At 43.7% G+C, this 142319-nt stretch overlaps 5 protein-coding genes across 14 annotated transcripts in view; 4 read left to right on the top strand and 1 right to left on the bottom strand.

Moving 5' to 3' along the window:
- SKOR2 (SKI family transcriptional corepressor 2) overlaps positions 1–13361 on the top strand; it is a 24253-nt gene extending 10892 nt beyond the window's left edge. The window contains exons 4-7 of the mRNA XM_063423010.1: positions 437–502; positions 895–993; positions 4861–4928; positions 13299–13361. Of these exons, the coding sequence (XP_063279080.1) occupies positions 437–502; positions 895–993; positions 4861–4928; positions 13299–13361 (296 nt within the window). The remainder of the gene's footprint in view (positions 1–436; positions 503–894; positions 994–4860; positions 4929–13298) is intronic.
- Positions 13362–31857: 18496 nt separating this feature from the next.
- On the top strand, positions 31858–35340 carry IER3IP1 (immediate early response 3 interacting protein 1). The gene is made up of 3 exons (XM_063423852.1): positions 31858–32052; positions 33558–33659; positions 34472–35340. The coding sequence occupies exons 1-3, from the start codon at positions 31962–31964 to the stop codon at positions 34525–34527; spliced, it is 249 nt and encodes an 82-aa protein (XP_063279922.1). The 5' UTR covers positions 31858–31961; the 3' UTR covers positions 34528–35340.
- Positions 35341–38193: 2853 nt separating this feature from the next.
- Positions 38194–54193, top strand: HDHD2 (haloacid dehalogenase like hydrolase domain containing 2). Of its 3 annotated transcripts, none has more exons than XM_063423850.1 (8): positions 38194–38343; positions 38655–38722; positions 41670–41784; positions 44513–44721; positions 47746–47830; positions 50947–51163; positions 51861–51924; positions 53102–54193. In XM_063423850.1, the coding sequence occupies exons 3-8, from the start codon at positions 41684–41686 to the stop codon at positions 53203–53205; spliced, it is 780 nt and encodes a 259-aa protein (XP_063279920.1). In that variant the 5' UTR covers positions 38194–38343; positions 38655–38722; positions 41670–41683; the 3' UTR covers positions 53206–54193. The 3 variants fall into 3 exon arrangements, with proteins under 3 accessions (XP_063279920.1, XP_063279921.1, XP_063279919.1); XM_063423851.1 differs by lacking the exon at positions 38194–38343 and adding an exon at positions 38368–38480; XM_063423849.1 differs by lacking the exon at positions 38194–38343 and having other exon boundaries at positions 38520–38722.
- Positions 54194–56408: 2215 nt separating this feature from the next.
- KATNAL2 (katanin catalytic subunit A1 like 2) lies at positions 56409–85410 on the bottom strand. Its single transcript, XM_063423848.1, is given in 17 exon segments — positions 56409–56566; positions 56897–56999; positions 58649–58834; positions 58836–58893; positions 64188–64298; positions 65822–65913; positions 67949–68067; positions 69295–69358; positions 69896–69994; positions 73061–73138; positions 73916–74014; positions 74536–74631; positions 75613–75736; positions 76143–76185; positions 78238–78404; positions 78800–78870; positions 85076–85410. Coding segments are annotated over 17 exon segments (1701 nt in total). The 5' UTR covers positions 85127–85410; the 3' UTR covers positions 56409–56426.
- A 3314-nt stretch (positions 85411–88724) lies between these two features.
- On the top strand, positions 88725–119811 carry PIAS2 (protein inhibitor of activated STAT 2). Of its 8 annotated transcripts, none has more exons than XR_010083620.1 (15): positions 88727–89094; positions 100875–101349; positions 103634–103718; positions 104338–104388; positions 104483–104573; positions 107833–107967; positions 109908–110013; positions 110564–110637; positions 111478–111638; positions 112225–112358; positions 112806–112977; positions 115185–115324; positions 115826–115884; positions 117156–117193; positions 117825–117924. XR_010083620.1 is itself a non-coding variant. In XM_063423808.1 (14 exons), the coding sequence occupies exons 1-14, from the start codon at positions 88864–88866 to the stop codon at positions 117929–117931; spliced, it is 1974 nt and encodes a 657-aa protein (XP_063279878.1). In that variant the 5' UTR covers positions 88725–88863; the 3' UTR covers positions 117932–119811. The 8 variants fall into 8 exon arrangements, 6 of the variants coding, with proteins under 6 accessions (XP_063279878.1, XP_063279875.1, XP_063279881.1 ...); XR_010083621.1 differs by having other exon boundaries at positions 117851–117887; XM_063423808.1 differs by lacking the exon at positions 115826–115884 and having other exon boundaries at positions 88725–89094; positions 117851–119811.
- The last annotated feature ends 22508 nt before the right edge of the window (positions 119812–142319 follow it).

The raw sequence follows: 142319 nt of genomic DNA, 5'->3' as shown, positions 1-142319 counted from the left end.
GGATTTGGGAACAGGGTCCTGCTCAGATGGAGAGCACGGGCTTCCTGTTGAGAGGAGAAGAGATGAGACTGTAGAGAAAGGTCTTCCCTTTTCTCTGCCTGCTCCCAGTTGTTCTCTGATAAGGGTATCTTCAAGAGGGGTTAGAGGCAGAGGAGGAATCAGCTCAGCAAGAAGAGTGTCAAGGAGACATCAGCTATTGTCTGCAAGAGGCCATGCTGTAGGTAGATACTTCACTGAAGTAGAGGAAATATGAATTCACGAATATTTGTGCTGTGCACCCAGAAATTTGTAGATAAAGCTCGATCTTACTCTTTCTTTTTATTTTTGCCCCTTTTTTTCCCTCTCCAGATTCTCTGAGGCAGATGCCTAGTAAGGACAACACTGACAAAAAGCACCATCAGTAAATCAATAACTTTTTTTCTTTCTCTTTTTTAAGGAGAACACACACAAGAAACCAATTCACCTCATTCTCTGAAGAAGGATGTGGAAAATATGGGGAAAGGTAAAATAAATAAAGGCCTCTTACATTATAAAACTGCTCTTTGTTTTAATAGAATATGAGGATAATAGGGGGCACTTTTGTTCTGCACCATATTTTAAGCTTGTCAAGTAACATATGAATAATATATGGACCTTTGGGTGGATATAATTGAGATTAATGCATATATATCAATCAATACATGACACTGTAATATAATACTTTAAAATAATATATTACATTGATTTATATTCATGGCTTTCTGCACAAAATCTATGGTAGGTCTATGCAACACTGTTGGCTTTTTTTTTTAATAAGCGCTAAAATATTTTGTCTTAGAGTAATGAATTGCTCTGCAACTGTTCTTTCAAGAATTATTTATACAGATTATCAAGACCACTTTTTCTCTTTGTTAGAGGAACTCCAGAAGGTTCTGTTCGAGCAGATCGACCTACGGAGGAGGCTGGAACAGGAATTCCAGGTGTTGAAAGGAAACGCGACTTTCCCAGTCTTCAGTAAGACACAAAATCTGTGGTTTTGGTGTTGTGTGTGTTGTGTATGCCAGGTTGATAAAATGAGAGAGCTTCTCTCATTTTGCTGCCATGATCTTGGGCTTAGTTCTGCTGAGGCCAGGTAGGGGCAGGGCTCGGAGCAAGTTAGGATAGTGGGAGGTGTCCCCAGATGGAATGAGGAGATTTTTCAGGTCCCTTCCAACCCAAAACATTCAGTGAATCTACGCTGACACTTCTGCTTTGGCTTTGCAGCTGCCCAGGCAGGCCTTTTGTAGGGAAAATACAAAGCTGGATGGTTTTTTTGGTGTGCATTCTACTATTTTTGATAGCACTGAATACAGTGAGCAGACAGAAACGCATCCAGGCCCTCATGGGGTATGGTGAGGTTGGTGTCTTGGCCAAAGCCTCAGTGGCTTTTGAAGGCAAGATACTTAATACTTGTTTTAAGGAGGTTCTTAATACTCGTTTTCAGGAGGATCCAGCTGATGCTGGAGAACTGATCAGGCCTCTTTAAGGAGTAGAAATTCCTGTTTGGATTTTTCCCATTGAGAGAGGCCATTGGAGATGGTCCTTTCACCACGGCTGCCGAGGCAGAGTGCTGCTGCCCAGGGCTATGGAATGTGCAGGGCACATCTCAAGTAAAACAAAATGGGCACTTATCAGGGCTTTTGTGAAGCTGCCAGAAGGTTGGGCTGGTCCTACAGGAATGTGGAAAAAGAGCCTTGGCTGGGATCTCTGAAATGACTCCGGAGTAATGGCAGAAAGATTCTTCCCGGAGAAATCCCATCTCAATCAGGAAGATCCCACTGGAAAAGGTGGGAACACAGACAGCATTTTCCTATTGTTTAAAGAAAACAGGCTTGTCCCCTTTCTGTAGCATCATAGGTGAGTTCAGGGAAGCAAGGAAGTGTGAGGACTCTGGGAATGACTCCATCTTTAGCCCGAATATTGAAACATGTAGACAGCTCCATAAATAAAGAAGAGTAACTTGACATGATACAGATATTAATGAAAGGAGCATAACCTCATCCTTCAGAATAAATCCAGTCATTACTTGGGTTTGGGAGTGAGGTAATTTTCAAATAACTTGTGGAGATCAAAATGCTGCTGTGTGGTATTGGTGAAATGGCATCTTGGACTTTAGCCATTCAAGTCTCTTATTCATCCTTTTGTTCTTCTACAGTAAAATTAATGCTCTGTCTTTGCCATGTAAATAAACACTGCAATTAAACCACATGAAATACAATTCAAATAAAAGAAAAGAACAAGTACGGCCAACCAAGGAAGTGGTGACTGCTGTATGCTGGCTTGAAAAATATGTGGTTTCAATGTACCACAAAGTAGTGGTCAATTTTCTCCAGGATTAAAATAGAAAACAGATAATGTGCTATAAACCATACCTACAAGTGACCGTAAAGCCTATTTACAGATTTAGATTTACCAAAAAAACCCACCCCTCCTCTGCATGCAATAAAACAAGAAAAAAGGGTCTTTGTGAAGCAAATTAGTGTAAATCCATGTTAAGGGCGTTTTGTCCTCTAGTGCAGTGCATGTTCTAGCACAAGAGAGGGGGGCTCTTGTTGCTGGGCAGGGCTGTTGCTTTAGGTTGGGTATTAAAATGGTATTGGTGTCTTGGGCAGGGAGGAGCCAGGGAGAGAAGTGTTGGAGACCCAGCTAGAGTAAAGTTGAGGTAAAATTAAAATCGTATTGAAAACTCATCCCTGTTTCAGCTGGGAGGCAAGATGCGAGATGTGGAAGGCAACACTATTTCTCTCTGGAAAATGTTTCTGTCAGGTTACCTGCAGTTAACTTTAGAGTCACCTTTTTTGGGTCCTCCACTTGGAACTGATCTTTTTTGGGGTGTTATGCCTCCATAGCATCAACACACAACAGGGCTGTGCAGTAAACAGTGTTTGGTTTCAGAGTTCTCCTCTCATTTAAATCTCTGTTAAATGAGAACTGAGCTTATTTGCGAGCTCTCTTAGCAGTGCTGTGCTGCAGTCCTCTCTGTGGCTCCTTCTACCTGCTTGAAACACAGACTGTGATAATTTATAAAACAGCAAGACCTTGTCTTCTGCTGTATTTTTCACATTGCTGTTGTGCTTGAAAGCTGCAGGTGAAATTTTCCTTTGCCTTTGCAGAGATGCCTTGAATTTAAAAAGAAATTTAAAAAAAAAAAAGAAAAAAAAGATCAGACCACATGAAGAAAGTCAAAGTTTTTGCTGTCCTATTTGATAAAAATACAGGCATCTCTGCATGGTGACAGTGGAGCCCTGCTCTGGTTTTTACCCTCCGTGTCGGCTGCTCCCCGTTCTGTCCGTCTGCATTTTAAACAATGTGGCAATAAAATGGCGGAGATGCAGTCTGGGTACTTACAGTATTTAATTTTGTGTTAAGAAAGCTATTTAAATATTCATATCTTTTCTCCTGGGTACTGCTTATGGCTTTGTCTGTGAGCATTTGGGCTCGGATAAACGCCGCCGGAAAAAAAATCGCTGTCCCCACCATTAACACCCCATTTCCACAGTGAGCTTGGACATTTTCCGTCATGAAGATGCAGCTGGCAAGAAAGTGTTGAGGGAAAAAAGGAAAATTTCTCCTTAAAGCCTACTCAGAGTGAAGCTGGAGGACCTCAGTTGTAAATATCAGCCTTCAGTGACCAGGACAGGAGGCAATTACCTTCTTGTACTGCATGATTTTTTGGAGGGGCTAGAAAAAGAGGAATTGTAAAGCTGCTTTGTTTCTGTTGGCTCGTTTTTCTGATCAAGTTGGAGTAGAGGGAATAGGCTTAAAAGTTCTGTGGGAATTTACTGGAAATCTGAAGAACTTTGTTGAGATAATGCCACCATATCCTTTTCAACGTGGTTGTGCTGCACCCCTGAGTGCTTCAGCTTGCCAAAATTCCTCACTCTTTCCCTGTTTCATTGCTCTTTTCCTGCCTCCTTTTCTTTTAAACTACAACTTCAGCTCATCATTCAGAGAGGACAGAGTTCTTCTTTGAGAGGGGGACAGAGCTCTGCCCCCTTGTTCTTTCATCCAGGACAGGCTGGTTACTTGACTCAAAATAATAGTGGCTGGGGTGGGTTTTCTCTCCTCTTCCATTTAATAGCCCCTCCTTGCACCCTGACCTCCATCAGGCAGCTCTTCAAGTTATTGGTTCTCATCAATAGTTTTGTTTATGTTTCTTTTCCCCACCCATCAACAGGAATGTTATGGAACACAGAGCATCAGTTAATCTTCTAACAAATTAAGCTTTTGGTTCAAAACCAAAAGAAATGGTTATTTAGGAGGAAAATCAGGGAAGGAGCATCTACTGGAGCAGGAAGGCCGGCCTGTGCTGTAACCCAGCTGCCCAGGATCTCTCTTTCAAAGACTTTTTCACTTCCAAATTCCACGTTGGTTGCGTTCAAAGCCGTCAGCACAATGCTACAAACCACAAATCAAACCCTGCATCCTTGAACACTTTCTCCTCTCACACGCTGGACATCGCTGTTGATGTCAACAGATTTATGCCAAAGCAAAGAAGAGCAGTTTCTGCTCTTCTCTTCTTTGCAAAAGTTTGACTAATGACTGCAGAGGAAAATAGCTGGGAATAAATGCCAGCAACACAATCTTAGCATCCTACATTTTCTGATGGGGGAAGTAGTGAAATCTATTTTTTCTACATTTTTTTCTGTTGTCAGTGGTGTTTCCTATTAGATACATATTTGTTAGTCATATGTTTTAATTGAGTGAAGGACTTTTGTAATGCTTTGTGGTTCCTCAGTAGCGACTGGGTTTGATTCAGCTTGATTTATGTCAGTTCTGCCGTGTGGTCTCTGTTTTCATTATTGAACCTGCATTTTTTTTTTTTTTTGCTCTCTCCTACAGATAATTTTCAAGATCAGATGAAGCGGGAACTGGCGTACAGAGAAGAAATGGTGCAGCAGCTACAAATTGTAAGTTTACTTTCTCTGACAAAAATGTCTTGAGCTGCTGCTTCGTGTTTTTTAAGCGCACACCTCAAATCTTTCCTTTGTGAGCCATGCAGATGCACCATTACCGAGCTCCTACTGCCTTATATTTAGCAAGAGGTAAACACACAGTTCTCAGCTGGTTTGGAGCCTAATTACCTGGAGATTTACTTTCCTACAGTAACCAGATGGGTCTTCATGTTTCAGCTAAACAAAATGTGTTGACTCTACACGGAGAGGTGATTCTGCGGAGAGGAGTGTGGAGGAGGGAATCAGTAAACCTTAAGCAGTTAAATGTTTTTACCTCGTGTGAGTTGCCAAGAGGTGCATTTCAGCCCTCAGCAGGGAATCTGCTCAATCCCTGCTTCTCTCCAGAAAATAAACCTTAGGATGTGTCTTTTTCTCATTTCAGACACTAGAAGAAGTGCTTAACTCAGCAGTAAAGGATCAAGTTGCCAAAAACACCGTTCAGTGCAGGCACACGTTTCTGTTGGGTCTCTTGCTTGTTATTTTAAAACCAAGAGGGATTTTTCTGTGTGCTGGTGCAGCTCTAGATCATCACATTCAGCTGTGTTGTTTTGAAAAGTTGACGTTCTTAATCCGGTGCAAGCAAAGGGGCTGGAGCACGGGAAGCTTTTCCACATCCATACAGTGCTTAGTGTGGTTTCAAGAGCAGGGCATGGTGAGGCTGTCAGCTAATTCTTGCTTTGCTGGTGCTTTTTGTGATCAATCTGACATTGCTCAACAGGGTTCTGTTTTTGAGGCAAGTTTGGCAAATATCCCCACTTCCCTGAATCAGCCCTGTGCTCCCCTGTTTAAATTTTCCTTCTGCTTGTCACGGGGCCCTGGTGCAGAGAAGGCATTGCCCAGCCTCCTGGTACTGTCATTTTCTAACTGATGGGTTAGGACATAAAAGTAAAGCTGAAGGCCAGGACTGTCAAACTTGAGCTCTGATGTTTGGAAGCGTTTAGGACTGGCCTTATTTTTAGAGCTGCCGAACATCCACAGGCCCCGTTCCTGCTGACTGCAGAGATTTCAATGAGAGATGGAGGGTGTTTGAAAGAGGTTGTTTGTGGAGGAAACACAAGTCCAGAGCATCTCTGGGTGTTTTTTTGCAGCTGGTCTGCTCTCTTTTCCTTTAATGTGCCCAGCTGTTGCTGTGTTCCCCTTTGTGTCCCGATGCCAGGCAGGAAGTTTGACTTGACCTGTGAATTTTGTTGTCGCAGAAAATCCTAATTAGGATGCCATTCTGAAAAGCACTTTCCCTGGTGCTTTGGACTGGAGGCAGGTGACCAGTGGGATTTCCTGCTGCAAAGCATTTCTAAGCACAAAGTTTATGGGCCCAGCCTTTATCTCTTGTGTCAGCTGAACTTGGAGCTAACTAACTCTGACACTCAGGGAAGGAATGGATCACCTCTGCCTTTTACCTTGTAGTCCAGTCGTGGAGTTGTTTCTGGAACTGGATATCCCAGAACCCCAGCAAGCCAGCTGTGATGGTTTCTCTGAATTTCTTGGGCAGGAAAAGAAATATGATCAAGTAATTCACACCCTTTTCACTTACTGACGTATTCCATGGACAGACTAAGAGTCATGTAATCGTTAAACAGAGATGTCTCAATGTACTTACAGAGAATAATTTCAACATTTAATGTGCTTCACCAACAGCTCAGGACTGTTGGTCCTGAGCTGTTGGTGAAGCACATTAAATGTGATCTTCACTCACTACAGATGCCTGAGTTTAATTATTACTTATAGAAACATTGTCAAATCACCAGTAAGTTTCCATGCTCATATTTGTGGGGCAGGTTGTGATCGGTGAGACTTGATACAAAGATGTTTGTATGAAAAACTGAGACTGCTGCAAATAACAACTGTGCTTGCTTAAGATGGGTGCAGAAGTATTCAGAGATGTCTTGGCTGATAACTGAAATGGAGTCAGCACTTTTGAGGTGATAATCCCAGCAGTTGCTTTAATTCATTTCTGGGAATATGTCTTGTATGTTTATATCTAGAATTAAGATTAATGAACTGAATGTGGTAATGATGGAACTACTTTGGCCTTCCGGGGTTATTGCACGGATGAATTGATGCAGAATACACAAAAAGCATAGCTGCTTTTGATTTTTTTGTTTAACTGCTGTTGTTGTTTTAAACTGGGGCAGTTAGGCTTTTTTTTTGTACCTGAGATGCTGCACTACTACTTTAACAGGGCTTTAACCTAATTTTCTTGTTGAAAAAGAAGTACAAAGAGAAAAGCTGAAGCATGTGATACATACTGAAATCATAGTTTTACTTAGACCTTCATAGGTGTGTGCCTTTGTAGTACTAAACTCAAAATTTATTGATGTAACTAGCCACAGAACTTGTCCTAACTGCTTTTAAAAATTATTTTACAAACAATATAGGTGTCTAGAGTCAGGGGGAGTTTTGGCTCTTCTCACTACTAAAGATATACAACTTAAAATAGTCCTTCCTGAATATCCCTGGGAAGATTTAAGAGCTGTGTGGATGTCACACTTGGGGTCGTGGGTTTGTGTGGGTAGAGCAGTGCAGAGGAAATGGTTGGATTTGAATTTCTTGGAGGGATTTTCCAACCTAAACGATTCTGTGATTCCCTGATCCCCTGCAACTGTGGGTACCAGAGGCAGGTTTTGCCAAAACGATCGTTTACTCACCCTGAACTGAGTAATCAGGTTTTAAAATAAATTGACCCAGCGTGCTTGCTGTTTCGGAAACGTCCGGAATACAAGCTGAACGCAATCACGAAAAAAATCAACCGAATATGATTGCATTTGAAAACTTTCCAGCACAAACACCCACTGCAGCCTGACGTGGCGCTTGTGCCCTGTGTGTGGGCAGTGTTGTTTCTGGCCGTGACGATTTTTGTCCCGTTATTTTTGGGGAGATTCTTCCCCGTTTTGGGAGCGGTCCGTCGCAGCGCGGCCCGCGGGTGCCCTCTGCCGCCCGCCGGCCGCCACTGCAGCGGTAAATCCGCGCTTAAACCTCGCTTAAAGCCGGGCTTTAATCCATGGCCCCATCGCTGCTACTGCTGCTGCTCTGCCCGCGCCGCAATTGAAGAATAATAATAAAAAACTAATGATACTTCATGGCTTTCTGTAAGCCGGGAGTGAGGCTCATGTCACTGGGAAAACGGCGTGGGTGCTGTTCTCCTACATCTTCACTGGTGGATGTTGGGTTCTTTGCAGGCAGCCTGGCTTGGTAGGTTGCTGGGGCAGAGGGATGTTGTGTATCCATTAGTTTTGATGAGAATCAAAGAATAAATAAGGCTGAGTGGCCGCTGGAGGTCATCTAGTCCAGCCTCCCTGCTTGAATAGAGTCCCCCAGAGCACATTGCTCAGAACAGTTTTCCAGGCAGGTTTTGAACACCTCCAGTGAGGAAGGCTCCACAACCTCTCCATGCAGACCATTCCAGAAAAGAATTTCTTCCTGATGTCCAGATGGAACTTCCTGTGTTTCAGTTTTCAGAGTTTTCAGAGTGTCTGACGCAGCTACCAGGAAGTATTGCAACCTGTTTGTGCCAGGTTCTTGGCTGAATGCTAAGAAACAACCAATCATCCTATTTTTAAAGAAAATGGGTCTTAGACCCCTGAATGCATTTTCCTCTTCCTGCCCTTGCAAAGTGCCGTGTCCCAAATTGGCTGAGTACAGGACGTGTATGTGGTGATCATATATAAAAATATAAATTTTGCACGTGGATCCTGTTGTGCCAGGGCAGGTTTAAACTGGATATTAGGAAAAAAATTCTTCACTGTCAAGCACTGAGGTCAGATGCTTAGGGCAGAGGTGGAGTCCTCATCCCTGGCGGGGTTTAAAGGCTGTGTGGACATGGCACCTGGGGACATGGGTTAATGCTGGGGAAATGGTTGGACTCAACGATCTCAGAGATCTTTTTGAAACTAAAAAATTCTGAGATTCTGAGGATCAACTGGCTTTTGTTACTGAGTTGTCCAGAAAGGGCCAGTGAGGAGGAACTGCTGCCCAGCAGGGTGGGGGAATCCTGACAGGCACACATGGTACAGCCTTAGAAGAGCTCACCTGCCTTTAGAGTTCTTGGCTTCTGTCAGTGACACTGGAACTCATCTGCTGGGACAGCCCAGCACCATAAGCAAGTATCAAGTCACCTCCTGCCAGACCTGAGACTCTGCATCTGTCTGATATTGTCTTCTGAGCAACTGTGTCAGTGGAACAAGTTTTAAAAGCATGAACTTTCCTCCTAGCTGCCTGGTGAAAGAAAAAGATCAGAAGCAGCATTGCCAGCATGATGATTTTCATCCTTTAACGTTTTTGTGAGCTCCTCTCAAACATGGCCACAGGGAAGAACACCAAGCAGGAAATTTCAGCCTCCTGCAAATTGAGGAGCTTTTCTTAATTTTTTCTCAGAGCTGCCTTACAAGTAGTTTGTGGGTTCTCAGGGAGTGTTGACGGCAGTGGTGACCTGTCCCCACCAGGAAAAGCTCAGGTGGTGTTCATCAGCCATTGTGGCTTAGATCATCTAGTGATGATCAATCCCACTAATTTTACTTTGGGGTAAAAGGTGACAGGTTTTTGAGGTGTGTTGGAAATGTGAAACACTCAGGCAGGCATTTGTCTTTCCAGATTAGGTGAAAAATGATGGTTTGGTTTTGTTTGGGATATTTTAATTAGGTTATGCTCTTCTGAACTGACTTCCTCCTTACCAGCCTCGCTCTGGGCTGATAATAATGTTCTGAGCTCAGAACCAGATCTATCTGGAACTCCTCTGTGTTTTATGGCTTTCTGCTCTCAGTGCTCCTTTAAATCAACTCTGTTCTTCAGAGCCAGGCAATAAAATAAATCAGAAACTATCTCTCTGCAAAACTGATTTCCATCTCTGCATCATGTTTCACCCTGATGCTTCAAGATTGACAGGGAATGTTTAAAAGAAGAAAAAAAAATTCTACCATGTGGTTAATGTTGGTGAATCTTCAGAGGCATGAGAGCCTCTTCCTCTGGGTCACTCTGTAATTCAGAAGGGCACGAGCAGTTTTTATTCCTAGTTTACATTATTTACACAAAGCTGGTGCTTTTGTATAACCAGTGTATTCATTATCCAAACAAGAAGCACCCACGTTTGTGTGTGTGGAGATCTCACTCTGCGTGTGCCTGTCTCCATTCTCAAAAACAGGAGGTGGGAAATGGCAGTGCTTCAGTGCCATTTGTGATTTCTGTGCTCGGCCTGAAGTGGTGCAGCTCAAATGATTGGCCTTGACGAGAATACAAAGTTTTTCAGCAGAATGGCTCTCGGGTTTCTTGAGTGGCATCTTGTGCTCAAGTGCCTGCTCGCAGGCACACACATAATGACAGGTAAAACAACATTTCTGGAACACTGTGTCCTGTGTCCTCAAAAGGCTCATCCCTGACTGTGCACAGGAAAGTGATCTGTTTTCACCAGAATTTTATTCCCTGCTGTCAGCTTCTTTTTTTGTTTCTTTCTTTTTTTTTTTTTTCAGGATAGGTGAGCAAAACTTGTGTCTTGACAACATATGTGGATATGACTTGGGTTGATAGGATGGAGCTGTGCCTATTTCTCCAGTAAATTCGGATGTTAAAAAATGGATGCCTTGTAGGAATTTAAGCAGAAAGCTTCCTTTCCTTTGGAATCTGCAGAAATTCTAATCAAAAATGTGTGTGGATGTACAGGGAGCCACAAGCCACACTGCTGCTGCATGAGTGCAAAATATTTTTTCTAGGCAACAGAAGGCAGATCATTGTGTACCTCACCAGAGATGGGATGCAGAGGTGAAGCCTCTGAAAGAGGATGGTGTGCTGAATCTTCTTTGATATCTGTGTATAACAGGGATCAGACAGGAACTTCAGAAAAGATATCCCAGTCCTATCCATTATCTGTGCTTTGGTTCCAGTCATGGAGCAGGCTCTGGGCTTGCTGACTGGGTTTCTTCCAGGTGGAATAAATGGGGATGTGTTCCAGGAATACACACAGGACTGTGCTCCAGTTCCTAATGGGCACCAGGATTAGACTGGAGTCAGCCTGTAGGAAAAAGGACTCAGTGTCCACACTGAATTTTCCTTCAGATCTGCTCTCACTGTATCTCCTACTAATGCAGACCGGGTCTTGAGAAACTGATTTTTTGCTGCTTGAAGCCAAACTGCCTTCATTTTTGTTATTTCTGTAAACCCTTTGGGAAGGGCCACCCTTTGCATTTCAGAGCCCTTTTGAGTACTGATCCTGCCCTCATCACAGAGCCCCCATGGATGCACGGAGAGAGAATATTTTGCCATGAAGAGCCCTAAATTCCATTCCAGCATCGGAGTTACCGAATGCTCTGATCACAACAGAAATAGAAGATGACACTGTGGGTGATTTAACTCATGGAGAAAGTAGTCATTTCCCTGTTGAACACCCACCTCTCCCACTGTCATCCCTTACCAGGAGATCAGGTGGAACAACACACATTAGAAAGACGCCAGTGTGCCAAATATAGCGGGGAAGTGGATTCAGAACAGTTAATTTCTGACGGAATGTACCCCGTTGTATTATCTAGGTCAGTACAGCTTGGGAGATGTCCTATATAATTTGTGGCCATGCAAACCCAAGTTGGCCTTCGTGAGTGGCAGAGAGGCAGGACTCAGCTGGTGAGGCACCACAGCTCCCAGCTGGAATGTGCTGGTTTCTTTCGTGCAGTTTGTTTGTGGCTCCCTTTTGCATCCAAACCACGGCCACAGGTGATCAGGGAAGCAGCTTCTCTGCACCCCCCTCTCTGCTGCAGCTTGGGAAGGGAGCTGTGCAGATTTTGCCAGCACCGTGTCCTGAGGGCAGCAGTGTTTGGGGACGTGGTGGAGGGGACAGCTCTGTTTTGTGGGGGGCATCTGGCCACAAGCTTCCTGATACCTATTATCTTCTGTCAAGGGAAGGGATCATAAGAGTAGTCAGACAAAACACCTGGAATTTTGATCTTTTCTGGTCATCAGTGGCTCATGCACACATGTTTCCCTTTTTCCAGGGCTGTGTAGGGGGGAAGCAGTGTGTCCCTGGGAAAAGCTTCTGCTTTCATTCAGCCACAGACGCTGCTCCTTCCTGGTGCTGCTGCTTTCAGTCAGATTGACTTTCTTTCCCAATAAGTGGAAGGGTTAGCTCTTGAGCTTCAAAAGCCCCTCTCTTTCCTCTCATCCTGACCCTTCCCTCCTCTTTTCCTTACTAAGGTAGGCAGGGATGGATAAATCTCAATGTCTTTGCAGGCACGATGCTCTACCCCAGTCCAGAGGCATGCTGGGCACAATTCACATGAACATCTTCTGTGGGCATGATGTATTTAAAACCAAAAGAGGCATTTTAGGAATTTGCATCTGTATCCACTTACCTCACACGTTTTTTGCACGAACATGTGGGGTCAGTGGTTGCAAATTCATGTGTCTGGGTGTGTGGGAAAGCTTGCTTGAACTCTCTATTTGCCCATCTGTTCCTTCTGCTGTTTGTGCAAGTTAAGGCCTTGATCCTGACTTCAGCTGACATAATTGTCAGCTTGCAGTAACATATTTGACATTATTTGTGAGCATATTCTAGAGTGCCTGGCAGCAGAAGCAGGTCAGCTCGGTGTGCAGCAGTGCCTGGGAGTGCAGAGACACAGAATTTTTTGATCTCCCAGCCTAAATTCCTCCAGTGGTCCCTCCAGAAGTCATCATCAAAGAATTTGTAGCCACTTGGATTCCCAGCTATGGGGAAATCTCAGAGCAATTTAGTTTTGTTGCATTCTAAAAGCCCAGCACTGAAGAAGAGCAGCCCTGTAATGTATTCCCTGTGGCCAATGGGCACATCATCCCACTTTGTTTCTAAATATAACTGTGTTCCCTAATATGCCCATGTTCTCTGTTTTTCTTTAATTATTTGTTCCACTTCAGTGGCTTCCCTTCAGATTGGTGCAAGTTTGAGATAGCTATTATGAACTTCCTAATTACAGGGATATAAATACACGAAGTCTCATGCTCCCAACCTGCTGTATTTTGGCTGTGCAGGGATCAGTGTGCATTGCCTGATCTGTCACAGACAGCTGATTTTTTATGATCTCACAGGTGGCTTTACCCTTTGTCAGGGTAACAAAGCATCAGAGTGCATCTTTCACATTGAATTTTAAGCTTATATCTGTTGTTTAAATTCTGACCTTTATTATTTACTTTCTGCTTCAACCTCCCTATGGTTTCATAAAGAGCTGGACTTTTGTATTTAAGATATTGTTTCCTACAGTTTCTCCCCATTTTCAGGAAGGAAAACAAAACTTTCATTTACAGGGATTTCCATCTTGGGTGTTTCTTCAGCCAGACCTTGGCTTGAGCAGTGTCTCTGTTTCTGTGTCATTCCAGATTCCCTATGCAGCAAGCTTGATCAGGAAAGAAAAGCTCGGTGCACACCTCAGCAAAAGCTAAAGGTGAGCTTGTGAAAAAGAGACTTCATTCCACCTGACCTGGCTGCCCGTGTTCCTTTGCAGCCATTGCAAGAATTAAGGGGATCATTTCGTTGTTTGACGTGGCTGGTTCTGGTCCCAAAGCCCTCTCTGTGCAGCTGTTGTGCTGCAGTCTAAAGCTGATAAATTACATGTGGCACGAATTATGAGGCTTCACCAGGGTGGGGTTTAGTGTTGGGAGCTGACCCACGGGTCCTGCAGTGACAGGACAAAGGGCAGTGGCTTCAAACTGAAAGAGAGTGGTTTAAATTAAATATTAGGAAGAAATTCTACTTTGTGAGGATTCTGAGGCCCTGGCACAGACTGCCTGGAGCAGCTGTGGCTGCCCCATTCCTGGAAGTGGCCAGGCCAGGTTGGAAGGGGCTTGAACACCCTGGGATAGTGGAAGGTGACCCTGCCCATGGCTGGGGTAGGATGAGAGGGTCTTTAAGGTTCTTTTCAACCCAAACCATTCCCTGACATCAATTGCCTCAGCATGTGCTTTTCCTGACCCTGAAAATTGTCATCAAGGTCAACGCACCTGCAGTGGAAGGAGGGAAATACCTCGGCATTCAGAGTGCAAAAAAATGTTCACCCTCCAGGTAGGGAGGAGTTTTTCTGCCCTTAATGGAGCTCCTTTAGCTCCAGAAAAAGCAGCACATCAGCATCTTCTGGGTGTCCTAAAGAACCTAAATGTTCAGTGTCCTACAGAAGGAAATTATCCTGCTGCTCACCTGCAGGGCCTTCCTAAACCAAATACTGCCTTCTTCAGGACTGTGTATTAAAAGTGTTCCTTTAGTAGAAACACCACCTCTGTCATCAGTGGCCTGGGAGATTCCAGTTTTGGGTGCTGAAGTCTTAACATTTAAATGACATTATCTTGGTTTTTTTGCCGGTAAAACAGGAAGATTAGGGATTGGACACTGATGCCAAAAGCTGGTAGCCCCACTAGTGTGTTACAAAATCTGGCTTGTGGATTCACTGAAAAAATCCCAGAGGAGAAGTAGGGGGATTAGAGAAAGAAGAGCTACTCCTACACAGACATCTCAGTAACGCACACAATAGAGATGTTCCAGAGAGCCTGGGACGTCTGAGAAGGGCTTGATAGTAGAGATGGTGGAGGTTTGCCTGGGCTGTGGAAGAAGCAGGTTCTTAAAAATAAAAGCAGCAGGAGTACAGAGTGACCAGACAACCACTGTCTGTGGCCCCGAGCTCTGCCCACTGAGATAACAAACACCGAGCTGGTCTCTTTTGCCCTCTTGTGCACACTTTTACCGACTGCCAGCGTTTTCCAGCAGAGTCCACAGCAATCCCAGCGCTGATTTAAAACGAATTGAGTGGGATTTCTACCCCGAATAAAACAGCACTCCTCCCCAGCTCAGGAGCGGCGGGTCCTGCCCCGGCGCCGTGTCCGGCGCACAGTGACAGCCTGCCTGAGGATGGCAGCATCGCAGGACAGGAACAGCTTGCTGCCATCACCGGGCTTCCATCGGCTCCTGGCCCTGCAGGGAGCGGTGCTGGCATCCCGGCAGCCGGCATTCCATGCCCGCTCGGAGGGAGCGGGATGGGCTTCGAGCCGCACGCCGTCCCCGCGGACAGCGCGGATTTCTCCGAGCAGCCCCGGCGCTTTTGGGAGATTAGTGGATGCTTAACTGCTAAGCCGAGCCAGCCAGGCGGAGAACCGCGGCTTCTGTCGTTCAGAAGCAGTTTCTCGTCCTTTCCCTCGAGAAGGAAAAGTCTCCTCAGGAGGGAACTGTCCGCACGTCCCTGCCCGCAGTGCTCCCGGGGATGGAGACTGTTTTGCACAGCAGGCCCTCAATTCCTGCCCTGTGCCCCTCAGCTGCCCCTGCTGGGCCCTGTGCTCCTTCCCACAGCAGATCTGGCTGTGTTTAATCGCACTGCAGTCAGTTAAAGTCTGCACTTCATCTTTATTATGAGTATTTCCATGTGGCCCCACAGATAATTCACAATTGAAGTCTCAGGGGATGCTGCTAGAGTCGGTGACCTATGTGTGTCCCTTTCTCAAGAGCTGTAAATAAATGTCATAATTGTGACTGTGTCAAACTTTGGCTTAATGTTGATAACACTTTCTCTCTCTCTCTTTTTCTCCCTCTTTTTTTTTTTTTTTTTTTTTCGTTTCCAGAAGCACAGGAGCTTTTGCAGCTGTTACCTTATAAGTTATAACCCAGTCAGAAACCTGACTTGTATATAGACTGTGAAATGGAAGTGTTTGGGGATCTAAATAAAAAAAAAAAAAATCAGGTTCCTCTGAACCTAAGGACAAGTGACCTCATAGTATCATGGACAACCATGTCAAATAGAATGTAGCAGCCATTTATTAGTAAACACAAAACAACAAAAAACAATGCCTGTCCTTGATATTTTTTTTTTTTTTTGGTGGTACCAAAGTTTAAGTCTTTGTGTTTTTAGAAGGACTATTGAGCTTGATAGGAAAAAAAAAAACAACAACAAACAAACGCTTTTGAATCGTGCAGATAAGCTGTGAAAGGAACTGCTGGTCCTTTCAATGCCACAGACACTGACAACATCTGCCAGTTCATCTTTTGCTTTTGGAATGGTGATTGTTTTATGGAAGGAAATGAGCGTCTCACCAGTTGGACCAGAACCACGTTTGGATGGACAGGTGGACAGATGGACAGACGGATAGAGCAGCGTTAGCCATACACAGTGCTTTTTAAAAGCAGTCTGGAGATTCTCACACCCCTCTCCCTCGTCCCTTTCCCCCCTCTGGTATTTTGCCTGCTGTATGAATTACGATTGTACTCCTCTGGAAATATTTTACAATTTAATATTGAGTGTAATTAAGAATATAATCACTGTTATCAAAAAAGGTATTTAACTCTGTTGTAGTTTCTTTATCATTCATGTGGATAAAAAGTCTATAATAAAAAAAAAAGAAAAGTATGAGATAATAGTTGAGCTTCCCTGTAATTTAATGCCATGCTTAGTCCACTGAAAAAAACAACTGGGCAATTTATCCCCAAGAATACTTTTTTAGAAGTATTTCAGTTCACAAATGATATGCTGAAGAGTTTCATGGCAGAAATTTCTTCCTCTGGCTATTCTGAAAATGCTCAGAAGAGGTAGATTGAGTACAATTTCAGGACATGCCTTGTGGATCCACAGAAATAAAGGCAATCAGCTGATTTTAAAGACTGCAGCTGTGTTGCCCCAGGTCTTTCCTTGGTGGCCTTTCCTGAGTGAATTCATCTCCTTGCTAAAGGCCTTGGTGCCAAACACAAAGGATCTCCCACTCCAGTACAGCACCACCAGCATCCAAAACTGGTTTCAGCCATGCCCAGCAGAGTTGCTCTCTCAATATTCCCCCCATTCCCAGCAAATTCCTGTGAGATTAAATCATCTGGCTTTACAGTTCCTTGGTGCAGCTGGCAGAGCTGGGGGCCAGGGCAGGAAGGGCACAGCCTGTGCTCAGGCCCTACCCTGCACAGTTTCCTCTGGTGAGCTGACAAGACTCAGGGAACCTGCATAATTATGGCTTTTGTGGTGTGAGAAAAGAAAAAAAAAGCAGCAAAACCACCAGAAAAGCTGGGCCAGGTCTGACCAAAATTTCACCTGTACCAGTAGCCTGTTCCCAGTAACAGGAGAAATCAGATACTTTGTGAAAGCACACCAGCAATTAGACACATTCCCAGAATGTTGTTTTAGCTACTAATGATTTACTGCTTATGGGTTTTCTGACCTAGACATGATGTCTTGCTTTTAATAACCCTCAATGGATTTTTTCTTCATGAGCACAACCAGCGACTTTTTAAGACCTAGGCACACTTTTAGCAGATTACAGCATCTTGTGGCAATAAACTCCACAGCTTAAATACAGCTTGTGAGGGAAAAAAACCAAAACAAACCCAGAAAACCAGCTTCTGATGATTGAAGCTGCCAAAATCTATGCCCAGGGATTCTTGTGATGAGACAAATTGTCTGCTGACTACTGGCCATCTCTGCCCACTTTCTCCATGTCTGGAATGATTTCATAGGCATCTATCAAACCTTTTTGGCTGTCATTTTTCCAGATTAAGTTGGAAAAATGCTTTCTCCAACATGAGCAGCCCTACAGCTCTGCAGTCTTGATGTACCCTTTCCCAATCAGGTGTATCCTTGATGAGATGCAGGACTAGCTGCACAGAATACTCAGGATGCAGGGTACTCCATAGATTACTGCACAGAGTGGCATTTTGCTGTGATGAATGAACCCAGCTGCAGGGTGGTGGTAAAATCTCTTTACCACTACAGATCAAAAATTTTGCCCGGACATAAACTAATCCTGCTGCTCGATAAGAAATTACCGCCCTAATGGCTTCTGGGTGCCAGAGCTCCTGGATGTGGTCAGAGCAACCCTCGTTGTCCCTCACCATTTGAGAAGCAGCCCAGGAGCAGACACAGAGCACCTAAAGGAGATTTATTTGTTTTCTGCTCCCAGCTCAGCAGTGCTCAGGCCGTCGTGTTCCCCTGGGGCTCTCCAGGGCACAGCCAGTGTGTGCTGGTGGAACCGTGCACTAAACACACGGCTCACATGAATGACAGATTGAATAAGCAACTAATGGCCTTCAAATTGAACACTCAAACTCAAAATGTCCAATTTCCACTTGGTTATTTGTGCCCACTCAGGAAATGGAGGCACCGTTTGCCTGGTTTGTAGGTGATTCACAGACCGCAATGGCAGAGGCTGTGATGGAACACAGATCTCAGAACTAAGCATGAATGAGGTGTTTTGAATTAAAAAATAATTCCTCATGCTGATAAAGGTCAAGAACGTGATTCTAGAAAACAAATGAGGAGAGGCCTCCACCTAAACAAATCACTTGGATAAATATCCAGGGAAGCTTCTTATCACTGGTCACTTTTTGTTTGCTTTCCTCTTGTGCCAAAGCTTGTACACATTAAAGTGAAAACGATCCCATTAAACACTGCTGTGTTTCACCAGCTCAACCTTTCCACCAGCTGGCATCACAAATAAAAGTTAAACAAAAGGACACTGGAAGATTTTCCCAGCAGCTGGGATGGTTGTATCTGCAGCACACATACCCTGTGTCCACACAAACCGACTTGAACTCGTCTAACTCATCACAGTGGCCTTGGCAGGGTTGTGTTTGAGCCCAGTGGGGAGAACTTCCCAGCACTGCTGGGGGATCACCCCAGACCTACAGCCTCTCCTGATGGCAGTCTGGACGTGGCCACCCTGGGCTGGAAGGTGACAGTGCCGTGGTGTCCCCGGTGCCGTGTGGGAATGGTTAATGACACAGTTAATTTGCTCTCACAGAGCAGTTAATGTGGTCTCCCTGCTGCTGCCCTTAGCACAAAATGAATGACGTGTTGGCATGGAAAATAAACACCTAGCTTTTCTACCATATGACGTGCAGCTTGTCAACACCTTGAAGGAACCTGCGTAGGTGACCAAATATCGCTTCCAGAGCTGTTATCACAGGAGAGGCAAAGGGTAATAGCTGTCTCACAGGCCTTAGTTTTAGCCTCCTGGACACCCAAATCCCCTGAGAATGGCAAAACCCACAGCACAGGTTACACACTGAGGTGTGATTTCAATTTCCAGATGACTTTGGGATTATTTTTTCACCCCACAGAACTGTGTTTCCATGAACTGCCCACAACACCTCCCAGAGGGGCTCTGTCCTCGAGATGTGGTGGTGCTTCTCCAGGACCTAGGGCTTGCATTGTTTGCCTCTGAGATACTTTAGCACACCTATCTATGGTGGTGGAGAAGTGCACCAAGGAAAAGCATGAAGATACTTGCTTTTCCTTATTCCAGGAAATGGGAACAGACCTTCTCTCAGGACCAGAATTTTATCTGCCTTCAAGCCATCTCCCTCAAAGACCCTTCCTACCTTTTCCTGACCTTGCTCTGAAATGGAAGGTGCAATCTGCACAATTCTGGAATGGTTTGGGTTGGAAGGGATCTTAAAGCTCATCCAGTTCCACACCCTGTTATGAGCAGGGACATTTTCCACTAGCTCAGGCTGCTCCAAGCCACATCCAGTCTTGCCTTGTGACTCATGAACAGGTTGTTTGAAGCAGACAGCATATCTGAGCATTTACTGCTTTTGGGATTGATCACACTGAGGAATAAATATCTTGGAACAAATACCCTGATGATTATAAAACAGGTATCTCTGCCACAATAGGTTTCTTCAAGGTGTTACAGTAAAGATCAAGAAGTTTTGTATGAGCTGGGTATGACAAGCAGGACAAGGCGTGCTTATTAATAGCAAAAAAAAACCCCAAAACAAAACCAACACAAAATCAAAAAAGAATCATTACACCTTTGTTTTGTTTTGTATTATTGATCAAGTAAATTCCTATGCCTTTTAGAGTTCAGATTCCCTCAGGGTTATTTTTCCTATCCCATAATTTTTGTGTAGTGTAAAACATTGAGGCAGCTGTGCCAAAGGTTTGGTGTAAATTTTGCAGTGTACAAAAAATAGCTCCTCCCCAGAAAACTTGTGTTTTTCAGACTGTATCACCGAGGAATTAACAGAAACAAATGTTTCCTCTGACCCTCTTTGATAAAAATTGTCACCCTGCTGGTTTTAAAGCAGAATCACTCTGCTAAGAAAAGCTGTTGGGAGAGCTCCTCTAGGAGATACTACTATTTTTCCATCATCTCCTGTAGCTTTTCTTTCCTCCAGGAGGTTTGTCCATGGAGTTTATGCCCAGATGAGCAGGGCAGGGGTTTGGAACAAGACAGTCTTTAAGGTCCCTTCCAACCTATATGATTCTGTGATTCTATAATTCTAAACGTATTTTGACCGTGCTTTACCCAACTGCCTTGGATTATTCAGCACAATTTTGAGAGGGCTTTTATTTTCCATTATAGTAATATTATCCTTGATACATACCCTCATATATGAAACTTCTGATCTCCAAAGTGCTAGCCAAATATTCACTAATTAGTCCCAGAGCAGGTAAAAAACGTACAGTGGTGTTGAGAAGCTCACATCCCTGCTACCTGTGGTGTGTGCCTCCGTGGCCTTATGCACACTTGGGTGCCTGCCCTGGTCTCAGTGGGATTGCTCTTATCTGTGCTGGCAGTTCTCAGTGGTGGAACTGCACCCAAGCCACGTGAGATAAGATGTTTCTGCAGGCAGGAGCTGCCTCCTTGTCCTCCACCACAGCTCCCCACACTGTGGTCTCAGCCTTCTCCACAAAACTGAGTTTGGGGCGAGGTGACACCGCGATAAAAAAGAGAAAAGGAATATTTATTCGCTCATTAATTTTTTTGAAAAATAAGACTATTCACCTTCAGGAATTCTGAGAGCATCCATTGCTTTTTTTTTTCCTTATTGTCTCTGAAATTTCAACAAAAGTGGATTTCCATTCACAAGAGAAGAACATGTCCCAGTTGCTTCCACCACATCTTCACTCTGGGCATGCACAAGACATGTAGATCCACCTTGCAGATGGCATTCACAAGTGAGGTCTGCTGTGTATTTAGCAGCTTTTTCTTTAGAAACGTGATCTGGATACCAGAGAAATCCGCAGAGATTCCCATTAAGTCACTTCGGTGACCTTTGGATCAGACTCAAAAATCACAAATGGGTTCCACAAAGCAATCTCAGCTTTGATTTGAGCTTTCCCTTTGTTTGATAAAGAGGGAAGGTGCTGGCACCTGCCTGAATACAAAGTCCTCCCTGCCCAGGAACTCTTTTGTGGCATGTACAACACAGGAATTATTCTGACAGTGGTCTTGTTCAAGCTCAAAGCCAAACACAAGTCCAGTGATTCCCTGCAGGAGGGCAAAAAGGTTCATCCAGTCCAAGTGTCCTCCTCTATGGATAACACAAAATGAAGAGTGGATGAGTGGCTTAAACAGGAAAAACACCTGCATATGTCTGCAGGCCTGGTCTTTGCTGTAAAACCTATTTAATGTAGTTAATTTGCTGTTTTCTTGAACCACAGAGGAAAATCCACAGCTGTGGTCACTCTCTAGACTGTGGATGCCTGAAGCCCTTCCAAACAATCTCCAGGGGACTTGGAGAGGTGCTTGGGTCCTGTTTGTTACTGTGACGTAAGGGGAGCTGGAACAGTTGTGCACCTATTTGTCCAGGCACAGCAGAAAAAACCTGTCAGTCTCTATTGTTTTGAAATACCTGCCAGTTTGGATGTTATTAATGTTTTCTTTGTGCCTGCATTAACGGAGAAAGGGTCTCCACCCTGGAGCACCACTCCTTCTCTGACCACAGAGCACAGGCAGCCTTCCATGAGATAACTCTGTGCAGCTGCCAGCTCAGCCCCAGGCTGGCAGAGGGAATTGGGGCTCCTGCAGAGCAGGACGAGGTGCAGAGCTCTGCAGGTGTGACCTCCCCAACAGAGGCATGGGAAGGGACAGGTGCTTTGGAGATAAAGTCATGTTGTCCTCCTGTGCATGGTGCAGTGAAGCCTGGCTGCAAGAAACACCAAAACAAAGCACTTTTGGGAGCCCTGAACTGGCCATCTCCATTTGACAGCTCAACAGCAGCTCCCTAAACTCCTGCCTGGTTCCTTTCAGTGCAGAGAGCCGGGTCAGACCGTGCAACACCCAGACAGCAAGGACAGGGCTCAGCTCTGGGCTTCCCTTGCCTGGCGAGCACCCAAACCCGCCCTCTCCACCCAGCCTTGTGGAGAAGACCCAAAGGTACCCCTCCTGGGACACAGCCTGCTTCTGCAGCAAGTCCTGGGCACCAGCTACAGAGGGAGTTTTGCTGGAGGAGCTGATGCAGCTCAGAAGGGGTGCCATGCCCCGTGGGAGCCCCGTCAGGCTCCTGGGTGGAGTCCAGCTGTGCCTCCTGCTCCACAAGAAAGACTGTGAAAATAATTGCTTATCCAAAGGACGGTGAGTAAAGCCTCTGTTTGATCCACCTCCACATTTTATTGATTGTCTACACACGGAAGAGATTACCCTCCCCTATAAAAACCTCGGAGAGAAGGAAGCAATCAACAGAGGCAAATGAAGTGAGCAATTAGCCTGGAACCCTTCAGACCAGCTTTACTTTCAGGCAAGGTTGGAACAGTGTGATGCTGACAAAAGGATCTTCAGCAGTCACAAGGTAATCCACAAATCTGTAATCTCATTCTGCTTTACATTTTAATTTCCACAGTGTGTTTTCTTGACATTTTTTTAATCACAAGGGTTGACACTGAGGTTTTCCTTAGGATATCTCATGGATGGGACCAAAAGATTTGATGTCTTGGGGGGTTGGAGGACTCTCTGGTAAGAGAGTTGATTTTCCACTCTCATTATGACTCAGCCCAGGTCTCCTTGGGGAGAGGGAGAATTTCTCCAGGATAAATTTCATATGACATCCTGGAGCAGATTCTGGGCTGACATTTCATTTTATTCACATGCACTGATGGACAAGAGGCAAAGCCTTGGGAGTTCACACAGCTACTACTTCTGGAGGCAGTAAAAGAAAAGGCTCTGTGTCCTGGGGAAAAATTGACAGGATTAGACAAAAGTATCTGCTTGATATGTCAGGGAATGTTGCCAGTGTTATTGAGTTGCTTGTCCATGCCAAAATCCCATCCCTAGAAGTGTCCAAGGCTGGGTTGGACGGGGTTTGGAGTAACCTGGGATAGTGGAAGGTGTCCCTGCCCATGGCAATGGGTGGAAATGGATGGACTTTAAGGTCCTTTCTAACCAAACCATTCTGGGATTCTATAAAGACTAGATGCCATAGATAAGCATGAAGTCAAAGTCAAGACAGTGGAAACTCATTGCCTTAACAGAAACATTCAGGGGCTTTTTTGTGTTGGATTAAATTCTGTCTTTTGCATCTGTCCCTCAACACATCTTGCTTTAATCTCCAGTTAGAGATAATTCACGTTAGAGATGGTGAAATACTCAGATGTCTTAAAGGAATCTGACCTAAATGTGCTGGTTTTGAACATTAAGCCGGGATCTGATTGTCTCTTTGCTTAATTTTTCAGGATGGCCAGTGGTGATGGCGAAGATTTGTACAACTCTGCGGTTTTCCAGGAAGAAGGTGTTTTACTCTCCTGTTTGTTCCCATCAGCATTTTAAACCAGATTTGCAGTGTTTATCTCTGTGGTGACACTGCTGAGCTGTTACCAAGTATGTCAGGTTGTAGATACAGGGTGTTGAGCAGGCTCAAAAGGAGTGGATGAATCAGACACGGCAGGCATGCTTCTGTTGGGGTTTAGGGTAGAAAGAGCTGTGGAAGTAAAAGAAGGGGCTGCAGCAGAAAGGAGTGGGAGCTTTGGAGGCAGGGATGTAAGCCAATCCTCACTCCTTTAAGACTGGAATTGTATACAAGAGTAAAAAAGGATGGAAACAGATTGAAAAGGGTGGAAGTGGATGGAAGTGCTGGCTAGACAGGAACTAAGATTCGAGACACTGCTTTACAATTATCAGGTGGATAATATGTGAAATGACTTTGTGGTCTAACAGTGCAGGGCAGACTTTCCCACCCCAAGATCCACAGGGGTGCATTTCAGTCTCAGTCCTAAAAAGCAGTTTTGCTTTTTCCTTTGGTAGATAAAGACACACAAGATATTTAACTGAGCTGTGAGATTTTTGAAGAAAAAATGGTTCCAGGAACACCCTTCTAACACAGATCTGGTCACCCCTTCCACTCATGGTTTGAGCAGAAGGACTGTCAGTATTTTCAACCTGTAATTTCACAAAGGGCTGTGTTTCCTGAAGCTCTTTGTTGGCCAACTCACCTGTGGTTTCTCTCCAAGGTTCACCACCCTCCACCTATGCCATTGTCATGGTGTCTCTCAGTGGAAGCCTCCTGCTGCTGGTTGCCATCATCATGGCAATAAGTGTTCTCCGGAGGTGAGTGTCAGGGGAGAAGAGAGAAACCAGGGTTGCCATGGGAATGTGTGCAGGGATGGATTCCTGCTCGAGCCAGGAGGGATCAGGCAGCCCAATGGAACAAGCCCTAGTAGGGCTCCTTGGGGTCTTCCCAGGCTTCTCCATCTGCCTAGAGCTGGATGGGACAGCAGTGGCTGGAGAATCACTAGGGTGGGTGCTTGGGTAATAACAATTTAGGGCAATGACATTCGGGTTTCTTTTATATCTGGTCCAAATTATGCTTCCCACCTCCAGATTTTTAAAATATCTCTATCTCTCTATCATCTCTATTTCTATCTCTATTTCTATCTCTATTTCTATCTCTATTTCTATCTCTATTTCTATCTCTATTTCTATCTGTATCTATATCTGTATCTATATCTGTATCTATATCTGTATCTATATCTGTATCTATATCTGTATCTATATCTGTATCTATATCTGTATCTATATCTGTATATATAGATATAGATACAGATATAGATGTAATGGTATAGATAAGTATTTAAATTTTATAGAGCAAAATTAAGACACCCAAGCCCCTGATTCCTCACTAATGCCAATGTTTTCATTGTTTTCAATGAACCTGAAGTCACAAAAAGAGGGACTTTCCTTCTGGTGTTTATTTCTATAAAGAGAGGGTAAATTGTATATTTGCGGAGTCTCTTCATGCAAAAAAAATTATTCCGTTTTAGTTTGAATGCATCTATCCAAATGAAGCAGGGCTGTGAGGTTTTTAAAAGGGCAGAGGATTAAAGGAAAAGGGAATATGTCACCTCCATAATTAATTAAATCAGCTCTATCCCAGCTACCAGTTCTGTACTGCCACAAATTGCATTCTGTTATTAATTGACTTGGTTTTGAGATACCAACAGCTCCTCATGCTGATCAGACACCCAGTTATTTGTTTTTCTCCATTTCTCTTGTGCCAGGCGTTGCACATCAAATTATTCCTCCAAAGACCTCAGAACACCCGTGGTGGTGGAAAAAGTCACAGTGGCAAACTGCAGCTCTGACAAGATTTCAACAGTGGATTTGGCTGGCCCGGTGTGCGTAAATTACATTTCTTGCAAGCAAAACGTGTGCCCAGCCAGAGTTTGCCATCTCTGAAGGGACAATTTCCATTTCTGATGCTTCTCGTTTGACAACACCTGCCAGTTCAGCACCAGAGCAATGACAGGCCACAGCTTCTTCCATTTGCAGCTTTTTTTCTTCTGGAGAGAAAAGGGGATAAAGGACTGAGGGGATGTGTGCTAGTGTGGATGGACTGACATGTTGCTCTTCGTTTTCTCCACCAAAGTCCTGGACTGTGAACTCATGCCACAAAAGTATTAGAAAATGTGGGAAAATGGAGTTTTTTAATGGAAGTGGAGAAAAAGCATAGATACACGTACCTTTTCTCTGTGATGTGTTAAAATTTACTGCAGAGATTTATGTATTTTTCATATTGCCTCTTTTCTGTGGGGTGAGTCATGGGAAAAAAATACAGGAGGGGGAATTCTGGTTATTTTTATGCAGATTTCTCAATCCCTCTGACTCACTGAGAATCCCAGACCTTATGCTGAGACCTTAACCTTCTGCACATGGTTTCCTATTATCTGCATGACTCCAACTTGCTAATGCTAACATTATTGCACAGGCTGCAGCCTCCAGAACCACCAGGCCTGTGATTTGGTTTTCACCCACCCCCTTTTACAGCCTGGAGAAAGAGACCATCTATTAATCTTTAAACTGAGTGCTGTGACTTTCTGGGCACTGGTGACCTCTGGCGTGACACCAGCTTGTCCTGCTTGTTCAGGTGGTGGTTCCAGGGATCAGGCTGGGCTGGGATTTGGCTCCAGGAGGGATCAATGTGATTCTTGGATCTGGCTGGCCTATTCCAGCTTTGCTAACTGCTGCTGGGAGCCCCTAGGCTGCAGCCTGTGTGTTTCCTCCTTCTCCAGGCTTACATGGGGCCACTGTCCCCTGGGGAATCTGATGATGGAAGCCCTGGCCCCACTGGGACACACCGGGGCACCAAAACCCTCCTAAAGTTCTTCACCTCCTCTGTATGGCACCTATCAAAAGAGAGACTTGGGGCAGGCACAGGAAGGTGGGGCTGCCCCACACAGATCCACATCTCATAGCCCTGAGGGAAAATCTGTGCCATAAAGGCAGTCAGACTTTGGTCACCACAGCTGCTGCTGGTGTTTGTCCCCAAAAAGGCTCTTTGAGTGACTTTTCTGTTAGCAGAGGTGGAAGCCAGAGCTGATTCCAAAGTTCTGGGCACGTGTCAGCCATCCCTGGTCCTTTGATGTTGGCTGTACTCCCCCTCAGAATATTTTTACTGGCACCATTTTCTTTGGTCCAACAGAAACATGTCAGAAATCATGGTGATAAAAACCAACTCTGTGCCTGGAGGAGTTTGTGTGCCTTGGGTCTCACTCCCTCTTTCCAGACCTGTGTGTAGTGAGCTGCTTCTGCCTGTCCTCTGCTATAGCACCAGCTTCAGACACCCTTTTCTTCACACTCCTTAATACCCCTGCCTTTTCTTCATGCTGCTCACTGCACAGAGACTAAATCCCCCACCTTTCAAAATTCATGGAGCTGTTTCCCCATCCTCTAAATCCCTCCCTAAGACTCTCTGCTGCCTCCATGCCTGAAAATCCTGCCCGTCTGTCAGCAGTGAGGCAAGGCTAAGCAGAGACTTGTAATTCCCTGAAAAAATCCATTTGTTTCCTTGCTGCCCCGCTCCCCACGTTGGCCTGCTTTTGATATCCACTGTCTTCCAGCTGAGACATAGGAAAATCCCTATGCCTGCCTCTGAAAAAGATCTGCATGGCACTGAGCATGACAGGGCTTGGTTCTGGACTGGTGTGTTCCAGTGCAAACGCAACAAAAACAGTGCCAATAATAACAGAACAGTGTCATGTCACAGAGATGATCTTTAAGCTCCTTTCCAGCTCAAACCATTCCCTGAATCTATGAAAATTCTGTGTTTTTGTTGGTAGCAAGATGAACAACAGCACGTGTGTGTCTGTTTCTGTGTCTCTGAGAGAGAGAGAACCAGGCAACAAATGACATTTAAAGGCTGTTATGGTTACAGAGTCAAGTAACTTAGGAAAACAGCACCGATAAATATAGGTGTAAATTCAAAATTGTGCATGGTTTTTCATTTTGTTCCTCAATCCCCGGGCAGTTGTTTTGTGTATGAAGCCCTATTAATGTCCTCTCAAATCTCAGGAAGGCTGTCAGGCTGTATTTTTGGAGGGATGGCTGCTCACTTCCCAAATAAGCAAGGGCAGAGGTGACCCATGACTCATGGGCAAGGCAAGGATTTTTCTGTACGCAGCTGCTGACAGGTAAGGACCACACGCACGTTCTCCCAAATGTACAAAACCTTATTGCATTCCCAGCTTTGATGGTTTAAAAAAAGAAAAAAAAACACCCATCCGGACATTAAAACACTCGATTGTGCTTACCAGGGATGTGTTACATCAGTCGGATGCACCATTAACTTTATAGCTCTTTGACAGTGCCATAGGTGTGATGAGTAAGGGATGACAAAGACTTTAGTCTAACTGTGAAATTTAGCTATTTGATTTATTTACAGCACCTGGCTGAGACACAGAACTTGATTCTTTTCACCTGCACAAAGTTTTTGAGTTAATTAAGTTATTTACAGTAAGAGTCGGTAAAAAATGTGCCACCAACAAAATGCTTTTCTTCACTCCCAGCTTGGGATCGTTGGGCCCAATTTCCAGACTTTTCTGTGTCCCTAAAATTTTCTCACTGATATGAATATGTCTGCATATGTACAATGTCTAAAGAAAGAAGTGGTTTAAGCTAGTTCAGAAAATAAAGTCAAGATGGTTGTGGCAAGTGAGGTGAATGGTACAGAGGCTGAAATAATACATCTTCCTTTGTCCTGGTATTTTCTCATTAGGATTAAACTCAGTTAACCCCAAAATCTCCCATGCAACAAGCTTGGTTCTCTTTAAGTGTAGCGGTCAATGAGACCCAGGGAGAAACTGAATATCAAAATATTGAATGAGAAACTGAGAGTAAAAAACACCAGTGCCTTCACCATACTTCACCAGCCTGAAGTTTAATCCTTTGACATCTGTAAGGTGGTTTAAAACTCTCCTTTATGGTGATAGACTGCACCCTACAGATGACACCACGGGAATTGACTGTACTGAAACACAATACCTTAATGAAGAAAAAAAAAAAGCCCCTTTCCTTCTAATGCAAGCAACTTTATCTGGTTTTCCCTTCAACCACGTAACGTGATTCAGAGATAAGGCTCCTGTGGTTGCTAAGTTGCTGTGATGGATTTCACTGAGGGGAAAATCATGTCAAGTTTATGTCAGCTTGATGGCAGCTACTCTTTGGAAATACATCTTAATTATGGGTAAAAATACTAAACCATAACTTGTATACTTGTAGCAAAAACCTCGGGGTTTTTTTCAGGTCCATAACTCTAAGCATTAGCTCTTCACTGAGGTTAGCATTTATTTATTTATAGGTTGGATGCTGCAAGGAGATAGCCCAGGAAATGCCACATGATAAAGGTGGTTATTAGATATCTATGTTAGTGACCCCATATTCATCTGTGTTTAATTATAGAATCACTGCCAGAATGCCCTAAGTTATGTCTGAGGACAAAAGACAGCTCTTTTTTTGTGAGACCCTCATATGTCATCACTCAGAACTTCTTAAAAAGTAGTAGTAGTGACCTTCGGGATGAATTTTTTCAGGCCAATATTGACTTTCTCTGCCCATATGGAGTTTGGTAAATTCAAGATGGGGCCGGGCGGGGTGGGGTGTTACTTACAGATGAAAAAAGATTTTTTGAATTACAACCTCCCCCCCCACCCAAATTTTGGGGACAGGGAGCCCTGGGCAACTAGAAATGTTCCAATTTTAAAATGTTAAAATGGAGAGGGTTAGGAGTTCTTCAGGTATAGCAAATTTTAAAACCTAGATGAGAAATAAAGAGGCTGTGTTGGAACTCCTGAGCCTGCAAGTGTGTGCTCACATGTGCCACTACACTCGAGTGTTCCCACTAACTGCTGACTTATGAAGTTAATCATACACATAAGAGTTTTCAGAACTAAAGCCAGCATTCGGGAAAAACAATGAGTTTTCACGTAAGTAAACACTTCAGTACAGGCTTAAAAAATATTGAGCTCACTGGAACTGTAATAGAGGTTTTAGTCACTGCCCTAAATTGAGACTGTACTCCTTTTTGAGGCTGAAATGACAAATGCTTTTGACCAGATGACAGAACTCTGATGAATATGGTTGATTCTCTATCTCCCTTGTATAACAGCAGTAATTTTGGGAGTAAATTATAAAGAAGATACGCTGTGGTTCCAATGATGGGGTGCTTTATCTTTATTCCGGTATCAAAATGTAATGTTATTTAATAACAATGATTATTAAGATGCACAATATTGTGGCACTGACTGTGCCAAAGTGGGAGTTTTGGAAAGGTGAACACAAGAAGAAGCTGAGATGTGGGGCTCTTCAGAGCTGATTCACATGGTGTCTGAGCCTCTATTGATTATATACTCCTGACACTTAATTAATTGAAGAATCAAGTCATCCGTTGCTGGTGAGGGGATCTTCACACAGAGCACAGGGACACAATATTGATAAGTGGTGAATAATTTGTCCAGATTGTGTCAGAAGTCTGTGGCAGTGCAATGAATCGAGATGGGATCTCTCCAGCCCACCACACTGAGCACAAAATTATCAACTTTATTGCAGCAGACAGGTACAACAACAATCACCACACAGTGATTATGCAAATCATTGTGCCCTGATTGAGTACTAAAAGCTACCAACTATCCCAAGTTAATGGGCTTGTGTACTGTGTGATTACTGGGAAACAAAATCAGGGGGATTATGCAAATCACTCCCTTAAGTCAATCGGACTGAAAGAGGCAAAGAGGAAAAAATGTCTATTTGTGCATCAAGAACTACATTGGGATAACTGTGTAACTAAAATACAGGCATAACTATATAGCTACAGTAGCTATAACAGGGATACAATGTCCCTGAGGTCCAGTTGTGATTCTTTTGTTATTGGACTGCAGAACTGCCCAGAAGCCCTGATCAATCCAGTATGAAAGGTAATTGTTTTCTTTTGGATTCTGCTTTGGATTCTGCAGCATTACGTGTCGGACAAACAGCACCTGGGATCTGGGCTGACTTCCTGCTAGAGACCTCAGTCAGGACAGAAGGAAAACCAATGTATTGAAAAGACACACGGAAAAAACCCGCTGTCCATAAGACTAAATATAAGTGTAAACTCATGTGTTTTTGCATATGCGGTGTTTATATTTTTTTATTAATTCTACAGGTATTGGGTTGCTGATGAAGGATGGCCACGGGGGCTGCCCCACGCCGGGCGGTGTCTCACTGCCAGCTCCCACCACCGGGAGACGCCACATTCCCACGTTACCGACGGAGGAGGATGAGGATGAGCCTTACTCCCGCTCCGAATACAAAGGCCACTTGCTACACGGCGAGAGGAGCCTCCCACGTCACAGCCTGCGCTGTGAGGTCCGTGGGGCTCCGAGAGATCCGCGGACCTGACAAATCCACGGGGCTGCGAAGGACCCACGGACCTGAGAAAAACACGGGGCTCCGAGGGATCCATGGACATGGGGGATCCATGGATCCAATGGACCCAAGGGGCTCCTGGGAGCCCATAGGGATCCGGGGGATCCATGGACCCGAGGGATCCACAGGGCTCCACGGGCTCCCTGGAGGCGAGAGATCCATGGAGCCAGTGAACCCAAGAGGCTCTGACAGATCAATGGACCCAAGGGATCCAGAGGTCTCTGAACGACCAACGGACCCGAGGGATCCACAGGGTTCCAAGGGATCCATGGACCGAAGTGATTCACTGATCCGATGGACACAAAGGGTTCTGATGTCACCGCGGGGCTCCGAGGGATCCACAAACCCGAGGGATCCACAGACCCCACAGACCCAAGGAGCTCCGAGGGACCCACAGAGTTTTGAGGGACCCACGGACTCGAGGGCTCCACGGGGCTCCAAAGGATCCATGGGCGCGAGGAATCCACGGACCCGATGGACTCAAGGGGCTCCACGGGACCCACGGGGTTCCGAGGGATCCATGGAGTCGAGGGATCCACAGGCATCCAAGCGATCCATTGACCAGAGGGATCCATAGCCAACGGATCCAGGAGGCTCCAAGGAATCCCAGCAGCACTGAGGGATCCACGGGGCTCTGCGAGATCCACCGGTGCGAGGGGTCCGCAGGGTTCCGCCGGACCCGAGGGGCTCCGAGGGATTCGGGCTCCCGAGGGATCCGCGGGCGAGCCCAGCGTCGGACGCGGCTGCCGGGAGCCGGAGGCCACGCCCACGGCCACGCCCCCTGCCAGGCCACGCCCCGCGGGGCGGGCACGGGGCCGCAGGGAGGCCACGCCCCCACTAAGCCACGCCCCACTGGACCGCGCGCGTTACGCCGCGCTCCCTACTTGCCCCGCCCCATCAAGCCCCGCCCCCTCCGTGGGCACCCAATGCGCGGCAGCAGCGGAGAGGCCACGCCCCCATCAAGCCCCGCCCTTGGCCAATGAGAGAAGGCCCCGCCCCGTAAGGCCCCGCCCCAGCAGTGAGGGGAGGCCCCGCCCCCAGCCCCGCCACGTCTCTCTCGGGCGCCGCTCCCGCTCCCGCTCCCGGTGTCGCTCCCGGTCCCGCCCCGCTCCGCCCTGCCGGGCCATGGCGTTCACGCTCTACTCGCTGCTGCAGGCCTCGCTTCTCATCGTCAATGCTGTGGCCGTGCTGCACGAAGAGCGCTTCCTTCGCCACGGTGAGCTGGGAGGGCCGCCCGGCCTGGGAGGGTGGCCGCGGTCCCCACCGCCGCTCCCTGCCGGTGGGAGCAGCAGCGCGGGGGAGGGGTTTGGGCTTCGGGTGGGTTTGGGCTTTGGGCATGAATTCCCAGCCGCTTCCGTCGTACCTTTGTCTCTCTCTCTTTTTTCCCCGCCCCGTAACTGTCCTTTTTTCCTGTCCATTTTTAACTGTTGCACACCCTTCGTGCCGCGCCTGGCAGTGTTTGGCGTCGTGCAAAGGTTTTCTTTTTCTTGTCGTGCCTGGTTCTTGAGATGAGATGGCGCCTCTCTGTCCGGGGGTTCCCAGGGCTGGGCATCCTTGTCCTTCAAAAGAAGGTAAAGCCCTGCAAAACAGAGAAATTCCACCGACAGAGATCTGCAAAACCGTGGAAAAAAATGGCCAGTGATCTGCGGTTTCTCAGTTCATTGGTGTGGACAATCCTGACTTCTCCACGTCAGGCTGAGCCAGGATTTTTGGCAGGAGTGCAGAAGGGCATCCCTTTCTCGTGCTCCCCGGTTGTGTTTGCGCCAAGGGATCTGCTCAGTTTGGGTTTGGACTTTTCTTTTGCTCTGCGGACGAGCAGCTGGAATTAAAAAAGGGAGATGTGGGCACTGGTGGGATGGGTGGGAAGCCACTTCTCAGCCTCGTGAGCCTTGGGAATATAGCTCCAGGCTCATCCCAGTGGGAAGCAGCAGCTGGCAAGGCTGGTGAGGGAGAGGACTCGCTCACCACCCTCAGTTTGGTGCCAGGGGGATGAGAAAGGGAGAACAAAAATCACTCAGAAGTCTCTGGAGAAAGGAATGCTCAGCTTGGGGAGTGGAGCTTGGGATGTTGGGAGCTGCTCCTCCCCAGAATGGTAAGGGCTGCAACCAGCAGGTCTTAGAAATTCCTGGACACATCCCTGGTCCCATCATGCTGTGTCTGGGCATCATAAAACTGTAAGACTTCCGATGTGGTCAGAAAAGTTCCTTTTTTTTTTTTCCCCCCTCGAAACTTCTAATTTTTTTTTTTTGCAGCAGTTGCAAAAACCATCACCCCTGTCTTGGAATTTGTGCTGGCCTTTTTTCTCTCATGTGGCCCCTTTCTCAGTGGTGAAGCATCATCACTTCACACCCAGCAATTATTTGCTGTTTTATTTTCAGGACTGTGAACAGGCTGCAGTTGGTTTAGGGTTTATTTTGACAGATTTTTTTTTTTTAAGCCCAGATGAACTCACGTGTTACTCTGGGCATGCAGGGAGCAGTGGTGTACTAAAAAGGTGAGAGTTTTCTTTACAGAAACGTGGATTTGTCATCACTTAACGTGAAGTTTAACAGATTTCAGCCTATTGTATTAAAATATGTCCGTGAAATAAGGCTAATTGGGCTGTCTGTCTGTGTTAGTATAAACTACATTCGTGATAGATTGCTGGTTAAAACTGCAGCATTTGTCGTGTGGTTTTGGGGTTTTTTCCCTAAGCTGTGTGTCTGTTTTTATGTGACCCAGTTGGCTGGGGAAGCGACCAAGGGATTGGAGGATTTGGAGAGGAACCAGGAATTAAAGCACAGCTGACAAACCTCATTCGATCGATACGAACCGTGATGCGAGGTAAGGGCAGAGCGTTTTCTGTTATTGTTATGATTGTTATTACAATCTGTAATGTCTTGTTTCTGCATTAATCTGTACTTCCTCTGGGCTTGGACTCTCAGCAGGAGGGTGCAGGCCTCACCTAAAGTGCCCTAATTCTGGTAAAAGTGCAAAAGCATTCCCTAACTCTGGCTTGTTTCTCCTGCTGAGCTTTTGCCTTCCCTTGGAGTTCAGCAGTTGTCAGTCACCTTGTCTAAATCCAGTTTTATGGAAGCACCTGTGAGGGGAATGTAATTCCTGGGTTTCTGAAAGGCAAGCCAGGCTTATGTGCCTCAGAAGATGAGGAAAAAAATATACTTAATTTGCAAGTTACTGATAGTTCTTCATTTTGAAGGACACCAAAAATTCATTTTGTAGACGATGACAGAGAGGGAGTAACAAATCATAACCTGTCTTGCCTACCACTGGGTAGAACCCAAAACATTTACTCTAAAGTGCATTCTAAAGCCAAGGACAGAAACTGAATTTTGGATGGTTTACTTTCATAGAGAGAGTTATTTGTGTTAAAGGTAAAACACAGCTAGAGGCTCTGGATTAAAGTTAAAACAGGCTGCTGAAAAATATTTCTGCTGTTGCTTTCTACTAAAGTCTGGTATCCTAGGATTTGAGCCTGGCTTCTTCCACTGCTCACAACTTTACACAGGAAAATTAAGTGTATTGTTAAAATTTTGACTGGTTCTGCTCCTTCTCCCAAGGTTATATGAAGCACTGTCATTTTGTGACGTGGAAAGGAAAATTTTCACTATTAATTTCTCCTTTTTTCCCCTCTGCAGTGCCATTAATAGCCCTGAATTCCATCACAATTGTTCTCCTCCTGTTGTTTGGTTGAAGACACCCAGCAGAAACCCTCTGGACATCCAAAGAAGCCACCACTGCTTTGAGTTCCCTGGGATCCAGCATGGTTTAACTGTCAATCTGACATTCAACTTAAAATAATAAAAGACACTGTTTTTATTTATCTCATTTCCTAATGTTCCCTTGCAGTTTCATTAAGCAGGATCACGGGATCAATGCAACAACGCTGCAAACACGTTGGACTGTGACCAGTTCTGTTGCTGCCTGATCATAGTGTTGATTAATTATTAGAGTAAATGTCATAGGATGTTGCAGTGACTGGCAATGGGATGCAGCTTTTAAATGCCTCGTTACTCAGGGATGAATTTCCTTCAGTACGCTCTACAATTTGTTTTTAAATTGAGGAAAACTGCAACGTGTTTGTTTTCGTTGCAGTTACTACCACGGAACTGTTTGAGGGAATATGAATTAGGCTCTGGCAAAATGGTATAAAGAATACTTTGTTATACAGGATTGAAGTCCAGCTGTGATATGGAGGGAGATAAAACCAGCTGGGTAAAGTCCTGGTTCAGGTTAGCATTGAAAGCTGAATTTTCCTGCTTTGATTGGGGATTTTTGTCTTCAAATCAGTATTTCATACTGATGGTAAAGTCAGATGAAAATAGGTGCAATTGCAGTGGAAAATCTAAAAAAAAATTAAAATTCAGAAAAAAAGCTGTACCTAAAGCTAGGTAACTCTGTGTTAACTTTGGGGATATTAGTGATTAACATTTGTTACTCTTCTGTCAAAGATTGTTATTATACTTTTTAAAATATGTATTAAACTTCTGCGTGGTGATTACTGTGATCGATGTGGGGAATCATTTGTATTCTGAGCTTCCTGAGAAACGTGGGAGGGGAATACCCTGTGCTTTTCAAATGCATCACTTTGTGAAAAACCCACGAATTTGCAGCGTCTTCTGTTACTGCTCCTTCCCCTGCCCTGCATCATCATCATTTGTTAAATTAACAGCTTTGAAAGCACAACTGTGTGTGTAACTTTGCAGTTCTGTCACAGAGAATGCTTCTAATTGCTTTCCTACCAGTCTTAATTGAGACATGACTGCTGAGTTAGGTCTGACTTGGAAAAGGTGATTCTTGTGTATCTTTTTAGAGATGTTAGAATTCTTTGTCTGTATCTCTGCTAAAGTGTTTTACTTCCATTTTAAAGAGGGGAGGCCAAGGGAAACCTGGTAGTTTGATTATTTTAAAGCAGCTTAGTCAATCATCTCCAGATGTCTTGATGACTAAAGCATACGCTGGTGTATTTGAAGAAGAATCTGTAAAACATGTATATGCATTTAATGATCTTCAATCACAGTTTTTTGCAGCGTCAAGTACATCCAGGAGGAAAGTTTTATGTTGTTTCCTTTTTTTCTTAGTGATTTTTGTAAATAAATCCTGAATTTCCAAGCTAAGCACTCTCTTTCCTAACTCTCTCTCTCTCTGTGTGCAGTGGGGATATCTCCAACCTCTGCCTCGTTCTGTTCCAGATGCCAGAGTTACTGCTGGTATTTGAAACACGTAGTTTTTCCTCCTCCCTGTGGCACTTGGCAGTGTCACCTCTCTGGTTTATGTAGCAAACCCAGTGGAACGTGGTGACGCTGTCCTGAGGCACAACAGGATCTCCAGGACCTTAACATTTTTAAAGGACCTTAACATTTTTAAACGTGTGGATCTGTCTGAATTAGATTCCTTACGATGACCTTTGTGTCTGTCAGAGGTGATGAGGGTGCAGGGGCAGTGTGTGTGTGGAACATTTTGTATTCCTGTGAAATTTTTTAGGAGAGAAGAGCAGCAGTTGATGTTTCTGTGGCTGTGGCACTGGGAGTGAGAGCACAGCGGATCTGTGACTCCATTCCCACATCTCTGACTGTCAAAACTAAGGATTGCGAACAGCAGCTTTAAAATAAAACGGGTAAAAAAGTGATTTTCTCCTGGCTGTGCTTCCAGAGGGGCAGAGCCACGCTGGAGGCAAAACTGGGACGAGTTTCACCCGGCAGATGAAAAATAGCGATGGAAAGTGGGGCAGCAGCCGAGGGTCAGGTGTGCAGGCAGGGAGAAGGGAGAGTGATTTATTAAAATATGAATATTGATCTAATATCAATATTCAACTGTGACAGACAAAAGACTCTTTAACAGTTCAAGTTAGAAAGTGTATGTTTATTGCCACGCCGGGCAGTGTGTGCGTGTTCATAGCTCTCTAATGGGCACTGCAAAGATCATTACAAAGCCTTTTATTTACAAAAATGTTGAATACATAAAATACAAATGCATATTCATACCCTTGTCACTTCCTCTACTCCGCTTCATGTGCTAATTGACAACAAGGTGATTAAGCATGTGTAGTTTGTTCCCTGAAATGGGTAGGTGGTCCTTTTGTGAGGAGTGGTCACCAAAAGGAGGAAGTAAAACGAGTCTTCCTCAATCTAAACTTTCAAACTTTTCAATGCAGATGTGATTGATGGATGGTAGAACTCCCTTTTTCCTGTTTTCCAGGACTATTTCAGTGGTTTCTGGAAACAGGAGTTGGTGTTGTATTGATTAGTTTCTCTGACAAGCAATGAGTTATTAAATCCAGGGTAGCTCATCTTAAATCCGCTTTCTTTTAACCATCCTTCAACTTTTAACTGATTTCAGCAAAGCTTATCTATTCATTTCAGCTAAACCAGCAACATCTATTGTTAACTGTAACCTTAGCTTTTCTCAAAGTTTCAAAATGAGTGTCTCAAGAGGGCGAGGGGAGTGCAGGGACAGCCCTGGAATAACCTCGCTGCTGCCGTCCCCTCACGTGGCTCCCTGCAGTTCTGGAGCAGCTCTGCGGCTGAAACTGCAAAAAACAATAAAGTTATTACATATATACACACCCTAGCAATAGCCTGTAAAACTAGATATGGAACTCATACATCTATAGGTTAAAATTCATGTTGCAAAGATGTTTAAGCCCATGCAAATATGGAATTATAAATATAGGTATAATAGATATATATTCACATATGGATATTATAAGTGGATTAGTCACTATGGACGTATAATGGATGTAATTTAAAACATTTAATTGTAGATATATAATGGGAATAATTTCTTCCCAATATCCTATATGTGTATATTTTTATATATAGGATATATAAAATATATATATATATATATATATATATATATATACACAGTAGTTATTATGGATATATTATGGGTATAATATATCCATATATAGATATAACGTATTTTGTATATAACGTTTATATATGTATATATAAAGAGAATCAAAGTATCGATATACGTATACATTGTTATATATAACATCCAAACAGGACATAATATACCCATAATATACAGATTATTGATACAGTATTGATAAATGGTTTATGGATATCCATAATATGGATACAGATATAAACACGTCCATACAGGATATAAGGGATATAATTTACACGATTTATGATCATATCCACGTAGGATATGATTATCAATTGTACGTATAGGATGAGAAGGCTGTAAAAGGAATAATAATAGGGAAATAATGCATAGAACGGGTGTAATTTACACAATTTATAACCACACCCACGTCACGATGCGGTGCGCGCCCTCAGGGCCCCGCGGGCTGCCCGCCGCGCTGCCTGTCGCGACAGCCGGACGCCGCCCGGCGACAGGCCCGCTGAGGGCTGGGGTCGCTCTTTGTTTACGACAATAATCTTTACACTCTAATTTTTATTCTCCGCGCTGCCGGCGGGCGGGGCTGCGCGGGCGCGGCTCCGCCAGGACCCCGCGGGCGGCGGGCAGAGCGCGGCGGCGGCGGCGGCGGCGGGAACAGGTCAGTGGCGGGGGAGCCGCGCGGGCTGCTCCCCCCTCTCCTCCGCGTGGGCGCGTCCGCCGCCTTCCGCCGGGAACGGACGGGCGGAACCATCCGCGTCAGGAAAAGGGGAGGTCGCCGCGGCCTGGACTCCCCCGGTAGGAAGTGGGCCAGCCCGTGTCCCCGTTGTGAGCTGGCGGGAAGGGGCGGTACCATGCGCGCGAGACGGGGGTTTTGTGGGACGAGAGGGCACACTCCTGTGCCATCAGAATCCTTCTGTCGAGAGACATACAAGCATATATATTTATAGAATATATCCCTCTTCGTCTTAGGTTGTGTCTTTATTCCTCGTGTCCTTGTCCCAGAGACCGGGGCTGAGGGGTCCCTTTGTCCTGACAAGGTGAGTTTCTGTTGGGATGTGGCTCTGTAAACTCAGGTTCTGGAGGCCTTTTGGGAGTTCCTTGGCAGTTCATGAGCTTTTTCCTTAAAATTAGGCTGTGCTGGAAACTGGCTCTGCAGATAACTTCCATATTTACCAGATAAATACACTCCTGTGACCAGGAGAACTGGTGGACGTGTAGTGTAAAAATGAAATAACAGTAACTGTAGTAGCAGTAGTAGTAGTAATAATAATAATGATAATGATAGTAATAATAGTAATTTCCGTTGAAATTGATGAAGCTCCTTTAGGAATTCTGTTTTCAGCTGTGTGTCATTAACATTGAACTTTGGCTTTTGTAGAAACAGACGTACAGTAAAAGAAGCACATTTGTTTGTTTTTATTGCAGAATTCCTGCAGGGAACCTGCAGGAATACTGGTAGTGGAATATCAAAGTTTCCTGTTGTGTGTGTGTTTTATACATGAGAGAGCAGGCTCACATGACCATTTATAAAACTGTCTGCAAAGATAAAGCTGACAGAAGTTTATTAGGGCAGGTCTCACTCATGCTGGTGACTATTGTGTGTTTTTTTAAAGCACAAACATGCTAGGTGTTGTCTGTAACCGAACCAGCTGAACACAAAGTTGTGGTCACTTGTAGGGCTGGCAGATCCCAGAGTGAGTACAAGAGACCTTAAATCCCATCCCATTCCAACTCCCTGCCATGGCAGGGACACCTTTCCCTGTCCTAGGCTGCTCCCAGCCCTGTCCAGCCTGGCCTTGGGCACTGCCAGGGATGCAGGGGCAGCCACAGCTGCTCTGGGCACCCTGTGCCAGGGCCTGCCCACCCTCCCAGCCAGCAATTGCTGCCCAATCTCCCAGCTGGTGCTGCCCTCTGGCATTCCCTGGCAGCCATTCCCTGTGTCCTATCCCTCCATCCCTTGGAAATAATCTCTGCCTTTCCTGTCAGCTCGTTCAGGTACTGGAAAGCCAAAATCAGTTCACCCCAAAGCTTGTCTGCTATAATCCCAGCTCTCTCAGCCTTTTCAGATGGTTGTTGTCTAATGAACAGGAACAAATCTTGCTGTATTGGAGCAGTATTGGGCATTTTTGAGAAACAGCTCCTCAGACTTGTTCATGGGGCGAAATGCAGAGCTTGCAGCACACATGAGGGGAAGTGTTTGTTTCTGGAGACTGGTCTTTAGCCAGGTGACCCAAACATCACCTCTCTCTTCCTTCCCTGGTGCCTTCACCCTTCAAATGCTTGCTTTTATTTTGAGCTGAGTCTGAGGAACCAGAAAAACTGCCTGGCTGTCCCTTTGGCAAGAGCATGGAATGACCCTTCAAGGTGCTGGATATGCACAAGCCCTGACAGCTTCCAGGCTCAAAATCTGCAAATTCCTGCTACGACCAAGCAGCCTCAGCATGGCTGTGGTGTGGGCTACATCACCCTAGGTCTCTCCTACAAAAATAAAATTAACAATATCCACTTCGGCAGAGCATTTTGAGCTTTACAGCCAGAGCACTGCATCTTTATTTTCACTGCTGGTGGCACTTGCTGAAATATTCTTGCTGTGGCCTTGAGGCAGCAATCCCACACCTAATGACCCTCTCACCAGCACCCTGGAGTTGTTCAGAGAACTTTATTCTGTTTTGTTTAAATGCACTTCAAGAACAAACCGCTCCTGATTTCCACAGAATCTGTGGGCAAAACAAAACACATCAATGTTTTTTCTTTTTTTAAATCCTGCCTTTTATCCCCCTATCCAGAGGGGCCCATTTGATACTGGGAGTGGTGTTGGCTGCGAGTGAGGTGCTTGTGGAGCCCCTGGGTGCTGCCTATGAAAAAAATGAGGTTGACTTTCTTGGTAAAATTTAAAAAGTTTAATAAAAAGACAATTAGGAGACAGAATAAAGCAAAATAGGGCCGGGTGCTTTGCATTCAGCCAAGAGCACAGGGGCTAACTCAGAAAACATTTCTTTAAATGTATCAGCATGTTGCATATTCATATATCCTCATGCATTATTCAAACATTCCTTTGAGTTTAGATGTTCTCCTGTTTCAATTCCCCACTCCTGACCTACTGTCATTCCATCTTGCAGGTCAATCATTTTTATTTCTCCTTGTGGCTCCACTCTGTCCTCCCACTCCCTGATAACAGATGATCAATAAATTCTTCCTTTGGGGTTCTGGGGTCTGTCACCATTATCTTCACCCTGATAGGATAATGCTCTTCATCCAGATAGGATAATCCAAGAATTTAGGGGTATTTCCTGATTATCTGTACCATTCTCTGAGTTGGCTACATGATAAAAAAAAGCATGATGCCTTGGAAAGCTGACCTGAAACAGAGACTGGATGGAGCCTGGGAATAAAGTAGGGATTTACTGAAAGGGCTCCAGGATCCACCGTGGGCAGGACAGGGCCTGACCAAGGCTGCACCCAGGGTGGACTAAGAATGGTCACAAAATGGGCCACTGGTCACTGAAATCTTACATTTTTATAAGTTTAGGTCCATTTGCATATTGGGGTTTAATTGCCCAATTACAGCTTCAGGTTGTGAGGTCCCATCCTTCTTGTTCCTCCCTCCAGCCACCCTTGTTTGTGCTTTTGGGCCTGAAAATTGTCCTTGGTCCTCTGTAAGGAAAGGATTTGTTTTGTCTACTTGCTCTGTGAAGAGAGCTTGCTAACCGTTAATATGAGGCTCAGAACTGCACCTAAGCAGCACAGAATCTGAAAAACATGAAAGCTAAAACTTAAGGCATCACTATCTACCATGCTGTAGCCCAGGAAATATATATATATATATAAATCACACTACTATTTCTAAGGTTGGTTAATAGCAGAAACAAACCGTATTCACACAGCAGAGTTCTCTAACATTATACACGTGACATTCACTGTAATATTTGCAAGAAGTCAGTATTTTGCTGTGTGCTGATGTCCCTGTCCCTGCCGTGTGCCCAGCCCTCCGAGGCGCGATGTCGGCGCGGCGCGCGCTGAAGGCCGTGCTGGTGGATCTCAATGGCACCCTCCACGTCGAGGACTCGGCCGTGCCAGGAGCCCAGGAGGCCCTCAGAAGGCAAGTTCCCCTTTCTTTTTTTGTTTTTTTTTTTGGGTTTCCTCCGGGAGGTTGTGTTGGTGCTGTTTGCACGAAGGGGTGGGTGAGCGGAGCAAACGCGCGGCCAAATCCTTTCACCGTGTGTTGAGGCAAAGGGTGGAGATGCTGGTGTCACCTGAGCCCCTGCTGGTTCCCCCAGTGCCTCACTGTGTTTCCTGAGCCTTTTCTAGACATAAAACTCTCAGTTTTCAAGGTGTCTCCTGATTCAAGTTGAGTTGAGTTCAGGTGAATTCCCCCAAATCAGTTCAACTGAGCTGTTCCTCGGGGCTTTGTTTTACCTACAGGGACCTGATCTTCTGTCAAATCTTTTAGACCTGTGCTGAGATAAGGTGGGATGACAGAAAAGCTTGGTCTAGGGAGCAAGGCAACCTCTGCAGAGTTCTCATTTCATTCAGACAAGGCTTTTCTCAGTTATTACTATTTTTAAAGTTTCTTTCTGCTAGGCAGACATCCTCATCTTTTTTACTTTTATAGGGATTTCAACACATTAATAAACAGGACAGTTAAGTTAACTCATTCTTATCATCAAAGGGTGCCTAAAGATACTGAGGCACAGCAAAATTATTTATTCCAACCAAGTCAGTGTTGAAATAGGACACAAAATCCTGGGAATATTTGTGGTGTTTTCCTGGAGAAGACATCTTGCAATGGACGAGGAAAAATTCCAGAGTGATAGGTGATACTGTGGTGAATGGAGGAGGATACTTTAAGATTCTTGGGCACTAAAGTTTAATCAGGATATAGGAGCAGGACTGAACTCTCTACTGGAGCTGAATTGGGTTTCATACAGCTGGACTGTTGCTCAGAGGAAAAGTTCACAGAGGGATTAGGAAGCTGCATTTCCCACAGGTAATGCTGTGGAAATGGTCATGTCCTTAAGATGTAAAATTGCAAGGAAGTAAAGACTGCTAAAACACTGGGTACTCAATCATTGCCCTTTCACTCTCTGCACCATGTTTCCTGCTGCAGGGAGAGCTTGTGCCAGGTGAGAGTCAATGTTCTTCAAAATCTATATAATATATATGTTCTGTCACAGGTGTGCAGAGCAGGTGTCAGAGAACAGCCAGGTCTTTTGGCTCAGAGGTTTGAAAAAAATTACCATCCCACTCTCTTTTCTGCCAGTCCCATGTCCCTGTCTTTCCCAAAGAGAAGCTGAAAGGATGGCATGCTGCTTGCTTGGGGAGCAAATGGAGAGATGCCCATTTTAGGGTTATTACGTTCATAGTTCCCTATTGAGGTCCAGAGGGAAAAATCGTATTAATTTTTATTTCATTATCAACCAGGAGACTTTTTTACCAGCTCAAACCTGTGAAGGGTCAGTGTAAAACAAGAGATAAACAGGAGAAGGAAGTGGCAGGTGCAAGCAGGTCTCCAACTTTATTCTGGTGTTCTCCACACAATCCTGATGGTTGTGTTTGTTCCTATAGCAACAGAGAAAGTGATGGTGGGGGAATAATTAAAGGGAATGCAGTTGAAACTGTCACTTAAAATTATTTGTTTTGTAGCATTTACTGTCAGCACAGGGCAATAACGTGGTTTTATGTGATACTGGTGTTCCTCAGGAAAGGGGGAAATGGTTGCAGAAGCTGACATAAAACCACCACCAAGGTAACACAGGCTCCTGGAGCATCCTGAATGAGCCACAGCTGCTGGGAAATTCACCCAGCAGCGGAGTTCAACGTATTAATTCAGCAACAAGCTTCTTTTGTTTGCTTATTTGGATCAAGAAGTGGGACTGGCTTATTTATTGTGTAGTTTGAATAAAAAGGCTTTTCCAATCACCTATCATAGATGTGCTGGCTGCTGCTGTGAAGAGGGGGTTGGAGTCACTGTTTTACTCAGGAATTTTTGTGGTAGATGAGGGAGAGGAGAGGAGGATGACTTGTTTTAGTGTGTGAGGTGCAATTATTGCTATCTGTCCCACACCACAGAAGTTTTTGCGTGGCACCAGTCTTCTGTGTGATCTGTTCTTCTGCAGCCTTTAGGTCTGTCTTTAGCCCCAAAGAGAAGCACAGGTGTGAGAACAGGAGAGGAGCCTGTGCCCACTGTGCTGGTTTGAAAGCAAAACCAGTGAGAAGCTCCAAGTCAGAAATACAATTTAATAGGAGAGAAAAATAAAATAAAATAAAGTAAAATAAAATAAAATAAAATAAAATAAAATAAAATAAAATAAAATAAAATAAAATAAAATAAAATAAAATAAAATAACACAAAAATACACTGACAGAGTCAGAATACAACCTGACACCCTGTTAGTTAGGGTGATGGTAGCAGTCCAGATGAAGCTGTCTTGTTGAAGCTGTGATCCTGCAGAAAGGTCTGGTCGCTCTTGTCCTCTGGGAATCCAGTGGGTCAGGCCCCTGTGCTGCCCCAAATCCCAGATTATATCCAGGTAGGAATGCTTGGCTCCTCCCCCTGGGTGGAGCATCTCACAATGGGATGATGTAATTTTATGAGTCATTGGGTCCGTGATATCCCATTAAACAGAGAGAGCTCCCGAGGGAATTACCTGTGAGTCAGGGCAAGGCCTTGGTGGCCCATTAACAGGAGATATCCAGAGGGAAGGAGCAGGGAAACACTGCCCCACCTGGTTCCAACAGCTCCTGAAGATGGTGATGGATTACACACTTTGAGGATATCTTCCACTGTGACCTAGGCCACCCCCTGTGCCCCTCTGTCCCCTCCCCAGGCTGCGTGGCGCCCCGGTGACCGTGCGCTTTGTGACCAACACCACCAAGGAGAGCAAGAGGGACCTGCTGGAGAGGCTGGCGGGGCTGGGGTTCGACATCGCAGAGCACGAGATCTTCACCTCCCTGACGGCAGCCAGGAACCTCCTGGAGCAGCAGCAGGTGCGGCCCCTGCTCCTGGTGGATGATAAGGCCCTGCCTGATTTCACAGGTGAGGTGCTCGGGAGACGACTGATTAGTGAGCAGCAGTTAGGGAACAGCTAAGGGAGTGTTGTGCTCTCGATCGTTGTGGTTTGGAAAGGTAGGTGTCTGTCAGGGAAAACTGGATTTTTTTTGGAATGGACAATGTAAAACCCCCTCCCTCCAAATTATTATAATTTTGCAATTAGGAGCGTTTGGGCAAAAATATGAGAATAGGAATAACAGTTCTTTACTAGGAATATTAAAAAGTACAAATGCAGTAGTACAAAAAAACCCAAACAAGCAAACAAACAAACAAAAGTCCTAGAAAACCCTGACAGAGTCAGGAATACGACCTGACACCCTGTTGGGCAGGGTGTTGGGAGCAGTCCCAATAAATCCTCCTGGAGTGACAGATGTGGTTCTGTTGGAGTAGAGATGATCCTGTAGACAGGTTCAGTGGTGGTGAGATGAGTCCAGTCTTCCTCTGGGAATCCAGTGGAAAAGAGGATGCCTGGGGTCCCTGTGTCCCCATTTTTATCTGGGCAGGGAATGGTTGGCTCCTCCCCACTGGGTGTTCCATCTCCCAATGGATGATGGAATGTGTCAGTCACTGTGAGCCTCAATGGCCCATGAACAGAAGATATCCCCGAGGGTGGGCAGTGGTGGCAGAGATCACAAACACTGCCCCACCTGGTTTAACAGCTGGGCTGTGATCAGAAGGCATCCACCCTCCTCCCCTGGAGTTACAAGAGATAAAGAAAAAATAAACCATCCCCCAACTGCTTTCTACAGATGAAATAGAATACACTTTGGTTTTTTTGGTTACATAACCCAAGACAATCATCTGTAGACCACCGGCCATGGTGGAGCCTGAAATGTGGAATTCTGCAGGGTCATAAAGGTCCTTTCTTCATTTTAAAATCAAACATCAAACTGCCTGAAGTTGTATCTTCTTTAGGAGCAGTGGAAATGGCAGCCAAAGCCTTCAAATAGTCAGGAATTCAGGTAAAACTCAATACTTTTCATTAATTTCCAGTGTAAAATATGAAGTAATAGTTACCACTAGGTCACTGGGGCTTTATTGGCACTACCAGTGCTGTTTTGGTTTTTTTTTTACAGCAAAGATATGTCAATTTGTGCAATACCTGACTTCCAACAGAGGTTTTACTCATGAAGAGCTGAACAACCAGTGTGTAGGCACACGCAGCAGGCTTTTTCTCTATTAACAGATTATTTTTAAATGCAAAATCTCCAGGAAATGATTGCTTACCTTAAATTGAAAATTTAGGTTTCAGCCCATGTACTTGGATACCTTCACTGGTGACACAAGGTTCATCACCCTGACTCCTCTAAATTGTCATCCCTAAAGACTTGGTTAAAACCTGATTTGCTTTCAGATGCTCCCATTTCCCTGCTTCACCAGTAAGGGGAGCAGAAAATGATGTGTTCTCACTTGGACATCAAGAGTAGCAAAGATACCCACACTTGTAACATACTCAGTGCTGAAAACTGTACAGTGCACACTCATTCTTTTTTATTTAAAGTCAGGGCAGCAGATGTATGGATGGCTTGGCCTAACCTTGCCTTACAAACTGAAATTTTTTGGCTGTGTAATTTAAGCATGTTCTAATCTTGCATGTTCTAATCTTGTTAATCTTAACATCTTAGTCTGTTAAATTTTGGTGCCATAGTCTGGTCAGAAATCTTCAGAGAGGTCAATGTTCATGAGAAAAGCCTCTGTGAGAGCAGTGAAACCTGGTAATCTGTCCTACCTAACATCATATCCAGAGAAATGTGTCCCCAGCAATATTCTGTATTTGTGCTCCCAGGAAGGCTTTCCTGGATGAGAAACAGCAGAGGCAGCAGCTCTTTCACTGACAGCATTTAAATCAGCTCAGTCTCCATGGTTTTGAGGATCTCTCCATCAGTTTTTCAGGAGCTGATGCTAATTTTGTAAAAGATGGCACAGAGAGAGATATCATGGGGTCACGCTGGTGCCTCATCTGCATTGCTTGGGTCTGGAGTGGGTTGTTTGGTTTGTTTTTGCTACGAGGGCTTTGGCTCACATTTCCTCAGTGCTGCTCTTGGAACATTTAAGTACAGTGGAGAGTGCTTTAAATTCCTGTTAGTAGCTGCTATTGAGCTGTTCTTGGCTAATCTCTCTATTAAAGTTGAAGAAATGATGAAGGCAGATGAAGGAATCCTTTTCCAGGTTTAAGGACTCAGATGCATCCAGGTGATGTCACGAATCCACCGTGGCACCTCTGAGTGGATGTTTTGCTGGCAGAGCCAGCTGAGAGACACACAGCAGGAGACTTTAGCCAGCAGAGCCAGCCAGGAGCTCAGGTTGTCCTGGTAAAGGTGCAGAGGGTGTGTTTGAAGGTGGAACAAAATCCTCAGCAAGTGCAGGATGCAGCTGACAACGTGCCATTAGTAAAACCCTCCTGCTGGTGCTACTCTCCTTCCACTGCTGGTTCTGTCCAGGGGTGGAGCTGCAGTGGAGCTGTTCCCAAGGGCACTTTGAAAAAAGACCTTTCAGAAAAGCCCAGATTAATCTAGGATAACAATTTCCAGGCTGTGCTGCAGTACCATCTTTATTGGTATCAGAATCAGACTGATGAGTGGAACAGCAGTCAGTGGAGTCTGCTGTGACTAGAGGGAATAGAAAAACTGGATGGGATTCACTTGAATTCCTGCTTTACTGTCTTACAAAGCACATAAATATGTGTAGAGAGGCATTCTCAGGTGGCAAGCAGTCATTCAACTAAAAAAGGGATTTTTTGTGTCCTGCTGCATTTCTTTGGGAACAGTGGCAGAATCATCCCACAGCTGCTGTTAAGACTGTCCAGCTCCTGGAGGATGGAACAGTCTGGATAGACCAGCACCTTTTCCACAGATGCTTTCTTCATCTGTAAAAGACATAAAAGCAGACTCTGGTACAACTGTGTCGGAAAATGTTTCTTTTTGCCTTGAAGTGATTAAATGCACTTTGCTGACTGTCGGCTGCTAAATGTGAATTAAATCCTGTCTGCTCAATCTCGTGATTTCCCAGGGATTGGCACGGATAACCCCAATGCAGTGGTGGTGGGACTGGCTCCTGAGCACTTCCACTACGAGATGATGAACAGAGCCTTTCGGTAAGGCAGGGGGTGGAGTGGGGGCTGCCTGGTGCTGGGCTCTCCTCTTCCTGGGAGGAAAAGGGTGGTAGGAATATCACACGTCATGCAGCGTGGGAGGGAGACACTAATCTTGGTGGATTTCAGGATCTTCAGGGAGTCCAGGCTGCATTTTTACAGCTTTCAGACTGAATAAACTGCAGAAGTACATTGTCACTGAGGGGAAAAGTTAGCAATTCATCAAGGGGAAATGCACAAAAATAGAGTTGTGGGGGAAAACTCACAGAATTATTTGGGTTGGAAAAGACCTCCAAGCCCAAGCTGTGCCTGACCCCCACCTTGTCACCAGCCAGAGCACTGAGTGCCATGTCCAGGCATTCCTTGGACACCTCCAGGAATGGGAACTCCAAACCTCCCTGGGCACCCCCTTCCAGTACCTGACCACCCTTTCCATGGGGAAATTCCCCCTCATGTCCGACCTGTACTGCCCTGGCCCAGCCTGAGGCTGTTTCCACTTCTACAAGAGGAGAGGCAGATTCTGTGTTCAAAGCCCAGCCTTCAGAGCCTGTGTGCTCTAGGGAAGGAAATCCAGTATTTAAGGCAGATTATTCCTTGCCTACCTAATGCAGAATGTCCAGCAGTATATTCGGGAGTATCTTCTGTTCAGGAGTGGCCAGCACAACCTGTCAGGCCAGGTGGACTGTGGAGCTGATCTGGAGTGTTTAATTTTTAATGCTCTTTTTGCCTCTAGGCTAAGTCAGATAGACTCCCTCTGTGACCATCCATCAGCCAGGCTGCCACAGTGTGGCAGAGCCATGTGTGCTTCTCTCTGGTTCTGGCTTGACTCCACACTCTGGATTTTAACTTGAAAAGCCAATTCAGCTTTCAGACACTGGATGTGAGCCTGTAGCTGACTGTAGCCCTGGTGATGTGTGTGATGAGCCCTTTCCTGTCTTTGCTCAGAGGATGGTGGCTACACAGTTTTGCACCTTGAAATCTGGTGAAAACCCTGATATCAAACACCTTAACCTGCCTCTATAACCATAAAATTCGAAGAGGGAGTATCAGTTACTGCCCACCAGTGTCTTAGGGAGGTTTCTTGGAGCAGGAGGCCCATGCTGTCCTCATCTGCTGCCAGTTCTAGGTTACATCAACAGATGTTGACCCAAACTGACCCTGTCTGCCTCATTAATGAACCTTGCCAAGGGTATTGATTTTGGGTTTTACTTTGGGTCATGAGTGCACTCTTAATTTCACAACTGCATGAGCTTAACCTATTGAGTATCCCAGTGCTTACATCATTTTACTGATTTGTATTTCTGTCCTGAATTTATTAGTTGTTGAATAATTTCCATTGTTTGCTTCATGCTGAAGACCAGGACACCTAAATAAACCCAGGATAGACTCTTTCTGAGCTGTAACACCTCCCTGATTTCTTCTGGGTGTTTCCCCCACTCCTCTACAGGGGATAAACTTTTTCTGGTGTCAGTTCTGTTAGGCCTGATGGAAACATTGACCACTGGCACATTCTCTTCTTGTCGAGCCTCGGCCATTCCTTCTCCTTTACTTCTCAGATAATTAAGTCACTTGGGATTTACATTGAAAATGGAATTGCATTGGGATTGCAGAACTCTGAGGTGAATCTGATTAAATGCAGGTATCTAACCGCAGGTTCCTGTGTCTGTTCTGGTGAAATGGGGTCTGGAGGGATAAGGGAGGCACTTCAGGGCTTTTTTTTTACCTAATAGTGCTTAAAATAGGACAGTTGAACTGTGCCCTAGGAGTGCCTTTTCCTCTGCACCAACTGTGAGGAGCCCAGGCTGACTAATTACGTGGTAGGCAACTATTCCATTGACACCCAACATTAACTTAGGTAAATCTAACCCAACATGAGTCCCAAAACGAGGTACACAGAGTCTGGCTGTTCTCCAGGCACCACTTGAAATGACTGAGACTAAATTTCTCTTCCTATATAAGTGGGATTTTGGTGCCACATTTTAAAGAATTCTCTCAGGTGAGATCTCTCCTGCAAACTGCTGAACATAGTGGTTGTGGTGATGCTGTCAAATTAAATTTTTCTGTGTCCTAGAGGCATCCTCCCATCGTGAACATGTCTGGCTGCTCACAGAAACACAACCCAGCTCTCTTCTTGTTCAACTTGCTTTGGAATGCATTGATTCAATAGGAGTGTTTTGTGATAATTAAGCAAATGAAGTATCATTTATGTCCTGCTCAGAGCTTCTAGGCTGCTCTGCAGACATCCTCCAAGGAGAATGCAGCTCACCTCAGCCAGCCTCTTACAACAGGGGCAAAGCAAGACTTTGATTTCTTAAAGGCTTTTGTTCTGTTTTGTAAATCAGGGTTTAAGGGGAAAATGAATCCTCCTTTCTGCCCTGAGAACAACAGCCAGTGTTTTACAGAGATTGGAGTGACCTGCATTGCCTGGAAAGTGTAAAATCAAAGGGAAAATGCTTGGCAGTCCAGGTGCTGTGTGGAGGGCTCTTGTTGCACTGGGAGGGGAGGACTGCAATAATACTGCTGTGTTTGGTGGGCCAGGGGCATTCCTCTAGAGCAGCACCTGCACAGCTTCCCCTGGCTGCAGGACAGGGGATGCAGTGTCTGCTGTGAGGAAAACCTGCAGGGCACGTAACAGGAATGTGAGAATCAAAGAAGAGGTGCAGGTTTCGTGGAAGAGAGCCTGCTCAAACTCCCGGGGTTAACACGGAAATTCAGAGGGACGTGAATGTGGCGAATGGCTTTGAGGTTTTTTTAATGTAACTTGTTACTGTAATTCTTTCAATGCTAAAATACAAAGTTAAAGGCCAATGATTCGTCTGGTAGCTGTAGGAAATTCTTCCCGGTGAGGGCAATGAGGCCCTGGCACAGGGTGCCCAGAGCAGCTGGGGCTGCCCCTGCATCCCTGGCAGTGCCCAAGGCCAGGCTGGACAGGGCTGGGAGCAGCCTGGGACAGTGGAAGGTGTCCCTGCCATGACAGGGGTGGGACTGGAAGAGCTTTCAGGTCCCTTCCAACCCGGACCATCCTGGGATTGTGTGAAAGCCGCTTGAGGCCTTCAGTTGTAAATATAATCCCTTTAATATAATTTTTGTTCTCTCTCCTTCTTCGCTTCACTCTCCAGGCTGATTTTGGACGGGGCTCCTCTCATAGCCATCCACAAAGCCAGGTACTTCAAGAAGAAGGACGGGCTGTGTCTGGGGCCTGGACCCTTCGTGACGGGGCTGGAGTACGCGACGGACACCAAAGCCACGGTGGTGGGGAAGCCAGAGAAGACTTTCTTCCTGGAGGCTCTGCGGGGCACGGGCTGTGCCCCCGAGGAGGCCGTCATGATCGGAGACGTACGTGGGCACAGACCCTCCTCGCCTGCCCTCCGTGCTCTGCAGGGCTGCAAAGGGGGTCCAGAGGATGGAACTGTCATTGCTGGAGGGAAAACGGAGCTGGGAAGGGGCTGGAGCCCCAGGAGAGGCTGAGGGAGCTGGGAAGGGGCTCAGCCTGGAGAAAAGGAGGCTCAGGGGGGACCTTGTGGCTCTGCACAGCTCCTGACAGGAGGGGACAGCCAGGGGGCTCTGGGAACAGGGACAGGAGGAGAGGGAATGGCCTCAGGCTGGGACAGGAGAGGTTTAAATTGGATATCAGAGAAAATTCCTTCATGAAATAGGATTGTGAGCACTGGCTAGGGCATTGATGGAGGCCCCATCCCTGGAGGGGTTTAAAAGCTGTGTGGATCTGGCACTTGGAGATACGGGCAGTGCTGGGGGAGTGGCTGGACTCAGTGATCTTAGAGGGGCTTTCCAACCTAAACAACTCCATGAAAGTTCACAGGATTTAGTGTGTAATCCATGGGGTTTTCCCTCTTACTTCAGTCACTATTTGATCAGGCAGAGAGCACACAGAAAACCACTCCTGTAACAGTGTGACCTATGGGGTAGCTGAAAGATCTGATTCTGTGTCCCTGCTTTTAAGTGATGTGCAGAGCAGAAAAGGTTATGGAATTGTCTGTGCCCACTAACCCACTGCTCTCCTGCTGTGTCCCAGGACTGCAGGGATGATGTTGGTGGTGCCCAGCAGGCAGGCATGCGTGGGATTTTGGTAAGGACAGGTAAGTACTCGATGGATCAATGATTTCAGGAGACAGTGATCTCACCTTATGCCCAGAAGGGAAGGTACCCTGAGCCCTGGGGCCAGCCCTGCTGCTGTGTGACAGCCCACCTTCCACATCCCTGCTGGGGATGCACAGGCAGAAGCAGCCTGTCAAGCAGAACATTGTGACAACAGGGCTAGAGCACAACACAGAGCCCCAGCTGAGGGCAGGGTGACCAAAGTCATACATGGGGATAGCTGCTCTTATGTGAATTTGTGCTCTGACTCAAAAATCCAGAGCAGTAGTCACAGAACAGAGGGAACTGTTACTGTCACATCTTAGATGGCCAAAATCAGTCACAGCAATGTAACCTCTGATCATGCAGGAGCTCTGGGGACATTCCTCAATAATTACACAGGTCATTATAAATGTAGGTTTGGTTTGTATGGAAGTGGAAGCTGGAGGGGTTGGCAGGTATTGTTTGTGTTGTTGATGGACCCATGGACTGGGTAAAGTCTCTTTGAGGTGGCAGCTGCTCATGCCACACCGTTGAAAATTAAGGCAAGTAATCCTGCTTTTCTTCAGAAGAGTCTTCAGAGAGGCACTCTTCACAGGAACTGTAGTGATAGAACTGGGAGTATTGACATGAAATTTAAGTTAGAGATTTTTGGAAGAAATTCTTCCCTGTGAGGGCGATGAGGCCCTGGCACAGGGTGCCCAGAGCAGCTGTGGCTGCCCCTGCATCCCTGGCAGTGCCCAAGGCCAGGCTGGACAGGGCTTGGAACAGCCTGGCACAGTGGAAGCTGTCCCTGCCATGGCAGGGGGATGTAATGGGATGAGCTTTAAGGACTCTTGCAACCCAAACCATGCTGGGATTCTAAAATATAATTATTTTAAGAATAAATATAAATATATAAATATATAAATATAAATAAATAAAAGAATACCACGTGGACATTTGCCAGTACAGCAGAGTGAACTGATGCAAATAACACTAGTTTTGGTCCAGAGCTAGAGGAATCTCCAGTAGGGCCCAGCATTTGTTCAGGGAAGCCTTGTGGGATTATTTTGGCTAGACGGGCATTTTCCTGGTTGGTATTGCTATGACAGGCTGTAATTTTAAGGAGGGAAAAACAAACAGAAAAGGGTACTCAGAGGAGTTTGGTAAAGGGATCTTTGTGTTAATCTGTTACAGGTAAATACCGTCCAGCAGATGAAGACAAAATCAAGCCAGCTCCCTACTTGACCTGTGAGAACTTCCCAGAGGCAGTGGAACATATCCTGAAGCAGATGCTGTGAGAAAGGGAAGAGCTAGCTTGAAGAAACATCTGTTTCACACCATTTCCTTCATTCTTGCTCCAAATATTAAGGTCCCAAGATCAGTGCATCCATCAGAAACCACCCTGGGCTGTGAGGGGCAGGGGATCCATGTGGGCCCAGCACAGTCACACACAGAGGGAGTGGGGCAGTGTTTTCTTATTTGTACTTTTCAAAGAATACCTGATGAAAAGCCCTGTCTGGAAAGCATCACCTTCTGCAGAGTAAGTTAAAGAATAAGTTAAACTGAAAACATGCACTGAAAACACTCAAGTAAATAAAGCTCAAACACCAGCAGAGCCTCAGTGGGCCTGTAATGATTTCACTGACGTTTCTGCTCTGCTCTGACTTAAAAGTAGAGATTATGCATGTTTAGAAGTGACTCCTAAATGAAAATATCACCATTGCTTAATAATAACTACTTTGGCTGTCTTTCATTAGAGCAGATCCTGTTATTTGCTTTTCAAATTTTACATAAAATTAAAAACTGTCAGCATTTTACAGATGTTTTAATTAGATGCTGTTATTAAAAAGAATGATACAGAGACAAAACTCTGGTATTAAATGCCTTAGAGACTGTGACTTTTTAAAATTAGGCTTCAGCAGGGTCCTATTAATGCTACAGTTGCAAAATTTCAGTGTTGTTGGGGATTTTTTTGTTATTTTTAATGTTATGGAAAAAATCTTTCACAAGCCATGGGGACAAATTCTAGTTTTTACAGTTGGTTAGCAGAGCTGTAAAATGAAATTTAATTCTGTAGCATGCAATGCTTTTCCTATGCACTACATCCCCCAATATGAACCAACTTTGTAATGATGGTAAATGGCTTTTCTGGTCCATTTGCAAACTGTAATAATCAAAGTCCTTTACAGTTGTTTTACAGTGCTCCTGTGTGTTAAATTATTAGATTGTAATTATGCATTACTGGAGTATTAACCTTATTGAAAATACAGTTTTGTGTTAATGAGCCATGCTGGTTCTTGTTAAACAAAACCATGGTGATGAATGAATTCCTCACATGTGACAGTGTCTCTCTGCAGCCTCGCTTGGTGGGTAGTTACTACATTCAGGTTTAGTCTCTGCCAGGAACAGAACAGGTGGATGGAGGGGATTTTGCAGAAGAAACACAAGAATAGATCACAGAATCACAGTCTCATTTAGGCTGGAAAAGTCTAAGTCCATTGAGCCAACCATTCCCCAGCACAGCCAAGGCCAGCACTGACCCCTGTCCCCAAGTGCCACATGCACAGAGCTTTTAAACCCCTCCAGGGATGGAGACTCCACCACTGCCCTGGGCAGCTCTGCCAGGGAGAAATAATTCCAAATATCCAACCTGAACCTCCCCTGGTGCAACTTGAGGTTGTTCCCTCTCATCATGTCACTTTCTGCCTGAGAGAAGAGACCCCTGAGGAACAGAAACCATTTGTAGATAGTGTCTGCAGGCCCTTGTATTGCCAGCTTCAGTTCTGCATAAATTCACACATCTGGGTTTTGTGCCAAGCATTCTGAACCTGCTGGTTTCTGTCTGGAAGGATGTAAGGGAGGTCTGTGGCCTGGGGTCAGTCAGGTGCAGGAGGTGGGAGATGAATTCCACAAAATTGTGTGAAGACATTTCCCTTGGAGACCTCCAATAATGTGTGACTGATGCAGGAATTAAAGGGACTTTCAGTGCTTCTGAGGTCCTGGAATGTGCTGGAAAGCACACCCAACCCTGGTGCTTGGAATGCAGACACACACCAGCCCCAGGGAAACAGAGAGAGAACTGCAGGGAGGAGAAGTGTCTTGCTGAGCAAGAAGGAGGGTGAGAGAGGGCAGTGATAGGACCTGGAGCCTGAAAAAATGACATGTTGGAATTTCTGATGGGTGCAGGACACGTGGCAGTGCTGGCTGCCCCCTGGCCACGTGTGTGAGCAGGACAGTGCAGCGTGGGGGACGTTTGGCACTGCCCTGCACTCCTGCAGCATCCACGGGGCAGGGGAGGGGACACACCTGAGGAAGGCACTGCAGCATCTCCCTGCCCAGGAAAGGCTGAGGGAGCTGGGGCTGTTCAGCCTGGAGAGGAGCCCCAGCGGACAGGAGCCCTGAGCCCTGGGTGTCCCTGGCTGTCCCTCTGTCTGTCCCTGGGTGTCCCCGGGTGTCCCTGGGTGTCCCTAGGAGTCCCTGTCTGTCCCTGTGTCTGTCCCTGTCTGTCCCTGGGTGTCCCTGGGTGTCCCTGTGTCTGTCCCTGTGTGCAGGAGGGTTAGAGCAGCCCCAGGCTCTGCTCCAGGCCCAGCAGTGGCACCAGGGGAACAGGCAGGGGCTGAGCCCAGCAATTCCCCTGCACAGGAGGCACAAGTTCTGCCCTGAACAGAGACCAGGGAGAGGTGGAGTGTCCCTCACCGGGGATATTCCAGACCCTTCTGGACACAATCCTGTGCTCTGTGCTCTGGGATGATCCTGCTGGAGCAGGGAGGTGGCACCAGATGTGACCCCCTCTGGTCCCTTCTAACCTGACTGGGATTCTGTGATTGTTTCATGGCTGGCTGCAAACCAGTAGGTAGCCACCAATATAGTTTCTAGTTAATTAATTATCCTAGATTTGCTGATTTTCTGCAGGTTTTCTCTAATTCCTTGCCATTTTCAGCTTGGAAATACCCCAAACCAACAGAAATGTAACACTTCAAGGCTTTGAACTCAGGTGAAAATAGTGACAAACTAGCCAAATTTACATGCCCTGCTAAGGTCCTGAATTTCACTGAAAACTCCTATTTTGTGTTTCATTAAGAAGGGTGCAGGTCTGCTGGGAAAGCTACACTGACTGTGATGCTCTGCTGAGTGTCAGAAATGGAGAATTAGACTAATTGTCTATCTGTTTTTAAACTTTGCTCCAGTTCTACCCAAAACCTGTCATGAATAAAGACAGAGAATCAATCAATCTTTTAACTCTTTATGCATAAAATTAAGGCTGGAGGCTTTGTTGCATAGGAGCTGCCATCACATTAATTCCAAGAAGAGCTTCTTTGAATAAAGAATAACCACCACCCCTTCACCCACCCTTTCATTTTGAAAATAAAGATCTCCCTCTGACACTTGTCACTGCATTTTGTTCCTTGAAACTACAGCACTTCCTTCTCCATCACCATTTGATCTTTTGGAGGCCACTTCGGATGGCAAATGGCTTGGAAGTTTTTGATTTTGGGGTTGGTTTGGGTTTTTTTCTCTGTCAGACTGACTCAAATTCCCTCTGCCAAGCTGTGTACTTCTGGCTTAGATTCTTTGCTGATGGCTTGGTGTGGGTGATCACATCCAGGAAATCGGCTGTTGTTATTGTGTCCAGTTGGATCATGGCCAAGGTACTGTTACCTAAAGACAAGAGAATTGAATAAATCCTGTTACTGTTACCAAAATACACTCTTTTATGTCCATGCCTAATTCAACACTTAATGCAGGAAATCAACAGACTAAATCTAGTGAGATAAATTAAAATATGTATTTATGCTGAGAGTACAGATAATGACATCTTTAAAAGAAGCCCCGCTTTTTAGACATTTAGAGGGTTTGGAACTGTAGAGTTTAGAACTTTTCCAGGCAGATATCAGAGCTCCACCTGCTGGAATTACAATGTTCATTCCAAGAGTTACAGCAGGAAATCAGCATTTCCCAGGCTGGATTCTCTGCTCAGGGCTGAGGTACCTGGCTGATGATTTTCAAGAGCATCGAAAATCTTCCTCACTGGTCTCATGGCTGCCTCCTTGCACACGAGTTTTATGTCTGAGCCAGAGTATCCATCTGTTTCCTGTGATGGGATCAGAATGATACATTACAGCTCACAAATCCGACAGAAATAGAATTTACACGCATAGATATTGTGTATGTATTTATATAGATATTTGTGAAGTCTATTGCTGTCTGAAATATATGTTTATATACACATACAAATCTATTTGGTTTTTGTACCCCTCAAAATGATGCAGCTTGCTATTCTTTGAATGCCTACAACACCTCATAGGACCAAGGAAAACACTGGGCATTTTCTTACTAAATGCCAGTTTTCTGTGGGTCAAATAAACCCCACCTTTCTGAGGCTTTCCTGTTAATAAAGTAAATGTATTTCCTTACGAACCCAGAACTGAGCAGAATTTCTCTGTAAACAGATGTAAGAATCTCAGCTGGGTACACCGAAATGTTTAAGGGCTGAGACCTTGAGCAACCTGGGCTAATTGAAGGTGCCTCTGCTTGTGGCTGGAGGTTGGAACAAGAGGGTCTTTGAAATCCCTTGCAACCCAAACCATTCTTGGATTCTGTTTCCAAAGAACCCAGGATGTGACAAAGGGACAAATGAAGGAAGCTGGGGTATCTAGTGAATGTTTTTGCTCTCAAATTCTCTTTTCTGCCACAGCAGTGGAGCTGTGACAAACCTTCCCTACGCAATTAACTGTTCATTACCCCGATGAATTGGAAGTGCTCCCAGCTTGGTGAGAACAGTGGTAAAATCTGCTGTTGCTGGAAGTCTCCCTGTATTTAAGGCTGAAAAGCAGGCCCAGCAGAGAGGACCAGGACACACCGTTTTGCAGGCAGAGCTGCGTGAAACCAGCAATTTCCACGTGAGCAAGCCATGCTCAGTGTCCCAGCAGTGTCCCTCTGGCTGGAGGCTCAGGTGAGCCGAGGTGCATGCCTCTCAGGGTTGCTGTTCCCTGAGATTCTCCTCAGGGTTGCTGTTCCCCAAGGTAATCAGGTTTTCCGTCTTCTCTTTGCCCTAAGTGTTTCACACCGGAGCCAGAGAAGACAAGCTGAGTCTGCCAGTCTGTGTTTCCAGGGTTGTTTATTCTTCATTATCTCTCAGTTCTTTCCCAGCTCTGCAAGGCATCTCCAGCAGAGCAGGACACGTGGCAGGACTGGGCGGATCAGAGGGTCCTGGACCTTATGTACAGTCCCCTTGACCCAACCACCATCCAAAATGAACTTTTCATTTACAAAATTTTACCAATGCCTACTACCTATGTTAACATGTCATTTCTACTCTAAACCAATCTCTAAAATCCAACTCAGCCAAAGATGAGGGACGAGAGCAACAACAAGGAGCACAGGGACCACTCCCCAATTCCTCCACCTTGCCTCTTCAAACCCATCTACTGAAAATCCTAGATTCTACATTTACATTCTATGATAAACTAAATGCTACTTATTTTGAATTCTCTCAGCTTGTGATTCTTCATACAATGTGGGCATTCACTCCCATGGCCAGGGATCAGGGGCAGTGTCCTCCTGGGCTCTGTGTGAAGCTGGCTGAGCCCCTTGTACAGACCCCAGACCCTCCAGGGCAGCCAGAGGGATATCCTGGACTCCAACACATGCCCAGCTCTGCGTGGCAGAGGCTGCACCCCGAGGTTCTGTCCCAGCCCTCGGTCACCGCCGTGGCCCAGGAGCAGCTGCAGCCTTGCCCACCTGGCTCAGCAGGCTGTAGTCCAGGTCTGTCCTCAGCTTCATGCCGCTGCTGGTGCTCAGAGGGGGCAGCCAGTGCTGGATCATCACCCGCCGTGCCTCCTGGCTTGGCAGGTCCACCAGGATCCTCTTCTCCAGCCGCCGCAGCATGGCAGAGTCCAGCTCCCTGCAGGCACAGGAGGAGAGGGAGCGTCTCAGCCCGCCTCGCTGTGGAGATGTGGCTTTGACAGCAAGATCCTCGCCTCCAGCTGTGCCAAAAAACAAAAAGGGGGTTAATTATCCAGTGTATTCCTGTTCAGTGATATGGTACTTGTGACATCGCTGCTAATGATAACAATCAGAAGCTGTGGTTTCCGTCCCTCGCCCTTGTGCTCAACTGCAGCACGTCTCATCAGCAACGACCTCCCTCCTTCCCCCTCTGCTATCAAGGAGTCACTACAAATTGCCTGTCTGGGGCACTCTCAGGACTAATTAATTGCTACTTAGTAGGTATAAAATCCAGACTGAAGGTCTTGATGTGAGGCTGTGTATTATGGCAGAACAGGACGACAAACTGAGACTCCTCCTGCAACACAAATTACAAAAAAAATTAAATATTTTCATTTTTTATATTTTATGTTTGTTTGTTTACATTTTTATTATTATAAATAAACACCCACAAAGGACATTATCCTTATGAAAAATATCATGTGCAGGGTGAACAAGCTGGATAAATATGTTAGTGAGCCAAAACCCTGATTCTGTCAATGTCAACACTGGTTATGTTTTGTCTAAGAAAGATAAAAGGTCCTGTAGCAATCTTTCTCTACTGGCTCCATTTAGTCACATTATTTAAATTCCTTATTTCAGTTTAAAATACTCTTTAGTCCTCTTACTTGGCAAGTAAATCTCATCCAGGGGAAACCCACCTCAAAGTTTCTTGTGCAGGCAGAAGAACAGAAACCCTAAGCATCATAGCCACCTGTGCTGGCTGAGCATGAGGAACCAGCTGCTGGAGGGTTGTACCTGCAACCTGGGACTGCAGATACACTCAAATAAACCTGCCCCTACCCCCAGTTCCCTGGGTGAAACATTTTTCCCAGCAGAGTCAACATTAAAGCAACAAATGGAGTTTCTTGTATAAAACCCCCTTTTAGTTCACAGGGAGTTCAAAGCTCAAGATGGATTTGTAGCCCAACACCAGAGCTGATTTCTGTCACCTTTGATGACTTGTCCTCATTTTTTTTTTTTTATACCAAATGCTTTCTATGGCATAAAGAAAAGAAACCCCAAAAAATTATAAAGAAACCCAAAAATGGGCTCCCAAATCTCCACACAGGGGCCTCCCAGACCTTAGCATGCCTGGCAGTCAGCTCTGCAGGAACAGAAGTCTCCCTCTCCCCAGAAATGTGTAGGTTTGGGACACCTTGTTCCACACGTGCTTATCCAAACAATGAACACAAAAATCAGAAAACCAGGAGCCCAGGGGACAACAGGAATTCACTCAGATCCACCCTTGTGCTTCTAATCATGGCCCCAGAAGAAACTACCAGAATTTGTTAATCAATAGCTGTTGCTATATTGATATTTTTATTGATATTTTTAGGCTGTTTCAGGTGCTGGCCAATGTTCAGTGCAATGTCTCTCATAGACGGCCCCACCCAGCACAGACAAAGAACCATGTTAGTCTCCTTTCCCCTTCCAAATGTATTTTTCAGCTCAACTCCTTAAAATTGCCTTGCTTGGCTGGAAATAATTACTCTGGCTGGTAACACTTTGCTGTTATTTGCCCATATTAATACCCACATTAACATCATCTGTGCCAAGAAGGCAAAAGTTCTCAGGGTTTTAAGGGTGCCTACACAGGTGCTCTAAAAACCCTTTGCAGGTGAAGGACAACCACATACAGCCTCTGCAAATGGCCCTTAAATCCTCCAAATGATGACATTTTCTATTACTCCTGCTTCAGGACAGTTTCATGAGCCCCCTTAGCCATGTTCTGTAAATAAGTCTCCAAGAGAAGTTTCCTCTGCCCAGGGAAGCTCTGCCCCACAGCTGAAGTGTTCAAAACCAGGGTGCTTGAACAACCTGGTCTGGTGAAAGGTGTCCCTGCCCGTGGCAGGAGAGTGGAACTAGATGTGCTCTAAAGTCCCTGCCAACCCAAAACGTTCTGTAATTCTGTGATTCTCTTTATCCAGAAGGTTACAGTGACCTGTTGGCTGAAGAGGGAAATAAAGAAACAATGTTTTTGTTATCTCGAGTGTTTAGGTTGTTGCTGAATTGTTTTGTCAGTGATCAAATGCAAGGTTAAGTGACATTAACCAGAGCAGAGTGGGTGCAATGAGCCAACCTAAATATTCTCTGAAACAACAGCCAATGAAGTACTGAGAGATGCTCATGAAAAGGTAAACAAAGCTCTACAGATCCATAAGATGGATGGCTTTTTGCAATTAACATTAGGAGGCATCACAGATTCACATAATGGCTTGGGCTGGAAGGTAGGAACCTCTCGACATGCACCACAACTTCACCTGAGGGTAAGGATGAGAAGAAAACAGCACTGCAAAGAAAACTGAATTACACGTGCTGATACATTAGGAAACATGCACTATGTGATTAAGGATCTCTTTATTCCTTCATTAACAAGGCCTTTATTTTATTTAATTACATTCAATCATTTCAACAAGTAATTTGTCAATAAGAATGCCTTGCAGATGAGCAGCAGAAAGCAGGGCTGGGCAGCAAGCACAGGCTGCAGAGGAAGATCAGCTGCAGGGCAGCTTAGGACAGTGTAAAGGGCTTTGTTTAGGATTCTTTTCATTCTTCTAAAAGCAGCTTGGTACTAATTTTTTTCCCTGATCAATAAATATCCACGCTAAACAAATCTCATGAAATCCAGCTTAACAACAAATGTTTGCAAGAGCACAGGGCTGTGCTGTGAAGCCACAACTTAGGTAGTAGTAGGTATTTTGAAATTTTGTTATGAAATATTCCTGTGGAGATGAAGTCTGGGTCTGACAGTGGAGCTAAATTTCACCTAATACTCATAAAAATAGCCTGTAAATATAAGATTGGGATTCTAAAAGAGGTTCAAAACCTGCTGACCTTTCTGGATGCAGATAATTCCAAATTCCTTGAGGCTGGAGAACCCCAGTGATGTGAAAAGCTTTCACCAGGCTTTCCTTCCCCCTAAACACCTTTCTAAGCATTTGCCCAGCCTCTCCTTAAAGCATTTTCTCTGTGTTAAGCACATTTCCATCAGACAACAGAGAAAGTCCAAGAGGAAGTTCTAAACTCTCAGCTATAAAACTGTCAAAAGTGAACACCTCAGCTGCCACTCTTGTCCCAGCACAGACTGACAGCTTTCTTTCAGGGCAGGTCCCTCAAAACAGAAACCTTGTTGTTTTGTGTCAGCCTTTAAAAAAGGCTGTCATTTTGGATGTTTCAAGGAAGCAATTTTGCAGGAACTAGAACTTCAGTATTATAAAATGATCATAAATCAAATATGTAAAATACTCAAAACTGAATTCTGTGTATTTTACACAACTTCCTAGAAAGCTTATGGATTGTGTAAGGCAGGTGCAGAGTAACAAAACACATGCAGAAATCTCTGTGCATGGATAATTATCTCACAGGATAATTTGAGAGACCATAGAAAGGTGCAATGCACTGCTCAGAGCTTCTTCTAAAAGGGTAACAATGCTGCAAAAATGTAAATATTTATAGTGTATTACTAACAAAGAAATGTATTAACATTGTATTAATTCTCTTTCAAACTTCACTGTCTACACAAAAAGCAGTTATCTTTTTCAGCATTTTCTTACGCAGCTGGAATACAACTAAATAGAATTCAGCTCTATTCCTTTTATATAGATACTATAACAAAATGAGGTGGATTTTGGACTGATTTAAATTCATGAGTTTGTCCAAGACATAAATCTCTGAAACCAACACACAGACTTTGGTATTATGGCTATAAATAAAAGCCCATGGTGGCTCCGTAGTCACACTTTTGGGCCAGGGTAGGGAGCCTAACTTGGTACAGCCAACTTCTACACAAATTTCAAGTGTTCACATGGGCATTCTCTCACTTAAAGAGCCTGAAAACCCTGGACAAGACAAGCTAGGCTTACCTGCCACACGGGACTGACAGAAAATACTACCTTTGAGCCTCAATTCTCAGAAAAACTCCACTTCTGTTGTTTAATTCTATCTGCCTGTTCCCTGGACATTTTCAGTCAGGGGAAAAAGGGACAAAAAGGGGATCAGCTGACAAGAGGAATAAAATATTACCACAGACTTTGTGAGAGAATATTTAGCGATATGCACAAGCAAAATGTGCATTTGTGAGTTCAAAATAATATATGCTCTAGGACTTTAGACTTTTTTATACGTACTTAAAGGGAGGCAGCTGAGGTTACACATTCAGTGACATTCAGACTCAAGACACTCCCAACAGTGTGCTGATCACAACCCAGAGCTCTCCAGTCACAAAGAGAGGCTTTTCCAACATTTGTCCCCATGGCAACTTTATAAGATTCAGCCAAAAAATCACTAATCTTGAAAAACAATCCACAAATGAAGCCTGTGGCTTTGTGGGTGCAGAGCCCTCTCTGGGTTTAGATGTTCTGCTCTGTGTCTGTCACACTGCAGAGCTGAGCAAGTGTCATCTCCTTGTAAAGGTGTGTAAAGGTGCTAAACAAAGCACCTTTAAGTCAAATTTCAAGTTCTGACATGTGAAATGCTGCAGAAATGCTGCTCACATGAGCTCATTCTGAGAACACCTCCCATTGGGCTCCAACAAATGACTCCCAGACCATGGCTTGAAGTTCCCTGGGAACAGGACTTCTGTCTTCTCCTGTTCTGACCCCAAGCCTGTGCTCCTCTCCATGTGGGAGGGGAATAGACCCAGTTAGGACCATGTGCCTTTACAGACAGGGGTATCCAGAAAGATTTCAGTGCTATGAGGATCAGCAGCTCCTGTCCTGCACATCCACAGTTGTTACACTACAAATTTTACCTCTCTTCCTCATCCTCTCCAGCTTGTCATGTTCCCAATACACGTCCTGCCCAGTTTGAGAACCAGCATGGTGAAATTCCACAGTTCCAATCTTAAACTGTTTTTTCTTCTATACTGAATTGTGTTGAAGAAACTGAAGAATTTTGTCCTTCAACTTCTAAAAGTCACATTTGATACCAATAAAATCCAACATTCCTATTTATGGAGTATTCTTCTAAGCACCAGATGTTTTAAGCACCTTACAGTTCCAGGCTGAAAACCCTTCTTAGCTTAAACATAGTAAATAACTTGCCTTTAAAGTCAAATACTCCATTTTAAATATTAGCAGCTGGTACGACCAGCATATGTTGACTTTATTATGGATTATTCTCATGTGACACAAATAGCAAGAATTGAAGAGCTTAAAAGTAAAAGCTCCAAATTAATCTTTAAATGCTTTAACCAAATATCAAGGCTTTTTTCCGCAGAAGTCTAAATAAAATCTTTATCTGTGCTTAGAAGCTCATGAAAATGTATTCAAAATGTACTCTCTGGATCTCTTACCATGGCAGATTGGAAGCTGCTAAAACAAATACAAGATCATCAGATCGGGCCAAGCCATCCATCTGCACCAGTAATTCTGTTTTCATCCGCCGACTTCCTTCATGTTCACCACTACCAAGATTCAGAGAAATATTATTTGCTCTGTGCATTAATCATCTTTATTTATACAGTGTCATTCACAGCAACTGAGCCCTTGTCACAGTTTTGCCCCAGTTCAAAGCATGATTAAGCTCCATTAGCTAACATCTAAGCATTAAAATCAAGCTTTCTAATGATTACTTAAATGGACTCTTTTCAGTGCATTAAAGTGAGGAGAATTCACTATTACTGAATCCAAAGAAATTTTTATGATGTTAATCTCCATGCAAGACCAACATTTACTGCAAAATAGTTAAGGCTCCAATTGATTGATTGATTGATTGATCTATAGCAGGGAATTCTTATAATGTGATAGTTGCCATTAAGTAACTGGTACACCTGCCTCTTCAAGGTAGCATTTTTCAGTGAATGAATGTGAAGTGGCCACAAGAAGATAAACCTACTACTGAATTACTGCCTACTACATTTTGCAAAATGTTCTATCAAAAGAAAACAGAAAAATATGCCATACTGGTATGAATTCAGAAATGGGGCAGAGACCACACAGAAAGGATCTTTCCTCAAAAAAGGAGAACTTAAGCAGAGTGCTAAGAATTCTGGCCTCGATACAGGTAATCTGTTTTGCAGAAAACCAGCTGGAACTCTTGGTTCCAGATGTGGAGCTCTTGGAAACTCCTGGATCAAACCCAGGGAAAACATCAGGACCTTAGATGGTAAGGGCTGCAGTTCAGGTTTCATGACTTATTTCAGCAAAGGCATTCAAACATCAATGCCAAGTCAGTATTTAATAAGTACATGTAAAAATAAGTACAACAATTAGGATAAAAATCCTTATTAGAATATATAACCCAGGGATGTTAATGACAGCTTTTAAATGTACATTTGAAGGACAAATTTGGCTCATAATTTGCATCTATTAAGTGAGACTTAATGACTACAAGTAGCATCTTTACAAGAGGGCATATTCTATTTACAAATAGTAAGCATACAATATAGACATAAAATATAATATAGATAAAGGGATCGTGTAATTCACTGTACATAAAATCCCCTCTAATGTATTCATAATAGCTGTAATAATGTTTTTATATTTCTCTGGCTTCTTTCCCATCCCTAACCTTTTTAATGTGTTTTAAACTATAAACCATCTACATCTTGGATTCAAGTTACAATACATTCCCACTCCTGCAATGGGAAGTCCTGACAATGCCACCAAAATCTGTCACTGATGAAAATGCCATTCCACTCTGTACACTCCCTCTGCTATGCCTACGTTCAAAGTGCCACAAAATAAGCTGCTTCTTACTCACCTCTAACAATTCACCTGTTGCTCCCCTCACTACTGCCCTTTATTTCCATTTCAAATCCCTTTAAAGTACAGCACAAGTGGTTATAATCCCTGCACCTCCCTCCCTCCCTCTTGCTGTCCCCGTAGCCCCTTGCTAATCCTCACACAATCTCTCTTGCTTCTCTGCTGTGACTGACACCAGCACTGCATCTCTCTCTTTTAGTCCCCAAAGTGTCCCACCAGTTACCCAGGAGCAGTTCCTCTTTGACTCATAACTGACTCCAGCTCATCCAAGAAAATTGTGGAAGGAGCGTGGTACCGGGCAAGCTCAAACAACACCTGTCAGAGAGAAGAGTAAATGTGAAACTGACACAAGAAGGCACTAAAGGGAACTGGCATGGAAGATGAATTAACAGCACTCACATCTCAAGGGATATCTGCTGGGAAAAAGCTCTGGGTAGGCTGAGGGTCCCTGAATCCTCTCAAAATCTGAGAGGTTTGTAAAGGAGATATAAAGAACACAGCCTTGTAATCCTGTCTTTATGTGTAAATCTTTCTGTCTAAATCCTATCAGAGTACCCTGAGAATAATGGGATAGAAGAAAATGATCCATCAGAGGATTCTGGGAACTCCTAAATTGTTATTGAGATTAAACATGTGCCTTTTGTTGTTGCTCCATTTGTACTTTTTTTTTAAATAAAGATTTGAAAGAAAAAATTGCAGGTCAGCTGAAGCATAATGAAAGAAAATGCACTGATTCTTTTGATAAGAATCAAGCACTCATTTTTCTTCCTGACCTAAACAAACATAAATTGCTTGAACAATCACAACTAAAAAAATAGACTATTAAGATGAAACAAAAAATGTGGATCTGCTCTTTGGAGAATGAAGTTTCATCTAATTTTCCGTAAACATGGAGAGGCCTGTGTTAGGAGTAAGAAAACACTGTCAGTTCTTCTTGAGCAAAAGTGTTTTTTGAGTTTTTAGATACATATCACTAACAATATATATTAGTCCAGCACTTTCAAATCTGAGCACTTAAAAAATTTTAAAGGATACATATTATTTTCATCACTTAGAGCATGAAACACAGGCTTCAAGCTATTTGCCCAGAGTAACAAGTAGACCATGACCAGTATACAATTTTACTAGAAATATAATATATAGAATATATAAAATCACAGAAATATGATGTAGAACTGAGCGAAACAGGATGAGAGGATATGCCTCCAAATGACTACAAACCCCGTATACAGTTCCCCTTCACCAGCCTCGTGTGATTTTAGGATATAAATTCACACAATACTTTACTTAGAGTTCTCCCAATCCACAATCTAACTTCATTTTTTGATTCTGCCCTAAGTTTAACTAAGGGTAAAATGTCGCAAATTCAATATCAATGCATGTGCTGCAGCGTGTTCACAAAAGCCTTCTGGATGATGGTGGCAGAAACCAAACTGTGCCTGCACACTCCTGCCAGAAAAGAAAAATCCAGGAAGCTACTGAGACAGATGTCAAGAGAATCAGTAATAGAGAAAGGGAATGTGAGCAGAAAAATATGCCATTTTAAAGGACAAAGGAGGCAGGACGAGTAAGTGTGCTGCAGCCACTGGCTACATTTCAAGAGGGAGTAACAATGCCATTTGCAGAGAACAGTTTACTTGTTTCCAAGAACTCTGCATTTGCCTGAAGTGCAGCCCAAGACAGGAGGGTAAGGCAGCTTCAGGGCTTGTGGATTTCCACTGAGCTGGTGGATGTCATGCAGAGATTCAGACAGGCAAGGATGATAAACCTGAACCCCTGAATTTTTTTGTACCACAGCTGCGCCATGTACACTCCTCCCTAGTTTATACACAAAAATGAATTTACCCATTTGCCAGCAAACTACCTTCCTTGAAACAACATTGCATCTGCATTTGACTGGAAGATCTTTGTGACATGGGAGCTCTTTGACCATGCCCATTTTGTGCCATGAAGAACAGTCAGAATTTGGGAATCTAAATTACATTTCGCAGGGTGCCTAGGAGCCAACCCCTGCCAGATGCATGTGAAGTACTCCAAAGAAGTCACTAAGCACACACTAGTTTGGAACACTGATTGTCTGAGTGCTAATCAGGCAAAGATCTTTGCTGCCTTCAGATCATCTGCTTCATCTTACATCACAGAACTGAAGGCCCACAGCAAGAATCCAATAAGAGATTTCTGCAGAAGTGATGTTATTCCTGTGTTCAGAACTAAGTATAATCAAAGTCACATTTTGTCTAAATTAGGAAAGATGATGAGTATCAGAGGAAGACTTCTGTGCTGAACCCCAGTTCTTCAAGGGGGAATGTGATGTTTATTAAAGTATAATGAATGAGAGAATGAGTCTTACCCGGACAAGTTTTTCTGAATCACCCCTCCATTTGCTGACAATGGTGGATGCTGATATGTTGAAAAAGGTTGTATTGCATTCTGTGGCAACAGCCTTAGCAAGCAAGGTTTTTCCAGTACCTACAAACAACAGTGTTTGAGAAATTCACTCTCCAAAGGAATAAAATGCAAATGTTTGAATAAATTCCCCTCCTACAACCAGACAGGTAAAAACAATAAAACACTCATAGAATGGTTTGGGTTGAAAGGGACCTTTAAATCCATTGAGTCCAAAACACTGCAATGACCAGAGACACCTTTCACTGTCCCAGGCTGCTCCCAGCCGTGTCCAGCCTGGCCCTGGGCACTGCCAGGGATGCAGGGGCAGCCCCAGCTGCTCTGGGCACCCTGTGCCAGGGCCTGCCCACCCTCCCAGCCAGCAATTGCTGCCCAATCTCCCAGCTGGCGCTGCCCTCTGGCATTCCCTGGCAGCCATTCCCTGGGTGCTGTCCCTGCAGGCCTTGTCCCCAGTGCCTGTGCAGCTCTCCTGGAGCCCCTGGAGGCCCTGGCAGGGCTGGCAGCTCTCCCTGGAGCCTTCTCTGGTGCAGGTGAACAAGAGAACCCCCAGCTCTGCCAGCTGGACTCCAGAGCAGAGGGGCTCCTCAGAATATTTTGTGGCCCTTCCAGGATTGTTTGGAGAAACTCAGGTAATACAGACTGCAAATGCATTCTCCAAATCCTGAAGTAGTGCATGCTGGAACGGTCAGATGCCTTCTGTATTGGGAACATCTAAACATTCACAGGAATAAATTGAGTTTATTGCAGAGACAGGCTTTGCAACCTGACTTGGGTGGTTCTTGTGCCCTCTGCCCCCTTCCAGCCATATCCTTTGTGTCAAAGTGGGGCAGAGGGAACAGGGAAGCTGCACTGATGAGGAAAATACTCAGCTGAAAGAAGGCAAAGCTTGCACCCCATTCCCAAAACAACCCCTAAAAGCAGAAAAAGGGAGGACATTTTTCACTACAGAGATAACTCCATGGCAGATTTATTGACATATCATAGGATCATGCCAAACTTGATTAAAATGGTCCAAGCTGAGTGAAAACAGAGATCTGAGTCTTCATTCCCCTGAACTGTTAGTGTAAGTACTGTCTCTGGAAGATTTGGGTATAAAAACAGCCAAGGCTTCTAAGAAAGGCCAGGTTTGAGTGTCAGAGATGAATATAACCATCCAACATTTTCTCCTTTTAATTAGTGTACAGAACATGTTCTTTTTAACATTCCAATTAACAGTGACAATTTACCCACGGGAAAAAACAAGAAGCAGTGACAAACATAAAGTTTTTTGTGGCAAAAAGCTCTCCATACCTGGTGGTCCATACAGCAATAATCCTTTCCAAGGAGACAGAATGCCAGTAAACAGCTCTGGATACTGTAGAAGCAGAAAAGTAGTTCAGGGATTAATAATCTATCACCTAAAACAAACTGCAAGGGATTGTAGTCCCACCTTCACCGCTCCTAGCATATTCAAGAAACAGAAATTTGAAGAGAGGCATAAAACCACACAAAAACAATGTGACATGTATGATCTGAGTACTGAGAAAAATCCTGTATTTATTATTTGAAATCTGTTTCCAGTGGGGTTTTGTTTTCAAATGCAACTGAGGAATTGACATTCTCTTCTGTAAATCATTTTTCACAGAATTAATATAGGCCAAATCCAGCACTTCTTACAATGCCAAAGGTGCCAAAGAGTTGTACCTAATTCTTACAATTTTAATACTGAAAGGTAATTTTTCAGTAGAAGAATGCAAGTGCCATTTCAGATGGAACAGGAACACCAACAGTTCTAACAGGAATGGCCTACAAAAGCACAGAAATATTGAGAACTCTAACACAGCACTGTAATTGCAAGGAAATAAGCTAACGAGCCCAACACTGGTTTTCTCAAAACTATTTAGCACCATACCTTTATGGGGTAAACAACTGCTTCCTTGACCAGCCTTTTAGCTGCATCCAGTCCTATAATATCATCCCACTTCACGTTCGGCTTATGGAGATAAATGTCCTGCAACACATATCACATCTTGTTAGCAAAACTCCTTCTGCAGTCAGATAATGACCTCTGGCAAAGTAAAAGGATCGACTCAGTGATAAAATAACAGTGCTGTTAAGTGATACAGGCTGTATTATTTAACCCTGGGGATCAGGGATCTCCCAGGAGGGAAACACACACAGCAATCACTTCCCCTCCAGGCCGCAGTTTCCCTAATGCATTCCTACCAAATGCAGATGCTGAGCAGATCTTCCTCAGATCTATTTTCTGTTAGTTCCATTTAGGAACCAACCTACATAGTAAGAGCTATTGTGGTATGAAGGTTCACCAACCCTAACATTTTGTCTTTATTGTTGCAAATATTGGATGTTTAACAAAAGAAGTAAAAGCAATCACAGTGACACATTGGTTCAAGTTTACACCTGTCAATGGACTTCAATAATTCAAATTACATCTGCATCTTTGAGCTGAAACACCTTTTGACATTCATTCTTCAGGGAATTTTTCTTCCATCTTTTCCAAACATGTTTGTTTTGTAGTCACAAGTTCCACAGCTCATTCCCATGCAATGTGAAAATACTTTGGATTTTTTAGAACCTGATGCTCAATAACTTTATGGCTGCACCTATTACTTACATTATTACCTTTTAAAATGTTAATATCTATTACTTACATTATTACTCATGTAAGTAACAGTGAAAATCTTCTATTTACTCTATGCTATGCAAGATTATATATGCTGCAAGAAAAGCTGTGAGAAATTCTGCAACTGGAATAAATTTTTCCCCTAAGCATCTATGAAAAGATAGACAGTAATTAGTCTATGCCCTGAAGCACTCACTAAATTAATTTCATTTAATTCATCAAACTTTCCTAGTCTTCTATGAATCTTTCCATTTGCCTTCATAATATTTTGTGGCTTTGTGTTTCAGGGGCTAATTCTTCTGCAAAAAATATCATATCCTCAGCACAAATACACCGGATAAATTCTGCTTTCCAACAAAAATAGTCCACACAGACTGAAGAAAAATTACGTGGTTGTATCCTAGGGGAAAAGTTGATTTAATACAATTAGAAAAAATTATTTATATACAGTAGATTACACTTTCCCTTTCTATTAACAGTGAATTAAGATGAATCAGATTTCTTCTATTAAGTAGACTTCCATAACTGTTTCCAAATTAAATTAGATTGTGTTATGAAATAGATATAACATGCTATTTATTTTTATTGATTTATACAGTGTTGATTACCATAGCAACTAGGAACATACCCTAATGTAGCACAATTCAAAAAACACACCATAACAAAGGGAAAGCAATTTTTTATTGCTTTTTTTGTTAATTTAGCAGCAAGACCAACATTATTTTAAAGGTCTACCATAAATAAAAGACCGGACAGGAATTGAAAGAAATGAGAATTTTCTTACTTTAAGGTTGGAAATTTCCTAAGACATTTCTTAAGTTCTACTAAATGTTAAATACAAAACTTGTGGACCAAGAATTTGGGCCATACACAGATATAAAAATCAGTCAGCAGAATTCTTCCAAGCTTTTTAGAAAGATGATTATAAGCAGGTTTACCCAAGCTGATACCACTCATGATGTTTACATCCAGAAAGTCACCACACTACCAAACACTGTGGTGCTATGAATCCTTTTGGATGAGTGACTCATCCAAAAGTGGTGGATGCTAAGTGTTTGTGTGTGCTGTAGCCATGGATCCCCAGCAGACCAGGGCCTGTTTTTCAGGCTACACCTCAACCCAGGAGTGAAATTAAATGCTGTGGTTCTTTCCAGGGGTGAAGCCACCAATCCTGGAAAGATCCCCAAGTCTGCCCTGGGATATGGTGTATTATTGATGCTGCTCTGGCAGTGCTGGGATGAGAGTGCTGCCTGCAGAGCCTACAGTTACAGCATCCCTCACCTGCACCAGGTGAGAACACACAGGGAGTGCAGATCCTGCAGGCTGCACAAAGCAAGGCACAGGACAAGCACTAGGCCACTGACCCCTGGGCTGTCCCAGCCATGGTGTGACACAGCCCCAGGGCAGGGCCTGTCCCCTGTGCTGGCACTGCTGGGGCACCTCCAGTGCTGGGGACAAGAGAGACCCTGAGGGGCTGGAGAGTGTCCAGGGCAGGAACGGAGCTGGGAAGGGGCTGGAGCCCCAGGAGAGGCTGAGGGAGCTGGGAAGGGGCTCAGCCTGGAGAAAAGGAGGCTCAGGGGGGACCTTGTGGCTCTGCACAGCTCCTGACAGGAGGGGACAGCCAGGGGGGCTCTGGGAACAGGGACAGGAGGAGAGGGAACGGCCTCAGGCTGGGACAGAGCAGGGTCAGCATGTAGATCAGGAGCAATTCCTTCATGGAAGGGTTTATCAAGCCTTGGCACAAGTTGCATAGGGCAGAGGTGGAATCTTCATCCCCGGAGGGATTTAAAAGCCTCGTTGATTTGGGGACATGGGTTAGTGGTGGCCTTGGAGGAATGGTTTGACCTGATGACCTTAGACAACTTTCCCAACCTAAATGATTCTCTGATTCTAAACCATGCAGGAATACCAAGGTTAATAATAATTTTGGTAGATTCTATCTAGTAGATACATTCAGAATTCAGATACTGCTGTGATACTGGCACACCATCCACACTGACTACAGCCCTGTGCCTCGAATGGAAACTTCACCCAAAGGGTGGAATCAAGGTTTCTCCCACCATCTGATCACAGCTAGATAAAACATTAGATAATAGTTGGTTTTAGCTAATATATTTAAATCTCTTTTTCCAGTGAAGTATTGTACTTTTTTTTGTAGTAAAGAGGAAAGCCATGACAGTCTGTACAGCATGATTAAATTACTTGATCCCCATTAGAAAGGAATAGTCTTAATCATTTCCTTCCACTGTGCATCAGAAAGAAACATCATTACATGTAAAGAAATGACTTGTTGGGGAGATATGTGGAGAGGAAAAATAACTTGCAGGTTCAAGAATAAACACTACCAGTGACAGTAAAGAGAAACAAACAGCATTCCCAGATGACAAAGATAACCAACATCTCTCTACAACTGACATGGAGATTTGCTCTTACTTTGCTCACAACCATTGCAAGTTCCCTCATCTCACCAGTCATGCCAATAAAAGCACTAAGAGGTTTCAATAATCGTTCCTAAAAGAGAAAAACATAATTCCTTGTCAGACTGAAAGTATTTTTAGACAAACTATTAGTATTTTTAAAAAACTTATACATTGCAGTAACATAAACTTTTAAAGCTGCAGAAATATGTGTAATAATTAAAATTGTGAAGTAAACCATATTTGCAGCAAGTCATCTTTTCGTCTGACAGAATCTAACCTGAATCAACATTAAAATGAGCAGCTTTTTTATTGCACTTATAGTCCTAAATATGCCCTACATAGATTAAGAGGAGTGAAAAATGTAACTTTAGGTCACTGTTTTGTCACATTCTCTTTTTGGATAATTTCTCCCAGTGTAGCAAGTTGCCAGGCAGACAAGCACCACAAAAGCTGGATGCACTATCTGAGAAGTTCTGGCTTATGTCTGGAGTGTTTACAGAAAATTTATCTCAACCATCAAAATTCTGTTGTTATCTCAGCTGAGGCAAATGCTGGAGACATACTGAGCTGAAATGAACCAGGATTTCACCCCCAGAAGTTCTGCAGGTGTCTGAAATTTTTTTTTTCATCATAAGGTCTCATTTTTATTTCTTGCCTGCTTTTGTGTTCAGAATAAACAACTGTCATCAAATTGGATCACTTTCAAGTATGACTGTCCCTTCAAGGAGGAAATATACCTCTTAGAAATACAAGGCTTTTTTAGAACTTGGGAACAAAAACTACATTGTTGCAGTATTTTACTTTGTCCCTGGTTGTGCAAAACTCAGGTTCATATTGATTGGATGGAAATATGAACAGAAGCACTTACTGATGGACCTGGATCACAATTAAGGCTGTTCATGGGAATTCCATCTGGTGGCACTCTGACAGCATCCTGAATCATCTTGTGGAAGTCAATTATTTGGCCCTAAAGGAGAAAAAAATGTTGCTGAAGGTTTTACCACAGTGATAGCACTACTCTTAAAAATACTCTGGATCAAATTTTGCTGGAATTACTGCAGTGTGTTTCCTTACTGCATATACAATCCTAATTATGGCAAAAATTGACCCCAAAAACCGTGGTAACAATGGGCATAGAACACACAACTCAGTTAATTCAATAATTTAACTGCAGAGCCTTCCATTACCACACTCAGGAATTAAAAATTTATCTTCAATCATAGTTATTTGCCACTGAGTTTTTAAAAAAGAAATATTCCTCTCTGAGTATGTTTGAAATAGTATTTAATGAAAAAAGTGCCTATACAAAGAATTATAAAACTTTTTATACAAAATTATAAAAGTGACTCTTTGGCTTATTACACAGAAACATTTTATATGAAAATAGACAAAAATGCCCCATTTGATATTTTTGAAAATCTCTGATTGGTTTGGGTTTTTTTCACACATCTATTTCTCTGATAAACTACATATCAGATTTCCACCAACCTTTCTTGCATGAGCGCTGTCTCCTCCACTTTTGCTGATTCCTGAGATGCTTAAACCAAAATCAGATTGATCCAGAGTATCTGCGCCATCACTGTTCTAAAGAAAAATACCTTTTAAAACAAATGTGTTGCCGAGTAAATGGATTGAAGTTATATCATTATAGGTATCATTCCATCGCTTCACACAGGTCCAGAAGAAGTTCCAAGAGAAATATTGATCATTTAAACACCACTGTACATTTAATTGGACTTCACCTGACTGGTGGCAGTAATGAAAGTCACAACTCTGGAGCTCAGCAGTGAAGTTATTCCATGCACTGAGCAGAAAGCTGCATTTTACATAAGAAGCAACTCTTATGAACAGTGGAAATGACAGGCCAAGTAAAAGGCACAGCATGTCAGCTCAGAAATTAGGAGCTATTTTAGGATTATGTATTCACTTCACAGCAGTTATTGCTGCAAAATCCAAAACGCAATGTTTTGGGGTATTTTTAGGGGTAGCAATAGCTCAGAGAAGAGTTCCTCTTGATGCAGAAATATAGCCAGGCCCTTAAAAAAAAGCTGTAATAGACACAGTGCTTGCCCACCAACCTGCTGTTCCTGCTCCACCCTCTGTAAAGGGATGATAACAAAGTAGATTTCACAGTAACCTCACCAACATGAGACTCTCAAACCTGAACATTACAGAGCCAAATTACTCCCCTAGTGTCAAACAATTTATGCACTGTGAAGATGCTTACAACTGATACCAGACTTTCTTCTTTATTTGTTTGTTTTGCTTTCTGGCACTAAAGGATGAATATATTGGTATTAATGGAAAAACTCTGATTGCTTTCAGTATAGGTTGGATTATATGTCTCCTTTTCCTCAAATTTTTGCTTGTGACTGCCCCCAAACTCACGGCCAGAAATTCTCTTGCAGTCTTGCACCTATAATCCTTAAGTGACATAATCAGTAAAACCCATAAGTTGCACAATTATTAATTGTGTAACTCCCATCCTCTTGCTGCCTACAGACTCCCCAGACAAAATCATTTAAATTTCGGCTGTACTGCTGCCAAGATAAAACATGTTTAAACCTGTCTGGGGCTCTCCTTGGTGGAAGATTTAGGTTCTGCTGTACTCCCAGGTGAGGTTTTTGACACTAGTCGTTGCACCGTCTGTTGTTTGACCCTTGGTACACTCTGAGAAGAAGTTATTGTCCTAGAATTAAGAAAAATAATGCAAGATTTCCATGACTTATTTTTTTCCCTCCAATATACCAAAAGATCAAAACCCAGACCTTTCAAATAAAGCAGTTTTAGGCTAACTTTGCTCCCACTGAAGTTATGTTAATTTCAATCACAGCAGAGTTCAGTGCTTACTTTGCTCAAACACCCCACCCCACTTTATCCACACTACAGAAACTCTGTAAATTGTCTGCTTCCATTTGGGAAATAAGTCTCCAGTGTCCTCTAACACATACAGAAAAAATGCACCACACAGTCAGGAGCATGGCTCTAGGCTTTGGTACTCCTCTGATATCACAGCATTATCTTAACCACTGTGTATATTTGCTTTTACTTGTAAAATCTTCTGCCCAGAACATCACCCCACACATATCTCTCACCTTCTTGTTCTTCCTCCACATCTCAGCTGTTGTTTATTTTCTGCTGTGGCAAAATTAAGATTAAAATAATTAAGGATATAAAAGAGGGGGGTTTGAAGCTTTTTTTCCCCTTTAAAAATATTTTTAAGCACACAATAATGACCTTGGAAATAATAATGCATAAACAGGAACAGTGTGAGTTTAAGCACTGCAAGCTTGCAGAAACTTATTGAAAACAAACTGGTGTTGGTGAGAGTGGTTTTGCTTCAAGCTTTTTACATTTTATCTCATTCAATCTTTGGTTTCTCTGCTTACATTTTAAAATCAGTATCATGTTCACAGTAAAATGGACACTACCAGAAATTAGATTAAGTACAATAATTTAATATATCACATAGAATGCTTATTTAATGGTAATAATTTCTTCATTGCTGAATTGGGAAACATGAATTTGCCTTACTCCTCTGAAGAGGAATCAAGTTCAACATAACAAGACAGAATAAATGTCATATTGAGACAGTGGTTATCAAACTATGTTATCTTTTGCATTTATATAATTTGAAATAATTTCTGTCAAAGGAAAGCTTTTTTTTTACAAAATGTCAAACTTGTAAAGCCTAGATGTGAACTCATAAAGCCAAGGGTTTGTATGCTATCAGTGTGCCCCCAGTTGTTCCAAAACATGTCTCCTTTCAGTGTTCTCTGTACAATGCTCTTCCACTCATAATTCTTACACACCTGCATAAAATAATTCTTCCCAAAGAGCTTTTTCCCTGAAGGAGCTCGGGAACGTGGTACGTTTAGGGGCAGCAGAGCCTATGGAGCAACCTGCAATCCTGTGGGTATATCTACAACATTTCCAGCTGGAATTCAGCATGGAAATGATCAACCTGTTACTGTAGGACTTGCCAAGAAAAATCAGCAGTCTTTGCTTTCTGATTCTTTGCTGCAAAGAATTCAGCAGGAAGGAGCACCACACTAAGGATTTTGTTTAGATATCCAAGTCTGGCCACAGGCACAATTTAGGGCATGGTGCAAACTACATGTAGGAGGAGAGACTGCTTATGCTTTAGGGAAAAGTGGTGATCTCTGCCTGCCAGCACAGTCACAAATCTGAGCTTAGCCAATAGCAGACTACTCCATGCCCGAGAAGCTTTACTGACCAAAAAATACATAATGAGAGCTTTAAGTGTCCAAGAGTGGCATTTGGGGAATTCTTTTCTGCTCAGATCATGGATTCAGTCTTGACTACTGCTCAGTTTGACTATGCTGTGAAAAAATGCTTTAAGATACATTTTCATTCTTGACTCATGACAAATCCTTTCTGTTTTGTCCTGCAGGGCTGTTCTTCCTCTTTGTATTAACACCAATCCATAGGTTCTAGATGTACATGCCTTTTTCAAGCAAATTATCACCAAACCCTTTAAGCTGGAAAACACCTCTAAGACCATCCAGTCCAATCACTTCCCAGCCCCTGCAGTGGCCACCACTGACCCACATCCCCCACTGCCACACCCACATGTATTTTGAACACTTTTAGGGATGTTGCTGCACCCCCTCCTTGAGCAGCCCATGCCAGGGTTTGACAACTTTTTCCATGAAGAAATTTTCCCTAATGTCTAATCCAAATCTATATCCTTCAAGCTCTTCATCACTTATTCTCACAGTTGTTCTTATGATTCTCCAAGTTACATTTTGTGCTCAAGTGCAAAACCATTCTGCCTCTCAGGGCCATTACAGAATGCTCATATTCTGATTTGCCTTATTCTGTATCATTTATTTACCATTTTCTCCCCATGAGAAGAAAGTGGATAAACGTATCGTTGCTATAATGCTTTCTGCCTTGCTGACAGTTTCCAATTCCAAAGCAACTTTCAAAAGACAAAAAAATGCCACCTTCCAGTTCCTTTATATAAAGAAAGAAGGAAAAGCAGAAGGGCTCAAAGCCACATCTCTAAATTCTGGTGCCTTGTGGGCTAGAACTACAGACCTGTAACCGTCAGGGTTGGAACATTAAATGCTGACATACATGACAAAGGTTGTAAAAGCATAGCAGGGAAATACAGATTTTAGACTTTGGAAACAAAAGCCTTCTTTTTGGAACAGAGCCACATACCAGTGTCCAGAGCCTTTTTGGTAATTTTAGGATACTTCTGAAATTTTACAAAATAGTAGCTTTCATATTCCATCAAAATTGTCTCAAGATCAATGTTGTCACAAACTTCAAAGCCACGTAAACCTAATTTCGTCTCTTGTTCCAAAGCATTTGCAGCCTCAACATATCTGGCAATTTAAAAACAAAACAAACAAAGATCAAAAAAACGGTCATTATCTTACTCTGATTTCTGAGAGAAGAAGCAAACAATGGCACTATGGCACATATGGTATCTTTAACCTGTCCGCAACCCTATTTTTATAGCAGTATAAACTCTATTGTAATAAGGTTTGTTGGTTGACCTAAAGTCTTTTCAAATTATATATGTAAAAATTGTTTCAGAAACTGAAACAATTTAGCAAAGCAAACTGCGAGGACACCTCATAGTGGTTTACCTCTTCCCCACATCAACCCCAAAGGCCCACACTGTCCATTCAGCCAACAGAGGACAGAAGGATGCAGTACAGCAGGTCAGATACACACAGTCCCACAAGGGTAGAACACTACTATTTGAAAAACATACCCTTCCTCGATTAAGTAATGCAAAATTAGAATAAGGAGATTTTTCCGACGAGCTTCTGTTCGCATCTCCTCCTGTGAATTAAGACAGAACTCTAGATCAAATGTAATATTCTTTTTATTGCTGTAAACAGCATCTAAATGTAGCCTCTGGAAACAAACAAATTAACACAACAGCATGTAAGAACTGTAAAACAACTTACTGTTAATAAACACAAGGAAAGTGGTTTTCAATCAAATTTTTCTTACACATTATCAGGGCTACCGGATGGGTAGAAACCTTTTCCTAGAGAAGAGAAAATTACTTTAGGGTTGAACAAATAACTTACTTCCCTTACTATGGTTATGGCTCCCAAAATGTTCAGACTGCTGTGAATTTCAGGGCAGGACTCTAGCAGACCTCAGTGCTTCAGGGACTGTGCAAGGAAACCTTGTGCTCCATCCTGGCTGTGTCCTTCCCTTGCAACCAGAAACCTGTTCTCTGAGTGTCTGCAGAAGAGGGGCTGGTGAACAGGTCTGGGACCTGCATGACTCCACTACAAAGACGAGCTGTAACATTTGCTGACACCTCCCATTTCATAGGCCTTGATGTATAAACACAACAGATGAAACACAGACACTGGAAGAATTAGTGGACTGGGATAACATGAAACTTGCACAATTTTAACACAAGACTGACCAAAATCAGGACTCAACATGAAGAAATTTCAGTATGGAGTCAGTCCCGTGGATGTCTTGGCACAGACTGGAGAACCCAAATGGTTCAGCAATAAAAACAAAGCAGCATAAAACATCCTTGTCTTCATTCAGTGAAGCTTCATCTGAGAGAGTATCGGATACAATATCAAGTAGAGGAAAAGGGGCAGTGGAAACAGAATCATGCAAGATGATGGACTAAAGCCTTACTCTGATGAAATATGCAGAAAACTACTGAGATTTTTGGGCCATAAAAGAAGCTGCTACAATGAAAGCTCTAGAAATCAGCACATTGCCTTTGGTCTGCCTCACTGGGACTTGAAACTGTGACCATAGGGAAAGCCAGGTATGGCCAAAACGTATTAAGGCAAATTAATGACTTCCCTTCTCTCTCAGGCTGGGAGGTATTGGGAGTCGAATTCAATAATCCCCGTGGGTTCCGTCCAACTTGAGGTATTCTGCCTTTCCTATTGATTGTGTGATTATTTGTGAGAATCCAGTGTGAACATGAAGAAATGGATGGGGAAAGAGCAGCAATTTCTGTTGCTTGCACAGCACACAGACACCCCTGATCACACTGCACAGTAAAGGAACACAGGCTCCTGCTTCCACTTGCAGTTTGCCTCCCTTTTGTCCCAACCCAGCAGCACCCCCATTCACTCCCAAGGAAAAGCCCAGCCCAAGTGTGCTGCCTGCACGTGACAAACACAGATTTTTCTCCTCTTCACACTGCAAACAGAGCCCCCCCATCTGTATTATGGACTTGGGCTGCTCTCTGCCTGTGTAGATGTGCAAAAGAAATATACATACATAAAGATCATTATTCTTTGCGGTCGCTTGGAAGAGAGAGCAATCATAGCAAACTTCTAATAGTAGAGAATCATTTATTCCAAAAACCAAAGGTGTTTTTTGGGTGGTGCAAAACCAGTTTACCTCTTTATGCACCATTCCTTTGCTAGGTTAGACCTCCCTCTTCTTTGTACACGGCGCTGGGTATCACATGGCATTCCACTGCTAATTTCAACACTTGAGATAGCACCACCAGCTACTGTTTTATTTTAAAATAAAATATGCCAGCCTGTAAAAAGTACTGGGTAGAACGGGGAAAAAGCATCTCGGTCCAGCAGGTATTTCCTGGGACGTTTGCTTCAGTCGTGGGGCCATCTAGTGTCACGACTAAGGAAGAGCTGGGGTTTGCTCTTAACGCTCCCGACAGAGTCAAAGAGTATTGGCATTTCACATATTGCAAAAAAGATGTGTAGAATCTTCGTTCTGATTTTCTAGAATGAGGGCTAAAACTGGCTGGAGAAAAGGGAAAAGATCATAACCTCTTACTACCTTTAGTACCCTTGATACCACCTTGAGAAAGTGTTTCCAAAAGAAAGTTACAATACCACTTCAGTGGTGACACAAAGGTAACTTTTCTGAACTTTTTGCAGAGAAAGGAGTGCTGTGGAAATGTTTGGTAGATTGATAAATCTTGAATGATGCAAACTGGCCCCTGGGAGGTGCTGCAACAAGAAATGAACCAATTCTGAGAATTCCCATGAGCAAAGAGAGAACACACACACTCTGGAATGAAAGGGTCTTTTCTTTCTTAATCTTTTGATGTGCTGGTGTTTGGAAAACAGGTTTTGAATTGTTGTCCTTTTACCATTTCTCCTGGATGACCTGAATCTTCCAAAACACATCTGGAGGTGCAAGAAGGAAGCTGGAGTCATCACTTGCTGAGAATCCCACCTGTGCATCCTTTGGAATGTAACTGCTCCTGAAGGTTTATGCTGAGAAAGATTAACTGTTGTGTTTGCTAACATATCAAAGGGCAAGGTTACAGCTACCTCTGAATATTTAAAACACAGTATGCAAACAGAGTGGCTGCCACAGAAGACACACACATCAAGTTTTTCATGTAATAAACATGGATATTCTGACAAGAGAGGAATTGCCTCTGCCTGATGGACTGACAGGGTTCATGATCCATGCTTGGAACTTTCCTTGAAAAGAATTTGTGTTCCAGCGTGTCATCCGCTGCTGTTCACCCCCTTTTGTTACTTCTGCTATCCCTAAAGCATTTTAAGTTCTAGTATAAATAGTGATACAGCGATAGGCAGCATCTCAAATAATTTAAGTACAGACTTGCTTTGGGGGTAGGATAACGTGTCTATGTGTGAGCCACCTACTTCAGCCTTGACATAGCAATGTTCTTCTGGTTGTGCTGACCAAACAGAAGGGAAAATGAACCCTTACATCCCAAAAGAGCCACATCTGAAAATGAGAAGAGAGTTTAGACTGAGAGGTCAATTCTGTCTTTAACCTTTGTTGAGAAGAATGCAAACAGCAATGGCTGATTTTCAGAAGTCAGATATGTGTCCAAGGAAAATAACTAAGCTGTTAATCAGTTGATCAACTCACAATGACTTGTATCAGGTTGGACCTGAAAGACAAAACTGAGACATCTCTGGTAGCCCAGTTCAGCGAGTGTTCTATAAAACAGAAAAATCAAGGATCTTTCAACCAGTCACAAATCTGGTGGACCAGTGGCACACAGATAATTGCCTGACCGGTCCCATCAATCCCTTTCCTGCATTTCAGTTATTTTAGCACATTATCATTTTACCACTATTTTGCCACACACTCTTTCCAGGAGGCAGATGAGCCTCTGTGTTTGTCAGTGCCACCAGCAGTTTTACCTGTCCCCTTGACAGAGCTCTCTGCCCACCCTGGTCTGCTGTCCTGAGCTCCAGTTTGTCCTCTAGGGACTGACCCACTGCACTTATGTCCACAAAAAAAACCCTGCCTGCCACAGCCCAGGCAGACACTAACACTGCCCAAGGCTTCTGCTGTGCTTAGAGGGGAAGTGGCAAATCTTACACAGTGTGGAAAAACAGGAGTACTTACTAGTGCAAAGTTACTTAAAATTCAGTTTAGGTTTATAGTGATCTAGCCTTCCTGTTTAATTAGTATTTAGAATTGCAGTTGTTTATAGCCACTGGTATTTCAATAGATGTTTAAACGTTTAAAGTTTAATAAGCTTCCATTCTTAAAAGAACAGAAAAACATGTGTAATTAAATTTTCAATTACTATAGGGGATTTTGGGGTCTATGAAATTAATAAAACCTTAAGGCACTTAAATGTGATCTTGTTTTAAAAACTAAACAGTTGAACACTTAACTAATTAGCTTCAACACTTTTAGCATTATTTTATTTATTTTTAGCTTAACAAAAGAGTGGCTCATATTCCTATTTTTGAGTCGTTTTAAATTAAACTCTAATAGAGTTGTGCATCTTTAGGTGCAATTGTTTGTTTAGTCATTTCCACACCTTTTACTAAAATGCATTTACATTCTAAATCAACCAAATCTCTTGTGTAATTTCCTGAAATTAATGGACCTACTAAAAGATTAATTTAACTCAGTAACGTTTCATTATCATTTGACCCCACACATTCTGCACGAATATGTTTCTTGGGATGAAAAATAAAGAGCTACAAGAGTAAGTCATCATCTGGGGAGCTTGGGAATAAGAACTATTCTGCTTTAGTGTATGGACTCTAAGGACATCCAGGTGGGGCAGTCAGGATGTGCTCAGAAAGACCTCTGATTAGGAATTCGGACAAGAGGCAGCCAGGTGGGTGTGCAATCACACAGGGAAAGCACTAATCCTAATCCACCTGCAGAGCCCTTTCCCTCTTTGTCTTTGGGATCCCACCATGCTGACAAGTATGGAGTTCCTCAAAATCAAGCTGGCACCATGTGCCAGGACAGAAAGGCTTCATGAGCTCACCTGGTTTTCCCTTCTCTCCCCCACCTGTATTCCCACAGCTTTCCAGTCCCCACATGGGAAATATCCCCTTTGGATATTTGCACCCTTGACAGGCTTTTCAGAAGGCTGAATGTTCAGTTCTTGTCTGGCTTGCTGACTGTACTTTTTGAGAAACACAAGCAGAGAATGAACTGCTGAGTTTTAAACAATGTATACCTTGGCTGCCAGTGAATAGAATTTCCCAGGACAAAGAAAGGGCGCTTTGCCCTCTTCTCTCTTCCAAATTATACAAGGCTGCTGCAAACAATAGAGTTGCCAAAGTTTTTCAAGGATTACAATGAGCTTTCATAATTAAAGACACACAACAAGCTCGCCATAGAACTTATAACTGGGAACAAGAGGCAAAAAATCCTCTTGGCAGCTTCAGGTCATTCTTCTAGTCACTAATTTAAAAAAGAGGCTATGAACTTCTGCTCTTCTGCAAAACACAAACCACCCCCTCTTCTCTATACCCAAAATATAGACTGTTGTCTTCAAATCCATCCTGCCAAAAGGCTATGGAGAAATCAATGTACCAAAAGCACATCAAGCCAAATCCTGTGGCACAGCTGACAGGGAAGAGCTCTTGAGCTCCAATCCTTCAAACACTCCTGCATTTAGTATCCAGCACCATCCTTGGAACAAACACCATGCAAATCCCCACTGGTGAGGTTAAAAATCAGGTCCCCTTTTTCCCTCCCCTGCTGCACGTCTCAGAGGTGGAGATCTGAATTCACTTTAGGGCTCAGAAAGACCCCATGCTGCAGTATCCTATTCCTAGGTAAACATAGCTGTCCTATTAACACTTCCTGAGGAGAGAAAACTGAGGGGCAGGCACCAATCTCTTCTCTCTGGTGTCCAGTGACAGGACCCAAGGGAATTTCATGGAACTGGGTCAGGGGAGTTTTAGGCTGGATGTCAGGAAAAGGTTCTTCCCCCAGAGGGTGGTCAGGCATTCAACAGGCTCTCCAAGGAGTGGTTGAAGGCTGCCAGAGCTCCAGGAGTGTTTTGACAATGCTCTCAAGAACATGGTGTGAATTTGGGGGCTGTGCTGTACAAGGCCAGGTGGAAAAACGTGACAACACTTATGGGTACCTTCCAGCCCAGAATATTCTATGACTCTAAAGAGGTTGATACAACACCTAAAGCTCAGTCTCAGGACTGCTCCCAAAAAACCTCTTTTGTGATGAATGCTGTACTTTTCACTCTCAAGTGGGAAGAGGGATTGGTGTATGCATGCACAGCACCCAACAGCCTTTGGCAACAGCTTTTAGCATCCCCGCAACCTCTCTCCCTCTGGCGTAATTCAACCAGCAGATGGAAGCAAAAGAACAGGTTATGAATTTCAGCAAAATCTTGCTGTTTCTGGGCTTTCTACGGCAAGGACCATAGAACCATTGAATCACAGGATGGTTTGGGTTCGAGGTGACCTTAACACCACCCAGTTCCAAGCCCTGCTATAGACAGGGACACCTTCCACTATCCCAGGATGCTCCAAGCCCCGTCCAACCCGACCTGGCACACAATCAAGGATGCAGCAGTACAGCCGTGACTTTTTGAAACAACAGCGAGTGGAAGAAGGAATACAGATTGTCGTCTTCGGCCGTTCTGCTCCAGAACCATTTAGAGAGGGGCTGTGGGGGATCCACGCCCGTCCCTACCCATCACACCCAGCCATGTTCCCGCCGCCATGACAGCACCCCCCCGCGCATGCGCAAAGCGCCCGCTTCCCCGTTGACATGGCAACGGCGACGCGCAGCCGCCCGCCCCGCCGGTTCTCACCGTTTCCCTCGCCTGGTGGGTGGTTCTCAGCGCCTGGCAGGACAGCTCCATGGCGCCAAGGGATGCCGACGGGAATGTTATCAGGATCGCCGCTGGGAATAACGCACCGAGCGCCCGGACACGCACGCCGCCGACCCCCAGGGCGACAGGCTCGCCCCGCCTCCCCAGCGCAGCGAATCAGAACGCCGGAAGGTGAAGGATTGAGGGAAGATCTGCCCAATCACAAGTCGAGCAGCGTGGGCAGAAGGCGGCGCTGGCCAATGGGCGCCGAGCTCGCCTGTGGGGCGCGGGGTCGGGGGCGGTTGGGCGGGGGACGCTGTCTGAGGGGATGAGGCCGTCAGGCCCCGAAACAATCCAAAACGACCCAAACCAACCCCAAACAAGGCAAACCTACCTAAACCAAGCCAAACCAACCCAACATACCCCAATCCAAGCCAAACTGACCCCAAACAAGCCAAACCAACCCAACATACCCCAATCCAAGCTCAACTGACCCCAAACAAGCCAACCAGCCCAAGCCATGCCAATCCAAGCAAATCCCACCCCAAGCAAGCCGAATCTCTCCAAAACAACCCAAAGGAGCACAGCCCATCTCACTGCGCTGTTAAACATGCCCAGCTCACCCACACAGCTGAGGTGTGCCTGAGAAGCAGCAGAGTGTAATTTGCCTTTCACATCAAGGATGTGCCAGTGGGCATTAAAATGGAGACCATCACTGTGAGAGAACACAGGGCTGTGAGAAGTATTCTCTTCGGTTGCCTGGTTGCTGCAGCCTCCCGGGGTTCAAGGTGTGAATTATTGGAGAGGTCAATTGTGCCTGTTGGATGTGGTCCAGCTTCAGTCCAGCTGGAGGGAAAACCTATGATCGGTCAAGACAAAACCTAAAGCTCAGTCTTGGGACCTCTACCAGATCTCCTCTTTTGTGAGGAATGTTGTGCTTTTCTCACACAGTGGGAAGAGGAACTGATGAACACACGCACAGCACCTGACAGCTTTGTGGGAAGGGCTTTTATATCCCTATTCCCAAATCCAACAGCTGCTCAGTTCCTGGATGGGGTAACGATCAGGTTCTCACACAATGCAACGCAACCTGGTATAATGGAAGGGCACCCTGACCACGGCAGGGGATGGAACTGAATGAGTTTTAAGGTCTCTTCCAACCCAAAACATTCTGGGATTCTATACCACACTTGCTTAGCATCTCATTCTCCAAACCATGTTTTTTCCAGACATCCAGATCTTTTTCTAAAAATACTCCTCAGTATAACCATCAATACCCCATTATGGCTTTGTCCTTTTAGTGTCACTCTGTTCCCACTCTGGAATGCTTCCCCAGCCCTTTTCTAAAACTTTCCCAATCTGGTACATGGCAGCACAGGCTTCAGTGTGTGTTCACAGCTCAGGTAGTTGTACTGCAAATGCAATATACAGTCAGGAATGCAATTTAATACACATTTTTTTAAATTACATTTGTCCCATAAAACATGGAGTATTTTCAAAGTGGATCACATTTATGTTTCTCTAACTAACTTTAAGTCCCCTCCTACTACAATGTGTGCTTAATTTTCTGTCCTTAATGTGATAGTAGAGTAGGCAGCGCATTTGTTTTTCCATTTTCCATTCCATTTCTATGGGCTTCTCTTTTTATGGGTCTGAAAGAGACATTCCTGTAATTGAAGTTAGAATTCAGGCCATCCCAAGTTCATCTCTGTTGGGAGAATAGCCTTGTTCAGGGCTGCGCTTGACTGGAGAATTTTCCACCATTACTGTTGAAGGCGTAATGCTACCTTAATATGTGGTTCCCTATCGTTTTGATGGATAAAGAGAGTCTTCAAATCCTTTGAACAAAAATTGAGGGTAATTTTCACAGAAACTGTCCACGGAGGAAAATGCTCACCCACAGTCAGGGAGGCTGTGTTCAAGACTCTGAAATCTAGGCCTATGTCAATAGACATAATCTAATAAAAATAATAATAATCAAGTAAGCAACTCCATAGCAAAACTTTAATATTCTGCTGTTAGTCTTATTACCAAAACATAGGTGTATCACTGTGGTATGTTAGGATGGGCAAACAAAATCAGTATTTCATTATTGAAAATGATTAAAATATATATATATGAATACATTCAGTTTCTAATTTGGATTTTTCTAAACTTTAGTATATCTATTGTCAACGTAGTTATATATAACCATATTCATCATGTGCCTTTGTTGCCTTTTTCCCAACCTGGAAATCAAACTCAAGATAATTTCAGTAAGGAGGTAATATAAAAGAGGATCACTAATTAAGGCCTTCAGGAGCAGTCATGGGGAGATGTCCACAAAAACCCACTTCCCTCTCCAGGGGTAACTACATTTTTATAGGTTTTAGGAAATTAGCATAACTGATAAAAAGCACCATTTAGGAGGACAAATGGTGATGCAATTCTCCCCAGTCAAGCCCCTTCTCTGGAGCCCCACCTTCAGCACTAGTTGTACTTTGTCCATGAAATGTGTCTCAAAGAGTTGTTCTCAGCCTTGCTTCCCAGGAAGAACCAAGATAGGATAGGGGCCGTGTACTTCCTGGGGCTTGGAGCTCTGGAATTTGTTTTGTCTTTCTGCTTAGGGAAAGGCCGTGGTAAAGTACTAGGAAAACTGGCTACTAATTCAATAGGTGAGAGTTACAAATATATGTGTCAAGAATACAGAGAACATAGAAAAGAAAAAAAGGCAAAACCCAAACAGCATCACCTTGACATAAGATTATGTCCCATCCAAACTCTGTTTTGTCAAACAGCTGCGTTGAAAATGGAGATACAATGTAGCACATGAATTATTTCTTTCCAATAAGCAGAATCAGAGAGGCACAGGATAGTTTGGGTTGGAAGGGACTTAAAGACCATTCAGTTCCAATGCCCTGCCTCGGACAGGGACACCTTCCACTAGACCAGGTTACTCCAAGCCCCATCCAACCTGAGTATCCACCTTAAAGTGTTTTGTCTTATACCCAGAGCCCATAAATCTTTTGTCGGCAGCATGATTAAGGGTGTCTTTCACCCGCTGTGCTTTGACAGATCTAGACCTCACACAATGGGCTTGTAGGCGCTGACCTCCTCTTACATATTTTTGCCATTCATTTATAATGTTACCTTTAAGAGTTCATGACTGTGGGGTATGAGAGATCATGGAGAAGTTTAAGGCTCATAAAATTCCTTCCTTTTAACACGGCACACACAAAACAAATCTACTTTCAACCCAGTCACCCCAGCCCCATCACTGCTTGCAGTTCACACTCTGTAGTGTTATAGCAGCTGGTTAAGCAGAACAGGAGGGTTTGATGAGGTGTAATGCTGATAAGAGCAATTGTTGCAATCCTTGGAGCAGCTGTAGAGTGGTTTTGTTTGTTGTTTTGGTCTTTTTTTGTTTGGTTGGTGGGAGGTTTGTTTTGGTTTTGGTTTGTTTGTTTGTTTGGTTTGGTTTTTTGAGTGTGAGTGGTTTTTGTTTGTTTTGTTTTGCTTTTTTTTTTTTTTTTAACTGCAGCGTTTGTGGAAGGCTGGGAGGGTTTATTTGGATGTTCAGATATCTTTCTGTAGTTAATACAGCTGTGGGAACAGGCAGTGCTTGTATGGACATAGTGTGCATAGCTAGAGAAGGTTGAAACCAGATGGTTTTTTTTTTCCCTGACAAGCCTCAATTCAGGGGGCAGGTTGCTTAGCACCTATAGGCTCGTTCCTTACCCTAATTAGAGCCTGCTGGGGAACACAAAAACCCTAGCAACTAATTCTGTGATTTTCTAGGAGATAGGAGTATGCACTGGCTGCCTTGGGGAAGGTCTCCTCCAATGGCTGGTGCCGGGCCGAGTTTTAATACCAGCACTGAAAACTCGGAAAATGCTCAAGAGAAGAGCCTGGGACGTGGTTCAGGAGACGCAGCAGCAGGTTTAGGGAGAAGAAAGAGGAGAGGAAGAAAGGGCTATCGGAGATGGAGGTCCAAGAAGAGGCAAAGGTTTCATATCCCCGAAGAGCCTCTGACAATTGAGGTAGGTTTCTTAAAAGTTTGGTGGGAAGAGAAATATTGGAAATGTTGAAATTTAGCAAAGATGACTTGGTAGCTGTGGAGTGTAAGCCTGGAGTTGAGGTGTGTGAGAAATTGTGATAAAACGGCAGGATTTTGAAGAACTTAGAGCAAAAGGGGAGATTAATTCCAGGTACTGGAAAAACAGAAGAGGGATATTTGAAAGAAATTTTTGTGTGGAGATAATGGAATGGGAGAGAAAATGGCCTGTGCTCTAAGGAAAAATTAAGGAAGATCAAAAGTCTTCCTTTTTTATTGTTGTTTTTGAGAATAGGGCTGTAGAGATGTGTAGTATAAAGGCTGTGAGGGAAAGATGGAGGAAATCAACATATGATGAAGGAACACTTCAGTAAAATATTAGGGAAAGCTACTATGTAAATTCTTGTTATATTATGCATGTGAGGTGTATAAAAAATAGTGTTTGCTCTTACCCCTGCAGATATTGGGTAAGATGAATAGAAAGGTTTTAAGATGTGGCTATGAAGTGAGAGGTGAGTGTACACTCAAAAAGAGCTGCCTGGCTCTGATGTGAGCTTGAGCACTGGTGTCCTTCTCGGTGTGTTTGAAGGAAGGAGCACTTGAGGGTTTGTTAAAAGAACAAAAGACAGCTTTGGTCTGGTCATGCTTTAATGATCTAAGAGTGTCTAACCAGCAGCTTGCCCCTTTAGTCTGGTATTGAATTGGAGGGAAAAAAAAGCATTTGATGGACTTAGCAGTTGAACTCACGCAGTGGTGTGGCAGATGGCATGTTTTATTAGCTTGTCGATTCCTAGTTTTGACTAACAGAAGAGGTTTGAAATTAACAAAGTCCTTGTGTTTAAATCTTCAGGGAAAAGGAGTGTCATAAGACCAAGCACAAAAACTGTTAGTGCAGAGGACTAGGTATCTGTGTCTGTAGTGGAAAACTTTGGCACATTTAAGGGTTTATCTTGGAGTAAATAGTAAATAAAAAGGAAAACCTGTCTCAGAAAGTTGTTGCAAAATCGCAGCTAATGATGTTAATTACTGAGTTCCTTGGTGTCCAGGTCTTTTACCAGGATTAATGCCCATAGCTAGTGTGTACGGCAGGGATCAGTATCCTGTAGAAAAGCTCAGCTGTTTGTTCCCAAATTGCCTGCCAGCATCCCTCCTTGCAGAGCCTGCTGCTGACGTGGCCTGTCCCTTGGCCCATAAATTACCGTTGCAATTGCTGCTCTGGATGTGTCAATCGTACAAAACTAGCTGTCTTTTGGTTAATATGAGCAAATATGTTTTGCATTTCAGGCCTCTTTTTCTTTTCCAATGTCTCCTCATCATCTTGTTGGGTTGTGTTGGCTGCTCGCCTGTTTGTTGGCTGAGTCTTTGCAATTTTTTATTGCAATAAATTGGTTGTTTGGTTTTACAGCCAAGTTGCCGATGAAACTGAATATTGTGAGTAGGTAATTATTGTGACTAGGTAATGATCTCTGGCTGCTTTTGAAAACAATATTCTCGGCTGCACCTCGATGTTTATTTTTCTGTAAATGTCTCAACATTTCCCTTGCAGCAGGAAACTCATTATCCATATTTTGAAGCTTTCTGCTGGTGACATTTTCCCTTCATTTTTTATTAATAAAACGTGCTGCATCATCATTATAACACAAATTCTGAGTGCTCTTGATTGGGTAGATAAACTGGGCTGTAAAATCACAAGCTTTCTATTTAATCCACTTCAGTTGCAATCTGGAATATGTTTTATTTATTTGATTTGCTGGTTTGGTTGGTTTTTCCTTTTTTAAACTTTTGTTTGCTTGGTTTTTAACAGTTTAATTCAGTTAAAGAGTGGAGTGTTAATCCTGGAAGGGAGGAGGCATGGCAGGTGTATCCAGTTCTGGGCTGTTTAGTACAGGAAAGACAAGAAGCTAATGCAGAACGTCCAGTGGAGGACACAAGGATGATGAGGGATATGGAGGATCTCTTGTTAGCAGATAAACATCTCAAAGGCAGGTGTCCAGAGAATGGCACTGGACTCTCTTCAGTGGTATCTGGCGACCAAATGAGGAGCAATGGCCACAGCTACAATACAAGAAGTTTCACTTCAGCATGAGGAAGAACTTCTTCATGTTGAAGGTCGGACAGCTCTGGTAGAGGGGGTCCAGGGAGGTCGAGGATTCTCCCTCCGTGAGACATTTCAAACCCACCTGGACTTCCTCTGTGTCCTGTGCTGTGTGACCCTGCCTTGTCAGGGGTTTGGTCTGGTTGATCTCCAGAGATCATCTTTATTTTGTGATTGTTTGAACCCCCAGGATCATTTCCAGGGCCACTTGACTTCTCTACACCCCGGAGCTGCTGCAGCAGCACCGTCTAACTGGGGCCGGTACCTACGGGTGTGTGTCTACGCAGCTGGACTGGTTTTCCCTCACAGTTCCCAGTCTGTGCCACCGTGCCCGGTTTCCCCTCAGGGTTCCCGATGTGCCCCTGCCACCGTGCCCGGTTTCCCCTCCGGGCTCCCGGTGTGTCTGTGCCCGGTTTCCCCTCCGGGCTCCCGGTGTGTCTGTGCCCGGTTTCCCCTCCGGGCTCCCGGTGTGTCTGTGCCCGGTTTCCCCTCCGGGCTCCCGGTGTGTCTGTGCCCGGTTTCCCCTCCGGGCTCCCGGTGTGTCTGTGCCACCGTGCCCGGTTTCCCCTCCGGGTTCCCGGTATGTCTGTGCCACCGTGCCCGGTTTCCCCTCAGGGTTCCCGGTGTGTCTGTGCCCGGTTTCCTCTCAGGATTCCCGGTGTGTCTGTGCCACCGTGCCCAGTTTCCTCTCAGGATTCCCGGTGTGTCTGTGCCACCGTGCCCGGTTTCCTCTCAGGATTCCCGGTATGTCTGTGCCACCCTGGCCGGTTCCCCCGCCCTTCCCCGCCGCCCTTCCCGCCGGACCGCCCTCCCCGTCACGTGCCGGGAGCGCGCTCCGGGTGCACGATGATGGTGGCGGCGGCGGCCGGCGGCGGCGGGTAGAAAATGGCGGATTTCGAGGAGCTGCGGGTGAGGAGGGAGAGAGGCGGCGGAGGGTGCAAGATGTCGGTGCTGGGGGGCCCGCGCCATCCCCGGGGTGAGGGGGAGGGAGGGAGGGAAGGAGCGGGCCCTCCCCGACTTCCCGGGGGTCGGCGGAGTCTGCCTGGGGATACCCTCCCTGTCAGTGCCCGGTTCTTCCGTCCCTGCCGCGCGGGTTGTGCTGCTGCCGCCGCCAGGGAGGTTCTTCCCGCTCCTCCCGACATTTTAAAAGGCATCTCGGCGCTGCCGAGCGGCCCCGGGGCTCCAACGGCTCCTGCTGGGCCCCGCGCTCCGTGCAGCTGAAGGGAGGGCGGTGAATAACCACCGGGCTGTTAAAAATGCTGAATGTTGTGGAATCTCGGGAAATCCACGGACCGCTTTCCAGCCGGGAAAGCTGTGCCTGCCCAGCGTGAAACCCAGACCTGTTTTATCTTCGGTTCATTATCTTTCATACTGTGGTGGTGGACTCTGTGTAGCAGACTTGTCGGAGTGGGTGTGTGCGTGCGTGTCCTTTCATTTTGTTAAGGTGCGTACACAAAGAGCTGACTGCAGAGTTGGTGCTTTTCCTCCTATTTCCTGGAACAATCCGCTGGTATCTTTGTGTGGAAGGAGGAGGTTGTCCTTCAGCAGCATCCACACCTGCAGAAGTGGAATTCTTGGTAGGAATTGTGAGTGCAGGCCGCTCCCCCCACCTGGACTTTGTTACAGGAGGGATAAAAGCCGGCTGAATGGGAACCACGATGAGCTGGGCTTTAGTGGAGAGGAAAAGGTGATGTTGGTGTGACCCGCAGTGGGAAATATGCTGCAGTCGCCAGAGAATTCCCCATGCTGAGGCTTCTTCCAGCACTAACTGGTATTGCAGCTGAGGAGCTCACTTATAAAAATATAGTGGAAGGAACTGAGTTTCTTTGTCTGAGGACAACAGTGCTCTGTCTCAGTTTTAGGTTTAGGAATTACTGGCTTTTTTTTTTTTTTCTTTTTCTTTTTTTTGTAAGTGAACTTTGTGTTGTTGTTTTTTCCCTTTAAATGTGTTTGTGTTTACATGTTTTCTTGATTGGTGTCCTCGCCCATTCTCAGCCCTCATTCCAAGGTGTCTCAAAGGGTTTGGTCGAAGCCCCAGTGTAAACTTTGTGCCAGTGGTGACTCTTCTTTTATGTCTTCCTCAGCTGTCTTGAGGTGGAGTTGTGATCTATCTCTCCCAAAACACTGTAATCACTTATCTAGATATCCATAAATATTGATTGTCTCCCTCAGGGCATTAGGTTCCTGAAAACATTTAAATCTGACAAGAAACTGATGTGCATACGTAGATGTGATGCAGGAAGTATGGAGGGAAAATTCAGGCCGGCTGCAGGGCTGCCCTTTTCATCACTCAAGGGATGCCACTAGTTTAAAAAAAAAAGACTGAAGACATATCTTTTGATATTCCCATTCATCTCATTTGTAAACTGGAGTGCTTGTGAGATGAATCTGTTAGCCTGGAGCTTCTCTAAATGTTCAGTATCTGTCTGATAGTTCATGGCCTGCTGTGGGAAAGCTCATGGTAATTTTTGGAAAGGAATGTAATTGTCTGCCTCATGTCTGCAAGGCCGTGGCTGAAATTTTCCTTTTTTCTTTTTGCATTTGAGGATGCATTTGAACGTGCCTGCTTGAATACTAGGCACTTGGTTTTGAGGCTTAATTTTTTTTTTTTTTTCCAGACAACCAAGTCTCCCCGCTTTTGGCCAAAGATGAGAGAGATTCCCCCACCCCCCGTAGATTTGCTGAATTGACCTTTAGGTGTGATCTGAAATGGCTGCTTTATAGATTAACGTACTGAATGTTTTTATGGCAGTATTGTTTGCTGCTCTCTTGGTGATTGCAGTTTCCTGCTGTATGTCATCTCTATCTGCTTTATAAAAGGCTACGAGGGTCATTTTGAGAGTGGAATGTATTTTACTAATTCGTTAAGGACTGACTAAAAGCAGGAGGTCGGAGTTCTCTCTTAAATGCTGTTTCTTGAGAGAAGCAAGCAGAAGCAGCATTTTTTTTTTCTTTTCAGGGCAAAGGAGCATTTTAATGTTTGTTAGAACTACCCCTGGCATCCTCTGGATCTTCACAGTAAAAGTTCTATGGAGCTGGGACCCAAGGGTTATAATTGAGAGGCTGTAATGAAAGAAACCAGACTTTAGGAAACCTGCTGTTACATCAGGCCTTTTGGAAATCTTCAGTTTTGGTAAAGGATTTGGATGTAGCTGTAACCACATTTCCTACTTTTCAAGGTATTGGTGACAGTATCTGGTCTAAGGCTTACCCTTCCAGACCGTGTGATTAAGTTTTTAATTGGTAGCGTTCATTGATTTCTGTAGATTACTGGTTTCTGGAGTATTAGGGAGTGGCTGAGAAGACGTGGAGAGCACAACTCTGTTGTGTCTAGTTGTGAGTTGCAGTTTTGAGATACCATTTCCAGAGCTGCTGTTCACAGATGTGGTTTTAAACCTGGCTCGTACCTTTATCAATAATCCCCTCTCCAGAGCAGCCCAGCAAATGTTGAAGGAATTACTCAGGCACAGGCGGATGTGGAACAGAATCATCAGTCTGGTGTGGAGGCCAGAGATGACGAGTAAACACATTTTTGAACAGAATTGGCCCAGAAGTGGGGAACTACAGCTCCTTCTGAGAGCCATCTGTGAGAAAACAATTCCAGCTCCCTACAGATTCTGAACTCACCAAGATTTGGCTTGAAGCTTGTTGAATCGCAACAAAATACTGCAGATAAGAGGATCAGTTACATATTATTATTTAGTATTCTTGAGTCCCCTGTGTTTCTGCTGGCGTCCTGACTCTAAAGTGGAAACAAGTAATGCAGAGTACATGCAGTCTTTGAAACAGATCTCCAGTTTGGGTGACAGCATCAGGCTCATAGTTCATGTTTAATCACGTTTTGAAGTAATTTGTTAGTGTCATCTTTATGGGAAAAAGAAAAAAAAGGCTCTTTATAGGCAAATGGCCCTGCCTGTGCCAAATCTGTGACACTTACAATCAGTTTCATAGCCATTGTGGGAAAGAACTCATTCGGTTGAGAAGAGATGCAAGTGTGCTAATATATCTTTTCTGGCAGGAGAGATTGCACAAAATTCACTAGAAAATCGTGTTTATAAATGGTGGAAGTAGGTCCCACTTTAAATTTTTGCTCTTGCACACCTAGTACTGAGGTCACACAATTCAAGTGGGAAGAGAAATGTTGTTCGGATACCATATTAAAATACAGAAGTTGAAGTCTCGTTCTTTTATATATTGTATCTCTTGTTCATATCAGACTTGGTGTCTTTCCACTTGCTTTATGTTACCAGTCTGGAAGGACAGTGTAAGTGACCACCTCACATTTACCAGGTGAAGTGGTGCTTAGTGCTAAATTGCTAACAAGAAAATGCTGAGAGCTGTTTTTGTGTGTCCACCTCAAGCTCATTGCCAAAGACTGTTTTATTTTATCTGTGTTAATGTCATTTTATTGTATATGCAGACCAGTTTGTTTCTGATGTAAAAATCAAATTCCACATGATCTGGATTAAATTCAAGATGGTGGACAGAAATATATATTGAGAAGTTGCTGTTGGTGCTGTAGTGATCCTTAGGCTGCAGTTAAATTGAGTGTATTAAATAACATAAATGCCGATAAAATACTGTTAATAATCTATGATAATGTGCTGTTACCTTGTATCTGCATGAAATTCCTGTGTTCTCCATAGGTTCACAGTCACTGTTCTAGATCATTGGTTTTATTGAGACACCTTAAATGTCTGTGAGTAAAATCATTAACAATTAACTGATTGGGAGAGGAAGGAGATAATGTGGTTTAGGATACTCTAAAAAAGAGGCTGCAATGAAATGGCCAAGCTTTGCTTTGTTTTCTTAAATATTTGTGTTTGTTTAACCTAGGATTTTTTGCTGTTATTAAGTGCATGCAACTTTGGAGCCAATTCCTAACTTAGGAGCCAGGCTAGAGCCTGTGCAGAGGAAAATCCATAATGCAGAGGATCTGGTGGTTATGATTTACATTGACTGTGGTTTTCTCTAGAGCATCTTTTGCTGTCCTGTACTACTGACACAGATTTCAGTAATGGCGTCTGCATTTTTCCCTGTGACTTTCCTTATCTGTGGTTACATCATGTTTGAGAAAACATTTTTCACTCAGCAGAGAGGTTTTCAACCATCCCAGGACACAGGTCGTTTTTCCTTACCATCATTACCCATTTCTAGCCTGCTGCAAGTCAGCACGGATGCAAATCTCCTGCAAAAGATGTCGTAAATGTACTGCTTTGCTGAATGCCCATGAAAGGGCTTAAAGTCAGGAGTGAGGATTTGTGGAACCTGCCCTTGGTGTGTCTCTGCTGTACAGAGAATTAGACACTTCAGAGATTGTCTGGAAGCTCCTAGGGACAAGCTGACCAGTACTTCTGAGTAGGCTGGGTTGCTTCTGCAAGTGTCCAGTTGGCTGCTCGAGCAATACTTGCCCTGAAAGCCACAGTTGTTGCTGCTTATTGTAGACATATATCAAGAATTAAACAGGCATTTTTAGTTACCTTGCACTGAGATGTGTGTGTATATCTATCTATCTATATATATATGAAGAGCGAGAGAGATGTAGAGTGACTGTTAATACTGCAGGGGAGTGTGGAGAATGACAGAGCTCCTGTTTGGAGAGATGTTTGATCCTTTACTTTGCTTTGAAACACGCCTGGCCCTTAATTTCAGTGGTATGTCAGCATTTCCTGGGCTCCTGAACATCATCCTCCCTGGGAGATTAATGCCATTCCAGATACACCTACGGCTTAATGCTTCAGAACAGTGTTTCTGCTGATGAATCATGGTTGCTAAAGTTTAACCGTAGGAAACAAAAAAACCTATTAAACTTCTTATAACCTTCAAGTATGAATTTCAGGGGGGGGAAATATTTCTGGAATGTAAAAGTGCTTGATTTATCCAGTCTGATTTCCTTCCTCAGAGTTCGTCAAACTACTTTGTGTTCATGGAGTAATGTTAAAACTAAAATGGCTTTGGTTTTGTGTTAAAAAAGCTTTTTTTTATTGGGCTGTGCAGCTGTAAAGAATTTCTCTTAAGAGAAAATGGCATCTACGTGACACAACTTGAATGTCTAATCTTAATTGAGTGATGTGAAAAGCATATTAATAACAAGGCTGCAGTCTTCTGCAATATGCTGGAAAATCAAAAGAAACTAAGTTGATAAGGGTTTGCTGGAAGCAGTGTCTGCCTTGCACCATGATTATAAGTGTTCTCAGACATACATCTCCAAAAAAGTTTGATTATGATGATGAATGTCCACTCTATATTTGTAAATGGAGTAGGAAGATAAGTACAGAATTGTGGGTTTGATTTGGATGAGACCTTAAAGCTTCACCCCCATGGGCAGGGACACCTTCCACCATCCCAGGCTGCTCCCAGCCCTGTCCAGCCTGGCCTTGGGCACTGCCAGGGATGCAGGGGCAGCCACAGCTGCTCTGGGCACCCTGTGCCAGGGCCTGCCCACCCTCACAGGGAAGAATTCCTTCCCAATCTCCCACCTATCCCTGCCCTCTGGCACTGGGAAGCCATTCCCTGTGTCCTGTCACTCCATCCCTTGTCCCAGCTCTGGCACTGGCAGGTGTCTTTTCATAGACATGTTTGCTGTTGCCTTAAAGGGAAAGTAGAATCAGCTTTAGAGGTTGTCTATTGTTTAGATATTCCTGTAAACCTTGCTTTTTGCAAGTCTTCTTTCTAAATCCTATGTCAGATTTTTACATTGATGGACAAAACTTTATATTTTTCATACTCGCAAGCATTTTTAATGTGGGTGTTAATTTAAAATTTTGATGACTCTAGTATTGAAGCCAGGCTGTGTCTTCTAGTAAAATGAATTGCATCTTGTAACAAAGTGCTAGTTTGTGAATTTTTTTTTGTATGAAATCTTAGCTGTGTCGAGGCGTGACTGACTGCACATTTCACCTTGATTAACTTGCAGGAATGCACAGAAGGCAGCCGGCAGGGTAATAGACAGTATTTTGCAATACATGCTGTTTCCATAATCCCAGTGTAAAGGATTATTTTACTCATTTGCATTGTGGTTATGGAATCCAGCATAGTGCTTACTGCCTGCATCTGAAATAAAGGAGCTGGCGTTGCTATCAAGCTTATGCAGCTATCTACAGAAGCGTGCAACGTGAAGTTTTCTGTAAATTCATGAATACTAGTGTTATCTTTTAACACAGTTTCTCTTTTATGTCACAACTAAAAGCTGTTACAGTACTTCAAGTTATTTTTTATGAATATTGGAACACTTTATTTTTGTCATTCTGACAGAGCAAGGGAAAGTAGAAAGGGAATGCCAGGTGGAAACTAACATTCTCCATCTCGTATTGTTTTGTTGTTGAGAGAAGTTGCTGGGATGAATTTAATGTGACATCTGCTGTTGGCCTCTTCTGGAGTTTGGGTGAGCCACTCAGTACCTCATATGACTTTTTGCTGGCTGCTGTGTCCATGGTGCATTTATAGACAGGGTGTCAGGGGAATACCTGTGTGAGGGCTGCTGTGTTAGCTCTGATCAGAACAGCTTCTTGACAGAAGAGTCACAGGATCCAACTTGGCTGTCTGGAAATGTTGGAAATCAGGGACTGAAATACAGTAAATTTGTTTCATCAATGATGAGGAAAGGGTGCGCCAGATGAGGTTTCTGCCATAGTGTTTCAGATAGTCATTTTGATGTGCAAAAATAGTCTGGCCCTTGAGAAGGTAGGTCCTGGCTACTTACTCCTGCTGTGTTTTAATGGCACAAAAAGTAGCCATTGACTTGGATGTGGGACAGCATGTGCCTGTACTCGGGTCAGCGTGTGCTGACCCACGTGGACAAGGTGCCCATGGTGTGGCACAGCCCCAGGACAGGGCCTGTCCCCTGTGCTGGCACTGCTGGGGCACCTCCAGTGCTGGGGACAAGAGAGACCCTGAGGGGCTGGAGCGTGTCCAGGGCAGGAACGGAGCTGGGAAGGGTCTGGAGCCCCAGGAGAGGCTGAGGGAGCTGGAGGAGGTTGGGCTCTGCTCTTAGGTAACAAGGGATGGGACAGGATGAAATAGCCTCAAGTTGTACCAGGCAGTTCTATGTTGATACTGGGAAAAATTTCTTGACCAAGAGTGTTGGTATGCAGCCCTGTACAAGTTGCCCTGGGCTGTGGTGGAGTCCCCATTCTGGAGGGATTTAAAAGCCATATGGATGTGGCATTTGGGGGCATGGGTTAGTGGTGACCTTGGCAGTGCTGGACCAATAGTTGGACTTCATTATCTTGGAAGCCTTTCCCAACCTAAATGATTCTGTGATTTTTAACTTCAGTTTTCATCTGACACAATTTGCTGGTCTTACTGCCAAAACAATTTTCACAATATTAAAGAGAGAATAGGAAACAAGCCAGGAGCACAGGCAGGGTTTTGACTTTTTAAGTCACTGACTTGATGTTTGGGCAAAAGTTGTGTTAAAACTTCAGCTGAGATCAGATGTGTGTCAGAACACAAGTATTAAATCTGTGTAGTAAGGACTTGGAAAGTAAAGTCAAAACGTTGTATTTTGAGTTGTGTTCCCTCTGAAATCAATGCCCAAAGCTTTAATAAACGTCCAGATGCACTTCTGAACTGTTTTTAAAAATACGTATGATCCCAGATGTCTGCTATTTCAAACCTTCTGTTAGCACCTTCATCTCCACTCCTTGAGTCTGGAGTTGTCATGGTGCACCAGCACAGATGGAAGGCAGGTGTTCTTTCACCTTTAAAAATTTTACCTGCTTGCTATGGTGACAGTCCCCCAGAAATAGGAGGGAAGTTGGTTACAAGTGTTCTGGACAACTTTATACCTCTGAAATGGAGGTATAAATTGCTCACAAAAATGTGAGATGATGCATCTGTGCAAAGTTAATTGTTAGTATTAGCAGGGCACAGTATTGTTTCCTTTTTTATTTACATTATCACAAACAGAAGGAGTCTTAATTTTTTAACTTTGCAGTTCAATCCTCAGTCTTCCAAAACTAACCCTGATAACCAAGTAAACAGTATTATTTGTTTTGAAGATATCTTTGTGATGCTTGATCACAGAATGTGATCTGAAAAGGAGAGGTAGTTCTTTGTGACATTTGAAGAATCAGTTATGTTGTTTGTGTATCATACTGCATATCACAGTACACAGTAGATAATGTAGCTTTTTAAAAACTGTCCACCTTGCTGTGCATATCTTTCAGCAATTAAACTTGATATGCCTATCTCTGTTTATGCATGTCTTTTACAGTGTCCAAAATAAAGGGAGTTTCAAAATAAACTGTTTAGAAATTAAGAAATAAAATAAGGAAGTGCCTAAAATGTGTTGGGAGACAGGTGATAAAACAAATTGACTTGATTTTTTTTTTTTTTTTGGTTTGGTGCTTTGTTCCACAAGGTGAGAAAGATTCTTTGGTGGTACAGCTTGTGCTTGTGCTGTGAATTTAAGATTTTTGTTGCTACTATTGTTTGAGTGTGGCAACAAATCTTTCATTAACATGGGCAAACTCAACCTGCATCCTGGACTCTTTGTTTCTTCATTTCAAACTAACTGTACTCCTGTGTTCTGTGAAGGTGTGGGCAGTACCCATAACCAAGTAACAGGCTGTCAGATTAGATGATGAAAGATGCCGCACCATGCTCCTTGGAAAGGCCTCCTTGGGGTGCTGTTGGCTCACCTGTGCTTTTCTCTCTTCCCTTTCCAGAATATGGTATCAAGTTTTCGTGTTTCTGAACTGCAAGTGCTGCTGGGATTTGCTGGACGTAATAAAAGTGGGCGCAAACATGACCTCCTGATGAGGGCACTGCACTTGCTGAAGAGCGGCTGCAGCCCGGCGGTTCAGATAAAAATACGAGAACTCTATAGGCGTCGGTACCCAAGGACGATTGAGGGGCTGTCGGATCTGTCGGCTATAAAACCCGCGGCGTTCAACTTGGACAGCAGCTCCTCTCCAGTCGAGCCTGACCTGGCTGTGGCAGGCATTCACCCACTCCCTTCGACTTCAGTCACGCCTCAGTCTCCGTCCTCGCCTGTCAGCTCCGTGCTCCTCCAGGACACTAAGCCCCACTTTGAGATGCAGCAGCCATCCCCTCCGATTCCACCCGTTCATCCTGATGTTCAGCTGAAAAGCTTACCTTTCTACGATGTGCTCGACGTGCTCATTAAACCCACCAGTCTAGGTAAGTGTTTGATACTTCTGCAGCTTGCTTAATTCGTTAAATAAGCTTTGCTTTTGACAATGCTGAGCCCAGACTTCAGTGGCTTTTTACAGCCAGGACAAGTGGAAACTCCTTTCCTTTTACATCTTTTCTTTACCATTTCCCCCCAAAGTTCAAAATCACACTTCAGAAAATAGAGTTTTCTATTATAAAAGAAATATGATTAAAGACTTCTGTCTTTTGAATATTAAAAAGAAGAGCAGGGTAATTCAGTTGGAAGGCACCTACAATGATCATCCAACCGCCTGACCAAAAGTTAGAGAATAATAGTTAAGGCCATTGTCCAAATTCCTCTTAAACACTGACAAGTTACAGCATTGACAGCTTTTCCTACAGCCCTGTTCTGCTATTTGACCACCCTCTTGGTAACAAAATGTTTCCTAACACCTAGTCTGAACCTCCACTTTTTGGCTGAAAGATTTGTACCTGAAGTTTCTGCCTAGTGCAAATGAGGAACAGTTTTGTCAGAAGTTACAGATAAAGGATTTCAGGGTCAGTAATTTACAAATTGAAACGAGGTAAAGACAACGAGTTCATTGGTTTGCTACTTTACCCTTATCTCACTCCCAACAGTTCTGCAGGCTCTGAGATCTGGCACTGAAATAGATACTTCGTGCTGCCAAGTTCAGGGTTGTGCTTAGAGCAGTGAGGTTTCTCAGCCTGCAAGTTGTTGCAATACTGTATGTTATAATATGGAGTGGGCATTGTCTTCCAGATAACCTGAAATTGGGTTTATCTTCCCCAAGTGCCTCAGTCTGGAACATTTTTCATTTTTAATTATTTGGAACTACATCTTCTGTCTTAAAATTTGGTATGGCTTATCTTACATGGCAAAAAATATTCCCTAACTATTTAGTAATATGTTTGTAAGATAGTTTGCATCCTCTAAAACAATTTAGTTTCTTAACTGATCATAAAGTCTTTTAGGCTGTGACTTGTACCCCAGTGAGGGACGTACTCATCATCTCCATCCTCCAGTACCTAAAGCAGAAAACTGTACCAACAAATAGTAATTACAGTGCCTGTTGTCACTTCTCTTTGTGCATAGTGACACTCAAATTTTTTGTGCATTTGAGAGTTAAGTATTTAAATAACAGCTAAGTCAGAGAGCTAGGACTATAGTCCACCTCACTGTTTCATGCTTGAGAAGGGATGAGTATGGTATTCCTCTGCACAATATGAGAGCACAAGTGTGGGGTTAACCAAACTGAATTTAATAACTGAATTAACTAATTCATTAACTGAATTAAATAACAAAATACTTCCACTGCCTTTTTTACATGTGCTCAAGGATTATTCCTAAATACCAAACGTGCTCTGTGGGGTGTGTACGTGCACACTGTAGCTATTTGGAATTGCTTGAGGAACTTGGTGTGTGTTTGCTCTATCTGGGTTCCATTTCATGTTTGCCTCCTTTTTGTGTGGGTTTTTTTTCTGGGTATAGAAGCAGTCTCCCCTGAAGGTCACAGTGCACAAGGCAGTCCAACTCTTCTAAATTTGCCTGGTTTAGTTGTACTATTTTTGCATTTGTTCTCCCTGCTGCTTACTTTAAATTGGACATGTCTAATCTACCTTTACTTCAGGTCAAATTTTTTAACTTCTCTTCAGTTTTAAAGAAAGTATGAAAGTGACATGTGCTTACTGTGGATTTTAAATACTAAAATATTGCCAACTCCAATCACTGACAGACAAGCTGGACTCTGATGTGAACATTGTATTTATTTATTTTCTTGCCAGATGCCACTGAAGTTTAACTCCAGACATGAAGTCTAGCTGGCTTCTCTGGTTTGAGGTGTTGTGCTCCCTCCCTTTGTCCCCAAAGATATAATTGCTGTTTGTGATTTTTCCAGCTGTCATTAACAACTTCTGGTGCACATGTTCATCCTCTGGTGCCTTACAGTAGTTGTTGGCATCTCTATGGTATTTCTTTTGTACAGTATCCCATGAAATATTTTGTTGTATATTTGTTTGAACCTCCCTCCTTTGGAAGAAGGGATTATAACACGATTTGCCAAGCTGCTTTAGTACTGAAGTGTAATATGTTATTAAACTGTCTGAATATAGTTTAATGAAAGATCTGTTCCATTGCTTTTTTTGTTCACAGTTACATACAGTTCAATCACAATTCGAGTATATTCAGTGACTTAACCTTATTCCAGGAAAAGCTCAGCTGCAGATCCTGTTTTAATCAACATCTTTAATCACCATGATTCAACCTCTTTTGTGTCTTTTTTTCTTCTTCTAGTACAAAGCAGTATTCAGAGGTTCCAGGAGAAGTTTTTTATCTTTGCTTTAACACCTCAGCAGGTCAGAGAAATCTGTATTTCCAGGTAAGAAGTAAGAGTGTGATATAGTGTAGGTAAACTAGAGAATTTCAGGAGAAAGTGTGAGGTTTTGGTTCACCATATGCATGACTTATCCTAGAGATGCCAAGTGATAATCCCCACTGAAGTTACTCTTGAGTTTATACTGTGTTGTTTCCTTCAGGAGCAACTGTGCACAGAATTTCTGTGCATTTTGTGCAAATCATACCCTGTTAAAGAATAACTATTACTAAGTTCCAAATAATTGTCCGTGTTTTCAGAGGTGGGAAGCTTCCCCAAATCTCTCTGGCTGCAGGGATGGAAGCCTGCTTTTCTGTTGTTTTTTTTTTTTTTCCAGGGTTGATGTTTCAAATCATCTGAATTCATAGGTGCTTTTTCATCCCTGGCAGCATCCTACTTTATTGTTGCTATGAACCTTTGGTAGAGGATGCTGATCCTGAAGTCTTGTGTAACTAGGCAGTAGTTAAACAGAAATGTCATTTATAAGGTGTTCATAGCTCAATAAAACAAAAATAAGAGCAAAGTTTGACGATGCTGGGGCAGATGTGTCAGTTGTTTCTCTGTATGGCTGCAATATGAGTCCTGCTAAAGTGTGTACTTCTCTTTTTCTTTCTCTTTGCCACAGGGACTTCTTGCCTGGAGGCAGGAGAGATTACACAGTCCAAGTTCAGCTCAGGTACATTTTGTGTAGTGTTCTCTGAAAACTTAACTGGCTGATGGATTTTTGTGGGGACACTTGAAAATGATGCTTTCTCTTTCTGTGGATACAGGCTGTGCCTAGCAGAGACAAGCTGCCCTCAAGAGGATAATTATCCTAATAGTTTGTGCATTAAAGTAAATGGGAAGCTGTTCCCATTGCCGGTAAGTATGTATGTATTTGTGGCTTCTTGGTGACTTGTACAGTGTGTAGGTGTTTTTCTGTAGTGAAAACTTCACGTAAACACTGAAGCTGTTTGTTATCACTCAGATTTCTCCAATGTTAGGCATGGAGTTTGTGCATTTGCTGCGTGAGACAGCCATTACTGCTGTTAATCATATTACAGCCACTGCACAGACTACATGTGATTAAACCCCCTATAGCAAACCTTGTATTTTGCTGTTAACTGACAATTTAAAGACAATCTGGTGTCTACGTGGAGAATCCTCCTCACAGGTGCTCAGACTAAGTTTGTTTGAGGGTGGTAGCCCTTGCTGTGTGGGCTGCCTGTGTCTGTGACAGGCTTGAGTTCCTTCTTGTTCCGAGGGAATGGCATCAGCCTCTTGTGTGCCACTTTGGCACTGCTCTGCATCTGTCTAGTTAGAGCACAGTGTGTTGTGGGGCTGAAGAACAAACACGTTTGTTCCTAGTGCGTGCTGATACTGTAACAGAACACTGTTGGCAATCACACTTCAGGGGTGTCTGATGCTGCAAAAATTAGCACAATAGTTGCAGGGTCATCTGGAGGCTTGGGTATAGACAGAAAGGGAAAAAGCTCTCGCAAAATATTCTCAGAATACCTCTGGAATGGGTTTCTCTCTTTTTTGTTTCAACAGAACAGAGAGAAGCTCTTGAACAACCCATTCAGAAATATTCTTGAGGCTGTAAAGGGTGGAAAAAGTCATAGAACAGAGGGTTTTTTCAGTAGTGGGTTTGGAAAGATGCTGTGTGGAGAGAGAAGGTGTGAAACTTCTTTTTCAGAATGTTTTTAACCACCACGGTGTGTCAGATGTATTGTCCTTTACCCTCCCTCCTCCCATATGCACCTGTGACTGCTTTTTTTTTTTTTTTTGCCTCTACTCAGCTGAAATAAGACTGCTAGATTATCTTCTTGCTACTTCAGTCTTCAGTTTATAAAAGGGTTTCTTTCTCGTGTGTTCTGGTCAGTGTTTTCTGCAAATGCTGGTTACATTCTGTGTGATAACTTTGAGGGTTTTTTCCTCTGCAGATTGTCCTTCAGCAACCAACAAAAAGAATTTGGTTTGATGTTATCTTATGGACACCAGAGTCAGCTGATTCTCACTCTTGTTAATATAGGTTACACCCTGCTGTGCTCTCCATTTTGTGCGTAACGTGTCACAGTTGTAGCAGAAACTACTACTAATCTTGGATTATCACTTTGCCTTAGACCTATATCCTCTAGCTTCTTCCTGCACATGATTTTTTAATCTGTCCAGCTGACTTTTAGGTGAAAAAGTGAATAAATCACTATTGTGTTGGCAGCTTCCCTTCTCCTCTTCATTCACTGTGAGCTGAATGACAAATAGAGTCTCAGCCTGAGTGCTTCTGCAGACTTTTTTTGTTGATTTGTGCTCTCTGCATCATCTGGCACTTCCTTTCTGTTGCAGGAATTGTAAGGTAACTTCTTGGCCTCAAAGACCACTATTGTCCATGGCAGTAGTGTTAGGTAATTAATCAGTGGTGTCAGCTTCTGTTGCCCACTTCCACAGCTCATAAGTGAACTCCTGTCTTTGCCCAGTAGGGCAGTTCATGCCTCTGCAGAGATGAATTATTCTTGGTCATCTCCTTGCCTGCAATCCTTACCAGCAGCTTCAGAGAAATTCTGCCTGTGTGCCAGTACTGCACAAAATTGGGCTCATATTTACACCATGTTTTCTTATATCCTACATCTGTATCACTGGGAAAAGCCACATAAATGAGCAGTTGTGCATTCTCTTGATGAATTTCTTGCTGTAGCAGATGATAACCTGCCTTGAGTAGTGTGGTTCTTTGATGAACCATGGAAGACTTCAAGGCCCAGGTAATATTGTCAATTTCTTGCCAGCTCACAGTGCCAGGCCATGCTGGTTGGGAGGCAAGCAGAATGCTCCTAGAAGGACAGGAAGGGAAGATTGCAAAATTGTTTTAGGAGCACGAGAGCAAATCTGTTCTCAAGAATAAGTTGTGTGGAAGAAAACACTAAAAGCTTTACTGAAATGAAGAATGTGTACTGTAGAGTCTGTTTAAAAAACAAAAAAAAAATAAGGGAAAAAAGGGAACTTGCATTCAATCTTTTCTGAAATCATTCTGTCTTCTAAATGTGAAATACAGTTCCCATATGTCTGCTGCCTCTGTGTTCTGGGATAAAGCCCTCATGGCATACTGGACTAGTGAGTGGAAGAGGCTGGTTTGTTTTTGGTGGATTTTTTATTGTTATTGATTTTGTTTCCAGACTTAGCATCTTTCAAAGTAACTCCTTTCCCAAGCACTAGGTTGTGAATGTGTGTGTATTTCTCACAAAATTAAACAAGTTAAAGAAGTAACTATTTTTTCCCAGCTTGTCCTTTCTGGGTGATATTTTTGTTTAAAGCAGCGCTGTCTGGAAATGCATCAGTAAGTTCTGTGTAAGAGGCTGAGCTGCATCTTGCTGGCATCTTTCAGGTGCAGGATGAGTTTGAGATGAGTGACTGCAGCTGGCTGTGAGCTCAGAGCAGGAATTCTCAGAGATTGTCTTGTTTTCATTGCCACAGATGCAGGGAGAGGGGAATAAGCTGCAGGCTTATTGCATGACGAGGGCATTGGAACTGGATGACCTTTAAGGCCACTTCCAACCCAAACCACTCTGGTTCTGTGATCTCTGACATACAGCTGGTACTCCATGTGCAGTCCTTCCTCAGGGGCCTTGGCAGAGGACAGGTGACACCTGTTCTGATGGGGCCAGGTGTGGTTGATACGAGGCACAGTAGTCACTGAGGTGATGTGGAGCTCTAGGAACAAGGTGTAATTGTTTCTTATTCAGTGAAGTGTTTCCAGTGTGTGAAACACTCAGCTGAGTCTTCATTACTTGCTCTTTTTGTCTCTAAGGCTGTGGCCTTGTGATGTTTCACTCTGTTGGACAAAACATCCACATGACCTTTTACTCTTCCAGTGAACTTACCTGGATCCAAACTGTGTTCCCTTTAACCTTCTCAGCACTTCTGTAAAACCCTTTTAAAACAAAAAATGCCTTATAAATATGTTTGACTTACAGTGATCTGCTGTGAGAGTCTCATATTTCTCAGAATAAATGCTGGCTTTGCTCTCCAGCCTAGAGAACCTCTAAGTTTGCCTGCTTCTCATAGATCTGTTTAACAAGTATGTGTCAGCAGTTTCAGAGTACACTGGGGAGAGTGGGTAACACATCCATTGTCCTTTTTTCCACAGGGATATGCTCCACCACCAAAAAATGGAATTGAACAGAAACGACCTGGGCGTCCCTTGAACATCACATCTCTAGTTAGGCTGTCATCAGCAGTGCCAAACCAGATTTCCATTTCTTGGGCTTCTGAAATTGGAAAGGTAACCTGCATGTTCTGTGGGATGTGGGAAGTCATCTAAGTAACCTGTTTGAGCATTCCTGCTCCCCTGCTGCCTGATGTGGCTGGCAAGTGTTTTGTGTTAGATGTCTGAACCTATTATCAGTGCCAGGAAACAAAGTTTGCTCTAGAGTTGGTAGTTTTCAGTTACACATGTGGGATTCACGTATAGATGGAAAGATTTTCTCACAAGATTCACATTAGAAAGTCTGCTTTTAGGGTTTGCCTGAAATACATGTCAAAAATAACAAACTCTTTTTGTGGTATGAATAGTAAATCACCCTGTAGATTTATTAAGGAAAGAAAAGGAGAGTGCAAGGAATTTTTGACTTCATCTTAGGTCTAAATAACTGTTGCAGCACCTTTCTGCTGTTGTAAGTCAAGAACTATTTATTTCTTGTCTGTGACTGGTTGTATAAATTCTGGATGCAGTTACCAAAGTAGTTTTCTCTACAAGGTTTTATTCAAAATCAAATTCTCTGGACTGAAAACACAACATATTTCAAAGAGACTCCACTATAAGCTTTTATATGAAAATTTTAAAAAGGAATTGGATTGAAAGCTAATGTTCAAAAAATAAATGAAGGGCAGTGCTGACATTAAAGGATGATTTCCAAGAACAGGGATGGAGACAAAGATCTGAGCCATTGCTTCTCAGTCAAAGCACAAAATCTTATAATGGCTCCAGTGCTGTGTGTGGTCTTGGCCTCTCATGCTGATGCCTGCTAGCTTTCCTCCCTGTATTGCCAAAATACACTCTGATGGAAGCAGATGACTTGGAATGCTTGGACATCCTCCCCTTCCCTGAGAGGTGAAGCAAGTTCTGTGGTTTAGTGCTGGTGCCAGAATTTGCTGCTTTTCATCCTCAGAGTGAGACCTGGGGAACAGCACGGGGTGTCACATGAGGGCTTGTTGGCATGGACTGGGCTGATACTGGGGGGCTGCTGAGCCAAGGGCCACAGACCCCTCAGTGCTGGGCAGACTTGAGCCTGTAGAATCCTCACTGTAAGGCAACAGGTGGCCATTCTTTAAGGAAAAAAAAAATAATCTGGGTTTCTTAGTGGTTTCATGCACAATTAGAAAGCTTTATCTGCTGCTCTAGGTGAAATCTGGTTTTCCTATAGGTAGTAAAGGAGGAGCAGGGCTGTAGGAGTTGTTTGAAGTTTCTGTGCATTACCCAGGCAGTGCAGGAGCCATAGGAAGGTGGCTGGTAGGAAATAAGAAGTTGCAGGTTGTTCTTGTTACATGGATGAAACCATTATTATCCTGCAGCACTGGGACTTGCAGACTTTTCATTAGTGACCTAGAAGAGGGAGTGAACACTGAACAAAAGAAGCTGACAAGTGGTGTGAGTTAGGGAGGAGTAGAAAATGCTGGGGAACAGGGCCAGGCTCAGTGGAACGGACATGGTGTAACAAGGCTGGGCTTAGAAGTACAGAACAAGCAAAAGAAAAGGTACAAAGAAACTGGGTCAGCTCTGTACCTGTATCTGAAGCTGTTGTTTGTACAATAAAAACCATTTATCTTTTGTCAGGTGATTCTTTGAGCTCCCCACTGACACTGGAAAAAAAGGGGAAGGTTAAGGAGACAAAATGTGAGAAATTCTTAAAAGATTACATGTATGAAGTGTGTCACATATGATCTTTCCAGAAGAAGAGCTCAGAGTGTCTCTTGGTTATGGAATTACCTTTTAGTTCAGTCATAACTGGAGTAGGAAAATCACACCTGATTGGCCAGAGAATTCCAGCAGAATTGGAGGATTTCCATAAAATTGAAGTTGTCTTCATTGCTCTTTAAAATGATAAAGCAAAAGGTCACTTTTTTTTTTTACTGTATGCGACAACTAGTGTAAATAATCATCTATTGTCATAGTGGGAGTACTGTATGAAATCAACATTTAATCTTTAATCCTTCTTTTTGTAGAATTACTCCATGTCTGTGTATCTGGTTCGCCAGCTCACCTCGGCTATGCTTTTGCAGAGGTTAAAAATGAAAGGTATCAGAAACCCTGATCATTCCAGAGCACTAAGTAAGTAATTTACTTGCCTGTCTGTACTTTTGGGGGGTGGTTAGTGGCTCTTTAGAATTGGTAATACAGAAGAGATTTGCTGTATTTTAAGAATAAAGTCCATACCCAGGGTTCCACAGGTTCCCTTGGCTGTTGGTGAGGTATCTCTTTTTCAGTAAGAATTTTTAGGGAGCATAACCAGAGCTCCATCTGAAATGTGCTTATGGGAATGCCACAAGCACCCCTTACTGTGCTAGGCTATGAGGTGCAGCTAGATGTCCTGAGTTCTCTTCACTTGTACTTCACTCACTCATAATGGTTTATTTATCTCTGGACAGTGTTGGGTTGAGTTTGCTCTGTGAGGCTGTTACTACATCTCCACTCAAACAACATCAGATAATGTGATGAAGTTTGCCAGTTGCTTATAAGTAGTGAAACTGTTGTTGTTTGTGAACTAGTTTCCTAGGTTAATTTTTTTAGATGGCTGAAAGAAAAGTGCATGTAGTGCTGAATTGAGGTTAGCATTTGAAATAATGACCTCTATGTATAACTTCTTTATTTATTTTAATAGTTAAGGAAAAACTAACTGCAGATCCTGATAGTGAGATTGCCACAACCAGTCTTCGGGTCTCTCTGATGTGTCCTGTAAGTACGGCTGGAATTTCCAGATAACAAATTCATATTTTCATCAGAAGTGCAGAATTGGGCTGCTTCTCAAAGGCCTTGCTTTAGAAACCTCACTGGTTTTGTATTTTATTAACAAGCTGAGATAAAATAGTGGGGAAGAGGGTGCATCTACAAGCACCTGGTCGTAGCAGCAGTAATCCAGCTGTGGTTGAGGACTGTGAATGCCTCAGCTGTGATGCACAGAGTCAAGCTGCTGCTTGTGTACAGTGAAGCCTGTAGAGGGATTAATCTGCTGTATTGAGGTGTGAGGCTAATCAGGCAGGCTGACAGAATAATTAAAGGCTAGAGTGATAATTAAAATCTCTTATCTCCTCATCTTGGTGGCTTTGCCTATACTGCAGATACAGTAGCAAACAACAACAACAAAATGGTGATCACTTTATAACAAGGTAATGCTGCCTTGAGGGTTCTCTTCCCAGGTAGAAATTGGTCATTCTGAGTGTAACAAGTACCTGAAGCTGAGGAAATATTGGGTTAAAAGAGAATTACAGAATTGGGTACTTCAGTAGATTGTTTAATAAAAGTGAAATCCTTTAAATAATGTTTTTGCAGGTCCATTAGAAGTGTTTCTGACTGTTCTCAGTGTGGTGAAGCCTTAGAGCAGGGCTTAAATTTTCCTTTAGGAGCACTGTGTGGGTGCTGTGATGGGGTGGATTTACTTGTAGCACCCTCAGCCCCAGGCACTTCTGCAGTGAGCAGGAATTGTTGTTTCACCAAATGCCTCTGGATTCACTGTTAACCACGCAGGCCTGCTTCACTTTCTTCTGTTCTGACACCCTTTAAATGCATCTCCTACAGCTGGGAAAGATGAGACTGACAATCCCATGCCGAGCTGTGACTTGCACACACCTGCAATGTTTTGATGCTGCTCTTTATCTTCAAATGAATGAAAAGAAGCCTACCTGGATCTGCCCAGTGTGTGACAAAAAGGCAGCTTATGAGAGCCTAATACTTGATGGGTAAGAGACTGGCTTTGCAGATTACACAATTACTTAAAATTTTTCATTATGTATTCAGTAGCTACTCTTGTGACTTGAGGTTTAGCCATTTCATACTGTTTTTTGTCAAAATACTTCAGACTGGAGGAACCATTGGACTCTTAGTTTCTCTTCCCACAATGAACTGTGTAAGTTTATCTCCTAACTGTACCATCAAACTCTTCACTCTCAGTGTAATTCCTCTGCACAAATACAAATGCAACCTAAGCACAGGTCTTCTTTTCAGACGTCTCTATCCCTGAAAGGTGTTAACTTCAAAATGTAACTTCTAACTCCTAACAGTCTAACTTGGTTCAAGGGTTGATGGTTTCTGCTTCAGTATGGAAATCTGTGCCTTGCAGTACAGTTGACCTATGGCTGGGTTGGGATAACCTTATTTTCTGATACCTGCTAAGACTGTAATTACAGGCTTTCAGGTGAAGAGGAACTAGGGAGACAGGAGACACAGTGGGTAGAAGGTGATCATAATTATCTTTTCCTCTGTGTCTCGTTTTCACTTAGAGTAAAAATGGCACTTAGACTCAGAAGTGAAATTTTATTTTTTCAGCCTCTTTATGGAAATCCTTAATGAATGTTCTGATGTGGATGAGATCAAATTCCAGGAAGATGGCTCCTGGTGCCCCATGAGGCCAAAGAAGGAAGCTGTGAAAGTGTCAAGTCCACAGTGCACCAAAATAGAAAGTATGTACATCTGGGTACTGGCTGCAAACCAGCACAAAGTCCTGGAGACTTAGCTGTAGCTTGGCCAATGTGTGTGGATGTTGGTGTTTGTTTTGTGGAGGGCTTACTATTTCTAAACCTTCTTGTAATTTAAACTACAAAAGAAAGGCTTGTGTCTCTAAGAGTGCATTTTTGGTCTTGGTCTCTGCTCTTTATAATAGCAGTTAAGAAAATGAAAGGTTGCTTTTGTTTTACATCCTTACAGTAAGTGAAAACAAAAGTTTGTTCTTCAATAGTCTCAATGTGACAGAGAAGAGTCATAAAGCAGGTACTGGGGCGTAACATTCTTTGTTATGGCCAGGGAAGGTGATCTATTATACAGGATCTGAGTTCCTGGTTCTCCTGCAAATAGAAACTGCTGACGTCACCAGTTTTTGTAGAACAATAATGTTTCATTTTCTTCTTCAGGTTCCAGTGTTGTTAGCAAACCATGTTCCGTGACAGTGGCCAGTGAGGTAAACAAGAAGAAGGTTGATGTGATCGACTTGACAGTAGAAAGCTCTTCTGATGAGGAAGAAGATCCTCCAGCCAAAAGGAAGTGCATATTTATGTCTGAAATACACGGAAGCCCAACCAAAGGGTTTGTCAATTTTAAAGTCAGTTGTTATTCTGTAATGTCTCAGCTGAACTGATCTGTAGAGAAATGGACTTGGAATCCAGCTCTACACTTGCAGAGGAGAACATCTAGGCCTCTCCTGTAGAAGGTTGTATTGGTACAGTAACTTCATATAGGCAAAACACTATTAAATAGATCTACACCTCACAAAAGACTTGTGCTGACTGTTGCTGTGTTTGCAGGGACATTTCTCCGTAGAAAAGGAAGCTGACTAAGCTAGTGGGCAGTGTTCTCCTGAGAAAGTAGATTATACCAGGTGGAGGAACTTTATGCGTTGTTGCTGAGTTAGTGTCATCTTAAAGGCTTTTCTCTTGCTGTCTGCTATATCCTCTACCTAATCTGCTCTGGTGCCCAGGAAACGAGCCTGTGTTGTGTGTTTCATTCATCCTGTCAGTGTTGGAAGGGAGCCACTTTACTGTTTTGAATCAAGATGAGCTTTTCTTCCATCTCTCTGTTAAACTCTGGAATGCCTTGGATGCTGTTGTTGCCTGTGGTCATCAGTCAGTCCTGCACCTTGATTAGCACAACCAATACTTCCCAAGTCCTCTGGCAACTCCTGTATCTTTGTAGTCAGTCTGACTTCAGCACCAGGCTTGAGCAGCTTCTCCACTGCTGTGCCACCTTCTGTCTGTCCTGCTCTGTGCACCTCGGCTCAGGTGCTGCTTGTGGCTCCCATAATGTTCCTGCTCTTGGCCTGTGGGGCACCCCAGACCTACACGGAGTGAGGGCCAGGCTCAGCAGCACTCACTGCTCCAGGCTTAGCTTTTAGTAAAGCTTTTAGCTTTCATCAGTTAGTGTTGCTGCCTGCATGAGGTTTGTGTCTGTGTCTCTCTGTGTAGCGGCTTATGACTTGTACTAAAAATAATAATAATAAACCCAATCCCCTTCTGTTTTGAAGGTTCCCCTTCTGTTTCAGAGGTAATGAGCAGGTGTGCTGAGTCTCTAGCCCACAGGACTGTCTGTGTGCTCCTTGGTCAGCAAGTAGTTGGTCACCTTCAACCACTTTCAGCAGTGATACTGCAATGCTGTTGCTTTTTTGTGAGGATTGTGGAGGAGTCCTTCTGCAAGAGACTCTTCCTCACTTTTACAAGGAAGTGTAGCTACAAATACATCTCTTAATGAAGTTTCAGAAGGCACCAAGACTTCCTTCCATGCTCCTATGTTTGCGATGGCTACCTGCAACTAATTGTAGGAGGACTGACTTCTTTTCTCTCTATGACCCATGTATTTTCCTTGGTTTTGGGTATGGATATGGCATATTTTCATCTTCAAATCCAGATGAAAGCCAGGCTTCTGGGGTATAGCTTATCTCCTTTAAACAGTGTTGTCTGAATGCTAGTTTTGGGAAACTGGAGTGTCTTCTGAGAGGCAGCAACAATGTAGGCTGAAGTATGAGAGGTGCCTGAGAAGGGAGGGTCTGAAATCCAAGCTTCTGACGTCAGAAGTAGGTTAACAGGTAGGAGTGTGGGAAGGAAGATGAGTGGATAGCACTGATGGCTGGAGGGAGCGATCTGGAGCATCTGGGAGCAGAGTTCTGTGTGTTTCCACCTGGCTTGCAGTTCTTAAACTGTTTCATGCACGTGAATAGTGCCTGGGCACCTGTGGCGGTGTTTGTAACAATGCTGCCAAGAGGGCAGGCAGCATGAGGGGAGGCAGAAGGGTTGTAGCATGCTCCTTGAGAGCTGAACTGGAGGCTGTGAGTAAAGACAGGCTTGTATTTAATTCCCACCTGTGTAATCTGTGTCATCCTGTGGGGCAGGGTAATGGTCAGTTGTGCCCTTGGTGTAACGGGTGGGCGCTGAGCAGCAGTTGTGTGGAGAAATCAAACGGAGCGCTCTCCTCCTGGCTCTGGTCACCTGCACATCCCTCTGTGGGTGCTCACAGACACCAGTTGCTGTCTCTGACTGTTGCCAATGACTCCAGCACCGTGCTTTGTTTTAATGCCAACTTGCTCTTATGTCACAGCTACTGTTGAGAGCCAAGATACGGTCATGTTATTATGAAGACTGTAATGAAAAAGGAAATTAGAGTGGAGTACTGTGTAGTGAGTAGCCACGCTGCAGTTGTGTTGTTGCACGGTGACTTGTGAATGAGAGTACACAGCAGTGTGTGGTTTCCCATGTGCAACTAACAGCCAGGTTGTTTGTAATTTCCCATGCTGTTTGAAACAGGGTTCTCATGTATCAGCCATCCACTGCCAGAGTGCCCAGCGTGACGACGGTCGATGCTGCTGCTATTCCTCCTTCATTAACAGACTACCCAGTACCATTCCATCACCCACCAATATCCAGTATTTCATCAGACTTGCCAGGTAGGTCCTGGGTGGTTTTTGTGTGTGTTCTGACAGCAGTATTAATTTATGGGGTGGGTAGAATTGGAAGAATTGATTAACTCTTTGTTTTTGTTTTTGTTTTTTTTTAATGGAACAAGTCTATATGCAGTATGGCACTGATGTGATGTCTAGACAAGCCTAGTACAGGCTGTCTGCCCATGTTCAGATTGCATTTCACAACAGTGATATGACAAACACTGCTTTTGGGGTACAAACTGGCACTTGAGCACGGCAGCCAGAAAATGCTCTTGCCATGCTCCGCCAGACTTTGTGTAAACATCTGGTAGTTATGTGTTGTAGATGCAAGGAAGAGTAGTTGCTTGTTTTAGTTACTAGAGGTGTGAGGGTGCTGACTCATCCCAGCCCTCAGTGTAGTTACTCTGCTAGCTGATTGTAGTGGTGCTCTGTCTAGACTGTATGAAAAAAGGTTAAGGTGAGCTACAATCTGTGAGCTGACCTCTATTGACTTTCTTTACCTAGACATACCCTAAATGCCTATGATGTATTCTTCAACACTGCTGCTAAATATCAGACAAAAGGTGGGGATACTGATTGTTTTCTATCCTGGCTCCTTGAAAAGAACACTGTGTATAGGGACTCTGGGGGTTCTCTTGGCCGGCTGTAACAAACCCAGAGCCCAGGAAGTGGTGACTTGTGGTGACAGGTGTCACTTTGGCCTCTTGTACTTCCCCTTTCCCTGCTCCATTGCCTGTCTCCATTCCTCCCCTGCAACATCTCTGGGTTTTTTCCTCTTCTTTCAGCACCAGTTTGGCAATGAGATGGATATCATTCCCCTTGTTTCTCTGTCCATTTTGGCTCCCTTACTGCTCCCTCCCTCCACTTCTCCCTTGTTAAGAAATCAGTTGTCTTCCCAAATTGGACAGGAGAATAAGCTGAGAGAACAGATGTCTAGAACTGTTGTCCAGCTCTTACCAGCTGAAGTTGTAGAACTTGTACAGACAAAAGAAGCTGTCAGTGAATGCAGCTGACCATTAAAATCTCCTTCTAAATTTTTCCCTAATGGAGAAGAGAAGGAGAGATGTCATGGGCCAGAAGAGATTTGGAGGTGAGGGGAGAGGGAGGGAGTATATCATTTCTTTCTGTTGACATAGCAAACACAAGGCCAATATTTAGAAAAAAAAAACAAACCAAAAATGTGGTAATTAATTTCTCATTGGTTTCATAATTCTAAACATCTTGCCCTAAATGCTTACACTCTAATGGTGTTTAAGATGGACACTAGTTGTCACTGCTCTTGGAGGATATACATTGAACTACTTGTAGTTTCCTCTTCTTCATTCCTTTTATTTGTCTAGACACAAAACGGGGATGATATTAGAAATGTTTCCTTATTGGCTGCCCGTGGGTGGAGGAAGAGACCTGCTGCTTGTTTTTGGACTTGTGCATGTTGTGACTTTACTTCATTCCAGCATCTTTAATGTGATGACACTCTTCATGTCCCAGTTTGGCCAAGTCAGGTACAATATGCAGTGAAACTTGCATTAATGAACCAACAGCTCCAAATGGCAACCTCCATCTAAGCAACCGCATTGAACCACCCAGCAATATCCAGTGAATAATACATCATTATGTCATCCTCATTCTTAAAAAGAGCCACTTGTACTAGATAACTCGTTTTGCTGCTGCCTGAAGTAGTCGTTGAGAGTGGTGTCACAGTGGTATATTCCATTTAGAAATTCTGTATGAATTGCAAAATCTGTTCTACAACCACAAAAAAAAAAATCCTTAAATTTGTTGTGTGTGAATAAAAGAGAGGCTTGTCTGTTTATCATCCTTCTCTTCTTCCTAGGTCTGGATTTTCTTTCGCTAATCCCAGTTGACTCACAGGTATGTTTCTGATCCGTTGTGGGGTTAATTTTCAAGTCTGATTTTTGTGATGTTGTGCTCTGATAATTATCAGGGTGCCATCATCCAAACTGCGTTTGCAGTTCACTTGCTTAGACCTAACTAGGAAAACGTAGCAAGAGCTGGTAATGAGGATGCATTAAAGAGGATTCAGTTTAGCCTTTCTGTGATGAATCCTGGATTTGAAACTCACTTTTTACTGATAGTTTTTAAAGTAAATACATGCTCAGCAGTAACTTGAATATACCCAGAGTGTATTTGAGGCCCTGGCATAGGCTGCACAGAGCTGCTGCGGAATTGTCCAGGCTGGATGCAGCATGGAGCAATGTGGGATAGTAGGAGTCATCCCTGCCCATGGCAGGGGATAGGATGAGATGAACTGAGCTTAAGGGCTCTTTAAAACCCAAACCATTGTGGATAACAAAAAGGGGAGGGTGAGGGAGCAGGCTGGTAGCTGCCATCCCTGCTTGGTCACTGATTTTCAGACCTCTGCCTCCACGAGGCCCCGCTAGGAACGCGCCCGGTGCTTGTTGTGTGGGGAAGATGTATCTTCAGAGCATACATTTCCCTCGTGCAGTTAGTCTCTTCACTCTCCATTGTTTGTTTCAAGCAGTACTGTCCTCCTATGTTTTTGGATAGTCTCACCTCAACCTTAACAAGCAGCACGCCTGGCAGCATCATCACCTCCACCAGCCACCACGAGAGCAGCACGCACGTTAGCTCCTCGGGCCGGGCCGAGGCCGGCGTCATCACCAGCAGCGGCGGCGGCGCGCCCGACATCATCTCCCTGGACTGACCCTGGGGGCAGCACGGGACCCCGCAGGCATTGCACACAGCTGCTGCTGCTGCTGCTGCTGCTCCTTCCCACCCCCGGAATTCCAGCACCTCACGCTGATATTTATTTGAGAGGATTTGCCTCCTGGGAGAGTGGGGTGAATTCGTTGATGCTAGGAAGAGAAGCGGTAGAATGATTTTGGGTTGGGTGTTTGGTCGTTTCTTTTTTTTTTCCCTCTTTTCCCCCTGCTTGTTGAATAGCTGGTATAGAAAAGGCCCTTTTGAGAACACATGTTCAAGCTTTTGGTTTGTTCTGGGGATATAGACTTTCTGTTGTGTGGATTCCATAAGTGGTTTCTAATTTTGTTGTAAAACACAGCAATAATGTAAAAACAAATGATTTTTTTTCTTTAATAAAGAAAAGCACTTACTCTAGGACAACAATTAGGACAAACCTGAAGTGTAAGAATTAGTGAATTTTTAATGTTTTCACTGGGGCCTGTAATAAACTTCATTAAGAGAATGAAGCTTTGAAATAGCCATGACATGTGTTTTGTCTTGTTCCCCACCTCCCCCTTACCTGGGGATGTACAGGAAGCCTCTGTAAATGGAGTTGTTGGGGGTTTTTTTCCTAGTCTCATGTTCTTTGCAAATGCAACAAGAGCCTAAGCTGTGACCTCTTCCTCTTTATGTTTTTTGAGCTAGGAAGGGGACAGACTATCTATGCAAACCCTGCATCACACAGTCTCTGTGCTGCCATGTTAAAATTGGGACACCTTGCCACCACCGAAAACTCCCAGTATACAGCTGAGTGCACAGCTGCTTTCTGTGGCAGCTGTAAGAAGATGAAATAGGAACAACTTTCTCCAGCGCAGGAGTATTTTCTAGGATTTCCTGATTATGGTTTCTGTCTCTTCAGCAGCTGCTGTATTCCACGTGGACTGTGAGGAAGGCTTGGCTTTTTAGGAGATAGAAGCCATAGCTGCACAGTATCCCTACCTAGTTTTGAATTGTGTGTTTAGGGCTTAATGATGCTTTGCCCCGCGTTTCCTAGCCTCTTGATTGTTGCTTTTCTACTTCAAAGGGAACAACTTTCCCCTGTTTTATTCCTATTTTATGATGACTGTGCTGCTTTGTTCGTGTGTACGCGGTGTCTGCCCACACACACCTGGGGATAACCTCAGCAGTACTGTATGTGGAAGAGGTTACAGACTAGGAGAACCAAGTCATTTCCATGGAGCTGGAATAATGGTATTGTCTATGTATGCTGAAATAACAGCTTTTCTGAGTGTTGCGTTTCTGTTAAGTAACTGTATTTGAGATTATTCCTTCCCTAATGACCAGATATTAGGTTTTTTGCTAATTTTATGTTCCTTTTTTCTTACCTCTTTAGTTGGATGTCTGGTGCTTTTTGCCTTCCAGTACTGTTACAGTATTTGAACCAAGTACATGGATGAGAAATATTGAAACAGGATGTTTTGTAACTTTTGTCTACCCTGTACCCGTACCTTTAATGCTGCATTACTGTTCCTTATTGCCTTTTTTGTATTATGATTTTTAACAGCAGTCCTGAGTTCACATGTTGGTCTTAATAGTGCACCCAATTTTCCTTTTCTTTTTTCTTATCTGTTTAATATTTTGTACCTGTTAAGGATCAGTTGTTAGCATGATTTATTTCCAATAAAACCATGCTTTTCATGAAGTTTTTCCTGATGGCCTGCAGCAGATCAGTGCTTTCTGCATCACCATTGCACGTCGACTTGACCTATAAGTAGAGTGTGGAAAGAGGTTCCAAGAGTAATTCTGAATAAAAGATTTAAAACTGGTCTCTGTTGAGGATGCTGTTTGTGCTCTTAATGTCAAACTCGAGGGTGGCTGAACTGGCTGAGGGGATGGGAACATCTCACATGCACATCAGGAAAGTGAAGGAAGGACAGGTGTCCTTAGGATGTGGTATAAACCACTCAGGGTGTAATAAAATACAGCTGCAGTTTTGTAAATTACTGTACCCCGTGTAGAAGGCAGTAACTGGGGCTGAGGTGGGATTGTTGTGTTCTTTGAGTCTGAGGTAGGCGTGGTGCATTTAGCTTCAGACCTGCCAGAGCCATGAGAGCAGCAGTGCAAGCTGAAGATATTTGGGCCTGGATTGTCACAGGTTGTGGTGTGAGTGCTTTTCCTGCAGTGCCAGTGAACACAAGGGGTGTGTAACCCCTGAGGATGAGGGTGTGCCACGGGCTCAGAGCAGAGCAATGCCCCCTTCCTGCTTCCACAAGAGAACAAGGAATGTGTTGGGATGGATGGGGAGGGGGACAGGGGCTGCAGCTGAGGTGGGGACTGCACCGCCCCCGGTGTAGCCAGGTGTGGCTTTGGTTCGTTTTCATTTCAGCAAATCCTAAAACACATCAGTCTATCCAAGAACTTCTGACAAGAGAAAAGGCTAGATAACTTCTTGCCTCTTTCTTTCCACTGTGGGAGTTCATGGCTGCTGCTTTGAGTGGACTGTTATCAAGTACATCTTTGAGCCAGCTGCAGAAGGGCAGTAAAGCTGATGAGGTTAACACACAAAGTTCCTCCCACTGCACAGATAACACATCCTATGAAAGCCTTGCTGCACAAACTGCCCTTTCCCTCCTCACCCATTCATTTGTTATGATTTTTTCTGCTGTTTCTAGAAGTGAGCTAGCTGCTAAAATCCTAGTGACAGAAAGACTCTGCCTTCTTCAAGGTTCTGAGCCTGAGCTGGCTTCTGATTTTCATACTCTCCATCAGATTGGAGAGCCATGGAAACAGGACTTTCCTGCCCAACACCACCACACCTGCTCCAGGAGACTGTGCACCTGTCCAGCAGCAGGAACAGGCATTTCCTGAACCAGAAAATAGTGTGACCACAGCCCCAGGGCAGGGCCTGTCCCCTGGGCTGGCACTGCTGGGGCACCTCCAGTGCTGGGGACAAGAGAGACCCTGAGGGGCTGGAGCGTGTCCAGGGCAGGAACGGAGCTGGGAAGGGGCTGGAGCCCCAGGAGAGGCTGAGGGAGCTGGGAAAGGGCTCAGCCTGGAGAAAAGGAGGCTCAGGGGGGACCTTGTGGCTCTGCACAGCTCCTGACAGGAGGGGACAGCCGGGGGGCTCTGGGGACAGGGACAGGATGTCCTGGTTCCAGGCAGGACAGGGTTCCTTTCCACAATAGCTGGGAAGGGCATGGCCAGGACCTGGGGGTTGTTCTGTACCACCTCCCATTGCCAGTCAGGGGAGGAAGGGAACCTCTCAATGGAGTGGAGGGTTTGCAGTTGGTTGTGCTCCATGGTGACCACTTTGCATACGAATCCCTCTCTTTTATACACTTTTATCAGCACTGTTGCTTTCACTGTTTATTTTCTTATCTCGTTGCTCTTTCCAGTAAATTGTTCATATTGTCAAGCCCTGATCTTTACCTTTTGTGCCTCCAATTCTTCTCTCCAGCCACCACAGTGGTGGGGATGGTGTGGGAGGAAGAGAGTGATTAGTGAATACTATTCCTAAAATTCTAACTACACAAGAGCAAATGGCCTCAGCTTGTGCCAGAGGAAGTTTAGACTGGAAATTACAGAGAAATTCTTCACAGAAAGGCTGTTGGACACTGGAAAGGGCTGCCCAGGGAGGTGGTAGAGTCCCTGTCCCTGGATGTGTCCAAGGAGTGACCGAATGTGTCACTTCAGTACTCTGGGCTGGCGACAAGGTGGAGATTGGTCACAGGCTGGACTTGATGATCTTTGACTTGGAGATCTTTTTCAATGTAAATAATTCTGAGAGTCTCTGATTCCAATGTTAGCAGGGATTTTCTGTATCTCTTTTAAATCTAAGTGGTGGGCACTGGAAATCTTACCTGGAATTTGTAGGTCTAGGTACAGTTTCTTGTAGGAGGCAAGGAACTTAGGGAAAAAGAGGGTGTACCACACTTGGAAAGAGGGACAGGCAACTCAGGAACTGTTCAAGGATGTTGCTGGGTCATGCAGAAAGAAAAATGGAGAGGTGAAAGCCCAATTAGAACTTACTCTGGCCACTTCTGTGAGAGACAGTGAAAATGTTTTTATAAATACATTAATGGCAAAAAGAGGGGCAAGGAAAACCTCCATTCTTTATTGGATGGGGAGGAAGCACAGTAACTAAAGATAAGGAAAAGACTGAGGTATTTAACACTTCTTTGCCTCAGCTTCCAACAAGAAGACATTGTTCTCAGGACAGATGTCCTCCTGAGCTGGTGGATGGGCGCAGGGAGCAGAACAGCCCCCTGTAACCCAGGAGGAAGCAGCTGGTGACCTGCTGAGTCATCCTGATGCTCACAGGTGTATGGGATTCATCCTAGCGGGATGAGGGAACTGAGCAAGGAGTTATCCAGCTATTCCCCATCCCTTATCATCAGTCCTGGCTCTGCAGGGAGGTCCCAGAGGACTGGAGGTGCCAATGGGAGCCCATCCCCAAGAAGGGCTGCAAGGAGGATGTGGGGAACTGCAGGCCTGTCAGCCTGCCCTGGGTGCCCAGCAAGGTGATGGAACAGATCCCCTTGAGAGCCATCCCAGGGCACCCCCAGGATGGCCCAGGGATCAGAGCCAGCCAGCGTGGGTTCAGGAGGGGCAGGTCCTGCCTGACCCACCTGATCTCCTTTTATACCCAGCTGACCCACCTGGTGGATGAGGGAAAGGCTGTGGATGTGTCTAACTGGACTTCAGCAAAGCCTCTGACACCATGAGCCACAGCATTCCCTGGAAAAGCTTCAGCCCACGGCTTGGGCAGGTTCCCTCTTTGCTGGGAGAATGAAGAACTGGCTGGAGGCTGGGCCCAGAGAGGGATGGGGATGCTGCTGCATCCAGCTGGTGTCCAGTCACTGGTGGTGCCCCCAGGGATGTGTGTTGGGCCCAGTCCTGTTTAACGTCTCCACTGATGATCTGGTAAGAGGACTGAGTCCAGTATCAGCAAATTTGCAGGTGACACCAAGCTGGGAGTCAGTGTGGATCTGCTGAGGGTAGTAGGGCTCTGCACAGGGCCTTGGACAAGCTGGATCCAGGGTCTGAGGCCAGTGGTGTGAGGTTCAACAAGTGCCAGGTCCTGCACTTTGGCCACAGCATCCCCTGCAGAGCTCCAGCTGGGGACGGAGTGGCTGAACAGTGCCCAGGCAGAAGGGGACCTGGGGGCTGTGACAGTGACTGAACATGAGCCTGCAGTGCCCAGGTGGCCAAGAAGGCCAAGGGCTCCTGGCCTGGATCAAGAATGGTGTGGGCAGCAGGAGCAGGGAGGTCATTCTGCCCCTGTGCTCAGCACTTGAGCACTTGAGCTGCACCTCGAGTGCTGTGTCCAGTTCTGAGCCCTCTAATTTAGGAAGGACATGGAGGTGCTGGAGCATGTCCAGAGAAGGGCAACAAGGCTGGGGAGGGGTGTGGAACACAAGTCCTGTGAAGAGGGAGCTGGGAAGGGGCTCAGCCTGGAGAAAAGGAGGCTCAGGGGGGACCTTGTGGCTCTGCACAGCTCCTGACAGGAGGGGACAGCGGGGGGGCTCTGGGGACAGGGACAGGGACAGGAGGAGGACACAGTCCTAAGCTGCACCAGGGGAGGTTTAGGTTGGACATCAGGAAGAAATCCTTCAGAGGGTGATTGAGCACTGGAATGGTCTGCCCAGGGAGCTGGAGCTGTCACCATCCCTGGAGATGTTTAAGGAAAGACTGGCTGTGACACTCAGTGCCAGGGTCTGGGTGACAAGGTGACGTTGGGGTCACAGGTTGGACTCCATGACCTCAGAGGTGTTTTCCAATCTAATTGTTTCTGTGATTCTGAACTGAAAGTCTTTTCCCATCCGTCTCCCAGAGCACAGGGGATTCCTGTTAGGAAATCAAAGAACATATCTTCTGTCTAAGGGGACAAAACTTGACCATTCAGCAAGAATTCCTGCCAGAGCAACAGTGACGGGAGGCACTTTCTAGGTTAAAACCAATTGTGGTCTAGGCAAACTGTAAAGAACACCATTAGACCTAGGTGGATTTTTAACACAGGCCTGTATATTGTCACAGACAATATACAGGCAACAACAACCACATATGTCAAATTAGGATGTAATTTTTATTTTTTTTAAATAGGTGATCATGCCATCACCACACTTTGTTCACGCTCTGTCTGGATTAAATGTGAAGCCCCAAAAAATTTTCATTTCCTTCCTGGTTTTAAGAGGAAAGTGTTAGGACAAAACTGGGCAGTGCATTACACACCATGAAATAGAACTGATTACATCTTACCTAGAAAGTTATCCAGAGGTGGAACAAACTTCTTGAAGCCTTTTTCTTTACAGTTTCAGGCACAACTTACCAACGATCTCCAGGCAGAATCTGCCAGTGATCAAAGATTCACTGGAAAATCCTGGCTGTCACTGTTGGATCTCAATCTGGCAGTAAAACCTAGTGGGAAGGAAAAAAAAAATTAAAAAGGGATGAGCCAGCTACAGGAAAAAATAGAACTGGCTTATTGTGAGTTTCTGCATAGACAAAACTCTAGAACACCCTAATGGTAGCTAGGAAACTGCTGCTTTTCAATTAATTCTTTAAAGCAGGTAAAAGTGAGGCCAACTCCCACTTGTGGAAAGATCTTATGTGACCAAGTTAATTGGCAATAAAAAGGCAACATTCAATTTGGACAGACAGAGTGAGATATGGAGGAAAAGGTGTTCCAGATGTCACAGGGACTGACCTGGTCAGCTTGAGCTCCTGGGGCTATTATAAGCACTCAAACGTGTTAATTCAGTGTTCAGAAGCAGCCAAGGTGAGAAATGGAGTGCTTGCACCTCTGAGGAAAGGAACAGGACACAGAACAATACGTTCAGTGACACCCTGTCCTTCATGGTGAACCTGAGCAGTGTGGCTCTATTATTACCAAAGCAATTACTGCAGAGAAGGTTCCAGAAGGGGAACACGAACAAAGCCCTGAACACACTCAGCCAGCTCGGGCCCTCCGGCGTGGGAAAGGCAGCAGTGCAGTAGGACAGACACAGAGGGCTAAAAATTAAACGTGGAAAAAGACATCCTACATACTCAAACCCAACCATATAAGTATGTAAATTATTACTTTGAGCAGTTAGGTTGCCACTTAAGACTTTAAAATTGACCATCTCTCACTTCATCACTGATTACTTAAGCAGGTACCACACTGATGCTTTGAAAGGAGCCAGCACCAGAACAAAATATGACATTTCTTGCAGTTTTTCCATGTGAGGAGTTCCAAAGGTGCCCCATGAAACCTCTCGATGTCACAGGATACTCCTGAAGTTCCTTTTTTAAAAGGGAGGAGTGAAATGGGATGCACAAACAAACCACAGTACCAGAAGAAGGCCTCTGTTCCACACTCTGAAGTTTCAGGGGCAACATAAGAAAGATCACATTATTTTAAAGGTTGCCTTAGGATTGGCAAGGAGGTGTCCTGTCATCAAAGCTCCTTGGCTGGCATGGTATCCCTCTTTTAACGTTTAAAATTTGCACTAAATTTCCTACCCAGCTGCTGTTGGCCACCAATTCTTCCTCCCAGGCTTGCTGCAAAGGAAAATCTTTACTTAAAATGATGGAAACCCAACCTGAAAAGGAAAAGTCTGAGTGTGCAGAAGCTGCCATGTCTTTCTGGCACCCTCTGCTGGCACCAAAGCCTGGAGGAGCTGGCTGCCAGGAAAAAAGGAGTAAATTATCTGAACTGGAGATGTTCTGAGCAGAACATGTACAGGACAGTATTTATCAGACAACCAGTCTGATAAATACTGTACCTGAAAAAACGCATCAGTTTGGCTGAGAAACATCACAACAGCTGCAAAACTCCCTTGCCTTGGTCTCACAAGTCATGGAGGTGGAAAAAATTCTGCATTTTGCTCTTTTGTCCTTATACTCACATCCCTCAGCCCTGATGGCCAAGGTATTTTTTAAGCAGCTGGGCTTGTGTATTTCCTGCCCACCACCCAGCACTGGGGTCTGGAATGAATTTTTAAAGAATATTTTAAATCTTCTCATTGCTTTCAAGATAGTTAAGATAAATTGGTATGTGAAAAGCTGGGCTTAATGATAAACAAGTACTTTTAGGATGGAATGCATTTTCCAGACTTTTTGTGGAAAATTTTAATTTACTAAGAAATTCCAGTTATTCAAAGGCCAGAAGTTAATGTTTAAGCAGTTCAAAAAGAGTTTATTTAAAAAACCCCAATTCTTTCTGCTCTTTCTAGTTATTTAGGAAAGCCATTACTTGTTATCCCAAAGGTTTACTGGCAGAAAGAAAGGAGAGGAGTTACCTCCAAATAGTAACTTTGCCAGAGGAAAGGTAATTTATGAAGAACAATTTACGTACCCACCTACATTTTGCTATTTCCATTTAATCTTTTCAGCACTTAAGAATAAAAAGCCTCCTAGAATCACAGAATGAGAATGGTTTGGGTTGGAAAGGAACTTCAAGTCCATCCAGTTCCACCCCCTGCCATGGGCAGGGACACGTTCCACTGTGCCAGGCTGCTCCCAGCCCTGTCCAGCCTGGCCCTGGGCACTGCCAGGGATGCAGGGGCAGCCCCAGCTGCTCTGGGCACCCTGTGCCAGGGCCTGCCCACCCTCCCAGGCAGCAATTGCTGCCCAATCTCCCAGCTGGCGCTGCCCTCTGGCATTCCCTGGCAGCCATTCCCTGGGTGCTGTCCCTGCAGGCCTTGTCCCCAGGGCCTGTGCAGCTCTCCTGGAGCCCCTGGAGGCCCTGGCAGGGCTGGCAGCTCTCCCTGGAGCCTTCTCTTGTGCAGGTGAACTCTCCCAGCTCTGCCAGACCTTAGAATAAGGTTTGCTATCCTAAGAATTAACCTGCTAAACTAAAAAAAGCCTAGGCTTACCCTGTTACAATCAAGCCAAGAAAAAATAGTGTTTTACCTTAAAGACTCCCCAGAACTAGCTGGCAGAATATCTTCAGCAACTTCTTTCCATCTTGGCTAGTGGCTGATTTGCTGAGCTTTCCATTTGCTGGATCAAAATATCGAAAGAAGATGTTTATTTTTATTCATCCAGTTTGAACTCGCGGAGTATCCACTTCCCCTGCAAATTTCCACTTACTTACTTTTGAAAGGAAGCTTTGCAAAGTTTCACATTTAAGCAGAGATTCAAATAACAGAAGGTGGCTAATTTCAATATAGAATAACTGCTAGAAGTCTGTTGAGGCAAAGGATGGCTTTTTTTTAGTGTTGGCCTTTATGGGGGTCTTTTTTTAGTTTTTGTTTGTTTTTTACTTTAAACACTGACTTTAACATGCATTTTTCCAGGTTGGACAGGGTTTGGAGCAACCTGGTTTAGTGAGAAGTGCCCTTGGCAACAAGTTGGAACAGATGACCTTTATGGTCCCTTCCAATCCAAACCACTCTGGGATTTTATTATTTTTAGGCTTTTACAGGGAAACGGGCACTTCAAGCAACTTTGCTATCAAGAATTCTCCACTCTGCTATCTCTAACTGCATTTGGAAGCCTTGCTGAAATAATTTAAATAAGATAAATCCTGGAGGAACCTATGAGCTGCATGAGTCAAGGTTGGTCAATTTATTATAAGGTACAGAAGACAAGCAAATACACTGAACTTTCACACCTGTGTAAATCATTCAGTTAACAGCAAGCTGTGTACACAGCTAACAGCAAATCGAGCCTGTCGATTTCAGCTATTTCAGGTTCATCAAATTCACAGAAATACTCACTGGAATCATAAGACTGGATTTGGTCTATCATCTCGTGTTTGTGCATTAATTTTACCCGTGCAGGCCAATGAAATCATTCAGGTTATGAAGCTGTGAGAGTGAATCTTCTCTGTGCTCTTACAGAGAAGAGAAGGCACACACAGAATATCTGCACGGCAAGAAATTTCCCATCTCAGTGCTGCAGCTTAACACTCAGATACTTAAATATTTTTGTTGCAGGAGTTCCAAACGGCCACCTGGGGCTGCCCGTGGGAGCTCAGTTCAGCAGAAGCACTTGTATGCACCGCTGACATCCTCAGAGTGTCACTGTGGTATCTCAGCATGGATCTGCAGCCTCCCCTCTGCTTCCTTTCCACCCCGGAGGCTTCTCACCATCTCTTTCACTTCATTTCAAGCTCAAGCGCAGCTTTGAAGCAAGACTTTCATTCCATATGGTACGAATATTTATAAAAAAGGTTAAACTGAAACTCGAGAAATAGATTTGTAAAGTTCCCAGTAGGATCTGGATCCAAGTGGATCTGAGTAGGATCACTTTGTGATGTTAACTGAATTGTTAGTGAACTTTATCTGGCATGTAAAATAGGGGTGGCTCATTCCTGCCACAAAAATGGAACTGGCCTGACTTAAGGGGTGGCTGAGATTCATGGAATATAAGGATCAGAGTAAAATTCTAGCTGGGAGACCTTTGTTTCAGTAACTGGATAAGCTGCAGTCAATTTTAGCTGTAAAACAAGCCAGTACCAGAGAATTCCATCTGAACAAAGGGAAATAGGACTAAAACCTGGTGAGAAAGTCAGTCTTGTACCTCTTTGCTGGAAAAAATAGTATCTGAACCAGCCCAGTTCTGACAATTCCTCACCTTAACAGCTGGACTGCCAGAGAAAATTTCCAGTTGACTTTGCTTTTTTGTTTTACAGTTCTCAGCTGCAACACAGGAAATACTTTTTTGTCTTTCTATCCGACTGTGCTTCCAGAGATATCCAGCACATTATCATATAATTACTGATAGAGAAACAGAGACTTACATCTTCAGATCAAAACAGAGCAAATTAAATCTCAGTCAGGAATAGCAGAAAGGCCAGGTTTCTTGTTGTGTAAGTGTCAGAGCAGCAAAGTGAGGCACAGAAAGCAAATCTTACGGATTTAAAGACCCACAGCTCCCCTTCAGCAGTTTGCCCCAGGCAGATGTCTGACATTTGGGATTTGAATGACACTGAGAAACTGCCTTGAGGGTACACATTTTGTCACTAGAGGATGATCTGCTTTTTGAATGCTCCCTTCCTCCCAGTTGCTTTCATTCCCCAGTTGTTTAGTCTGAAATAACATCCCCAAAGAAAGAACATGGGACAATAAGGGGGGAAGGAGACTGAAGAATGAATCTGAACTGCCATAAATGCATGCAATGATTTTGCTTCAAAGGCTGGTACTCTCCAAAACTGGATTTTAACCACAGTAAAATTTTTATATCTTCTTTACCATAATATCACTCACTGGTCCAGTTTCACCTTCTCCATAAGTGGGAGTGATGACAATGACATTTTCCAAAACACCCTGGTGAAGTTCCTCCAGCTCCAGCTGCAATCTCAGCAAAGATTTGTCCATTTTGTTCATCATTAGTATGAGCTTGTTATGTTCTGCAATAGCCTGTCACAGAACTGCCTCTGTCTGTACAAAAACCCCTTAACAAAATTTAAGTACAATTAAAGCATGTACTATATATGGGCAAGACCTCTAATCTACTGGGTAGAGTGCTGAGTGGGAAAGTCAAAGTGGTAACAAAACCATCATTCTCAGTTGCCTGTACTTTTCTAATGGAACAAGAAGAGAGACTGGCAGCTCCAGCTTCCACTTTGAAAGATCAACTTCATTTCCTGCATTTCCTACATTATTTCCCTCATTCCTACACACATGTATTTACTCTACATTCAACACACAGGTTGGATATGTGTTGCAGCAGCCCTGTTGTGAGAGGGTAGAAATGAGCCAAGACACAGAGTTCTTGTTTATCACAGCATGAAAAGGGCTCTGGTTTATTCCTCTTTACAGCTCAGCCATCCTGACCCCAACTATTCCCTGACTCTGGCTGCAGCAAGCTCCTGCTGTGGGTTTGCCTTGCAGCCTCTGACTGCTGCTTATTTCCTGCTGCACTCTGACTGCAGGGATTGGTGGGCAGGCTGTGACTGCAGGTTCCAACAGCAGGCTTTAACTACAGACCCAAACTGACTTCACAGCATGGATTCTCTCTCCCCAGGATCCCTCTTCATGATCCCCCACTCCCCTTTATGATACTTGTCTTTATTGGATACAGCTGTGACCCATCAGAGAAGAGGCTGAATTGGGTAGTTAACGCAGATGTTAATCAACAGGGGCAAGGTCACCTGTATTCCCTTCTCCTACAGATATGAAGTGCTCCAATCTTCTAAGAAAGAGGAAAGGCTGTGGACTAAAAAAGCATATCATATTCATATCATATCAATTCAATTAATATCATTAAAGTTAAACTGTCAGAGAAACAAGCTTCTCCCATCACTTATGATTTTGTTTTTCCTTCAGAAGAAAAACTAAAATACACTGAGTTCTTTTCAGCTGAAGAGCATGTTTACCCGAAACAGTCAGGCACAGCAGGGGCACCATCAGTGACAGGAAGGCTGCTGTGACTTCAGAGAAGAAATCAACATTTCCAAGAAAGTCAATTAAGTTAATAAGAAAACCCAAACCATCCCTGAACTGTCTGATGAAGGCCAAGGTGCTGTCTGAGAGTTTGTAATTCACAGAAATTGCCCTGTAAGAGAAGAAAATAAAAATAATACAGTAATAATGTTTCACTTTTCTTTCAATTTTATAAGTTGCATTGTTTGGGCAATTACTGTGCCAACACTTTCATGGTGTCAGTACTTCTTAATATATTCAATGTAGTAATTTCTAAGGTTATTAAGACCTAAAATTCTGCTTTTGATGTAATTAATTTTTATTCTTGTTCAAAACCAACACCTCAACATATTTGACACAGCATGGCTTCACTGTGAGACACTTGTAGAGCAACGCTCCAATTCACTTCAAAATTTATTCACTTTAAAACTTTGCAGTTGCAGATATGAAAGATAGAGGAAATAACAAGACATAGCCCTCCACAGTAAGAAATCCACTAAAAATGAAGGATTCTACTAAGAAACTCTCCAAAAGCTTCTTCCTCCATGCTGAGGAGCAGGTGAGAATGGTCAGTGGGCACCACCCAAGAGCTCTCCTCCAAAATTGTCCAGATTGCACTCTGAGGACTGTGAGCTTCTGTTCTGTGATGCACAGCTTGAGGCACATGTCAACTTAAAAAAAGATCTGGCGAGAGGGAAGGCTTTCAGCAGAGCCCTCTTCTGTCTTCAGATTTTAAAGAAAAAGACAGGAAGAAAAGATAAAAACATAATTCATGTAGATTCAACTATAATACATCCTTCTTGCTCTTTTTCTGTGTGTCTGTGAATCAGGTTTCTCAAGCTCTGGCTGAAGAAATCATGCTCTATACACTGAGGAGTCTGACAAGGTTGATTTGTTCTGTTCTAGTATGAAATTCACCCTGAGGAGGGAGGAAAAAAATGATGAAAAATCAGCTATTGCTTTCTTTCAAAGTATACAAATGTTGATACGAAGTTTTAGAGCTTTACTGTCATTAAATTTACAACCTTAAGAGGAAACGAGGTTGCTCATACTTTTACATTTAGTATTACAAATATCCATTCACATTTTTGGTGTGTTTGTGTGAGTACAGAGAGCAGACGCATAACTTAAAATCCAGCCCTGGTTTTGTACCACAAAGCATCAACCACTGCAGAAAATGAAGAACGAATGAAGAAAATGAAGAAAAATTGCAGAGATGGAACTGATCATCCCTTCAAAGTATTCCAGGAGGGTTTGGTGCTCACAACAGACAGCTGCAGCTCTCACCAGTGAGAGCAACTTCCCCTCTCCTTCCACCTCTGCTCCTCACCGTGCCAAGCCCTGCTCCCACTGCAGATCCCCACCTCCCAGGATCTGAGCCCTCCCAAGTGAGCTCCTCTTCCCAGACTGCAGCACACCCTGGGTCTCCTCCTTTAGAGGATTCAAAATTTAAATAACATTAATTCTCAAAAAATCTCTACACCACTTAGAAACTGGTGGCCCAGGTCAGCCAAAAACCTCTTACAAAATGTTAATGAGCCAAGTGCAGAATTTTTAGAGCCCCTTTCACAGATTATATCACGGAAAGAAATAGTTCTTATTTCCATGACTCTTCTGTCTCTTGCTAAGAGTATCTACCCTTTTTCAGCTTGTAAAAAAAAGAAAGGAAAAAAAGAAATGAAAAAAGAAATCTTGACACCCAGAAGTGCTGGTATTTATCTGTTAAATACATGAGACACCTTAGCAAAGCCAGGTGAGATGTTACTAATCTTGGCCTGTCTCAGTCTGTCACAAGCACCTTTAATGTGGCTATTCCTGCAAATCCTCTTAATGCAGGAAGTGCTTCACAGGGACAGGGAAAAGGACAGAAGTGGGAGGAAAAATTATAAGGAATAGCAAACAAGTAAACACAGAAATCCCATGTTATAGTAGAGGTTTGTACTTGTTGATGCAGTGAAGAAAAGTACCCCACAAGAAACACCTAAATAAACCTTGTCTGAGCTGGAGTCACAAATGACTGAAAAATCAAATTAAGCACGCGTTTCTATTGCTACACCAACAAAAGTTTCCAACACAGCTGCTGTGCTAATGAGCACATCTTCCTGCAAGGATAAGATATTAATTTAAAATATCAACCAGCCCAGCTCAAAATATAATTAAATGTAAGGGACAAAACAGGATTTTTTGTACATGAACAGATACACTGTGGATATAAATTACTGCATGTTCTCTTACTAACTTTGGATCTTTAGTTCAAGTTTTTTTAATTGTATGTTTTCTCAGAAATTGGTTCTCATTAAAATAGCCAAGTTCTGCTTGGAAATGAGAAATATTTAAGCAGTAGCCTGGCCTTTTCACCCCCAAATGTGTTCTTTCCCCACAGTCCTTTTCATTTATAGTTTCTTTCCTACTTAAAAGTCTGCAGAAAAAAGCCAACCAACCCCTTCTTCTTTTGCCACCAAGAGAAACTTAGCATAAACAAAATAATTTTTAGTGTATGTTTACCCACCTCATGTGAAGGTACCTAATTTCTGAATTTGACCCATTAGGTTATTCTTCAGCTTAATAAAGAAACAGTAATATTCCTTTTCTAGAAAGTTCTATAGTGCCCTGGCCCCCAAAGTCTCACTCACACTTACATGCTTTTGAACTTTGAACTATTTCTTTCTTCTCTTTCTTTTCACTTTACAGATGGCACCACCACTTTTCTTTTTTACTTTTATAGATTCACCTGATTTTTTAAGTTGTGCTGGGCTAAAAAATTATAAAATCAAGAACTCTTAGCAAGAATTAAGTATAATGCCAGAAGCATGCTGCGTACACTTGTTTCATAATGCAAATAAATACCTAAGTGTTGAGAAATTCACCTACCTGCTCTTTGTTCTTCCTAATTTTACACTTTCTTGGTGAACTTTGCATCTGATAGTTGGCTAGAAAAGATAATTGCAGTTTGAACTGAAACTTTTTCCATTGTCTTCAAGCTTCCACCATATTTATGCACACAGGCCACACTGTGGTTTTCTTTTGGGACAAGGAGCAGAGATGGCCACAGCTGTTTATTTTTATTTCTTATTTTAAGCTTCCTACATGTGTCCATTGACACTAATTGTAAATGTAAACATCATGGACATGTTATTTCAACAGGATTGGTTGTTACCCTGTGGTAGGAACTTCAGGATTATGTATCAATAAATGCTATCCATGTCCAAACATTTTATTCACCCCTTCATTTACACAAATTCCAGAATAAGCCTGGGCATGTGTGCTGCTCAGCAAGAGAGAAAGGCACTGGCATCACAGTGTTTTTGGTCTTAAATACAACTGGAAACACATATGCAGATTAAAAATTAACAGTGACTTCAATTTTAAGTGATTTTAATTGAAGAGCTGTTACAGAATTTCTGTTCTGCTCTGTCAGTCGGCAGTCAGATCAAAGGTATCTTGCCAGGAAATGCTTGCTGCAGAGGGGTTGAGATTCTCTGTGTGCTCCAGCAGCAAGCAAGAAATTAATGAGGTGAAAGCAGGATCTGTAGAAGGGAGAAACATCACCACTTCATTAAAAACAAAACTTCACTTTTCTTCCCCAAAACTCCCAAGTTTCATGGCCAGTAGAAGCAGAAAATGACCTTCCCTCCTTTTGACTTCTAGCTGACATTATTTGGGTAGCCCATATTGCAGTGCTGCCAGTAATGCCTCCAGACAAGGCTTCTTCTGCAGGGCATCTCTTAAAGATGTTGAAATTCTTATTGTAATGAACAATTACATGCTTCACCTCAGAAATAAATATCCTGAAAGCCAAAGAACAATGAGAACACTTACATAAGCTGACATGGGTAACTAGAATGTCCATTTCAGTGAAAAAGTAACATAAATGCAAAGAAAGACTACAAAAATTTGAGAAAAAAAATTAAAAAGGGAAAGAATTTAAATAGCATTCATTCTCAAGAAATGCCAAGGTGTACAAACATCTGTTTATCACTTGTTCACCAGAATAAAAACACACTCAAAATGGGTGAAGCATGTTATAAGAATTGCAGTGATTTAAAAGAATCATAGAATTGTAGAATCCCAGAGTAGTTTGGGTGGGAAGGAACCTTAAAGCTCATCCAATCCCACCTCCTGCCATGGGCAGGGACACCCTTCACTGTCCCAGGTTGCTCCAAGCCACATCCAACCTGGCCTTGGACACTTTCAGGGATCCACAGGCAGCCACAGCTTCTCTGTTCAAAATTAACGGGACAGGCTTGCTCAGGAGAAAAATATATTAGAAGAAAACCAAAAGACTCACTCAGTGAGTGTAACTTACTGATTTTCCCTATGAAAATTCTGATCTAAATGAGGCCAGATCATTGGTCTCAGAAGCCTTCTACAAGCTAATTCTGTGACCCTAGATGAGTCCATTGTAGCACTGCATCATACACATACACGTGGCCTTTTCCCAAAGCAGTGCCCTTATTGCAAACACTGATGATCAGGGTTGAACCCTAAATCTTACAGTTGAATTCATAGTTTTGATTCCAGGCTTGGAGCAGGTAGTCAGTGCTGTAACCCCTCATTAGTTACCTTTAAAAGCGAGTTAAATGACTGATCATTTCCCTGTTGGAACTCAGGGATGACACCAGGTCCCCTTAAAAATAACTCGCTGTCATGGAAAGCACTAAAGTAATAACAGCACTTCACGTTTCTAATACAGACTTTCATCCAAAAGCGTCTTTTAGAAATATTGGGTAATTAAATTGTCAAGCACAGAGTGAGTGTGTGAATGACTTCACTGAAAAGTGCCAACTTCAGGGACCAAGCTAAGGGAACATTTATACAGTAATACTTCCTAAGAACTGAAGGTCAGGAAAGATGAATATCGAATCAAGCATATTATTATTATATACAAAGGGCTATGGATGGGATAAATGGTAGTATCAGCCCTACAGAATGAAAGGTCCTTTTTAAAACCCCTGTCAGCCTTGGGTGTGGAAAAAATGCTGCTGTAACTTTCCACAGAGCTGCCAAAGGAGAAGTTGCAGGGCTTGGCTCAACTGGATGAATCTTAATGGGATTAAATAATTTTAAAAATAACAAAATAGCAAGAGCACACACTCAGAGAGCACCAGAATGTGGAAATTCTGGCCTGCGGTTTTTTGGTTTTTTTTTTTAATTAAACAGCAATTTCAGTGGTCATAAATGCTCAGTCAGGAGTTCAAAATTACACGTTGCCGCAGGGACATTGCTCGTTTTATTAAAAAGCAGGTATTAGTTGCACCATGCTCCTCAAAGCAGTACCGTAACAGAGGAAAAGCTGAGAGCTCCAAACTTTCTTTGGCCAGACAATTAGCAACTTCACATTCAGCAGGCTGCAAACCCAGTGTGTTTGATGCCTTATCAGCGCTTGTATTTGAAACAAAATAATCTATATGACCAAAGTCCTTTCCTTGGCCAAGAAAGAGAAGGGCTCTTTCATTCATCTCCTTCCCCTGAACAAGAAGAAATGTTCACAAGACATTTCCCTGCCAAGTTTTTCCTGCCCAAAGGCACATTTTTCTTTCAGCATATCTTCAAGAGGTTGTGAAGCAGATATGAAATAGTTTCCTTTAAACAACCTGGCTGTGTCACAGCAGAGGGAAAGTGCTGTTGTTTTGTTCTGAAGAGCTGAGTGTCCCTTGTAAGGGCCTTGCTTGTGCAGTCTGAACTTCAGTTCTTTGTCAGCATGAAGAGTCAAAAAACCAGATTTTTCTTGTGTCTGTGTGCATTTAAGCACACAATTTTTGGACCATTTTGCAGATCTGATGCTCAGGCACAGTCCTGTGAATATAACTGAAATTTGTTTTCCTCTGTCTTTTATTCCTTTCCAATTTATGCCAATCTGTGCAGGAAAACAAAGCTTACAGAAGTGTTGAAAAGTTTCCAAGTTAACAGGTTCCTGGAAAAAAACACCTGATGTACACTGGCATGCCACTTTCATGGGCATTTTATTCTTTATGTGACCTTCTTTACATTTAAAAATGACAGCTCTTCCACAAAGTGTCTTTCAGCTTGTTCCCCACCCACAAAAACCTTCTTACAGGTGCTAACCATTCCTCTTCCCACATTTTTATTATTATTTTTTTTTTTTTTGCTAAAAGCATGGTCTTTTGTGTTTCTGGAGCAATTACTGTCCGCACTCTCTCCTCCACAGCATTGCTTCAGCCTTGGGTATGGAAAGTGCTGTACTGAACCCCCTCCTGGCTGAATCTTCAATCAATATAATCATCTAAATTGTTCCTGAAGAATGAAAGAGCTGTGTGCAATTCAGCACACATTTTAAAGGCAGAAGGAAAATTGAAGAGACATTATTTTTGTACTTCCCTTCTGCCAGACTTGATTCCTTTAACATGCTGGGGTTTGCTTAGGGGGAGAATCTAAAATGATTCTGTGCAAGTGATCAATTGTTCTGTGTTTAGAGCACTGTAAATAAGAGCAGACCAGCAGTTCTGGAGCACTGGAAAATGTTGAAAAGAGGTTTGTCAAAGGGTAGCTGAGGCTTCATGAGGAGAAGCTGGTTCAACCTGTACCCAGTATTTTACCACCACTGTCCAGGGGGTGCAAAGACCCAGAGCCCTTATTCAGTAATGCATATTGGAATGTTAAAGAATTGCTTGCTAGTTAACACTTGTGTGGCAGGAGATGCCATGATGGAATGGAATTTCCCACATCTAGTGTTTCTCAGAGTTTTAATCCAGTTTCACTTACCCTGTTTTGCACTGGATCCACCCTTTCTCATGCACATATTCAGATTTTTCCTGTGTGCTTCATTTTGGTCTAGGTTCTAGTTTCTATTCAGTTCAGACACAGAGGTTTGCCTTGCTTTGCACTGCATGGAGTACTTGGTTTTCCATTCCTTGTCTATTCAAATAAATTTTTATAACATTCAGTGGCTTAGAGGATGGTGTCTCTGATATTTACTGCTACAGGGGCTTGTGTGGACAGGCAGGACTCTCTCTGGCTATCATCCAGGGTAGCCAAGAAGAAGACAACTTAATTATCATTACTCTATAATTTCCACATCAGTGCTGCCTCAGATCTTGAGAATTCCAAGTACATCAGAGGAACTCAAATGTGCCTTCAACTTGCTTGTACATAGGTGACTTTGCCCTGAACAATTCATATTTGAACCCTCCCTGGATAAAAATGGCACAGACTTAGCTTAAAACATGTTTTATTCTGTAAATCAAATGTATTGACTAAAATATTTTCTCATTTGCATTATTAAAGCACTGCAGTTAAGCAAAATCATTCTGCAGCCTATTTATTTGATTTACCAATTACATTTCTTTATGCCTACCACTAACAGCTCTGAGGGATCCTGTCAAAACAGAAGGTTTAACACATTTCAGCAGGTCACCTATTTGGATTTCTAGTAAGGATGCATGAGAACCAAAAAACTCATAACTTTATTACTAAGTCAATCTACAACAAAATCTTTTACTGTTGTCAGATACCTGATGGGGGCAACAGCTTCTCTTCTGCTGGTTGGTAATTCACATACTGTCAGGGAGCAGCCCTGCAGGTTTCTCATCAAGGAAATGCTGGATCTCAAAATAACTCGAATTATTTGCCTCAAAAACACTCAAAATAGTATTGTAAATATTCTGCTTTACAACATCTCTGTGTGAATAAAAGCCTGTGATGGATAAGTGCATGGGAGCAAAAAGATATTAGAAAGGAGTTTCTAACACTGACCAACACAATGTTAGAAAATCTGCACAAATGATGCCAAGAAACCTCATACAGAGCAGAAAAAGTCTAAAAGTTTTGATTTTCCACGAGTAGGAAAAGAAAATCAGGTTAGTTGTAAGTTGAAGTTGTTTGGCATAATAATCTTTGAAAAGCAGTGGATAATTTTAACTCCCAGTATTTGGGATTTTCCAGAATAGCACTGAAAGTTTCTTTAATCTGTTGCCATAGTTTTTTTTTTTTTTAATTTGGAAATATGTTACCTCAAGCAGCATGTATGTTTGAACTTTGAGTATGGAACTTAATTTCATCTTGATAATCAGGGGTGTATAGTTATAGATTAAGTGTGACTTTAACTTTTCTTTCTCTAGCAGGCTTTTTTTCTAACAGCACGTTAGTCCTTTATAGGTATTAATCAGAAAGCTGGTGAATTATTTTGCTGCTTTTTTATGATGAACTTTTTTTAAAAATTATGCATCGGCTACAGTCAAACAATCTCCTTGGATTTTGCTTGCACTTCAGAATCACCTCTGTCCACCTCATGAAATATGAGGAATTTGACAGAGATATCTCCCTTGGAGGCCTTACTTAGAGAGAGACAGGCACTTCACAAAGGCATTTCAGCTTCTTGTTTGCCTGTGATGTGTTGTGACTGAATGACAAGAAGGACGTGCCATATGATATTATTTCTGCTCTTTCACTGGATGCCGTGTAGGAACATCTGATATTAATTCTAACACATAACAGCAGCACATATGATCTTCAAAAGTGCTGCCTTACTGCTGCATTTATTCAGTTCCCCTTAAATCAGTGGGATTTCTCTCGTCATTTTAAGCAGTTTTGTCCCAAATGACTATTTTTGAAAAGCTGTAAGAAAAAGGGTGCTAAGCAAAGATAACTATGTGTAAATTTGAAATGGATTGTGTGATCATTTGTGTTAGTGAAACACACTTGCTTGTCTGCCTGGACCAAATGATTGAGTAGGTAACTCATCCAAGCTCATTTAGAGTTTAGGGCTGGCCTCGTTAAAAGGCTGCATTTGGGAAATAAATGAAAGACATTACTAAAAATTTACATAATTTCTTTGCCAAAAGGTCCCTGCTCGTGAATGAAATTAACAAGGCTTCCTTATCTTAAAATAATTTATTATTATAACACATTTTACAATTATGTATTATTATTTTAAATTATAATTTTCAATATAGTGAAATGGATGTAGAAGTAATTCCATGTTATCAAAGATTCAAAGGGGATTAGTTGTAGTGTTCATTCAGTTCAAAAGACAGGATGAAAAAGAGGGGAAAGCAAAGGGAATTAAGTGTTTTTCCGCTTCAGGACTGAGGCAGGCAGATTTTCTACAGTGTACCAGATAAAGGCTACCACTCAGCTTTGCGGTAAGTTTAGTATATTGAGAGTGTGAAAAACGTGAGATGATTAATTTATGTTCTTATGGTAAATTGGAAAATTATAAAGCTGTATAAATTTATATCAGGTAAAAGTCTATGTTTTAGGAGGTTTCTCCATTTAGAAGGGAACAAAAGACTTTGCAGCCTTCTCAAGTATTGGGAGGGGACCTGTTGAGATGAGCCGGTATCAGCACCTCACACCTCGGGAGCACCTTCACAGACCATCAAGCAATATCACCCATATCTCGAACATTCATCAACTATAAGGATCCATAGAAACTGAACATTAACACATGGACTTGGGAGGGGAGCTCTTTTCAATCCAACCGGAGATGGATTTGGGTTTGAATAGCAACCAAGAAACAAAGGGAAATATGGGGAAATATTGCCAGAGGCAGAATAAAGAGTATAAAAACCAAGCCTCGAACATGGCAAATTCGTGTACCCAGCTAGAGACACAGATGGCCAAGGTCTATGTCTATGGGTCACCCTTGGCTATTTTTCCCGGGAGAAACTCTGTCAAGTAAGTGTTGCTGTTTGTGGGGGGGGGGTGTTTTATTGCTTAAAATTCTGTAATTTGATTCCAAATTTTGTGATTTGAATTTTTAATAAATCAAATTATTGAATTTGGCAATAAATTGTCCTGGCATTTATAACAAGAGCATCTGCCAAATTCCTGTGGGAAGGTCACATCTGTTTATCTGGGAGCAGGGTGTGTTCTGTGAGGGAATGAAAGGAGCCGTGTGGGCCAGGAGCCTGCCCTGAGCAACGCCCGGGCAGGGGTCAGCAGGAACCCGAATGCTCCACCAGGAATGAGCAGTCACGGGTGAACAGGGCTTGAAATATCCCAGGAATCCCCGAGCCTTTATTTTTCAGGAAATGAACAGATTAAGACCGAAAGCTCCCGGCCTGAGCCAGGCCTGGCAGCCATGTTCTCTCAGTTCATGAGAGACCCTGAGGGGCTGGAGCGTGTCCAGGGCAGGAACGGAGCTGGGAAGGGGCTGGAGCCCCAGGAGAGGCTGAGGGAGCTGGGAAGGGGCTCAGCCTGGAGAAAAGGAGGCTCAGGGGGGACCTTGTGGCTCTGCACAGCTCCTGACAGGAGGGGACAGCCGGGGGGCTCTGGGAACAGGGACAGGGACAGGAGGAGAGGGAACGGCCTCAGGCTGGGACAGGGCAGGGCAGGTTGGACATGAGGAGGAATTTCTCCTTGGATAGGATAGTCAAGCTTTGGAAGGAGCTCCCCAGGGAGGTTTGGAGTCCCCATCCCTCGATGCATCCAAGGAAGGACTGGATGTGGCACTCAGTGCTCGGGGCTGGTCACACAGTGGGCATCGGGCAGAGCTCAGACTCCATGGTCCTGGAGGTCTTTTCCAACCTGAATGATTCCGTGACTCAGCGCTAAAACCACTGTGAGCACTTTAACATCTGTGGTGGAGGAACAGTCACTTTGAAGCCCAGCTGGATCAGCTGCCTGGGGCAATCTCTGGTCACAGCCTGTTAAGGCAGATGTGGCCCTTTGAGGCAGTGGATGTCACTAAGGGCTAAGCTGCAGTTTGGGGTGGCCAGACAAAGCGCAACCTCACTAAAGGGAGGTGGAACAACCCTTCACAGTTATATTAATTGAGATTGGTGAAATAAATACAGAGTTTCACCATATTCCTCTCATACGAAGTGGTGGTATGGGGTGGTGAGATTGTAATAATCAAATTTATGCAGGTTTTCTTTTTAAACATAGTCCTCTTCTAGCAGAAGTGATCAACATACCTCTTTCAGAGCTACTGTGAAAGGCAGTGAAAAGCGATGATGGGGTAGTAATAAGAGATTTTGTGTAGTTTGTCGTTTTTTCATCTTTTAACACAACTACCACTTCCCTCACCCGGCAGCAGTCATGAACTGGTTACTGTAATGTTGAATGTGCTCTCAGTAAAAAATGGCATTTTAAGACTGACTATAATTAGGCATAAAAGCGACTCTTGTTGTGCTGAATGTTTGCTCCTGGTCAGTTCTATACAAAGCAATGTTCTTCATTTCATAAGCAGAATGATGGGTTTTGTAAGATCACACTTCCAGGACATTTTTTAGTGTCCCTGCCATAACTGTGAGGCACCAGGTTCCTACAGAGCAGGCAATTCTCTCAGTGATGCATGAGATGAAGTAGCATCCCAGCCATGCCTTCAAATTTTCATTTGGTCATAATACTAACAGGTCAATGGACCTGTTTTTGTCATCAGTGGGAACAGATAGGAAGATTTTTTTTATCCTTGGGCTGAGCATGTTTCATAATCAGATGTTCCTTTAAAGCTAGGAAATAACATTGACATTAGGAAAAAAAAAAAAAGGAACATTTTCTCTCCTAGGCACTGCCATATGTCTTTCCAGGTGGAAATACAACAGGGTGCAGTAAGGCAAGGATTGTGCTGGGCCCCTGTTGTGTTTGGCTGTAGGAAAGCATATGATGCAATAATGTTCCAGTTCTGACTGTGAATTTTCCTTCTCTTGTCTTGTCTTCTCTTGGCAAATATGATTGCTCTAATATGTATTCAGTTTTTCTGTTTTGTTCCTCCATCTTCAAATCTACTGGTAAGATCAGGTCCCACTTTAGAGAAAAGCCCAGAAGGAAAATGTATGAAACCTTTTCTCTCACTCGTTTGAATGACTTTACAATCTTGACAGTTTGAAGATTTCCAAACAGGAAAGTTTGGATTTCACCAGCTCTTGTAGTTTGTTTGAGTTTTACTGTTAATGGAATGTATCCTTCTGTTTCTCTGTGTTAATGGATTTTTCCCGAAGGTTGTTTCCATCCCCTGGAACTGTCAACTGTACCTAACCCAACCCCTTTTTCCTGAATGTTCTGAGTGAATCTTTCCC

Source organism: Prinia subflava, chromosome Z (assembly GCF_021018805.1).
Source record: "Prinia subflava isolate CZ2003 ecotype Zambia chromosome Z, Cam_Psub_1.2, whole genome shotgun sequence".
Taxonomy (NCBI): domain Eukaryota; kingdom Metazoa; phylum Chordata; class Aves; order Passeriformes; family Cisticolidae; genus Prinia; species Prinia subflava.
Note: the sequence above shows the minus strand (reverse complement) of the source record. Positions and strands in the feature narration are given on the sequence as shown.

Coding starts and splice junctions, on each gene's coding strand:
- HDHD2 (XM_063423850.1), top strand. CDS start 41,684: ATGTCGGCGCGGCGCGCGCTGAAGGCCGTGCTGGTGGATCTCAATGGC. Junction 47,831..50,946: donor ATGATGAACAGAGCCTTTCG/GTAAGGCAGGGG, acceptor TTCACTCTCCAG/GCTGATTTTGGACGGGGCTC. Junction 51,164..51,860: donor AGGCCGTCATGATCGGAGAC/GTACGTGGGCAC, acceptor GCTGTGTCCCAG/GACTGCAGGGATGATGTTGG.
- IER3IP1 (XM_063423852.1), top strand. CDS start 31,962: ATGGCGTTCACGCTCTACTCGCTGCTGCAGGCCTCGCTTCTCATCGTC. Junction 32,053..33,557: donor AGAGCGCTTCCTTCGCCACG/GTGAGCTGGGAG, acceptor TATGTGACCCAG/TTGGCTGGGGAAGCGACCAA. Junction 33,660..34,471: donor GATACGAACCGTGATGCGAG/GTAAGGGCAGAG, acceptor TCCCCTCTGCAG/TGCCATTAATAGCCCTGAAT.
- PIAS2 (XM_063423805.1), top strand. CDS start 88,864: ATGCACTGGCTGCCTTGGGGAAGGTCTCCTCCAATGGCTGGTGCCGGG. Junction 101,350..103,633: donor CATTAAACCCACCAGTCTAG/GTAAGTGTTTGA, acceptor TTCTTCTTCTAG/TACAAAGCAGTATTCAGAGG. Junction 104,574..107,832: donor GGAAGCTGTTCCCATTGCCG/GTAAGTATGTAT, acceptor TTTTTTCCACAG/GGATATGCTCCACCACCAAA.